Source organism: Lithobates pipiens, unplaced genomic scaffold, assembly GCF_037356315.1.
Source record: "Lithobates pipiens isolate NorthernLeopardFrog02 unplaced genomic scaffold, aLitPip1_a1.2 Scaffold_8, whole genome shotgun sequence".
NCBI lineage: Eukaryota > Metazoa > Chordata > Amphibia > Anura > Ranidae > Lithobates > Lithobates pipiens.
The window spans coordinates 55,697,434-55,841,612 of NW_027507903.1; the positions used below are offsets into that span (position 1 = coordinate 55,697,434).

Here is a 144,179-nt window from a genome sequence, read left to right on the forward strand (position 1 = left end):
TTTGACCATTCTTCCAGAAGCGCATTTGTGAGGTCAGGCAGTGATGTTGGATGAGAAGGCCTGACTCACAGTCTCTGCTATAATTCATCCCAAAAGTGTTTTGTTGGGTTGATATCAGGACTCTGTGCAGGCCAGTCATGTTCCTCCACCCCAAACTCACTCATCCATGTCTTTTTGGACCTTGCTTTGTGCACTGGTCCAAATCATTTGGTGGAGGGGGGTTATGGTTGCTTTTCAGGGGTTGGGCTTGGCCCCTTAGTTCCAGTGAAGGGAACTCTTAAGGCATCAGCATACCAAGACATTTTGGGAAATGTCATGCTCCCAACTTTGTGGGAACAGTTTGGGGATGTCCTCTTCCTGTTCCTCCAACATGACTGCACACCAGTGCACAAAGTCCCACCCTGAAATGCATTACCAGACCCCCTCATTTTCCTGCAGTGTGTGATATCATCCTCCTGAGTTCCAGACCTCCGGCTATTTCCCCGATGGGCTTTTCCATTGAGTTGCAGGAGAACGATCCATCTTCAGTGCTTGTGCCCCGTGCACTTACCTGTCAAGCCCTGCAGAAGCTGATCCGTCTCCATTACATCAGATGCCGGCAGCAATCCAGACTGGAGGGATGGACACCACGGAGGCTTCTTGATATGCTTTCCATTTCTTCTTCTTCAGTCAGTGCATATAGTGCGTGTTTTTATTATCCATTTTTAATACAATCTAGACCTGTACACCAAATTAGTGGGACCCTCTCCTTCTCTTCTTTATTACATGAATTGGCCAGCGGGATGTACCCAAGGTCATTCTTTCATAGAGGTGCTGCAGGTGAGGAAATTGTTCATATATATAGAACATCATAATAATACGGACTCTTGGGACTGGTTCACACCAATCCCTGCATTACAGTGCAGCAGCTGGTGTGCAGTGCGATCCGCCTGAGCTCAGCACAGTGATGAAGAGCTGTGTTTGGTGGATTACGCTGTTTCCTTTTTTTTATATACAAACTTTATTGAGATGTTACAAAGACATCTCACAATGTTCAAACGCTGGCGACGCAGTGCAATGCAGTGGATTGCCTCTCATCGTACTGCATTGATAAGAGGTAATACATGCAGTACCCTTTTCATTGCACACACCACCAAAATACAGTGCTGTAAAACTGGGCAAATAGGAGACAAAGAATTTTGCTTTGTCCATGTGGTAGGACTTCACTGGAATAGCCGCCCAACACAGTCCCACCACATCTGATGCTAATATACCCTTAAAGAGGTTGTAAAGTAGAAGGTTTTTCATCTGTGTGCAGCAGCCCCCTCTCAGCCTCCTACTACTTACCTGATCCCCATCTCTGTCCAGCGATGTCTACAAGTGCCTCAGCTGTCTGGGACTCTTCCTCCTGATTGGCTTAGATACATACTGTCAATCAAAGTGAGTTAGCCAATCAAGAGTGAGAGGGGGCAGGGCCCAACCATGGCTCTGGGCTTGGGTTCCCCCTTAGCAAGCTGCTTACTGTGGGGGCACTCAACAGGAGGGAGGGGCCAGGAGCAGCGAAGAGGGACCCGAGAAGATAAGTATGTTATACTTACCTGCTCTGCGCAGTTGGTTTTGCACAGAGCAGGTAAGTATAACATATTTGTTATAAACATCACTTTTACAATCACTTTAAGGTCATTTTATTCTCAATTTATCATACAAGGGGTGGCATTTCTTTTTTTTCTGCAATTTTTTGTTTTAGTAAAGCTTGTTTTTTTTTTTCAATTACACAGATGGATTGATTAAGGGTACATATTTAAACTATTGGAAAATTTATATTATTTTACTTTACTTTATAAGTACTGTAATAAATGGTGTTATGTGATGAAGATTGCCTTTGTTCGTTTTGCCCTGTATGGGTCTGTTGGTTTATGGAGAGATGTAAAAATGGAGAGCTCTGGTGATAAAACACTTGTGACCCACTTATTAGGGTAAAGGAGAAGTTCACTTTTGGGGAAAAAAAATAAGAAATCAACATATTTCTTTAAGAAATTAAAATATGTGTGTGGCTAGAGAAAAAATTGTATTTCAGTATAGGATATGTATATATATTATCTTAAAAAAGTTAAAAAAAGTATATATATATATATATATATATATATATATATATAAACTGTGTGCGTGTGTATATAGATGGATAGATAGATAGATAGATAGATAGAGATATAGATAGATAGAGATATATATATATATATATATATATATATATATATATATATATATATATACTGTATATACTGTTAAATTAACATAAAGTTACCCTTATATGTAAAAGTTGTATTAGACTAGAATACACTAGAATTATTATGTGAAATAATGAGACTTTAACATGTAGTGTAAAACCTTTATTTTATAATATGTCAAATTACACATTCTGATAACACTGGAAGGTTTCTTAAGACATTTATCAATAACTTTATATTGGTTTTATAAATGAATATAACAGAGTTGCATTTTTTTACAATAAAAATAAGATATGCCGATTCTGACAACATTGTACTGTTTAAAATGTAAATATTAACCATGAAAGTATAGTAAGTATTACTGATCTATCTCTATGTGTAGTAATGGACACTTGTTCTGGGAGAAACCCTTTGACTCTCATTACTGACCCCCTTTTAGAAATCCTCTTTCTGGCGGCCATAGTTTGGAGTCCCTGACACAAAACAAATGAGAAATACATATCTGGGACTTGTTCTTGTTCAGGGAGTCTGTATGAAAGCCAGCAGAGTAACATGACATGAGGTCACTAATATCTGAATCTATATCTCTAAATACAGATGTCCCCAAAATTCCTAATTACCAATATATAAAGGTCTATTTTTGTATTCAGCATTGTAATGTCAGTGATTAACATGAATGGCAGCAATACATCACAGATTTCCTCCCTGATGTGTCAGTCTACTCCCCTCCTCCCCCTGAGCTCCGCCCCCTCCACTAGTCATGGCGGCCATCTTTTAACTGTCACTGAGAGTTTCCAGCCAATAAATCCTGAAAACTAACAGAAAAATTCTCACTATTTGTGATCATTCCTATCAGAAAACATGTATATTACTGGAAATTAGTGAATTACAATAAATTCTCCCATGTATTACACTTCAGAGCTCAGTTAAACATAATATACATGATTTCTGGCTGCCTAACCTGTCTCCATGGCTACCTGACTGCACTGAGTGACCCCTAAATCTACCTAAATGTACACTAAATGTAATTCCTGTATCCCAAATGGTATATATTAGAGTGTAAGCTCCTAAGGTGAAGTGTATATAGAGTGTAAGCTCCTAGTGTGAAGTGTACATGTCTATATACAACTTACCACACTTTGTCCCTCTGGACTTCAGCGATTGTTCAGCTCCCCGGCGTCTTCTCTTCTTCCTCTCCTCCTGGGGCTCGTCCTCGCTCATCTTCCTCTTCAGCTTGTCTGGCTGACGATGATGAGTCTTCTCCGTCCTCTTCTTTCTGTCCATTTCTCTTCTTTCTGTAAAAGAGTCTCTGCAGAGAGCACAGCACACCGCCTCCCTCTCTGGCTACACCACTGCAGAGTGACAGTTGCTAGGGTGCACCTGGTGAGGGTCCTGTTACTAGGACCCCAGCACTGAGCCCCGGTCTGTCCTCTTGTGCCTGATATTAATGCAGAAATGGGCTGTAACTTTTTTGGATATTTGGATTCTTGGATTTTTGGATGGGACCTTTTAAATAAAGTCGATTTTGATATAAAATCTCCTCTCTGTTTATTTTTAGCCCTTCATAAAGAAGGCAAAACAAATCTTGATACCTGAATATGGCTTTGCAGCTGTGACCTGTGTTAGTAAAACTGTATATTTCATCGCAACTACTTTGTGTATCCAGGTGAATTATACCTTGTTTTTTTCAGGAGAAATTGGGCTATCAGTTAGATGTAAATAGTAAAGTATATCTCCTAGTTTTTTCTTAACATCATAGCAAAATTGGCACAAACTAAACAACATTTTTTTTTCTAAATGTAGCTTTATGTTTCTTGCTATTACTATGATCTACCATTAAAGAGCTACCCAAAACTAATTCCCCTGCTCCTTACAATTGAGGCAATACTGTATATGTGCATGTTATTTCTTGTTTGTACCCATAGTAGGGCCCTCCAGAAACAATATTGCACATTTAGTTGTTTTATTATCCTACCTAAAAACACACCGTCACTGACACTAAGACCCCTTTCACACTGAGGCAGTCAAAAACTGCCGATAAGGGTCGGGCGCTTTTGTGGCGTTAGTGGTGAGCTTTTTTTAAGCTCAATGGACGGGGCATTTTTGAGGTGCTTTTTAAAGCACTCCAAACATGCACCACAGATGCTGCTTGCAGGACTTTTTGCTCTGCCCCACCAGCGCATCGCCCCAGTGTGAAAGCATCCATCAAAATGAATGGGAAACAGTTTTGAGGCGCTATTTTAAGTGCAAAAATGCCTGAAAAGCACCTCAATGGGAAAGGAGTCTGATACTAAATTACAAAAAAGTTTTTTTTTTGTTTTTCTGTTTTTTTTCATTCGCTGACCCTGACCTTTGAACCTAAGTCTAATTATGACACTGATCTAGATCTAGACTTGATCTAGATGTTTTAGCTTTATTTATTTTTGAAGGGGTCCTTCACATGTGCAGTACTCTGAAGAGTGATGTGTGTTTAAAGCACTCTTCAGAGAGCAATTGTATCACAATCTCACTGCCTGATTTAACCCTTAGATCCCTGCACTAGTGTGTCGCACTGTCTTTCCAGGCTTTCTCTCTGTCTCCAATGCTGGAGAATGCTAAGTCCCGCCCACTTCCTGTTGTGACTGTAATCGGGGGTCTCAAACTGGCGGCCCTCCAGCTGTTGCGGAAATACAGGTCCCATCATGCCATAGTTGCCAACTGTCCCGAATTTCCCGGGACATTCCCGGGATTAGGACCCTTGTCCCAATTTCATTTTGTCCCGGAAATTGTTCCGGGAAATTCGGTTTTTCCCGTTTTTTCGCCGCCGGCCACTAGAAACCGCGGCCGGCAGAGGCAATGTTTCCGCCGGCCGTCATTTTTAAAGAAGAATTGAAGCTGGTCTACAATAGAGATGCTGCGGTGCCGCCCACCCCTGCTGCCAGTGTCTGTGAAGTGTATGGAAAGGGGCGGAAGGAGGGCACAGTTCAATCTCCGTGCGGCAACGACGGCATCTGGATGTCAGAGTCTGGATGTCAGGGGCCAGTCAGAGTCTGGATGTCGGGGACCAGTCTGGATGTCCGGGACAGTTTGGATGTCGGGGGCCAGTCTGGATGTCAGAGGGGACTAGTATGGATGACGGGGTACAGTCTGGATGCCAGAGGGGCCAGTCTGGATGTCAGAGGGGGGCTAGTATGGATGTCAGAGGGGGCAGTCTGGATGACAGAGTGGGGCCAGTCTGGATGTCGGGGGCCAGTCTGGATGTCAGAGGGGGGCTAGTATGGATGTCAGAGGGGACAGTCTGGATAACAGAGTGGGTCCAGTCTGGATGTCGGGGGCATGTCTGGATGTCAGAGGGGGGCTAGTATGGATGTCAGAGGGGGCTAGTCTGGATGTCAGAGGGGGGCCAGTCTGGATGTCGGGGGCCAGTCTGGATGTCAGAGGGCAGCTAGTATAGATGTCAGAGGGGGCAGTCTGGATGTCAGAGGGGGGCTAGTATGGATGTCAAGGGGCCAGTCTGGATGCCAGAGGGGGGCTAGTATGGATGTCAGAGGGGGGCCAGTCTGGATGTCGGGGGCCAGTCTGGATGTCAGAGGGGGGCCAGTCTGGATGTCAGAGGGGGGCCAGTCTGGATGTCAAAGGGGGGCTAGTATGGATGTTGGGGGCCAGTCTGGATGTCGGGGGCTAGTCTGGATGTCGGGGGGGTTAGTATGGATGTCAGGGGCCAGTCTGGATGTCAGAGGGGGCCAGTCTGGATGTCAGAGGGCAGCTAGTATAGATGTCAGAGGGGGCAGTCTGGATGTCAGAGGGGGGCTAGTATGGATGTCAAGGGGCCAGTCTGGATGCCAGAGGGGGGCTAGTATGGATGTCAGAGGGGGGCCAGTCTGGATGTCGGGGGCCAGTCTGGATGTCAGAGGGGGGCCAGTCTGGATGTCAGAGGGGGGCCAGTCTGGATGTCAAAGGGGGGCTAGTATGGATGTTGGGGGCCAGTCTGGATGTCGGGGGCTAGTCTGGATGTCGGGGGGGTTAGTATGGATGTCAGGGGCCAGTCTGGATGTCAGAGGGGGCCAGTCTGGATGTCGGGGGCCAGTCTGGATGGCAGTCTGGATGTCAGAGGGGAGCCAGTATGGATGTCGGGGGCCAGTATGGATGTCAGAGGGGGCAGCCTGGATGTCAGAGGGGGCAGTCTGGATGTCAGAGGGGGCCAGTCTGGATGTCAGAGGGGCACCAGATGTTAGGAGGACTGATGGGGACACCAGATGTAAGGAGGACTGATGGGGACACCAGATGTAGGAACAAATTGCTCCTCCATCCCTGCTGCCCCCATGCTTTGGCATATATGCTCTCTTTTTTGTCTGTGGTGGTGAAATCAACACCGACAGCGTTACATTATAACAGTAAGACATACCATACCTGCAAAGCAAATACAAAAAAAAAAAAACACAGCAAAAAATAAAACATTTTTTAATGCGATCTATGTCTAAAATACATATATGCCAAAGCACAGGGGCATCCTCCCGCAAAAGTTAGGAGCAAATCGCTCCTCCACCCCTGCTGCCCCCATGCTTTGGCATATATGCTCTTTTTTTTAACTGTGGTGGTGAAATCACCTCCGACAGCACTGGAGTCACAGCTTTATGTATCGTGGGAGCAAACGCTGTTGCTGTCAAGATAAATAAATCCGCACTGCAACTGAATGTTGTACCTGCTAAGCAAATGATGGTTAACAATAAAACAAAGTATCATTACATTATAACAGTAAGACATACTATACCTGCAAAGCAAATACAAAAAAAAACATAGCAAAAAAGGAAACATATTTTAACGCAATCTGTGCGTAAAAGTTATATATGCCGAAGCACAAGGGCATCCTCCCACAAAAGTTAGGACAAATCGCTCCTCCACCCTTGCTGCCCCCATGCTTCAGCTACCTCCCCATGGTGCAGGTGCGAGGTATGGGGGCCGTGACGTCACAGGCAGGGGATTCGACAACGGCTTCTAGCTAGTCCTTTTTCCCTTAAGGGGAAATGTGTAAAAAAAAGGGGGGGGAGGGAAATTATATATATATAAATTATATATATACTGTATGTATATATTTATTTCTTATTTTAAAAAAAAGGGGACACAAGATTATATAATATTTTCTTTTTGGCTGGCTCCGGTTCGTTTGGCATCTTCAAGTCTTTTGCAGATTATCTGTTTTTTGAGGTTTTGTCCAAAGGTCATGGACAAGTCACCACTGGGGATGAGCTTCGAGTTCGAGTTGAACTCATGTTCTACTTAAACATCGCCTGTTCGCCTGTTCAGCGAACAGTGAACAATTTGGGGTGTTCGCGGCAAATTCGGAAAGCCATGGAACACCCTGTACAAGTCTATGGGAGAATTCTAAAGTGATAATTTTAAAGGCTAATATGCAAGTTACTGACCTAAAAAGTGTTTGGGGACCTGGGTCCTGCCCCAGGGGACATGTATCAATGCAAAAAAAGTTTTAAAAAACGTTTTTTTCTGGAGCAGTGATTTTAATAATGCTTAAAGTGAAACAATAAAAGTGTAATATTCCTTTAAATTTCGCACCTGGGGGTGTCTATAGTATGCCTGTAAAGGGGCACATGTTTCCAATGCTTAGAACTGTCCCTGCACAAAGTGTAATTTCTGCAGGAAAAAAAGTCATTTAAAATCACTCGTGGCTATAATGAATTGTCGGGTCCCGTAATACAGAGAACAGTCATTGAAAGTCATTGATAAAAAAAAAGCGTGGAGTTCCCCCAAATTCAATTACCAGGCCCTTCAGGTCTGGTATGGATATTAAGGGATAAAAAAAATGACGTGGGGTTCCCCCTAAAAATCCATACCAGACCCTTTATCCGAGCACGCAAACCTGGCAGGCCGCAGGAAAAGAGGGGGGGCGAGAGAGCGCTCCCCTCCTGAACCGTACCAGGACACATGCCCTCAACATTGGGAGGATGCTTTGGGGGTCACAGACCGCTCAAAGCACCTTGTCCCGATGTTGATGAGGACAAGGGCCTCATCCCCACAACCCTGGCCGGTGGTTGTGGGGGTCTGTGGGCGAGGGGCTTATCAGAATCTGGAAGCTCCCTTTAACAAGGGGACCCCCCAGATCCCGCCCCCCCATTTGAAATGGTAAGGGGGTACAAAATTACCCCTACCATTTCACAAAGAAAGTGTAAAAGAATGTTAAAAAAGATAAACACACTTTTAAAAAAGTCCTTTATTAAAAATAAAAAAAAATAAAAAAAGATTCCAGCGGTGGTAATCCACTCTTGCTATCCAGCAATGGATGATCATCTCTCCGGGGTCCAACGATGGCTGATCTGATCCAGCGATAGGTGATCTCTCCATCCAGCGCAGCGCAGTCCATCCCTCCTTCCTCTGTCTCCACTGACGGAGACACTGCGGGATCCCGGCAGCCTGACATTTCTTATATGAGGAGGGCAGGGCCACCCGTCACCTGACCCCGCCCCCTCTGATACAAGTGGGGAAGCCTGGCTTCTCCAATGACGTGTGAGTGACCCCGCCCCTCTCTGATGTACCGGAAACCTGCATTACATCAGCCCTCCTCATATAAGAAATGTCAGGCTGCCGGGATCCCGCAGTGTCTCCGTCAGTGGAGTGTCTCCGCCAGCCATCGCTGGACCCCAATGAGATGATCATCCCTCGCTGAATAGCAAGAGTGGATTACCACTGCTGGAATGTTTTTTTTTTGTCTTTTCTTTTTAATAAAGGACTTTTTCAAAAGTGTGTTTGTCTTTCTTTTTTTTTTTTCCAGAAAAGTTTATTAAGAATAACATAGTACAATCATAGTATCCAGGTGTACAAAACAAAAGAGATGCATACACATGGATCAGAGAATTCCAGAAACATATATCTCAATCTGTATTAAGTCAACATGAGATTAATGAATAAAAAACAGACCCTATCTAGTGGAAGGGCATAAAAAAGGAAGACAGAAGAGTAAACGACTTCAGTCAACCTGAAGTCCAATGCATATGACCACTTAGCAGTTGATAATATAAACCCAGGAGAAGATTTGTAGGGAGTCCTTGGGTAATCTGAAACATTAAACAATAACATCTCAGCACTATAACTCGCCTTAACAAGTACAGCATATGAAGATCTGGGAGATCACCCAGCATGTTAGTGTATAGAAATGTGCTGAGGGAGCAGAACGTGTTTATAGGAGGCCTGCTTAATCCTGATCAGGTCTCTAGTGTAACCATCCACCCCAAATGGGCACTCACTGTGGATGGGCGAGAGCTGATAACTAAGAAGTGCCATACTTGCGGAGACCTGACCAGGATCACTGAACGTGTCAAGTTCTCTTTCTATAAGTAAACAGTCATGAATATTCCTAGATGAAAATGAGGGGTAAATGTGGGTAATCAAAGGGGGGGGGGGGGGACAGAATAGGGTCCAATAGGTAGTGTGGATATGAGGTGGGAAGAGGGGAGAAGAGTTGGAGTGGGGTAGCCAATCTGCACTGTGTAGAATACAGGGTGAAGATATGTGAGGAAAGGTGGATAAGGCAGGTAGAGAGACAACGGTCCTTGGCGTAATCAGGAGGTCAGTTAACCCGATAGCATGTCAAGGTGGGTTAGAGGAGTGAGTATTAGTGAGGATCTTAGAATCGCGTAATTGTATCCAACATGTCCATATGTGTGTAAATTTGTCGTGTCTGTCATGTGCTTGATGAACTAATCTTTCCATCTCTTCGGTCCTGTCAATCTGTCGATACCATTCTTCAACAGTTGGCGGTAGCGCAGAACGCCAGTGTCTGGGAATGCATATGGTTGCTGCATTGATCAGGTGTAGTAGGAGAGATTTCTTATAAATGCGTTTCGGTATCGGAGTGTGGTGTAGTAAGTATTGGGCCGGAGAAAATTCTGGGTGGTAGGTAGTGATTCTGATAATAGTATTGTGAATCTCCTTCCAATATGGCTGAATGACTGGGCAATCCCACCAAATATGTATAAAACTGCCGATGGGTGCGTGGCATCGCCAACTGGTTTGTGGGACATCGGGGAAGAATTTATGAACTCTATCAGGGGTGCGGTACATTCTGGAATAAATTTTGTAGCGATTTTCCTGTGTTGAAACATTTACAGTCCCCTTGTGTGTGTGTTCATAAATCAGGGCCCAGTCAGTAGTGTGTAAATTGACAGCGATATCCTTTTCCCATTGCTGTATGATGGGCTGATGTGGAGTCAGGTCTGAGCTCAGCAACTTTACCATAGTTGAGATCAGGTGTTTTTGTGGTTCCAAGCTGGAACATAGTGATTCAAAGGGGGTGAGATCTCTATGCCATTGCGAGAACGGTTTTGCAGATGTAAAAAAATGTCGCAGTTGGAGGAATTTGAAAAATGGTAGACGCAGTTCTGGGAAATTTGCTACCATAGCAGGATATGGCAACAAAGCCCCGTGTTCAAAAAATTGGTGTGCTCTATATATGGTTGTGTGAGTGATATCTCTGGCTCTATTGTCCGCGAGGTCTGGGGGGAAGTCTGGGTTCAATGATATGGGGGTTAGTGGCCCATGTGACTGATCGATCTTTAGAGACTGACACGTGTGATGGAAAGCTTGTACAGTGGGTCCGCTAAAGTGCGTTTGTGGACCCGTTCGAGGGATTGAATGCGTTGGTATAGGGAATCTAGAACTGCCTTTCTGCACCTTTGTCTCTTCGCTGCCAGAGATATGAGCAGCCCACGTATCACGCATTTGTGAGCTGCCCAAACCGAGACGTGAGGTGTCTCACTTATGGAATTCTCAGCGAAAAAATTAGATAAACAGACCGCGATAGCTGCCTTGTTGTCAGCATCAAGCAATAGGGAGTCATCAAGCTGCCAAACGGCAGACCTGGGACTAGATTGTGCGAGCATAAGCGTAATAGTGATGGGATTGTGATCAGACAGAAGCAGAGGTTCAATTGTAGCTTTATCCAAGCATTGAATGTCTGCTTGTGTGATGTAGAAATGGTCAATTCTAGAATATTTATTATGTGGAGGTGAGAAGAAAGTGAAGTCTTTTACGTTAGGGTGCAAGGTGCGCCAGGTGTCATGTAGGTTTAGTGTTTGCAGTTGTGATTTTATGTCCCGTAGGGCACTGTACTTTAAGCAAGTTGTGCCATTGGAGGTGTCAAGGGAGGGAGTCAAAGGTACATTAAAATCTCTGCTCCAAGAGAAGTATGCCAGATTGGAAGGCCATAAGATGGGCCATGGTTTCTCGGAAGAAGGTCACTTGTTTTGAATTAGGGGCATATATGTTAGCTATAGTAATTGGCCGATTGTGGATGTGGCCTTTAAGAAATAAGTAACGTCCCTGTGGTTCTCTCAAAGCATCGGTAATGGTGATGGGGCAAGTTTTTGATATTAAGATAGAGACCCCCTTAGATTTCGCAAGGTCATTGGTCGCATGGTAAGCGATAGGGTAGTGTCTATTTTGGAGTTTGGAGATAGCATCTGTGTGAAAGTGTGTCTCTTGTAATAGAGCTATGTGAGCTTTAGCTAGGTGTAAGGTGTAAAGTAGCCTAGATCTTTTTTCAGGGGTGTTTAAACCTCTAATGTTAAGCGAGTACAGCTTAAGAGTATTGATTGGGTGCGACTGTGATGGAGAGTTGCCCTTAGTAGGGACCGCGTCTGTCATAGTGGGAGGGGGGTGTAAGTAGGGATAGGTAGGGGGAAGAGGTGGTATGGGGACAATGGAAAGGGAAGGCTAGAAAGTTCTGTGAGGGTTATGGCCTGCTAAGGAGCGAAGCCGTGTAAGGGTAAGGTGTGTAACCCGGTTTCTAGTGGTATGGGAACCTATGTGGTGTCGGGCGGTCACTGGGATTACACCTCCAAACAAAATACAATACCAGTAGGCCACCCTTACATGGGGGTTAACAAGCACTAAGCCCAATGAAGACTAGGTTGAAGGTGTGGGAATAATAACAGCCCGGCAACCCAGGACATGGGAGACGGGTTGAAAAATGGCTGAGGTATAGTGTATCAGTTATGTGGGAAAGAGGTATCCTAAGAACTAAGACCTATACAGTCTATAAAGGCATTTGTCTGAGGGTGGTATGTCATTTTGGGAGCACGCTATCCTAGGGATCTACCCCTGAATCAAAGCATTTTAGATCTCAGCGTATGCTTGTAAATAGGGGTACCCGGGGGGATGCCACAGAAGCCCGTGTGACGAAGGTCGACATAGTAGCCTAACAAGCCAGAAACAACTAAATTAACCACAACTAATAAGATAAAAAGAACATAAAAAACTCATAGCATGTATAAAAAAAATTTCTATCAAGATCAGCAATTTAAGACCATGTCATGGTATATGTTAATCTCACCCTCCCACAAGCCTTATTCAGGGGTGCGGCAAAAGCAATGGTGTGGAAGATAGTGTATCAAAGTGTCCCAAGCTAGTGAGTGCAGTTACAACAATAACCTGGACCAAAGTTAAATAAGGTACGTGAACAGTACTTTCCAGGAGCCTGGGGAGGCAAGGATCCAAAAGGTCAGTTGGCAAAGTAATTTCCGCGTGAGAGGGTGATCAGACCGAGCCTATAGGTAGTCATAGGTTCATAACTATGTAGTGAGAGTGACTTATGCGGTAATGACAGTAAATATGGTGGCAAGGGGCGAATCGAGTAACAAGTACCTCTGTAAAAACCGGAGCCAACATAATGGAGAAGTCAATTGTTGGATAAGTGTGTTACCACCAGGTAGGAAATAAGCAGTAGCCGGTCCATTTGCTATGGCCAATGGGTAACCTGGGACAACAGAGAGGTGTGTATTCCACGCATGAGGCAGCAGAGGCATAACACCAGGGCTCAAGTCCTGCGGGAACTCACGGGAATGGAGTTCCTGTACTTTTTCCACAACAGGAACTCAGTTCCCATTAGCAGCCATGTCCTGCAAGACTTTGAAGTATGCAAGCTGTATGGCAGGTGCTAAACCAGCAGCTGCCAAAACAGCTCTCAATAGTAAGTGCCGCACACCTGACCATTCAGGCATTGCCAGTAGGGGGCCCCATGACAGCTTCCGCTTCGATCTACCTGTCAATCACAGTTAGCTGATGGGTAGATCAGGTACCTGCTGCTAAGAGATTGTATTTAGTCAGACCTCTTATGATGCGCTCCTCCCCGCCGGCCCCTCCTGATTTTCTGTCTCCTCATCCTCCCCCTTGTCCTGCATACTTGCTCTGTGTGCCCCGCTGAATCTCCCCCTCCTCTATTTTTAGTGCCATATGATGAGAGAACCCAGAGGAGGAGCACAGCTATTCTGCTCACAAGACATGCAGGGAGAGAGGTGAGCTGAGGGAGAAACATCAGTTTGGGGTGATAAGCTGAGCACAATACCTGGCAAAGTTTAATGCCAGGAGGGAAGTTTATGTGGAAATAGCTTAGGTTGGAATAGCAGCGAGTGTGTGTTGGAGCCCTGCAGAGTTTGCAGCCCCCCAAGCTAACATACATCTCCTAAGCAGGAACACATCACTATCTCCCCAAGCATTCTGTCCAGATAATGTGCAGTTAATTTATGACCTTTCCATTTAACCCTGTGTTATCCAAACTCTGTTCAATGAAAAGTGCAAACTCCCCACATAAACACTCTATATACAATATAAAATTCCCCAATAAAGATCAGAACAAGATGTTCACATTTGCATGGAAGCACAATTGAATGAATGCTGATTATTCAGAGAATTACCATATTTATGTTTATTGAGAATTTTTTTTTATGTACTAACAGTTAAGCTTCATACACACAATACGAAAATTGGATGAAAAATGCCACTTTTGAAGCGTTTGTGCATATGAGCGTATTGTTTTTTGTTTTTTTTTGGTGGGGGGAGTGGATCTTGGGTGGGAGTTCCCACACTTTTTTCCCCAGGACTTGACCCCTGCATAACACCCGTATAAATGGTAGTCTTTTGTACATGGTGTTATCAGTTTTTACGTAGGGAAAGAATCATCATCGTCCAGATCTATCCATGTATGGCGGGAACTTACGCTCCTCCAGTGCGGTGGGGGGTGGGGGTGAATGCTCAAACTCCGAAGACCCATGGGGGACAAAAGGAAGAGAAGTTGGTCCGTAGCTGATGACGTCTTCCGGAGAGCGCATCTGATAGCGGAATAAAGGAGGAGGGCATTCCGAATGTGTCGTATCGTAGGCGTGGACTGGAGAGTTCACCTTCATGCCCGGGGTGTTCTGGGAAATGTAGTCCTATCCTGCTATTGTCCAAATCCTCCATATGTCTCTGCATGTCCCTTAATTGTAAAGTGTGTCCGTCAATTTTCCGGGTTCGTCTTACGGAGGGCTGTGTCATGTTGGTCTGACATCTTTTCCACTATGTGCACTCTATCAGACAGGGCCCTGATTTCGACCCGAAGCTCTGCTATGGCCGCCGAGAGAGTGTCTTTAATGTCTGAGGTGATCAGCCGCAGGTCTTGCATGCTTATCTGGGACGAGGTGTCTGCCTCTGATGTTAATGGCCCGCCGGAGCTGTTGTTTCGCGGAGCCCCGCCAAGAGGAGTATCTGTCAGAATGATATCCTCCCGCGGAGGAGAGTGTGCTGTCATCGTCTGTGAGGGATTATGGTGAGACGGCGCCATATTCCCCCTCTGTGTGCGGAACATCTCCAGTATGGGTTGGCTGTGTCCGCCGGTATTTCTGCGCGGAGAGCGGGAACGTGAGGTAGAGGATGTTCTAGAAGCTGTTCCCATCTTTTACGATTACATTGATGGCAATTATACCTCGGTAGGCTGTGATTGTTGTCCGGAGGTGCCGGAGCCTATCAGTTATGCGTCCGTCATTTAGCTCAGCCAAGCCATACTTTCTTTGTGAAATGGTAGGGGTACTTTTGTACCCCCTTATCATTTCATACAGGGGGGGCTGGGATCTGGGGGTCCCCTTGTTAAAGGGGGCTTCCAGATTCTGATAAGCCTCCCACCTGCAGACCCCCACAACCATTGGCCAGGGTTGTGGGGATGTGGCCCTTGTCCTCATCAACATAAGGAAAAGGTGCTTTGATGGGTCTGTGACCCCCAAAGCATCCTCCCAATGTTGAGGACATGTGACCTGGTGCCGTTCAAGAGGGGGGGCTGCTCTCTCGTCCCCCCTCTTTTCCTGCGGCCTGCCAGGTTGCGTGCTCAGATAAAGGGTCTGGTATGTATTTTTAGGGGGAACCCCACGTCATTTTTTATTATTGGACACAAGGTTCCCCTTAATATCCATACCAGACCTGAAGGGCCTGGTAATTGAATTTGGGGGAATCCCACACTTTTTTTTATCAATGACTTTCAATGACTGTTCTATATATTACGGGAGCCGGCAATTCATTATAGCTGCGAGTGATTTTAAATTACTTTTTTTCCTGCAGAAATTACAATTTGTGCAGGGAAAGTTCTAAGCATGGGAAAAATGTGCCCATTTACGGGCATACTATAGACACCCCCCAGGTATGAAATTTAAAGAAATATTACACTTTTATTGTTTCACTTTAAGCATTATTAAAATCACTGCTCCCAAAAAAAGGCAGTTTTTAAAACTTTTTTTTTGCATTGATACATGTCCCCTGGGGCAGGATCCAGGTCCCCAAATACTTTTTAGGACAGTAACTTGCATATTAGCTTTTAAAATTAGCACTTTAGATTTTGAATGTTCGAGTCCCATGGACTTTAATAGGATTCTAAAGTTAACACGAAGTTTAGGTCTGTTCGCAGGTTCTGGTGTGAACCGAACTGGGAGGGGGGTGTTCGGCTCATCCTTAGTCACCACCTTCATTTGGCCAGCCCTCACGCAGATGGTACGTGCAGGTGAGGGGAGGGGTCGAGCTTACAGTCGCAAAGTATTGGCGTCTTGATGTCATATCTCGCCTTTGCCCTCCCCACATTTTTATTTTTCAGTCCTTTCAGGTTGGATTCTCAGGTCGTAGTCCAGAATGACACAGACCTTGCCAAGCCACAATATTACACTAACAGCCGAGGAGTTGTTCCTATTCTTCCTTCTCCAACAAGGAGATTTTTCCATTCCTCCTTTAAGCAGAGGAGATGTTCCCATTCCTCCTCCAACAAGGAGATGTTTCTATTCCTCCTTTAAGCAGAGGAGATGTTCCCATTCCTCCTCCAACAAGGAGATGTTTCCATTCCTCCTTTAAGCAGAGGAGATGTTTCCATTCCTCCTCCAACAAGGAGATGTTTCCATTCCTCCTTTAAGCAGAGGAGATGTTTCCATTCCTCCTCCAACAAGGAGATGTTTACATTCCTCCTTTGAACCGAGGAGACATTCCCATTCCTCCTCCAACAAAAAGATGTTTCCATTCCTCCTTTGAACAGAGGAGACGTTTCCATTCTTCCTCCAACAGGGAGATATTTCCATTCCTCCTTTTAACCGAGGAGATGTTCCTATTCCTCCTCCAACAAGGAGATGTTTCCATTCCTCCTTTAAACAGTGGAGATGCTCCCATTTCTCCTCCAACAAGGAGATGTTTCCATTCCATGAAACAGAGACACAAAGTGCAAAGAGCCTTCCGCTCCACCGGATAAGCAAGGTAAATGACCTGGGGAAGGAACGCTCTGACTTTCCCCTCCTGATGGAATTGAGAGTATTGATGAGGAATGGAGCAAAATGGACAAGAACATTTCTATGTCTCATAGAACCTCTGGACTTTATCCCTTCAAAGCAGAGGGGGTGAAACATGTGGGAAAATGCTCCCCTCATGGACGCAGCATTACTGGGTCTGGCTAGACACGTCACCTTTTCCTTAGTAAATGCCATATCCTTTAAGGATGGGCTCGAGAGGAGATAAGACCAAGGTCTTAAATTATGGGCTAGCCGGTATGGCTTGCAAACCTGTCCTGGCCCTAGCAGGATGTATCGGAAGAGCTGGGCATAGGCTTGGCAGTCCAGGAACTGAAACAGCGGCAACAGCCTTCCTGGGGGGCGGCTTCAATTAATCTTACCCGCCTGTTGACTTGGGCTATGCTGTCCCTGATCACGGCTGAGAGGGCCTTATGGTTACGTCCTTGGCTCGCTAATCCAGCTTAGGCATCTGTTTGGTCAGAAGAAGACCTTAGCCTAGAAGACGCAGCATTAGGCGTTAATAACAGGCACGCTTGTACAGGCCCGCTTGGGACTTCAGGAGTAATTGAAGCAGAGGGCAGACGCCCTTTCAAAAGCTCGCAGAGGGCCAGGTGTCCAGTGGACGCAAGCCGGCTAAATCGCCCTGAGATTAGGCCTGCTCAGGTGGGTCGGAAAGGGGCTCGTGCACCATCAAGACAGTCTTATCAGGTCACACACGGTCCTTTATCAGCACTTCTTCAACCAGATTCATCTCTACCTTGCTACCATGGCTAGAAGAGATAAGCAAGTTTTGCTGTCCTATGTGGATTCACTGAAAACACGGGGAGTGACAGTGCCCACCCCGAAACGGTGGAGAGTTCCAAGGGGTATACTCCCCTCTCTCCCTAGTTTAAAAAAAGTTCTTGTTTCTCAGTCTTAGACCTGAATTATCTATCCAAAGCGAAGACTCTGGCTACCTTTCAGCAAGCTACACAACCAGAAGATTGGTTAGTCTCAAATAGACTTGAAGGTTGCTTATTTCCACATTCCTTTGCAGAGGTTTTCCATGAATATCTGTGGTTCCAAACTGGCCAAGAAGATCTACAGTTCACCTGCCTCCACTTTGGGCTGACAATCTCACCCCGAATATTCTTGAAAGTCCTTCGAGCTTTGGTGGCCCTCATCTGAACAAAAGGGATATGCTTGTACCACTATTTAGGCGCTCTCTTGTGCTTCCCTAGTCAAAAAAGCAGCTGCTGGTCAACAAGGAGCAAGTTTCCTTACTTATTGATAGAATTCAGATGGCTCCTAAACCAGGTGAAAAGGCAGCTAGAACCAGTCCAACGCTTGGTATATTTAGGGGCTTAGTTCATCAACGATGGAGAACAACATCTCTCTTCCAGTAGAGAAGATTCCAGTCATCCACGGGAGAATCTTTCTGGCTCTGAGCTCCGCATGCCTGAAGGCCTCATAGTGCTTGAAAATTATAGGCAAAATGGTCTTTACGATCCCCATGGTTGAGTGGGCTCTATGGAGGGTACGTCCTTTTGAGTCAGTGTCTCTTCAACAATGGAATTCAGAGGATATCAATCTGTCGATTTATGTAACATCATTGATGGGGAACAGTCCCTTTAGGTGGTTTCAATGCAAATTTGGTCAATTACCCCTCCATCACTCCTGTCTCCTGAGTCACGGTCACAGCTGATGCCAGCAGGGCTGATTGAGGGCCCTCTGTAGGGCTGAACTTGCACGAGTCAAGTGAGATATCCGTCTTTGCATTCCGGGCTCGTATGTCTTGGACCTTCAGGCAGCCTTGTGTGCCCTACAGACCTTCTCCTGGGTGGGGAGTCAGTATTACTGGTAATGGACAACTCCACAGAATTCCCCTACTGGAAGGGCTGGGATCTTTCGTGGTACGCCTCAATAACAATTTAACTATTTTTCCTTTATGAGCTCAAAGTAGAAGAACTTGAATAAAGTTTATAACTAAATATGGGCCAAGTCGGTCAGATTGTAATCTTCTTCTAACAAGTTCAGGTAGAAATCCACAAGCTCAGGATATCCTCAGCTTCCTTCATTCTGGTATAGGTCTATTCTTTGGCTCCGAGCCTCAGCCTTGTCAATTTTCTCTGGTACATCTTGGGCTGTTCACTCTTTATTCCAGCAGTTCCTCCATGGGGTATCCAGACTCAGACCACAAAGGAGACCAAGGTTTCACAAATGGAATCTTCCCCTTGTACTCAACTCACTGTCAACTCACTGTCTCAACTCAGTAACATGAGGTCCTCTGCTAAAGCCACTTTCCTAGTAGCCGTTACCTTGGCTAAAAGAGTCCTGGGAGATTGAGTGACTAGGTCACGAAGACCTTTTCTGACATTCTATCTGGACCAGGTGGTCCTTATTCCTAGGCTCAGCTCAAATACAAAGTTACTTCAGGGTTCCTTAAGTTTCCAGATATTGTCCTGCCTATATTCAGGACCCTGGGGTCCACTAAAATATTTGAGAGCATGCCAGCAAGTTACTTCCTCCTTCACACGCTCTAACTGCCTGTCTGTCCAGCACTGTGGCAGTAACATAGCGACTGCGGCCTGGATTGTCCAGTTCATCCAACAGGCTTTCAGAGCTAGGTGTCTGGCTCCTCCGGAGACATTAGTGGCACACTCTACCAGAGGTACAGCGGCTTCATGGGCGGCATCCCGCCACGTGGCTGCAGACCTCATCTGCAAGCAGCCTCTTGGGCCTCAATTTTGCGTCACTGAGTCTGCTCCGCTATCTTCTGTGGACTTGAGTTTATAAATCCTGTTGTTTGACAGATCAAATTAAATTTATTTCTGTTCAACATACCCACCCATGTGGATTGGCTAGTTATTTCCCACACTGAAAAAAATGAAAATTTATTGTCAAATACTTACCATAATTTTCCTTTCCTGATGGACTCCATGGCAGATGGAGTTCCCACCCATCGGTCAAGAGTAGACTAGTTACGGAACACAGTCTATACAGGTGAGCTCAATTTTAAAGGGTAGGGGGTCCTATAGCATTGGAGAGGAGGCGGGGTTAACCCATACGTAGGCTGCCATGGAGTCCATCAGGAAAGGAAAATTACTGTAAGTATTTGACAATAAATTTTCCATTATAGATATGTAATTGTTTAAAACTAATAACAATTTTTTTTATACACGCACACACATGTACTTACCTACATACTTACCTAACTTATCTATCAGATAAATAATTTCAACTTTTTTTTGTTTTTGTTTTTTGTTTTGTTTTTTCACACACACACATACTTACCTACATACTTACCTAACTTACCTAAAACTATTTTATTTATTTTTTATTTTGCACACACATATACTTACCTAACTTACTTAAAGGATAACTAATTTAAACTTTTTTTTTTTTTTTTTTGTTTTTGTTTTTCACACACACACATACTTACCTACATACTTACCTAACTTACCTAACTTACCTAAAACTATTTTATTTATTTTTTATTTTGCACACACATATACTTACCTAACTTACTTATAGGATAACTAATTGAAACTATTTTTTTATTTGTTTTTTTTTTATTTTTTTTTGTTTTTTTTTATTTTTTTTTGTTTTTTTTTATTTTTTTGGTTTTTTAGCACACGCACGCACACACACACACACATACTTACCTTTGTACATATCTAACTTACTGGGATAAATGGGGGAGTTATTTTCAGCTGCTGGAGGTCATCCCAGTTGATGGTGCTGAAGAACGGATGACTACGGATATCTCCGTTCTGCCCCAGACGCTCCGTAGGGTTTTCATGCATAAGCTGAAAAATGAATAAACTTTGTTTATAATTCTCCATCTCCTCAATTTTCAAATAAAATGAAAAATGACGCTCAGACTTTTTATACATCTCCTCCTATACCTAACACTTATTATGACGCAAACACGTCACCTAATCTTAGAACTTGAATTCACCTTTACACTGAAGCCTTAAACTTTAATAAATAAAAATAAAGTGAAGAAATTCTAACTCATCACCTAAACCTCAAATTTTTCCTGATCCCTCATCTCACGCCGAGAATAAAACCATAACTGTTACCCTAATTCTAACACCTAACCCTACCCCTCCCCCTAACATAGGACTCAACATTCAAACCTAACCCCCCAAACCTAACTGTAGTTGACCCCTCAGCCTCCTTACTAAGTCCAATCATTGTATTCTATAAAAGTATGAGCAGTCAGAGGTATTACTACTATGGGGATAAGTACCTGAGCCCAGGTAGGAGCGCACACTTCTATTGATCTCTAAGTCATATATTGTATGTAGCCTCAGGGGGATTCATGCCTCCAGAATCCCCGGTAACTAAAGGGATTTATGGCTCCAGAGATACTTTAACAATTTGATTAAAAGTTCAATGTACTTGGCAGGACAAGAGGTGAGTATAAGGGGGTGCTCACACTTAACACTTTTCTAGAAATCAGATGTGTCAGTGTAAGGGAGGTGTGGTGTGGTGTTATCTATGACTATAATGAACAGATGTAATGTACTTACCTTTATAATCAGATCCTCCAGATGACAGTCCAAGCCATAAGCTGGCACAATGGAAGCCTTGCATCGCTTGGCTGGTACTCCGGTGGACAAAACGAACAGCATCACTCCAAGAGAAAACCAATCCACGGCCGAGGAATATGGCTCCCCTGTATAGATCTGTCAAGAAAAAAGATGAGACTTGTAAGCTTTATTACACAAATGATCAGACAACAACTACAATATAGTAATTACTACACAAGGACAACTCATATGTCACATAGCTCTGATTTCAGTGGACTATCCTTAGTATGGAGGATTTGTCCTGGAAATATCCCTTGTCTTTAGATGTGATCAAATCTATACTAAATTCCACGCTTTCTGAATGTTACAGTTAGGGCTCATTTACACTTGTGATTGGTGAAAACAAGGGTTTAAGGAGCACATTTACACCCCCACTACCACTACCCTTAAACTGCAAAGGCAGTAATACTGGGGCGTACACATGCTGCGGACAATGCAAAAATGATACCCCTGTCCTATTCAGCAATACAGCTACTAAATGTGACCCATTTAGGTGAATGAGCCCACGCTGTAACCACGTATAATGAATGTGGTTGCAGTGCGGTGGTGCGGCATTTACAGGGTTAAAACAGGCAGTGATGAGGCAACACATTGCCTCCTCACCACCTGTCAATGCCTCTGAAAAGTGATCCACTGTAGATTGGTTTTCGAGGTGTGTAAATGTTAGTTGAATGTCTAAATGTAGCCATAGACCTGGTTCACACTGGAATGTTGCATTTTGACAGAAGATTGGGTGTATGCGCAGGTTCCATGCATTTCTGCTGCATTTTTGGACTCTGCCCCATTGACATCTGTTAGGTAGCGCACCAAAAGTCCTTCATTCCTCATCTTTGGTGCAATTAAAAAAAAAAAATTGGCAAAGACGTGTGACCTAATAAAAGTCTATGGCACCACGGCTAAAACTGTAGCAAAAACGCATGGAAACTGTGCATACACCCGCGCTGCACACAAAACACAGCACTCCAGTGTTATCCCGGCCTTAGAAAAAGTTGAAGAAGCATTAGATGGGGACAGAAGTCGGGCTTTGCTGGTGGGCAGTAGGAAACATAACAAAACATTTCAGTTTCCTTTCTAGTCATCTCTCTGTTAGCAGAGTGCTAGTCCACATGATTAGAGAAGCTCTCTGGTAAGAGATGATACACTCCCATTACTACCAATATAAAAGTGCTGACATAGCTAGCAGGACTAACATGACTTACCTCTGGGGCAATATATCCGGGGGTCCCCACTTCATCTTCTCCTTGCTCTGTCGCTAACCCGAAATCCCCGATTCTTATGTGTCCGTCTCTTCCGATGAACACGTTCTTTGGCTTTATATCCCTGTAGATAAAAATGCATTATCAGTAATCTGTATATGTTTGAATAGGCTGCAAATGCACAACAACAGTCCTTATATCAGACATGCACCATTTTTCTTTTCCCAGGCTGCCACAATGTATGGTAGTGTGTTACCTTGTGTTGTGGTGTGCTGCAATGCATTGATGTTGGAGGAACATGAATTGGTAATGTATTAATATGTGTATGTTCCTTTAAAATTAATTTCATGTCCAATATACAGCTTACTGACTGTAGGCTGGGATCACACTGGTGCAGTGTGTGCACAGTAACACACCTTATGTCATAGGTTAATGTGCGTTGTATTCACTGTTCACTGTTAATTTTGTCGACTAAAATATTTTCGTCAGGTAAATTAATACTATTTTAGTCGACTAAAATATGACTAAAACTAAAATGGCATTTTAGTCAAAAGACTATGACTAAAATTAAATTGATATTTGACATCAAAATTAAGACTGGACTACCACGTAAAAATATATAGGGGGCATCTAATAAGCTGCTAAAAGAAGAAAAAAAAAAAAAGGCTTTTCTTATCTTTTTTCTTGATATTTAGGCCTCTTTCACACCGACGTGCCGTTCAGGCCCGCCTGTCAGTTTTTCAGGCGGACCTGAACGGGTGCTCCATAGAGCTCTATGGAGCGTCGGATGTCAGCGGTGACATGTCCGCTGACATCCGACCCGCTCCGATCCGAAAAAGTGTGACGGAGGAAAAAGCTATTTTTCCATCCGTCTGCGGATCGGATCGGATGACGACGGGCACTGCGGTCCGTCGTCATCCGATCTCCCATAGGGGAGAGCGGCGCTGTGACAGGTCCGTCCCTGCGCAGTGTGCAGAGACAGACCTGTCATCTCCCTGCTCAGCGGGGATCGGCGGAGTGATCCCCGCTGAGCAAACGGACATCCACGGGGCGGATCAGAACTGATCCGCCCCGTGTGAAAGGACCCTTAATGTTGGTAATATAATGATAATGCAATGGCATCACAGTTGATAGAGTTTGCATTTTTTTTATTTTATTTTTTTATATTTTCAAGTTGTACTTCTGCTTGTCAAAAAGCAATCTTTTTGTTTGTTTATGAAACTTGTTTTTATTTATAAAGATGTTCTATATCACAGCAGCTAAATCTGTGCCTGTAGTGCATGTTCCACCCTTTATACCATAAATAATAACATGTTATTCGATTTTTACTCCATGAGTAGGGATGAGCTTCGTGTTCGAGTCGAACGCATGTTCGACTCGAACATCGGTCGTTCGTGCGTTCGCCGAATTCCGAACGTTTGGGCCGTTCGCGGCAAAATTCGTGTGGCCCACAATGCACTGCGATGGCGCAATGCATTGCTGTCTCACGATTGGCCAAGCATGCACTGTGACCCCGCATGCTTGGCCAATCGCAGCGCCAGTAGCGGGAAGAGCAATGGTTGGTCACAGGCATCCTGTCTGTGGCCAATCATAGCTCAGACAGTGTAGTGCACGCCCCACACTATATAAAGCTGCCTTTCAGGCGGCCTCGTGTAGTGTTTGTTAGCATCTGAAGCAGTGGGTGTTCTGTGTACCTTCAACACAGTTACACACCAATCGTTTTTGGCTGATTTACTATTTTGCTCTTGTGTAGTGGTTACTGTCTGTGCCCTGACCGCAGTATACACCACTATATTCACCTCACCTATATAGCTAGTGATCTAGCTTTAATAATAGAGCTTGCAGTCAGTAGTGTTAGTGTGTGCTGTCTGCGTGCTCTGTACCCAGTACATACCACTATATACACCTACATAGCTGTTCTCTATTTGAGCCCGATTGTCATTTGCTGGAGTTATTGGAAGTTGTGTGTGCCTCCAGCACAGCACAGTATACAGCTGTATATGCCCCTTTAACTCTGCTGTTTTCTTGTTATTGTCTGCGTGCCCTGACCGCAGTATACACCGTGATATTCACCTCACCTATATAGCTAGTGGTCCATCTTTAACAATAGAGCTTGCAGTCAGCAGTGTCACTCAGGAGATAGTGCGTGCTGTGTGCCTGCTCTGTACCCAGTACATACCGCTATTATCCACCTACATAGCTGTTCTCTATTTGGGCCCGATTGACATCTGCTGGAGTTATTGGAAGTTGTGTGTGCCTCCAGCACAGCACAGTATACAGCTGTATATACCCCTTTAACTCTGCTGTTTTCTTGTTATTGTCTGCGTGCCCTGACCGCAGTATACACCGTGATATTCACCTCACCTATATAGCTAGTGGTCCATCTTTAACAATAGAGCTTGCAGTCAGCAGTGTCACTCAGGAGATAGTGCGTGCTGTGTGCCTGCTCTGTACCCAGTACATACCGCTATTATCCACCTACATAGCTGTTCTCTATTTGGGCCCGATTGACATCTGCTGGAGTTATTGGAAGTTGTGTGTGCCTCCAGCACAGCACAGTATACAGCTGTATATACCCCTTTAACTCTGCTGTTTTCTTGTTATTGTCTGCGTGCCCTGACCGCAGTATACACCGTGATATTCACCTCACCTATATAGCTAGTGGTCCATCTTTAACAATAGAGCTTGCAGTCAGCAGTGTCACTCAGGAGATAGTGCGTGCTGTGTGCCTGCTCTGTACCCAGTACATACCGCTATTATCCACCTACATAGCTGTTCTCTATTTGGGCCCGATTGACATCTGCTGGAGTTATTGGAAGTTGTGTGTGCCTCCAGCACAGCACAGTATACAGCTGTATATACCCCTTTAACTCTGCTGTTTTCTTGTTATTGTCTGCGTGCCCTGACCGCAGTATACACCGTGATATTCACCTCACCTATATAGCTAGTGGTCCATCTTTAACAATAGAGCTTGCAGTCAGCAGTGTCACTCAGGAGATAGTGCGTGCTGTGTGCCTGCTCTGTACCCAGTACATACCGCTATTATCCACCTACATAGCTGTTCTCTATTTGGGCCCGATTGACATCTGCTGGAGTTATTGGAAGTTGTGTGTGCCTCCAGCACAGCACAGTATACAGCTGTATATACCCCTTTAACTCTGCTGTTTTCTTGTTATTGTCTGCGTGCCCTGACCGCAGTATACACCGTGATATTCACCTCACCTATATAGCTAGTGGTCCATCTTTAACAATAGAGCTTGCAGTCAGCAGTGTCACTCAGGAGATAGTGCGTGCTGTGTGCCTGCTCTGTACCCAGTACATACCGCTATTATCCACCTACATAGCTGTTCTGTATTTGGGCCCGATTGGCATCTGCTGGAGTTATTGGAAGTTGTGTGTGCTTCCAGCACAGCACAGTATACATCTGTATATACCCCTTTAACTCTGCTGTTCTATAAAAAAGGCATCTGCAGGAGTTAGTGGGTGTTGTGTGCCTCCAGCACAATATAAACTACCCAACTACTGTTTTACCCAACTCCCTTCAGGCCATTACCATGTCTGGAAGGCCAGCAAGGAGAGGCAGACAGGCGCGAGCCGATAAAAGAAGGCAAGCAGGCTCTGTGTCTAGAGACAACAGTGCTGGTCGGGGACGCGGTGCATTGTCATCAGCACGTGGCCATGGGACATGCTTGTCCTTCTTTTCTGCAGCTGGACATGTTGAACCGCAACATGCCAACGACTTGGTAGAGTGGATGACCAAGCCCTCTTCATCCTCCTCATCCTCTCTCACCCAGTCTCAGGGTAGTAGAAAAGCAGCTGCCAACACATCGTCGTCCCTCCTCTCAATGTCATCATCAGTGACTCCTTCCCTAGACCCACCACGTCCTCCTGAGGAGTCTCCTGAACTCTTTGAGCACAGTGTTGGGTACATGCTCCAGGAGGATGCCCAGTGTTTGGTGGGCTCTGATGATGACACTCAGCTAGAGGAAGGCAGTAGCGTGAGCACAGAGAGAGGGGATGCTCAAGAAGGACAGCAATCTGGCAGTAATGTTCCACAAGCTGCAGCATACTGCCAGGTTTGCTACAGCGATGAAGAGGGAGGGGATGATGAGGGCACTGACTCCACGTGGGTGCCTGGAAGGAGGGAGGAGGAGGAGGAGGAGGAGGAGGAGGAGGAGGCACATGTCCAACGAGGCAGGATGCCCTCCGGGGGCCAGCTTAGGGGCAGCACACCGACTGAATCACACCGCAGAGCTCCGCCTGCGCAGAGCGCTTCCTCTGCGCAGAGCGCTTCCTCTGCGCGTTATTCTAAAAGTTCTTTGGTGTGGGCCTTTTTTGAGACGAGTGCATCAGATCGCACCGCTGCTATTTGCAACATATGTCTCAAGCGTATCTCACGTGGCCAAAACATCAGCCGCTTGGGCACCACATGCTTGACCAGACATATGTTGACCTGCCATGCAGCTCGTTGGCAAGCATACCTCAAAGACCCACACCAAAGAACAAAGCGGACCTCTCCTTGCTCCTCATCAGCTGGCATCTCCAACCCCACTAGACCTTCAGTCCTCTCTGAAACCTGCTCTGAGAGGAATGAAGGTGTAGAATTAGGTGTGTCACAGCCAAGTGCTTCCGGGAACTCTGCTAGTGGTACATCCACGTCCGATTATAGCAGACAAATGTCCCTGCCCCAGCTGCTGGACCGGCGGAAGAAATTTACTCCCAGCCATCCACATGCCCAGCGGTTGAATGCTAGCTTGGCTAAATTGCTAGCACTTCAACTGCTGCCTTTTCAGTTGGTAGATTCGGCCCCCTTCCGTGAGTTTGTACAATGTGCGGTTCCTCAGTGGCAGGTCCCCAAACGCCACTTTTTCTCACGGAAGGCAATTCCGGCTCTCTACCGGCATGTGGAAGGCAATGTCCTTGCCTCGCTGGACAGGGCGGTCAGCGGTAAGGTGCATATTACCGCTGACTCATGGTCCAGCAGGCATGGACAGGGACGTTACCTGTCTTTCACGGCCCATTGGGTCACTCTTCTGGCTGCTGGGAAGGATGCAGGACAAGGTGCAGTAGTATTGGAGGTTGTTCCGCCACCACGCCTCCAAAATGCTACTATTGGTTGTGACACACCTCTCTCCTCCACCCCCTCCTCTTCTTCTTCCTCCACGGCCTCTTCCAGTGCTCTGTCCTCAGAACCAGCGGTGCTCCGTAGGCGTTGCAGGGGCTACGCAAGTACGCAGGCAAAACGATGCCATGCCGTGCTTGCGCTGGTTTGTTTGGGGGACAGGAGCCACACTGGGGCGGATGTTTTGTCAGCTCTGCAGGGGCAGGCCGAGAGGTGGTTGACGCCACGCCAGCTTAAGCCAGGAATGGTGGTTTGCGACAATGGCACCAACCTCCTCTCCGCCCTCCGACAGGGACAACTGACCCATGTGCCCTGTGTAGCTCACGTCCTTAACCTGGTGGTGCAGCGGTTCTTGGGCAGGTACCCCGGCTTACAGGATGTCCTGAAACAGGCCAGGAGAGTCTGTGTGCATTTCCGCCGATCATTTAATGCCTGTGCTCGGCTGGCTGAGCTCCAAAAGGAGTTGAACCTGCCCAAGAACCGCCTTATATGTGACATGCCCACCAGATGGAACTCAACATTGGCCATGCTGCAGCGGCTGCACACGCAGCAGAGGGCCATCAATAAGTACCTGTGCGACTACGGCACCAGGACAGGGTCAGGAGAGCTTGGTTTTTTCTCACCACGCCAGTGGGGCATGATCAGGGATGCATGCACTGTCCTGTCACCGTTTGAGGAGGCCACAAGGATGGTGAGCAGTGACAGTGCATGCATCAGTGACACTATACCTCTTGTCCACCTCTTGGAGCATACGCTGCGTGGAATAATGGACAGGGCACTTGAGGCAGAACAGAGGCAGGAAGAGGAGGACTTCCTTGCCTCTCAAGGCCCCCTTTATCCAGACAGTGTTCCTGCTGTGCCACCCATCACACAGGAAGAGGGTGAGGAGGAGGAAGAGGAGGAGGAGGATGATTGTGTCAGCATGGAGGTGGAGGCTGGCACTCAGCATCAGCAGCAGCAGTCTTATAGGGATGATTTACAGTCCCAAGAAACACGTGGACTTGTACGTGGCTGGGAGGAGGTACCTGCGGATCATGTTGTCCTTAGTGACCCAGAGGACTCCGGACCGAATGCCTCAGCTAACCTACGCTGCATGGCCTCCCTGATCCTGCAAAGCCTGCGGAAGGATCCTCGTATTCTTCGGATCAAGGAGAGGGACCATTACTGGCTGGCCACTCTCCTTGATCCACGGTACAAGGGTAAGGTTGCCGACCTTATCTTGCCATCGCAGAGGGAGCAGAGGATGAGACATCTCCGGGAGGCCTTGCAAAAAGCTCTGTGCAACGCGTTCCCAGAGACTGGGAGGTCACAAACTCCTGGTCCTGGACAACGTGTTGCTGAGGCATCAGTCAGAAGGAGCGGTGGAGAAGGTGGCCGTCTGACTGATGCGTTCAGACAATTTTTTAGTCCGCAGCCCCAAGGTATGATTGGTTCCAGCACCCATCGCCAGCGTCTAATTTACATGGTGCAGGAATACCTAGGGGCAAGGTCAGACTTGGACACCTTTCCCACTGAAAATCCTCTGGCTTACTGGGTCTTGAGGATGGATCACTGGCCAGAGCTTGCACAGTATGCAATAGAGCTCCTGGCCTGTCCTGCATCCAGCGTTCTTTCGGAACGCACCTTCAGTGCTGCTGGTGGCTTCGTTACCGATCACAGGGTGCGCCTGTCCACCGAATCAGTTGATCGACTGACCTTCATCAAGATGAATCAGTCTTGGATCACCCACAGCTACCAAGCACCTGAAGCTGATGTAACCGAATAATTTTTTTTGAAATACCACATCCCTTCAAGACTGCCTATGCTGATGCTGAGTGACTGTCCTGTTATGTTGATTGTCTATCCTCTTCCTCCTCCGCTGATATGTTGGAAGAACATTTTTGGTTCTGGGTGATGCCAGCAGCCCAATTTTTCTGCCCCTGTTTAACAGGGGTGTTTAAGTACAATTTTTGATGCAATGCTTTGCAGCAGGGCTAATTCCTGCAAAAAAACTAGAGTGTATGGCAGAGGTTGCAGTGTGATGGCACCAGTGCCTAAGGCCCAATTTTTCTGCCCCTGTTTAACAGGGGCGTTTAAGTACAATTTTTGATGCAATGCTTTGCAGCAGGGCTAATTCCTGCAATAAAACTAGAGTGTATGGCAGAGGTTGCAGTGTGATGGCACCAGTGCCTAAGGCCCAATTTTTCTGCCCCTGTTTAACAGGGGCGTTTAAGTACAATTTTTGATACAATGCTTTGCAGCAGGGCTAATTCCTGCAATAAAACTAGAGTGTATGGCAGAGGTTGCAGTGTGATGGCACCCGTGCCTAAGGCCCAATTTTTCTGCCCCTGTTTAACAGGGGCGTTTAAGTACAATTTTTGATGCAATGCTTTGCAGCAGGGCTAATTCCTGCAATAAAACTAGAGTGTATGGCAGAGGTTGCAGTGTGATGGCACCAGTGCCTAAGGCCCAATTTTTCTGCCCCTGTTTAACAGGGGCGTTTAAGTACAATTTTTGATGCAATGCTTTGCAGCAGGGCTAATTCCTGCAATAAAACTAGAGTGTATGGCAGAGGTTGCAGTGTGATGGCACCAGTGCCTAAGGCCCAATTTTTCTGCCCCTGTTTAACAGGGACATGTAATTACAATTCTTGATATAATATTTCACAGGAGGGCCCCTTCCTGTGCCCACCCAGAGTAACTGTGAGGACTTATAGTGTTGTGGCACCAGCACCACAACCACCAAAGGTCAATTTTTCTACCACTGTTCAACAATGGCATGTAATTACAATTCTTGATATAATCGTTCACAGCAGGGCGCTCCAGCGGCCACCAAGAGTCACTTTGAGGGCTTACAATGTTGTTGTAAAACCAACACCTTGTTCCGCCATTTCTGCAGAGCATATAGGGCAGGCCCCTACTTTCAAACATCCAATTTACAAACATCTCCTACTTGCAAACGGAAGGAGACAACAGCAAGTGAGATAAAAAAAGATGGACGACAAAACAAATTATACAGGGGTGATAACCCTTCCCTATGTTTTCCAAAAAGCTTAAAGATATTTTTTTTGACTGGAGCTACACTTTAAAAATGTACCGCTTGAAAATGACAAACAGATTCAACTTAACACAACAAACCTACACAGTCCCTGTCTTGTTTGCACCGCCTGTATACTGCTGTTCTGAGTATATAGGGCCTGGGGGCCACACGCATTTCCTTTTTTTAATATGGGTACGGGGTTCCCCTTAATATGCGTACAAGACCCAAATAGGCTGGTAATGGGCAGGGAGGGCTACCCATGCCATTTTTCTGAATGATTTTCAACCATATTACAGGAACCAGATATAACATTAAAACCGCAAGCAGTTTTAAATGGTGTTATTTCCGTTTAATGTCATTTTGTGCAGGGACTGTTCTAAACACGGGAAACACGTGGCACTTCACAGGCATACTATAGACACCCCCCAGGCACCATATTTAAAGGAATATTTCACTTTTTTTTTTTCACTTTAATCGTCATTAAAATCAGTGCTCCCGCCAAAACGGTAGTTTTTAAAACTTTTTTTTGCAGTGACCCATGTCCCCTGAGGCAGGAGGCAGATCGCCAAACCCTTTTTAGCACACTATCTTGCATATTAGCCGTTAAAATTAGCACTTTCCAATTCGAACGTTCGAGTCCCATAGACTTCAATGGGGTTCTAACGTTCGTGCCGAACGCGGGGGTCGTTCGCAAGTTCTGGTACGAACCGAACCGGGGGGTGTTCGGCTCATCCCTATCCATGAGTATATAATGCGTTTGGCAATTCAAAAGAAATGCTTAAATAATGCATTAAAATGTAACTAAACCTATTAGGTTTTAGTCGACTAAAATGTACTGGAGATTTTAGTCAAATAAAATACGACTAAAACAATTTAGATGATTAAAATACGACTAAAACTGGATTTTAGCCAAAAGATTATATCTAAAACTGAATCGAAATTTGACGTCAAAGTTAACACTGGTTGCATTAAGGCAGCCCACTCATTTGAATGTTCTGCCTAACACACTAAAACGCACAAATAAAAAAAGGATGTGTACAATTTGTAGTAACGCAGCACACCATAACGCATGGAAGTACCTTTCTGTGCATTGTGGCGTGCTGCAACATAAATGCATTGGCAAGGTACATTAGGGGTGCCATTAACAATGAAGAGCACCTCAGTGCACCAACTTGGATAATGCACATTGCTACTTGTTGCGGTAATATTTGTCTTACAGCAACACAGCAGTGACACCCCAGCCTAAAAGTGATTATAAAGGGAATTTTTCTTCTAAATAAAAAAACATGTTATACTTGCTCTATGTAATTGTTTTGCACTGAGCAGCCCCCATCTTCCTATTCTTGGGTCCCCCGCCAATGGTTGTGGCTTCTCCCCCTTTCTAAGTGCCCTTACAGTAAACCACTTTCTATGGGGCACTCATGCAGGATCACTCCCAAGCCACACTTTGTGTGTCCATTGACATATACAGCACAGCTTGACTCTGCCCGCACTCACCTTACAGGCTGTGATTGAAAGCAGCAGGAGCCAATGGCTCCCAATGCTGCGTCCATGACCAGTGAGGAGAGCGGGGGAGGCAGAGAGAACCGCCACTCTCGAGCACATCGCTGGATCGAGATCAGGCTCAGGTAAGTATAAGGGGAGAGGGGGCTGCACACATAGAATGCTTGGAACGAATTAAGGTAAAAAAAAAACTTCTGTGTATTACTGTATACTGAATATTAATACTTCAGTTTTGTTGCAGACAATGGGGTTGATTTTCTAAAACTGCTGAGTGAAAAATCTGGTGCAGCTGTGCATGGTAGCCAATCAGCTTCCAACATCAGCTTGTTCAATTAAGCTTTGACAAAAAAAAAAAAACTTGGAGGCTGATTGGTTTCTATGCAGAGCTGCACCAGATTTTGCACTCTCCAGTTTTAGCAAATCAACCCCAATATGTTTCAGAATCACAACATTTACCAACCACTTTGTAGCTGGAGGACCTACCATATTGGATATAAAGGTAGGTAATTGTTTAGATTGTCCTCACACTACAGTTGTTAGTAAATGTTGTCGAATAAACAGATGAAATGTAAAGTAAGAACCAGGCATGTATTGGGCATTGGGACTACAGGGAGTTTCCCGGTGGGCCGATGGCTCAGTGGGCCACTCTGATGTAAGGGGGCTGGTGATGGGCCACTCTGATGTAAGGGGGTGCTGATGGAACACTCTGATGTAAGGGGGTGTTGATGGGACACTCTGATGTAAGGGGGTGCTGATGGGACACTCTGATGTAAGGGGGTGCTGATGGGACACTCTGATGTAAGGGGGTGCTGATGGGACACTCTGATGTAAGGGGGTGCTGATGGGACACTCTGATGTAAGGGGGTGCTGATGGTACACTCTGATGTAAGGGGGTGCTGATGGGACACTCTGATGTAAGGGCTGCTCATGGGACACTCTGATGTAAGGGGGCTGCTCATGGGACACTCTGATGTAAGGGGAGCTGCTCATGGGACACTCTGATGCAAGGGGGTGCTGATGGGACACTCTGACGCAAGGGGGTGCTGATGGGACACTCAAAAAGTAAGTGGGCTCTTCTGGATGAAGTCCAGGGCCAAATTTCTGTCCCAGTCCAGCCCTGGTAAGAACTATTTGTGGGAAGCAGTAGAATAAAGACGAGAACTTACCGATGGATAAAGCCTTTCTCATGGAACTGTTGGAGGCCAATGATGCATTCGGCAGCGTAGAATCTATTGGAGGAACAACAAAAAATAATTTATAAACTTCCAATATATATATATTCTAATACAGAAGTAAATAGAATGTATTTTCATGTGTATGTTCAGAAATACCCCTAGGTGCTCCCAGTTCACAAACAAAACCATTATCAAAGCTGCTCTATTCAAAAACACACAGAGAGCTGCAGGAAGATTTTATATTTTAGAGAATGGATCATGGGACATCTGAGAATTATTCCTTGCTGTGACTGCAGGGCTGGCTTGGTCAGTTGTGTTCTCAATTGTCTGTGAAGCCCCAAACTTCCCCCATGTCTATTATAGGGGTGTATGTTCTTCTTTTGTATTGTGGTGTCCTACAGGTGAAGCCTTTGTTACTATGGTATGATGTAGCACAATGTGAGTCAGTGGTGCTTTCATTGTTAATGACGGTACCTACCTGATGGTGTCGATGTCAAAGTCTCCCTGTTCACCCAGGAGATGAAGATCCCCTCCGCTGGCGTGCTCCATGGCAATCCAAAAATAGTCCTAAAATAGCAAAAAGTTTAGAATTTAGTCATTTACTTACCAATACTATTACATTCTACAATAATCCAAGTCCTAGATCATTTAAAAACACTCAGAACTTTCTAGTCAATTGTTCTGAGAAGACATAAATGGACATAGTTTTGGGTACTGTAGATGATGTTAATGTTTCTTATTTTTTGTGAAGAAATAGCTTCTGCAAGATACTAGATAAGGGACATAATAGCTGCATATTCATTTGGCAATTTACAAACTATTCTGTCCTTTTTTATTATCTTTGTTCGCTGATCTCCCCTTCCTGCTAATGACACAGAAGCAACATGTGAAACGTCATTTCCGGGTCTTGGTGTCACTTCATCCAGTGCATATGGTGGGGGAAGAAACTAATGGCGGTGATCTGCACTCTGTTAGCATTGGAGGGCAGGTGAAACATCAAGACTGCTGATGTCTTATTAAAGAGACCTTGTCACCACAAAATACACCATATAGGGGACTTTAAATCCCCTATGTGGTGTATTTAATGCAAACAGTTAAAGTTACAGCCAAGCACTTAAACCTTCCCCAAATTTTGAACCCCACCCCCACATACACGCACATGTGAACACAAATGCATGCGGCGGGGTTGCAGAAAAGCATCAATGGTGCTACACATGTTACATACCGCCATGCACACCAAAGTAAGAGTAATAATTCTGGGCCCATTATTCATAGTTAACTCTAAATTGATGACCTGTAGGGGCATTTAAACCTCCACCTATGAAAAATATGGGGTACAGAAGTTTATCACTGTTTCACGAGCGCATGCAATTTTAAGGCTTGGCATGTTGGAAATGTATTTACTTGGCACAAACTGATATTTTATATTTAACAAATCGGGCAATATATTGATTTTATGTCCTAAAATTACTTTCAGGGCATTTTTTACTGAAATGTTGTCTTGTGCTGTGCTAATATCATGTGATATAAAAATTGTAACTCCCTGTATTTATTGTATTCTCTAAGGTATCTGCTTTCAGAAAATATAATGTTTTGGGGGTTCTATTTAATCTTCAGCCCTAAAAAGATTTTCTAAACATGTGTGCAAAAAATCCAAACACAGTTCTGGCAGAAAAATGATTATTTGGTGGTCAGTCGTGTGGTTTCCACATTCATCCCCCCTGACCACTCTGCAACAGCACTTTTGTGGCTCATCGGCTATTGCTAACCGCTAATCAGAGGGGGTGAAGTGTTGGTTCTCTACAACAGTGAGAGATGGTCAGCCCCACACATAGTGATAGTGAGGATACAGGTAGAGTCCAGCAACTTTCCTGTCTGGCCTCTATTATAAGATTAAATGGCCAATTTTGTCTTATCTGACCCTCAGGAAGAAGATTTGTAGTCATACCTTTGACTCCCAGGTCAGGTGGCGTTGGATGAGGAAGGGACAGCCGACGACCGCATCAAGGGCCTTCCTCTCCATGTAGATCTGCCGTCTCAGATGTTTGGAAATCCTGATGGATTTGAGGGCCACTTTCTGCTTCGTTGTTCTGTCCTTAACCAGATCCACCTACATTGTACAGAGAGAAACAGATATTATACAATCTGAAATAAAGTAAATAGTTTCCTATGTCATGGCTATGTAGATGATGATACACAAAGGTGACTACACTAGAGGTGTTACTATGTTAGGAGTATGAGTGTTTCCTTATAATTCTAACAGTGATATATCCAGTACATATATATATATATATATACAGGATAATTTACAGATAATTGTTGGGTGGTATTCATGCCTAAATGTCATTGTCAACAATGATAACTTTTTTTACCTGTATTGTTTGCTATAGATGATTGCTGATCTAGTGTGGCGGCAAGAATTTTCCTCATACAAGACTTTGGGGAACATTTAGCTTCAGCACCACAAAGCAGCACCCAATAACTGCTAGACCAGGGCCACTCAGGTAAGTAACATTCTCTTTTCAGCCCCCCCCCCCCCCCCCCCAATCTTTGCGGCTAAGGCCTCATGCACACTGAATGCGTTTTCTTCTGCTTCTAATGGCATTTTTTTTCTGCCTTATCGCTCCTGCATGTTAGCCTATGTGTCCATACACACATCGGACTTTAGGTACTTGATGCCCCTAAATACGTGTAAATACTCCTAAGCACAAGGCATTCTGGCCATTATTTTAATGGTCAGAATAAATTATTATTCTGGCCGATGATATGAATTAACGACCAAGCGTTTGACGTGTCTCAATGTGTTACAAGAGTTTACAAGTGACAAGAGTTTTTTCTACCAAAACTCTTCTGCAAGGAGGAAAGAAGTCTAGGAGAGTTAGCGTTAAGTGTGCATGAGGCCTAATTGTACCGGAGTTCTCATGATAAACACCCTCACTAGAATGTAAATGACAGTTTCTGCTGTGCGATTTAAACAATGGAAGAGCAGTGATCATATTAGGAGTTGTTACCCTAAGCAACCAATCAGATGTTATCTTTCACCAGCAGTGAGTACAATGTTTAGGATAACTGCAGATTGGTTGCTTGTGGGTTATTGCACAGTTCACATAGCTATTTGTGTAAGACACCAATAGATATACAACAATAAAGACTAAATATAATACTTACACATCCAAAGCTGCCTTTTCCCAGATGTTTCCGAAATTTGAACCGCTTCTCCAGGGGTATCTCCTGTCTTTTTTTCAGATGGTCTCCTGTTGAATAGAGGTGAAAGATTGTATGATTGAGCTACATGAATGCTATTATGAGTACCAAATAAATGACAAAAATCAATCTGCACAATCAAATCCAATGTACCCAGAGTCACATGCTATTACTAAAAAGGTGATCTCACTACACCTCCACAGAGGAACAAATAGCAAAACGTAACAAAAATGCAGCATTGCCTTCAAAAATCTCAGAATATTACACATATTTAAAATGAGAAAAACAACAGTCTCAACTGTGCACAGTGAAAAAAGTGCAACAAATAGTGCAACAACGATAAATCTCCAGTCCCAAGCAGTGCAGTCCTTTTCTAATGACAGAATGGTGTTATATGTAATATGCAAACATGTCCAAAAAGGGATCAAATCCCAATCAGGGCAGCACAGTGGTATTGTGGATAGCACTTTTGCTTAGCAGTAAGAAGGGTTGCAGGTTTGAATCTCTGCCCCCTATATGCAACATGTCTGTCAACAAGATTTTAGTAGTCCCATGGCGGCCATAACATATATAAGTGGTGGAGCCTATTGGCGATGACATCATCACACTTCATTCACCAGAGTTCAGGCACATTCCGACTACTATTTGTGGAAGTATACACCTAGATGCGCTGTATCTATTACCTTTTCTTGGAAGTGTTTTGGACATCTGCTTTTAATAAAATGTATCGGTGAGCACTAGAAGTTCATTTTCCATTCCATGTATCTTCCTATATGGTGATAGAATTTGGGGATTTTCCTTGGCGGAGAAAGAGTGAACACCATCCGTTAACCCCTGCTGGGGAATGCACTGTTTTGATCTCCCATTACTACTGAGATCATTACTCTGAGGTGAGCAGATTAAAGTTTCAAAGAGTGGAGTATTTTACCACACAATTGGAGTTTTGAAAAGGAAAGTGAGATTTGAGCACTTTTTGAGACTTGTTTGAATATCATATATGCACTGCTTTGCACTAGAGATTAATTATTTACTGTTTGTTGCACATTTTTCTGACTGACTTTGTCATTTTTAGGCTGACTGATGCAAGCATGCTGGATATGAATTTCTGATGATTTTTATTGCCTTTTTCTATGCCCATGTGAAACTTTGTTCTTGTAAGTGTACTACATTAAAGTTTTATACATTTATACAAGCAGGCTTCACTATGTTTTGTCACTTCTTGCCTTACACGGTATGTGTAAACTATTGGAGAGCTGGAGTCTGAAGTGTTTTGACAGCCTAATGTACGATGATTGAGGAGGATTGACATCAATTTGAATGCACCACATTCCAATGATCATCTTTCTATCTGAGAGGAAATAAAAGTTTTGTTGCCAGAAAAAAAATTTGATGCTCCACTCTATTTAATAATCTGGTAAGCAAATTCGATACACATTGGTGCTGTGTGATCTTTCCTGCACTTCTTGTTAAAGGTGGAGGTCTCCTCATCATCTATTTCTTACCTTGGTTTCTTCAATGATGGAACGTGTATAAGCGCTGCACCTTGGACTATATAATTGGAGTGTAGCGGACATAACCCTTGCAGGGCTGCCTTGACTTATTGGGCTTACCAGTTACCTCCTCTTGGCCTGCTCTTACACGTCTAGGGGTTCCCAGGGTTGATACCCAACGACTCGAACGCTGACACGGATAAAGTCCTTTTTAAAAGGTTTTATTTTGCAGTAGTAACATCCAATAACACAGTCTCTCATGGGAACAGAGAGCACAGGTGAAGAACTCAGGCACCTTGAACTGCAGATCTAACAAAGCCTCTAATTCCACCCAGAGAGTAGCCACTCGCAGTTGGGTACTTCAAGGCTGAGCAGATCTCTAGCCAGAGATCATGGCAGTCAGCATGTTGACTCAAAACTTGAAACAATCCTATGAACGTGTACAAGTTGTAACTACAGGTGAACAGGAACCTTTTTCCTCAGTACCTGGAACATTCTCTGTCTCCTCAATGGTACTAGAAAAACATGAATTAGTCAATGTCCTTGTCGGCCCTCCTCCAAAGAGTCCTCCCCCGGTCACTTCCACGAGTATCCAAGCCGAGAGCACACCCGGACACCTTGAATCCCCCCTCAGTTACTGCGCCTTGGACCAGCAGGTTCCGAGACTCGGGAACAGACGGATCCCTGCCCCAGACCAGGCAGGTCTATTAGGGGCCTCTAACAGGAACATGTTGCGGGATGTCAACCCCCCCCCGTGAAGCCAGAGTGATGGTAAGGCCAACTTATGTAATTAACCCTCAGAACCCCTACTGTTCTGAGGCAAAAACTAAATTTACATGCGTATGACATTTTGTCCAAAATGCCATCCGCTACAGGAGTTTTGAAAAGAAAATTGGGATTTGAGCACTTTTTGAGACTTGTTTGAATATTATATATGTACTGCTTTGCACTGGAGATGAATTATTTACTGTTTGTACATTTTTCTCTTTGCACAGTTTGGATTGTTGGTTTTCTCATTTTACATTTGTGTAATATTTGGGATTTTTATACATATATATTTGTGGGTAACACTGCACTCTTTCTGGCTATTTGTGCTCTTATGAGTATGTGACTTATTGATCATTTTATTTGAAAACAGTATAAAGGAAGATCACTGTGTTCTGATGGTTTTTAGGGACCATTTATGCCATTGCAGTGTGGTGTATTGCATTAACATGTGCATAGCTCCCAACTGTCCCTGATTTCCAGGGACTGTCCCTGATTTGGAGAAATGTCCCTCAGTCCCTCTATCCTCCTCATTTGTCCCTCATTTTTTATATGATCCATATAGATGTATATAAAATGTACTTTATCTATCAAAAAGTGTTTCCCAGAGCTAAACCTTTCATCTGATTTCTAAATTGCTGCATTTGTAAATTTCAGAAGCCAATATAAAGGAATAGTAGTGGTAAAAAAAAGCACTTTTGTGTGTTTAACCAATCTTTTTGTACAATTCTCCTTTAAGGGGGTGTGGCAGCGGGTGTGTCCTATGCCTGCATACTTTTGCTGATAGGTGTCCCTCATTCCCATCTCAAAAAGTTGGGAGGTATGCATGTGTGATACTGTATGTTAAGTGGGCATTACATTAAAGCAGCCTATTTAGTTAATGATCTTGCAAGTCATTAAAATGCAATACAAAATGTAACTGCACCATGTTTTTCATTGCAACACACCACAACATGGCACAGCATCACAATGCATTGGCGGTGTGCTTCAATGCAGGGGTGTTGTGGTTCCATTCAGTATGATACCTCATCATATCATTGTTCATAACTTGTATTGCTGCAATACAATAGTGTGCATGCATTGCTGCAACATTTCAGCGTTCAGCAATAGTGTGAATGGGTCCCTACTCTTGGCTAAGTTTAGATGTGCGGCAAACGTTACTGCCTCTCTGACAGAGATCTGTAGTGGATTGCTTTTCAGAGGCAGTGAGGTGGTGATGCGTCTGGTTAGTACACATTAATGCTATGTTTTCAATTGCAATGCAGCAATTTTAGCAAGACATGGCAAGTTTGATGCAGTTCCACCTGTCTAATTCTCCCATGTAAGTGAATGTGAACGATCCGCTGCTGCAAGGTAAGAGCTTGTCTCACAGTTGCGGTGTGGGCTCGCTGTGCAAAATCATCATAATCATCAGGAGGTGGCAGTACGAATGTTTGAAAATTTCCTTTCACCGTCCTCTGAAAAGAAGTGATCTATCGCAAAACGCTTGTCGTGGGGCCATAAACAGTGCTGCTATTCAGTGGCATTGGGAGGGGGGGGGGGGCTGGAGCCCCGAATGGGTCCCCGAAAAACCCCGGGATGCACAACTGTATTAGTAGCCCCGAGTGCCGCCGAGTCACATAGCAGGTCCCGCCTTCTGGAGCCTGCAGCGCCTATGATGGAGGTCTCACTGGTCCAATGGCGTCCATCATAGGCACTGCAGGCTCCAGTAGGCGAGAATTACAATGTGGCTGCCGTTCCACTGTGATAACCCCGCTCAGATCTCCTCTCTTCCTGCCTGCTGTGATGATGGGAGCACCGCTCACCGCACACCATGGCTGAGCTGAGCTGCTGCTGCAGGACACACAAGCAGAGGTGGCTCTCTAATTAGGCAAATAAGGCGGTCGCCTAAGGCCTCGTACTCACAGGGGCCTCCCGATAGCCTAATTGAAGAGCCGCCTCTGCTGACAACAATGCCGCTGCGGCATTAAGCTCAGACCGGCAACGGCTTAACATTGCCTGTGAGATAGAGAGCACAGACACCAGCACTGAGATAGAGAGCACTAACAACAGCACTGAGAGTACTGACACCAGCAGCAAGAGCACTGACATCAGCACTTTAAATCTCTTAATATATCTAATATGTACAGTTAATCTTTTTTTAATCGCTTGAATTATTTTTCCCATTATGGGCAGGAGTGGGGCCTCGTGTCTAGGTTTTGCCTAAGGCCTCAAAATGCCTAGAGCCGCCTCTGCACACAAGTATCCTGGTCAGGTAGGTCATTGTGCTCCACTACCGTCAGTGTATGTAGGTCAGTGTATGTAGTCAGGTAGGTCAGTGCATGTCAGGTAGGTCAGTGCGTGTCAGGTAGGTCAGTGTGTGTATGTCAGGTAGGTGTGCATGTCAGGTAGGTCAGTGTATGTCAGGTAGGTAGGTCAGTGCGTGTCAGTTAGGTCACTGCATGTCAGGTAGGTAGGTCAGTGTATGTATGTCAGGTAGGTCAGTGTTTGTTAGGTAGGTAGGTCAGTGTATGTCACGTAGGTAGGTCACTGTGTCAGGGTGGTGAATTTAGTGGTCAGCATTGATGGGCACCAGTAAAGCCAGGCAGCAACCAGCAAATGAGCTTACCCCCGACACAACCCCACCGCCCAGCCAAAATACCCTGCGCCACAACCGTCGCCACCAGGCTTGGACTTCGGGCTGAAGCTCCTGGTCTTTTTGCCACCTACCAACTCCCCTGCTGGTATTGTGAAAGGAGACTTTGAGTTTTAGGCTGCGGTCACACAGAAAGCGATGCCCATATACACTATATTGTTAAAAGTATTGGGACGCATGCCTTTACACGCACATGAATTTTAATGGCATCCCAGTCTTAGTTTGTAGAGTTCAATATAGAGTTGGCCCACCCTCTGCAGCTATAACAGCTTCAACTCTTCTGGGAAGGCTGTCCACATGGTTTAGGAGTGTGTCTGTGGGAATGTTTGACCATTCTTCCAGAAGCGCATTTGTGAGGTCAGGCAGTGATGTTGGATGAGAAGGCCTGACTCACAGTCTCTGCTATAATTCATCCCAAAAGTGTTTTGTTGGGTTGATATCAGGACTCTGTGCAGGCCAGTCATGTTCCTCCACCCCAAACTCACTCATCCATGTCTTTTTGGACCTTGCTTTGTGCACTGGTCCAAATCATTTGGTGGAGGGGGGTTATGGTTGCTTTTCAGGGGTTGGGCTTGGCCCCTTAGTTCCAGTGAAGGGAACTCTTAAGGCATCAGCATACCAAGACATTTTGGGAAATGTCATGCTCCCAACTTTGTGGGAACAGTTTGGGGGTGTCCTCTTCCTGTTCCTCCAACATGACTGCACACCAGTGCACAAAGTCCCACCCTGAAATGCATTACCAGACCCCCTCATTTTCCTGCAGTGTGTGATATCATCCTCCTGAGTTCCAGACCTCCGGCTATTTCCCCGATGGGCTTTTCCATTGAGTTGCAGGAGAACGATCCATCTTCAGTGCTTGTGCCCCGTGCACTTACCTGTCAAGCCCTGCAGAAGCTGATCTGTCTCCATTACATCAGATGCCGGCAGCAATCCAGACTGGAGGGATGGACACCACGGAGGCTTCTTGATATGCTTTCCATTTCTTCTTCTTCAGTCAGTGCATATAGTGCGTGTTTTTATTATCCATTTTTAATACAATCTAGAACTGTACACCAAATTAGTGGGACCCTCTCCTTCTCTTCTTTATTACATGAATTGGCCAGCGGGATGTACCCAAGGTCATTCTTTCATAGAGGTGCTGCAGGTGAGGAAATTGTTCATATATATAGAACATCATAATAATACGGACTCTTGGGACTGGTTCACACCAATCCCTACATTACAGTGCAGCAGCTGGTGTGCAGTGCGATCCGCCTGAGCTCAGCACAGTGATGAAGAGCTGTGTTTGGTGGATTACGCTGTTTCCTTTTTTTATATACAAACTTTATTGAGATGTTACAAAGACATCTCACAAAGTTCAAACGCTGGCGACGCAGTGCAATGCAGTGGATTGCCTCTCATCGTACTGCATTGATAAGAGGTAATACATGCAGTACCCTTTTCATTGCACACACCACCAAAATACAGTGCTGTAAAACTGGGCAAATAGGAGACAAAGAATTTTGCTTTGTCCATGTGGTGGGACTTCACTGGAATAGCACCCCAACACAGTCCCACCACATCTGATGCTAATATACCCTTAAAGAGGTTGTAAAGTAGAAGGTTTTTCATCTGTGTGCAGCAGCCCCCCTCAGCCCCCTACTACTTACCTGATCCCCATCTCTGTCCAGCGATGTCTACAAGTGCCTCAGCTGTCTGGGACTCTTCCTCCTGATTGGCTTAGATACATCAGTGGTGTAATTGGTTCCCATTGCTGTTAATCAAAGTGAGTTAGCCAATCAAGAGTGAGAGGGGGCAGGGCCCAACCATGGCTCTGGGCTTGGGTTCCCCCATAGCAAGCTGCTTACTGTGGGGGCACTCAACAGGAGGGAGGGGCCAGGAGCAGCGAAGAGGGACCCGAGAAGAGGAGGATCCGGGCTGCTCTGTGCAAAACCAACTGCGCAGAGCAGGTTAGTATAACATATTTGTTATAAACATCACTTTTACAATCACTTTAAGGTCATTTTATTCTCAATTTATCATACAAGGGGTGCATTTCTTTTTTTTCTGCAATTTTTTGTTTTAGTAAAGCTTGTTTTTTTTTTTCAATTACACAGATGGATTGATTAAGGGTACATATTTAAACTATTGGAAAATTTATATTATTTTACTTTACTTTATAAGTACTGTAATAAACTGTGTTATGTGATGAAGATTGCCTTTGTTCGTTTTGCCCTGTATGGGTCTGTTGGTTTATGGAGAGATGTAAAAATGGAGAGCTCTGGTGATAAAGCACTTGTGACCCACTTATTAGGGTAAAGGAGAAGTTCACTTTTGGGGAAAAAAATAAGAAATCAACACATTTCTTTAAGAAATTAAAATATATAGATAGATAGAGATATAGATAGAGATATATAGATAGATATATATATATATATATATATATATATATATATATATATATATATATATATATATATATATATATATATATATATATATATATATATATATATATATATATACTGTTAAATTAACATAAAGTTACCCTTATATGTAAAAGTTGTATTAGACTAGAATACACTAGAATTATTATGTGAAATAATGAGACTTTAACATGTAGTGTAAAACCTTTATTTTATATGTCAAATTACACATTCTGATAACACTGGAAGGTTTCTTAAGACATTTATCAATAACTTTATATTGGTATTATAAATGAGTATAACAGAGTTGTATTTTTTTACAATACAAATAAGATATGCCGATTCTGACAACATTGTACTGTTTAAAATGTAAATATTAACCATGAAAGTATAGTAAGTATTACTGATCTATCTCTATGTGTAGTAATGGACACTTGTTCTGGGAGAAGCCCATTGACTCTCATTACTGACCCCCTTTTAGAAATCCTCTTTCTGGCGGCCATAGTTTGGAGTCCCTGACACAGAACAAATGAGAAATACATATCTGGGACTTGTTCTTGTTCAGGGAGTCTGTATGAAAGCCAGCAGAGTAACATGACATGAGGTCACTAATATCTGAATCTATATCTCTAACTACAGATGTCCCCAATATTCCTAATTACCAATATATAAAGGTCTATTTTTGTATCCAGCATTGTAATGTCAGTGATTAACATGAATGGCAGCAATACATCACAGATTTCCTCCCTGGTGTGTCAGTCTACTCCCCTCTTCCCCCTGAGCTCCGCCCCCTCCACTGGTTATGGCGGCCATCTTTTAACTGTCACTGAGAGTTTCCAGCCAATAAATCCTGAAAACTAACAGAAAAATTCTCACTATTTGTGACCATTCCTATCAGAAAACATGTATATTACTGGAAATTAGTGAATTACAATAAATTCTCCCATGTATTACACTTCAGAGCTCAGTTAAACATAATATACATGATTTCTGGCTGCCTAACCTGTCTCCATGGCTACCTGACTGCACTGAGTGACCCCTAAATCTACCTAAATGTACACTAAATGTAATTCCTGTATCCCAAATGGTATATATTAGAGTGTAAGCTCCTAAGGTGAAGTGTATATAGAGTGTAAGCTCCTAGTGTGAAGTGTACATGTCTATATACAACTTACCACGCTTTGTCCCTCTGGACTTCAGCGATTGTTCAGCTCCCCGGCGTCTTCTCTTCCTCCTCTCCTCCTGGGGCTCGTCCTCGCTCATCTTCCTCTTCAGCTTGTCTGGCTGACGATGATGAGTCTTCTCCGTCCTCTTCTTTCCGTCCATTTCTCTTTTTTCTGTAAAAGAGTCTCTGCAGAGAGCACAGCACACCGCCTCCCTCTCTGGCTACACCACTGCAGAGTGACAGTTGCTAGGGTGCACCTGGTGAGGGTCCTGTTACTAGGACCCCAGCACTGAGCCCCGGTCTGTCCTCTTGTGCCTGATATTAATGCAGAAATGGGCTGTAACTTTTTTGGATATTTGGATTCTTGGATTTTTGGATGGGACCTTTTAAATAAAGTCGATTTTGATATAAAATCTCCTCTCTGTTTATTTTTAGCCCTTCATAAAGAAGGCAAAACAAATCTTGATACCTGAATATGGCTTTGCAGCTGTGACCTGTGTTAGTAAAACTGTACATTTCATTGCAACTACTTTGTGTATCCAGGTGAATTATACCTTGTTTTTTTCAGGAGAAATTGGGCTTTCAGTTAGATGTAAATAGTAAAGTATATCTCCTAGTTTTTTCTTAACATCATAGCAAAATTGGCACAAACTAAACAACATTTTTTTTTCTAAATGTAGCTTTATGTTTCTTGCTATTACTATGATCTACCATTAAAGAGCGACCCATAACTAATTCCCCTGCTCCTTACAATTGAGGCAATACTGTATATGTGCATGTTATTTCTTGTTTGTACCCATAGTAGGGCCCTCCAGAAACAATATTGCACATTTAGTTGTTTTATTATCCTACCTAAAAACACACCGTCACTGACACTAAGACCCCTTTCACACTGAGGCAGTCAAAAACTGCCGATAAGGGTCGGGCGCTTTTGTGGCGTTAGTGGTGAGCTTTTTTTAAGGTCACATGACCTTAAAAAAAAGAAAAAAGCTATTTTGCAGCACTTTTGGAAGTGCTTCCCATTCAATTCAATGGACGGGACATTTTTGAGGTGCTTTTTAAAGCACTCCAAACATGCACCACAGATGCTGCTTGCAGGACTTTTTGCTCCGCCCCACCAGCGCATCGCCCCAGTGTGAAAGCATCCATCAAAATTAATGGGAAACAGTTTTGAGGCGCTATTTTAAGTGCAAAAATGCCTTAAAAGCACCTCAATGGGAAAGGAGTCTGATACTAAATTACAAAAAAGTTTTTTTTTTGTTTTTCTGTTTTTTTTTTCATTCGCTGACCCTGACCTTTGAACCTAAGTCTAATTATGACACTGATCTAGATCTAGACTTGATCTAGATGTTTTAGCTTTATTTATTTTTGAAGGGGTCCTTCACATGTGCAGTACTCTGAAGAGTGATGTGTGTTTAAAGCACTCTTCAGAGAGCAATTGTATCACAATCTCACTGCCTGATTTAACCCTTAGATCCCTGCACTAGTGTGTCGCACTGTCTTTCCAGGCTTTCTCTCTGTCTCCAATGCTGGAGAATGCTAAGTCCCGCCCACTTCCTGTTGTGACTGTAATCGGGGGTCTCAAACTGGCGGCCCTCCAGCTGTTGCGGAAGTACAGGTCCCATCATGCCATAGTTGCCAACTGTCCCGAATTTCCTGGGACATTCCCGGGATTAGGACCCTTGTCCCAATTTCATTTTGTCCCGGAAAATGTTCCGGGAAATTCGGTTTTTCCCGTTTTTTCGCCGCCGGCCACTAGAGATCCGCGGCCGGCAGAGGCAATGTTTCCGCCGGCCGCCATTTTAAAGAAGAACAGAAGCTGGTCTACAATAGAGATGCTGCGGTGCCGCCCACCCCCGCTGCCAGTGTCTGTGAAGTGTATGGAAAGGGGCGGAAGGAGGGCGCAGTTCAATCTCCGCACGGCAACGACAGCATCTGGATGTCAGAGTCTGGATGTCGGGGGCCAGTCAGAGTCTGGATGTCGGGGACCAGTCTGGATGTCGGGGACAGTTTGGATGTCGGGGGCCAGTCTGGATGTCAGAGGGGACTAGTATGGATGACGGGGTACAGTCTGGATGCCAGAGGGGCCAGTCTGGATGTCAGAGGGGGGCTAGTATGGATGTCAGAGGGGGCAGTCTGGATGACAGAGTGGGGCCAGTCTGGATGTCGGGGGCTAGTATGGATGTCAGAGAGGACAGTCTGGATAACAGAGTGGATCCAGTCTGGATGTCGGGGGCATGTCTGGATGTCAGAGGGGGCTAGTATGGATGTCAGAGGGGGCAGTCTGGATGTCAGAGGGGGGCCAGTCTGGATGTCGGGGGCCAGTCTGGATGTCAGAGGGCAGCTAGTATAGATGTCAGAGGGGGCAGTCTGGATGTCAGAGGGGGGCTAGTATGGATGTCAAGGGGCCAGTCTGGATGCCAGAGGGGGGCTAGTATGGATGTCAGAGGGGGGCCAGTCTGGATGTCGGGGGCCAGTCTGGATGTCAGAGGGGGGCCAGTCTGGATGTCAGAGGGGGGCCAGTCTGGATGTCAAAGGGGGGCTAGTATGGATGTTGGGGGCCAGTCTGGATGTCGGGGGCTAGTCTGGATGTCGGGGGGTTAGTATGGATGTCAGGGGCCAGTCTGGATGTCAGAGGGGGCCAGTCTGGATGTCGGGGCCAGTCTGGATGGCAGTCTGGATGTCAGAGGGGAGCCAGTATGGATGTCGGGGGCCAGTATGGATGTCAGAGGGGGCAGCCTGGATGTCAGAGGGGGCAGTCTGGATGTCAGAGGGGGCCAGTCTGGATATCAGAGGGGCACCAGATGTTAGGAGGACTGATGGGGACACCAGATGTAAGGAGGACTGATGGGGACACCAGATGTAGGAGCAAATTGCTCCTCCACCCCTGCTGCCCCCATGCTTTGGCATATATGCTCTTTTTTTTGTCTGTGGTGGTGAAATCAACACAGACAGCGCTGGAGTCACTGCTTTATGTATCGTGGGAGCAAACGCTGTTGCTGTCAAGATAAATAAATTTGTGCTGCAACTGAATGGTGTACCTGCTAAGCAAATGATGGTTAACAATAAAACAAAATAACATTACATTATAACAGTAAGGCCGCGTACACACGCGCGGACTGTTCGCCCAACCTTGTTCGTCAAACAGTTTGACAAACAGTCCGCTCAAAATTAGCATGAACGGACTTGACCACAGACGATGAACGAACAGTCCGCTGAAACCGTGCGCGATGACGTGAACGGCACGTACGACGGGACTAGAAAACGACGTCCTATACACTGAAATGCAACCTTCGGCGTATAAATCCTTTCTGAGTATGCGCGGAACTTAGTTTGACGAACAAGCCTACACACGAGCGGACTGTCCGCTCAAACCAAGTTTCAGCGGACAGTTTTACGGGATTTCCGAAAAACTTTGTTCGTCAGACTGTCCGCTGAAACTGTCCGCTGAAGCCCACACACGAGCGGACTGTCCGCTGAAACACTGTTCAGCGGACAAAGTTGAGCGAACAGTCCGCCCGTGTGTACGCGGCCTTAGACATACCATACCTGCAAAGCAAATACAAAAAAAAAACATTTTTTAATGCGATCTATGTCTAAAATACATATATGCCAAAGCACAGGGGCATCCTCCCGCAAAAGTTAGGAGCAAATCGCTCCTCCACCCCTGCTGCCCCCATGCTTTGGCATATATGCTCTTTTTTTTAACTGTGGTGGTGAAATCACCTCCGACAGCGCTGGAGTCACAGCTTTATGTATCGTGGGAGCAAACGCTGTTGCTGTCAAGATAAATAAATCCGCACTGCAACTGAATGTTGTACCTGCTAAGCAAATGATGGTTAACAATAAAACAAAGTATCATTACATTATAACAGTAAGACATACTATACCTGCAAAGCAAATACAAAAAAAAAACATAACAAAAAAGGAAACATATTTTAACACAATCTGTGCGTAAAAGTTATATATGCCGAAGCACAAGGGCATCCTCCCACAAAAGTTAGGAGAAATCGCTCCTCCACCCTTGCTGCCCCCATGCTTCAGCTACCTCCCCATGGTGCAGGTGCGAGGTGTGGGGGCCGTGACGTCACAGGCAGGGGATTCGACAATGGCTTCTAGCTAGTCCTTTTTCCCTTAAGGGGAAATGTGTAAAAAAAAGGGGGGAGGGAAATTATATATATATAAATTATATATATATACTGTATGTATATATTTATTTCTTATTTTTAAAAAAAGGGGACACAAGATTATATAATATTTTCTTTTTGGCTGGCTCCGGTTCGTTTGGCATCTTCAAGTCTTTTGCAGATTATCTGTTTTTTGAGGTTTTGTCCAAAGGTCATGGACAAGTCACCACTGGGGATGAGCTTCGAGTTCGAGTTGAACTCATGTTCTACTTAAACATCGCCTGTTCGCCTGTTCAGCGAACAGTGAACAATTTGGGGTGTTCGCGGCAAATTCGGAAAGCCATGGAACACCCTGTACAAGTCTATGGGAGAATTCTAAAGTGATAATTTTAAAGGCTAATATGCAAGTTACTGACCTAAAAAGTGTTTGGGGACCTGGGTCCTGCCCCAAGGGACAAGTATCAATGCAAAAAAAGTTTTAAAAAACGTTTTTTTCTGGAGCAGTGATTTTAATAATGCTTAAAGTGAAACAATAAAAGTGTAATATTCCTTTAAATTTCGCACCTGGGGGTGTCTATAGTATGCCTGTAAAGGGGCACATGTTTCCAATGCTTAGAACTATCCCTGCACAAAGTGTAATTTCTGCAGGAAAAAAAGTCATTTAAAATCACTCGTGGCTATAATGAATTGTCGGGTCCCGTAATACAGAGAACAGTCATTGAAAGTCATTGATAAAAAAAAGCGTGGGGTTCCCCCAAATTCAATTACCAGGCCCTTCAGGTCTGGTATGGATATTAAGGGATAAAAAAAATGACGTGGGGTTCCCCCTAAAAATCCATACCAGACCCTTTATCCGAGCACGCAACCTGGCAGGCCGCAGGAAAAGAGGGGGGGCGAGAGAGCGCCCCCCTCCTGAACTGTACCAGGACACATGCCCTCAACATTGGGAGGAGCTTTTGGGGTCACAGACCGCTCAAAGCACCTTGTCCCGATGTTGATGAGGACAAGGGCCTCATCCCCACAACCCTGCCCGGTGGTTGTGGGGGTCTGTGGGCAAGGGGCTTATCAGAATCTGGAAGCTCCCTTTAACAAGGGGACCCCCCAGATCCCGCCCCCCCATTTGAAATGGTAAGGGGGTACAAAATTACCCCTACCATTTCACAAAGAAAGTGTAAAAGAATGTTAAAAAAGACATATTTATTAAAAATAAAAAAAAATAAAAAAAGATTCCAGCGGTGGTAATCCACTCTTGCTATCCAGCAATGGATGATCATCTCTCCGGGGTCCAACGATGGCTGATCTGATCCAGCGATAGGTGATCTCTCCATCCAGCGCAGCGCAGTCCATCCCTCCTTCCTCTGTCTCCACTGACGGAGACACTGCGGGATCCCGGCAGCCTGACATTTCTTATATGAGGAGGGCAGGACCACCCGTCACCTGACCCCGCCCCCTCTGATGCAAGTGGGGAAGCCTGGCTTCTCCAATGATGTGTGAGTGACCCCGCCCCTCTCTGATGTACCGGAAACCTGCGTTACATCAGCCCTCCTCATATAAGAAATGTCAGGCTGCCGGGATCCCGCAGTGTCTCCGTCAGTGGAGTGTCTCTGCCAGCCATCGCTGGACCCCAATGAGATGATCATCCCTCGCTGAATAGCAAGAGTGGATTACCACTGCTGGAATGTTTTTTTTTGTCTTTTTTTTTTAATAAAGGACTTTTTCAAAAGTGTGTTTGTCTTTCTTTTTTTTTTTTCCAGAAAAGTTTATTAAGAATAACATAGTACAATCATAGTATCCAGGTGTACAAAACAAAAGAGATGCATACACATGGATCAGAGAATTCCAGAAACATATATCTCAATCTGTATTAAGTCAACATGAGATTAATGAATAAAAAACAGACCCTATCTAGTGGAAGGGCATAAAAAAGGAAGACAGAAGAGTAAACGACTTTAGTCAACCTGAAGTCCAATGCATATGACCACTTAGCAGTTGATAATATAAACCCAGGAGAAGATTTGTAGGGAGTCCTTGGGTAATCTGAAACATTAAACAATAACATCTCAGCACTATAACTCGCCTTAACAAGTACAGCATATGAAGATCTGGGAGATCACCCAGCATGTTAGTGTATAGAAATGTGCTGAGGGAGCAGAACGTGTTTATAGGAGGCCTGCTTAATCCTGATCAGGTCTCTAGTGTAACCATCCACCCCAAATGGGCACTCACTGTGGATGGGCGAGAGCTGATAACTAAGAAGTGCCATACTTGCGGAGGCCTGACCAGGATCACTGAACGTGTCAAGTTCTCTTTCTATAAGTAAACAGTCATGAATATTCCTAGATGAAAATGAGGGGTAAATGTGGGTAATCAAAGGGGGGGGGACAGAATAGGGTCCAATAGGTAGTGTGGATAAGAGGTGGGAAGAGGGGAGAAGAGTTGGAGTGGGGTAGCCAATCTGCACTGTGTAGAATCCAGGGTGAAGATATGTGAGGAAAGGTGGATAAGGCAGGTAGAGAGACAACGGTCCTTGGCGTAATCAGGAGGTCAGTTAACCCGATAGCATGTCAAGGTGGGTTAGAGGAGTGAGTATTAGTGAGGATCTTAGAATCGCGTAATTGTATCCAACATGTCCATATGTGTGTAAATTTGTCGTGTCTGTCATGTGCTTGATGAACTAATCTTTCCATCTCTTCGGTCCTGTCAATCTGTCGATACCATTCTTCAACAGTTGGCGGTAGCGCAGAACGCCAGTGTCTGGGAATGCATATGGTAGCTGCATTGATCAGGTGTAGTAGGAGAGATTTCTTGTAAATGCGTTTCGGTATCGGAGTGTGGTGTAGTAAGTATTGGGCCGGAGAAAATTCTGGGTGGTAGGTAGTGATTCTGATAATAGTATTGTGAATCTCCTTCCAATATGGCTGAATGACTGGGCAATCCCACCAAATATGTATAAAACTGCCGATGGGTGCGTGGCATCGCCAACTGGTTTGTGGGACATCGGGGAAGAATTTATGAACTCTATCAGGGGTGCGGTACATTCTGGAATAAATTTTGTAGCGATTTTCCTGTGTTGAAACATTTACAGTCCCCTTGTGTGTGTGTTCATAAATCAGGGCCCAGTCAGTAGTGTGTAAATTGACAGCGATATCCTTTTCCCATTGCTGTATGATGGGCTGATGTGGAGTCAGGTCTGAGCTCAGCAACTTTACCATAGTTGAGATCAGGTGTTTTTGTGGTTCCAAGCTGGAACATAGTGATTCAAAGGGGGTGAGATCTCTATGCCATTGCGAGAACGGTTTTGCAGATGTAAAAAAATGTCGCAGTTGGAGGAATTTGAAAAATGGTAGACGCAGTTCTGGGAAATTTGCTACCATAGCAGGATATGGCAACAAAGCCCCGTGTTCAAAAAATTGGTGTGCTCTATATATGGTTGTGTGAGTGATATCTCTGGCTCTATTGTCCGCGAGGTCTGGGGGGAAGTCTGGGTTCAATGATATGGGGGTTAGTGGCCCATGTGACTGATCGATCTTTAGAGACTGACACGTGTGATGGAAAGCTTGTACAGTGGGTCCTATCAGGGGATGTGCCAAGCAAGGAGCAGGGGTGGCGTGTTTAGAGATCCACGGGAAATGGGATATTGGGAATGGAGTGAATGCGTTCTCCATTTGGATCCAAGCTTTATCGTTTCGATGGATGTGCCAGTCCACTATTCTAGCTTGGAAATTCGCATTGTAATAGGTATGAAGATCTGGTAACCCCAGGCCTCCATATTGTTTAGGAAGGATAAGTTTGGCCCAGTTAAAACGGGGGGATTGGTGGGACCATAACAATTTTCTACATAGGTTTTTATATGTGTGAAAGAATGATATGGGGATGGCTATGGGGATAGCTTGTATCAAGTATAATAACTTGGGGAGGACATTCCTTTTTTAGAATTGCTATTCTGCCAAACCAGGAAAAGGGGCCTTTGTGCCAATTCAGAAGATCTGCTTGAAGTTTAAGAAGTGTTGGAGTAAAAATAAATTCATATTCCTGAGACAGATCGGTAGGAATTTTGATGCCCAAGTATGTTAGGGCAGTACTTTCCCAGCAGAAGGGGTAATTGAGGCGACATTGCAACACTTCCTGGTCAGGCAGTGAGATGTTTAAAGCTTTCAATTTTTCAAAGTTTATTTTTAAGTTAGAAATTCTAAAGAAAATGTCTAAGTCTTTTAAGAGGTTTGGGAGGGAGGTGATTGGGTCAGATAGAAATAACATGATATCATCCGCATATGTGGCAAGTTTGTATTGGGTATTTTTAATGTCAATTCCTTTTATGTTTGGATTTTCCCTAAGCATCCGGAGCAGCAGTTCGAGAGTCAAAATGAAAATAAGCGAGAAGAGAGGGCATCCTTGACGAGTGCCGTTTGCAATGGAGAAGGCGTTCGATAGTCAGCCGTTCACTCTTATTCGAGCTGTAGGGGTAGAGTAGAGGAGCGATATCATATTTACCATCCGTTGGGGGATGCCAAGATGTAGTAATACAGATATCATAAAGTCCCAAGCCACCCTATCGAACGCCTTCTCCGCGTCTAAAGATAGGAAAAAGCCTTTAGTCTGATACGTAGATAGCCAGTGATGAATGTTCAGGGTCTTGGTGGTATTGTCTCTGGCTTTTCTGCCATGGACAAAACCCACTTGGTCGGTCGATATGAGTTTAAGAAGTAGGGGCAGGATACAATTTGCCAGTATTTTCATGTATATCTTGATGTCTACATTAAGTAGGGAAATAGGGCAGTAGTTAGGAATCATCGTGTCATCTTTGCATGGTTTAGGAATCAGCGTAATGAGTGCTTCTAGGAGATCAGTAACAGAATGGGAAGACGTATTAAGGCTATTAAAGGTTTTAAGAAAGTGGGGCACTAATAGATCTGGGAAAGTTTTATAATATGCGGCTGATAGTCCATCCAGGCCTGGGCTTTGACCTGCTTTGAGCTGTTTCAAGGCGGCGGTCACTTCTTCTGTGGATAAGGGGGAGTCCAATACCTGTCGTCAGTCGGATCAATGGGGGGTGGAGAGTATTTGGACAAGAAGGCCTGTTTTGACCCTGATCTGTCATTGAGATTGTCAGCGGGGGTCTGGTGCGGCAAGTTATATAGCGAGTGGAAGTATGTCACAAAATGTTGAGCTATAGTGTCAGAATCAATTACAGAGTCTCCTTTAGGTGTTACGATTTTATGTATGGTATGACTTGCTTTTTTTGTTTGAAGGGCTCTCGCAAGAAACTTACCGGCTTTATTGCCAAATTCATAGAAAATTTTGTTAGTCAGTGCAAATTTACGCTTTAACGTTTTTTGAAGTTCTTCCAGAACGAGTTCTCTAGTTTTAGTGAGCTCAGTGAGACAGGCCTCAGCTAAAGTGCGTTTGTGGACCCGTTCGAGGGATTGAATGCGTTGGTATAGGGAATCTAGAACTGCCTTTCTGCACCTTTGTCTCTTCGCTGCCAGAGATATGAGCAGCCCACGTATCACGCATTTGTGAGCTGCCCAAACCGAGACGTGAGGTGTCTCACTTATGGAATTCTCAGCGAAAAAATTAGATAAACAGACCGCGATAGCTGCCTTGTTGTCAGCATCAAGCAATAGGGAGTCATCAAGCTGCCAAACGGCAGACCTGGGACTAGATTGTGCGAGCATAAGCGTAATAGTGATGGGATTGTGATCAGACAGAAGCAGAGGTTCAATTGTAGCTTTATCCAAGCATTGAATGTCTGCTTGTGTGATGTAGAAATGGTCAATTCTAGAATATTTATTATGTGGAGGTGAGAAGAAAGTGAAGTCTTTTACGTTAGGGTGCAAGGTGCGCCAGGTGTCATGTAGGGTTAGTGTTTGCAGTTGTGATTTTATGTCCCGTAGGGCACTGTACTTTAAGCAAGTTGTGCCATTGGAGGTGTCAAGGGAGGGAGTCAAAGGTACACTAAAATCTCTGCTCCAAGAGAAGTATGCCAGATTGGAAGGCCATAAGATGGGCCATGGTTTCTCGGAAGAAGGTGGCCTTTAAGAAATAAGTAACGTCCCTGTGGTTCTCTCAAAGCATCGGTAATGGTGATGGGGCAAGTTTTTGATATTAAGATAGAGACCCCCTTAGATTTCGCAAGGTCATTGGTCGCATGGTAAGCGATAGGGTAGTGTCTATTTTGGAGTTTGGAGATAGCATCTGTGTGAAAGTGTGTCTCTTGTAATAGAGCTATGTGAGCTTTAGCTAGGTGTAAGGTGTAAAGTAGCCTAGATCTTTTTTCAGGGGTGTTTAAACCTCTAATGTTAAGCGAGTACAGCTTAAGAGTATTGATTGGGTGCGACTGTGATGGAGAGTTGCCCTTAGTAGGGACCGCGTCTGTCATAGTGAGAGGGGGGTGTAAGTAGGGATAGGTAGGGGGAAGAGGTGGTATGGGGACAATGGAAAGGGAAGGCTAGAAAGTTCTGTGAGGGTTATGGCCTGCTAAGGAGCGAAGCCGTGTAAGGGTAAGGTGTGTAACCCGGTTTCTAGTGGTATGGGAACCTATGTGGTGTCGGGCGGTCACTGGGATTACACCTCCAAACAAAATACAATACCAGTAGGCCACCCTTACATGGGGGTTAACAAGCACTAAGCCCAATGAAGACTAGGTTGAAGGTGTGGGAATAATAACAGCCCGGCAACCCAGGACATGGGAGACGGGTTGAAAAATGGCTGAGGTATAGTGTATCAGTTATGTGGGAAAGAGGTATCCTAAGAACTAAGACCTATACAGTCTATAAAGGCATTTGTCTGAGGGTGGTATGTCATTTTGGGAGCACGCTATCCTAGGGATCTACCCCTGAATCAAAGCATTTTAGATCTCAGAGTATGCTTGTAAATAGGGGTACCCGGGGGGATGCCACAGAAGCCCGTCCGACGAAGGTCGACATAGTAGCCTAACAAGCCAGAAACAACTAAATTAACCACAACTAATAAGATAAAAAGAACATAAAAAACTCATAGCATGTATAACAAAATTTTTCTATCAAGATCAGCAATTTAAGACCATGTCATGGTATATGCTAATCTCACCCTCCCACGAGCCTTATTCAGGGGTGCGGCAAAAGCAATGGTGTGGAAGATAGTGTATCAAAGTGTCCCAGGCTAGTGAGTGCAGTTACAACAATAACCTGGACCAAAGTTAAATAAGGTACGTGAACAGTACTTTCCAGGAGCCTGGGGAGGCAAGGATCCAAAAGGTCAGTTGGCAAAGTAATCTCCGCGTGAGAGGGTGATCAGACCGAGCCTATATGTAGTCATAGGTTCATAACTATGTAGTGAGAGTGACTTATGCGGTAATGACAGTAAATATGGTGGCAAGGGGCGAATCGAGCAACAAGTACCTCTGTAAAAACCGGAGCCAACATAATGGAGAAGTCAATTGTTGGATAAGTGTGTTACCACCAGGTAGGAAATAAGCAGTAGCCGGTCCATTTGCTATGGCCAATGGGTAACCTGGGACAACAGAGAGGTGTGTATTCCACGCATGAGGCAGCAGAGGCATAACACCAGGGCTCAAGTCCTGCGGGAACTCACGGGAATGGAGTTCCTGTACTTTTTCCACAACAGGAACTCAGTTCCCATTAGCAGCCATGTCCTGCAAGACTTTGAAGTATGCAAGCTGTATGGCAGGTGCTAAACCAGCAGCTGCCAAAACAGCTCTCAATAGTAAGTGCCGCACACCTGACCATTCAGGCATTGCCAGTAGGGGGCCCCATGACAGCTTCCGCTTCGATCTACCTGTCAATCACAGTTAGCTGACGGGTAGATCAGGTACCTGCTGCTAAGAGATTGTATTTAGTCAGACCTCTTATGATGCGCTCCTCCCCGCCGGCCCCTCCTGATTTTCTGTCTCCTCATCCTCCCCCTTGTCCTGCATACTTGCTCTGTGTTCCCCGCTGAATCTCCCCCTCCTCTATTTTTAGTGCCATATGATGAGAGAACCCAGAGGAGGAGCACAGCTATTCTGCTCACAAGACATGCAGGGAGAGAGGTGAGCTGAGGGAGAAACATCAGTTTGGGGTGATAAGCTGAGCACAATACCTGGCAAAGTTTAATGCCAGGAGGGAAGTTTATGTGGAAATAGCTTAGGTTGGAATAGCAGCGAGTGTGTGTTGGAGCCCTGCAGAGTTTGCAGCCCCCCAAGCTAACATTCATCTCCTAAGCAGGAACACATCACTATCTCCCCAAGCATTCTGTCCAGATAATGTGCAGTTAATTTATGACCTTTCCATTTAACCCTGTGTTATCCAAACTCTGTTCAATGAAAAGTGCAAACTCCCCACATAAACACTCTATATACAATATAAAATTCCCCAATAAAGATCAGAACAAGATGTTCACATTTGCATGGAAGCACAATTGAATGAATGCTGATTATTCAGAGAATTACCATATTTATGTTTATTGAGAATTTTTTTTTATGTACTAACAGTTAAGCTTCATACACACAATACGAAAATTGGATGAAAAATGCCACTTTTGAAGCGTTTGTGCATATGAGCGTATTGTTTTTTGTTTTTTTTTGGTGGGGGGAGTGGATCTTGGGTGGGAGTTCCCACACTTTTTTCCCCAGGACTTGACCCCTGCATAACACCCGTATAAATGGTAGTCTTTTGTACATGGTGTTATCAGTTTTTACGTAGGGAAAGAATCATCATCGTCCAGATCTATCCATGTATGGCGGGAACTTACGCTCCTCGAGTGCGGTGGGGGGTGGGGGTGAATGCTCAAACTCCGAAGACCCATGGGGGACAAAAGGAAGAGAAGTTGGTCCGTAGCTGATGACGTCTTCCGGAGAGCGCATCTGATAGCGGAATAAAGGAGGAGGGCATTCCGAATGTGTCGTATCGTAGGCGTGGACTGGAGAGTTCACCTTCATGCCCGGGGTGTTCTGGGAAATGTAGTCCTATCCTGCTATTGTCCAAATCCTCCATATGTCTCTGCATGTCCCTTAATTGTAAAGTGTGTCCGTCAATTTTCCGGGTTCGTCTTACGGAGGGCTGTGTCATGTTGGTCAGACATCTTTTCCACTATGTGCACTCTATCAGACAGGGCCCTGATTTCGACCCGAAGCTCTGCTATGGCCGCCGAGAGAGTGTCTTTAATGTCTGAGGTGATCAGCCGCAGGTCTTGCATGCTTATCTGGGACGAGGTGTCTGCCTCTGATGTTAATGGCCCGCCAGAGCTGTTGTTTCGCGGAGCCCCGCCAAGAGGAGTATCTGTCAGAATGATATCCTCCCGCGGAGGAGAGTGTGCTGTCATCGTCTGTGAGGGATTACGGTGAGACGGCGCCATATTCCCCCTCTGTGTGCGGAACATCTCCAGTATGGGTTGGCTGTGTCCGCCGGTATTTCTGCGCGGAGAGCGGGAACGTGAGGTAGAGGATGTTCTAGAAGCTGTTCCCATCTTTTACGATTACATTGATGGCAATTATACCTCGGTAGGCTGTGATTGTTGTCCGGAGGTGCCGGAGCCTATCAGTTATGCGTCCGTCATTTAGCTCAGCCAATCCATACTTTCTTTGTGAAATGGTAGGGGTACTTTTGTACCCCCTCATCATTTCATACAGGGGGGCTGGGATCTGGGGGTCCCCTTGTTAAAGGGGGCTTCCAGATTCTGATAAGCCTCCCACCTGCAGACCCCCACAACCATTGGCCAGGGTTGTGGGGATGTGGCCCTTGTCCTCATCAACATAAGGAAAAGGTGCTTTGATGGGTCTGTGACCCCCAAAGCATCCTCCCAATGTTGAGGACATGTGACCTGGTGCCGTTCAAGAGGGGGGGCTGCTCTCTCGTCCCCCCTCTTTTCCTGCGGCCTGCCAGGTTGCGTGCTCAGATAAAGGGTCTGGTATGTATTTTTAGGGGGAACCCCACGTCATTTTTTATTATTGGACACAAGGTTCCCCTTAATATCCATACCAGACCTGAAGGGCCTGGTAATTGAATTTGGGGGAATCCCACACTTTTTTTTATCAATGACTTTCAATGACTGTTCTATATATTACGGGAGCCGGCAATTCATTATAGCTGCGAGTGATTTTAAATTACTTTTTTTCCTGCAGAAATTACACTTTGTGCAGGGAAAGTTCTAAGCATGGGAAAAATGTGCCCATTTACGGGCATACTATAGACACCCCCCAGGTATGAAATTTAAAGAAATATTACACTTTTATTGTTTCACTTTAAGCATTATTAAAATCACTGCTCCCAAAAAAAGGCAGTTTTTAAAACTTTTTTTTTGCATTGATACATGTCCCCTGGGGCAGGATCCAGGTCCCCAAATACTTTTTAGGACAGTAACTTGCATATTAGCTTTTAAAATTAGCACTTTAGATTTTGAATATTCGAGTCCCATAGACTTTAATAGGATTCTAAAGTTAACACGAAGTTTAGGTCTGTTCGCAGGTTCTAGTGTGACCCGAACTGGGAGGGGGGTGTTCGGCTCATCCTTAGTCACCACCTTCATTTGGCCAGCCCTCACGCAGATGGTACGTTCAGGTGAGGGGAGGGGTCGAGCTTACAGTCGCAAAGTATTGGCGTCTTGATGTCATATCTCGCCTTTGCCCTCCCCACATTTTTATTTTTCAGTCCTTTCAGGTTGGATTCTCAGGTCGTAGTCCAGAATGACACAGACCTTGCCAAGCCACAATATTACACTAACAGCCGAGGAGTTGTTCCTATTCCTCCTCCAACAAGGAGATGTTTCCATTCCTCCTTTAAGCAGAGGAGATGTTCCCATTCCTCCTCCAACAAGGAGATGTTTCTATTCCTCCTTTAAGCAGAGGAGATGTTCCCATTCCTCCTCCAACAAGGAGATGTTTCCATTCCTCCTTTAAGCAGAGGAGATGTTTCCATTCCTCCTCCAACAAGGAGATGTTTCCATTCCTCCTTTAAGCAGAGGAGATGTTTCCATTCCTCCTCCAACAAGGAGATGTTTACATTCCTCCTTTGAACCGAGGAGACATTCCCATTCCTCCTCCAACAAAAAGATGTTTCCATTCCTCCTTTGAACAGAGGAGACGTTTCCATTCTTCCTCCAACAAGGAGATGTTTCCATTCCTCCTTTAAACAGAGGAGACGTTCCCATTCCTCCTGCAACAAGGAGATATTTCCATTCCTCCTTTTAACAGAGGAGATGTTCCTATTCCTCCTCCAACAAGGAGATGTTTCCATTCCTCCTTTAAACAGTGGAGATGCTCCCATTCCTCCTCCAACAAGGAGATGTTTCCATTCCATGAAACAGAGACACAAAGTGCAAAGAGCCTTCCGCTCCACCGGATAAGCAAGGTAAATGACCTGGGGAAGGAACGCTCTGACTTTCCCCTCCTGATGGAATTGAGAGTATTGATGAGGAATGGAGCAAAATGGACAAGAACATTTCTATGTCTCATAGAACCTCTGGACTTTATCCCTTCAAAGCAGAGGGGGTGAAACATGTGGGAAAATGCTCCCCTCATGGACGCAGCATTACTGGGTCTGGCTAGACACGTCACCTTTTCCTTAGTAAATGCCATATCCTTTAAGGATGGGCTCGAGAGGAGATAAGACCAAGGTCTTAAATTATGGGCTAGCCGGTATGGCTTGCAAACCTGTCCTGGCCCTAGCAGGATGTATCGGAAGAGCTGGGCATAGGCTTGGCAGTCCAGGAACTGAAACAGCGGCAACAGCCTTCCTGGGGGGCGGCTTCAATTAATCTTATCCGCCTGTTGACTTGGGCTATGCTGTCCCTGATCACGGCTGAGAGGGCCTTATGGTTACGTCCTTGGCTCGCTAATCCAGCTTAGGCATCTGTTTGGTCAGAAGAAGACCTTAGCCTAGAAGACGCAGCATTAGGCGTTAATAACAGGCACGCTTGTACAGGCCCGCTTGGGACTTCAGGAGTAATTGAAGCAGAGGGCAGACGCCCTTTCAAAAGCTCGCAGAGGGCCAGGTGTCCAGTGGACGCAAGCCGGCTAAATCGCCCTGAGATTAGGCCTGCTCAGGTGGGTCGGAAAGGGGCTCGTGCACCATCAAGACAGTCTTATCAGGTCACACACGGTCCTTTATCAGCACTTCTTCAACCAGATTCATCTCTACCTTGCTACCATGGCTAGAAGAGATAAGCACGTTTTGCTGTCCTATGTGGATTCACTGAAAACACGGGGAGTGACAGTGCCCACCCCGAAACGGTGGAGAGTTCCAAGGGGTATACTCCCCTCTCTCCCTAGTTTAAAAAAAAAGTTCTTGTTTCTCAGTCTTAGACCTGAATTATCTATCCAAAGCGAAGACTCTGGCTACCTTTCAGCAAGCTACACAACCAGAAGATTGGTTAGTCTCAAATAGACTTGAAGGTTGCTTATTTCCAGATTCCTTTGCAGAGGTTTTCCATGAATATCTGTGGTTCCAAACTGGCCAAGAAGATCTACAGTTCACCTGCCTCCACTTTGGGCTGACAATCTCACCTCGAATATTCTTGAAAGTCCTTCGAGCTTTGGTGGCCCTCATCTGAACAAAAGTGATATGCTTGTACCACTATTTAGGCGCTCTCTTGTGCTTCCCTAGTCAAAAAAGCAGCTGCTGGTCAACAAGGAGCAAGTTTCCTTACTTATTGATAGAATTCAGATGGCTCCTAAACCAGGTGAAAAGGCAGCTAGAACCAGTCCAGCGCTTGGTATATTTAGGGGCTTAGTTCATCAACGATGGAGAACAACATCTCTCTTCCAGTAGAGAAGATTCCAGTCATCCACGGGAGAATCTTTCTGGCTCTGAGCTCCACATGCCTGAAGGCCTCATAGTGCTTGAAAATTATAGGCAAAATGGTCTTTACGATCCCCATGGTTGAGTGGGCCCTATGGAGGGTACGTCCTTTTGAGTCAGTGTCTCTTCAACAATGGAATTCAGAGGATATCAATCTGTCGATTTATGTAACATCATTGATGGGGAACAGTCCCTTTAGGTGGTTTCAATGCAAATTTGGTCAATTACCCCTCCATCACTCCTGTCTCCTGAGTCACGGTCACAGCTGATGCCAGCAGGGCTGATTGAGGGTCCTCTGTAGGGCTGAACTTGCACGAGTCAAGTGAGATATCCGTCTTTGCATTCCGGGCTCCTATGTCTTGGACCTTCAGACAGCCTTGTGTGCCCTACAGACCTTCTCCTGGGTGGGGAGTCAGTATTACTGGTAATGGACAACTCCACTGAATTCCCCTACTGGAAGGGCTGGGATCTTTCGTGGTACGCCTCAATAACAATTTAACTATTTTTCCTTTATGAGCTCAAAGTAGAAGAACTTGAATAAAGTTTATAACTAAATATGGGCCAAGTCGGTCAGATTGTAATCTTCTTCTAACAAGTTCAGGTAGAAATCCACAAGCTCAGGATATCCTCAGCTTCCTTCATTCTGGTATAGGTCTATTCTTTGGCTCCGAGCCTCAGCCTTGTCAATTTTCTCTGGTACATCTTGGGCTGTTCACTCTTTATTCCAGCAGTTCCTCCATGGGGTATCCAGACTCAGACCACAAAGGAGACCAAGGTTTCACAAATGGAATCTTCCCCTTGTACTCAACTCACTGTCAACTCACTGTCTCAACTCAGTAACATGAGGTCCTCTGCTAAAGCCACTTTCCTAGTAGCCGTTACCTTGGCTAAAAGAGTCCTGGGAGATTGAGTGACTAGGTCACGAAGACCTTTTCTGACATTCTATCCGGACCAGGTGGTCCTTATTCCTAGGCTCAGCTCAAATACAAAGTTACTTCAGGGTTCCTTAAGTTTCCAGATATTGTCCTGCCTATATTCAGGACCCTGGGGTCCACTAAAATATTTGAGAGCATGCCAGCAAGTTACTTCCTCCTTCACACGCTCTAACTGCCTGTCTGTCCAGCACTGTGGCAGTAACATAGCGACTGTGGCCTGGATTGTCCAGTTCATCCAACAGGCTTTCAGAGCTAGGTGTCTGGCTCCTCCGGAGACATTAGTGGCACACTCTACCAGAGGTACAGCGGCTTCATGGGCGGCATCCCGCCACGTGGCTCCAGACCTCATCTGCAAGCAGCCTCTTGGGCCTCAATTTTGCGTCACTGAGTCTGCTCCGCTATCTTCTGTGGACTTGAGTTTATAAATCCTGTTGTTTGACAGATCAAATTAAATTTATTTCTGTTCAACATACCCACCCATGTGGATTGGCTAGTTATTTCCCACACTGAAAAAAATGAAAATTTATTGTCAAATACTTACCATAATTTTCCTTTCCTGATGGACTCCATGGCAGATGGAGTTCCCACCCATCGGTCAAGAGTAGACTAGTTACGGAACACAGTCTATACAGGTGAGCTCAATTTTAAAGGGTAGGGGGTCCTATAGCATTGGAGAGGAGGCGGGGTTAACCCATACGTAGGCTGCCATGGAGTCCATCAGGAAAGGAAAATTACTGTAAGTATTTGACAATAAATTTTCCATTATATATATGTAATTGTTTAAAACTAATAACAATTTTTTTTATACACGCACACACATGTACTTACCTACATACTTACCTAACTTATCTATCAGATAAATAATTTCAACTTTTTTTTGTTTTTGTTTTTTGTTTTGTTTTTTCACACACACACATACTTACCTACATACTTACCTAACTTACGTAAAACTATTTTATTTATTTTTTATTTTGCACACACATATACTTACCTAACTTACTTAAAGGATAACTAATTTAAACTTTTTTTTTTTTTTTTTTTTGTTTTTGTTTTTTCACACACACACATACTTACCTACATACTTACCTAACTTACCTAACTTACCTAAAACTATTTTATTTATTTTTTATTTTGCACACACATATACTTACCTAACTTACTTATAGGATAACTAATTGAAACTATTTTTTTATTTGTTTTTTTTTTTATTTTTTTTTGTATTTTTTTATTTTTTTTGTTTTTTTTTATTTTTTTGGTTTTTTAGCACACGCACGCACACACACACACACATACTTACCTTTGTACATATCTAACTTACTGGGATAAATGGGGGAGTTATTTTCAGCTGCTGGAGGTCATCCCAGTTGATGGTGCTGAAGAACGGATGACTACGGATATCTCCGTTCTGCCCCAGACGCTCCGTAGGGTTTTCATGCATAAGCTGAAAAATGAATAAACTTTGTTTATAATTCTCCATCTCCTCAATTTTCAAATAAAATGAAAAATGACGCTCAGACTTTTTATACATCTCCTCCTATACCTAACACTTATTATGACGCAAACACGTCACCTAATCTTAGAACTTGAATTCACCTTTACACTGAAGCCTTAAACTTTAATAAATAAAAATAAAGTGAAGAAATTCTAACTCATCACCTAAACCTCAAATTTTTCCTGATCCCTCATCTCACGCCGAGAATAAAACCATAACTGTTACCCTAATTCTAACACCTAACCCTACCCCTCCCCCTAACATAGGACTCAACATTCAAACCTAACCCCCCAAACCTAACTGTAGTTGACCCCTCAGCCTCCTTACTAAGTCCAATCATTGTATTCTATAAAAGTATGAGTAGTCAGAGGTATTACTACTATGGGGATAAGTACCTGAGCCCAGGTAGGAGCGCACACTTCTATTGATCTCTAAGTCATATATTGTATGTAGCCTCGGGGGGATTCATGCCTCCAGAATCCCCGATAACTAAAGGGATTTATGGCTCCAGAGATACTTTAACAATTTGATTAAAAGTTCAATGTACTTGGCAGGACAAGAGGTGAGTATAAGGGGGTGCTCACACTTAACACTTTTCTAGAAATCAGATGTGTCAGTGTAAGGGAGGTGTGGTGTGGTGTTATCTATGACTATAATGAACAGATGTAATGTACTTACCTTTATAATCAGATCCTCCAGATGACAGTCCAAGCCATAAGCTGGCACAATGGAAGCCTTGCATCGCTTGGCTGGTACTCCGGTGGACAAAACGAACAGCATCACTCCAAGAGAAAACCAATCCACGGCCGAGGAATATGGCTCCCCTGTATAGATCTGTCAAGAAAAAAGATGAGACTTGTAAGCTTTATTACACAAATGATCAGACAACAACTACAATATAGTAATTACTACACAAGGACAACTCATATGTCACATAGCTCTGATTTCAGTGGACTATCCTTAGTATGGAGGATTTGTCCTGGAAATATCCCTTGTCTTTAGATGTGATCAAATCTATACTAAATTCCACGCTTTCTGAATGTTACAGTTAGGGCTCATTTACACTTGTGATTGGTGAAAACAAGGGTTTAAGGAGCACATTTACACCCCCACTACCACTACCCTTAAACTGCAAAGGCAGTAATACTGGGGCGTACACATGCTGCGGACAATGCAAAAATGATACCCCTGTCCTATTCAGCAATACAGCTACTAAATGTGACCCATTTCGGTGAATGAGCCCACGCTGTAACCACGTATAATGAATGTGGTTGCAGTGCGGTGGTGCGGCATTTACAGGGTTAAAACAGGCAGTGATGAGGCAACACATCGCCTCCTCACCACCTGTCAAATGCCTCTGAAAGGTGATCCACTGTAGATCGGTTTTCGAGGTGTGTAAATATTAGTTAAATGTCTAAACGTAGCCATAGACCTGGTTCACACTGGAATATTGCATTTTGACAGAAGATTGGGTGTATGCGTGGGTTCCATGCATTTCTGCTGCATTTTTGGACTCTGCCCCATTGACTTCTGTTAGGTAGCGCACCAAAAGTCCTTCATTCCTCATCTTTGGTGCAATTAAAAAAAAAAATTGGGCAAAGACGTGTGACCTAATAAAAGTCTATGGCACCACGGCTAAAACTGTAGCAAAAACGCATGGAAACTGTGCATACACCCGCGCTGCACACAAAACACAGCACTCCAGTGTTATCCCGGCCTTAGAAAAAGTTGAAGAAGCATTAGATGGGGACAGAAGAAGTCGGACTTTGCTGGTGGGCAGTAGGAAACATAACAAAACATTTCAGTTTCCTTTCTAGTCATCTCTCTGTTAGCAGAGTGCTAGTCCACATGATTAGAGAAGCTCTCTGGTAAGAGATGATACACTCCCATTACTACCAATATAAAAGTGCTGACATAGCTAGCAGGACTAACATGACTTACCTCTGGGGCAATATATCCGGGGGTCCCCACTTCATCTTCTCCTTGCTCTGTCGCTAACCCGAAATCCCCGATTCTTATGTGTCCGTCTCTTCCGATGAACACATTCTTTGGCTTTATATCCCTGTAGATAAAAATGCATTATCAGTAATCTGTATATGTTTGAATAGGCTGCAAATGCACAACAACAGTCCTTATATCAGACATGCACCATTTTTCTTTTCCCAGGCTGCCACAATGTATGGTAGTGTGTTACCTTGTGTTGTGGTGTGCTGCAATGCATTGATGTTGGAGGAACATGAATTGGTAATGTATTAATATGTGTATGTTCCTTTAAAATTAATTTCATGTCCAATATACAGCTTACTGACTGTAGGCTGGGATCACACTGGTGCAGTGTGTGCACAGTAACACACCTTATGTCATAGGTTAATGTGCGTTGTATTCACTGTTCACTGTTAATTTTGTCGACTAAAATATTTTCGTCAGGTAAATTAATACTATTTTAGTCGACTAAAATATGACTAAAACTAAAATGGCATTTTAGTCAAAAGACTATGACTAAAATTAAATTGATATTTGACATCAAAATTAAGACTGGACTACCACGTACAAATATATAGGGGGCATCTAATAAGCTGCTAAAAGAAGAAAAAAAAAAAGGCTTTTCTTATCTTTTTTCTTGATATTTAATGTTGGTAATATAATGATAATGCAATGGCATCACAGTTGATAGAGTTTGCATTTTTTTTATTTTATTTTTTTATATTTTCAAGTTGTACTTCTGCTTGTCAAAAAGCAATCTTTTTGTTTGTTTATGAAACTTGTTTTTATTTATAAAGATGTTCTATATCACAGCAGCTAAATCTGTGCCTGTAGTGCATGTTCCACCCTTTATACCATAAATAATAACATGTTATTCGATTTTTACTCCATGAGTATATAATGCGTTTGGCAATTCAAAAGAAATGCTTAAATAATGCATTAAAATGTAACTAAAACTAGGTTTTAGTCGACTAAAATGTACTGGAGATTTTAGTCAAATAAAATACGACTAAAACAATTTAGATGATTAAAATACGACTAAAACTGGATTTTAGCCAAAAGATTATAACTAAAACTGAATCGAAATTTGACGTCAAAGTTAACACTGGTTGCATTAAGGCAGCCCACTCATTTGAATGTTCTGCCTAACACACTAAAACGCACAAATAAAAAAAGGATGTGTACAATTTGTAGTAACGCAGCACACCATAACGCATGGAAGTACCTTTCTGTGCATTGTGGCGTGCTGCAACATAAATGCATTGGCAAGGTACATTAGGGGTGCCATTAACAATGAAGAGCACCTCAGTGCACCAACTTGGATAATGCACATTGCTACTTGTTGCGGTAATATTTGTCTTACAGCAACACAGCAGTGACACCCCAGCCTAAAAGTGATTATAAAGGGAATTTTTCTTCTAAATAAAAAAACATGTTATACTTGCTCTATGTAATTGTTTTGCACTGAGCAGCCCCCATCTTCCTATTCTTGGGTCCCCCGCCAATGGTTGTGGCTTCTCCCCCTTTCTAAGTGCCCTTACAGTAAACCACTTTCTATGGGGCACTCATGCAGGATCACTCCCAAGCCACACTTTGTGTGTCCATTGACATATACAGCACAGCTTGACTCTGCCCGCACTCACCTTACAGGCTGTGATTGAAAGCAGCAGGAGCCAATGGCTCCCAATGCTGCGTCCATGACCAGTGAGGAGAGCGGGGGAGGCAGAGAGAACCGCCACTCTCGAGCACATCGCTGGATCGAGATCAGGCTCAGGTAAGTATAAGGGGAGAGGGGGCTGCACACATAGAATGCTTGGAACGAATTAAGGTAAAAAAAAAACTTCTGTGTATTACTGTATACTGAATATTAATACTTCAGTTTTGTTGCAGACAATGGGGTTGATTTTCTAAAACTGCTGAGTGAAAAATCTGGTGCAGCTGTGCATGGTAGCCAATCAGCTTCCAACATCAGCTTGTTCAATTAAGCTTTGACAAAAAAAACTAAACTTGGAGGCTGATTGGTTTCTATGCAGAGCTGCACCAGATTTTGCACTCTCCAGTTTTAGCAAATCAACCCCAATATGTTTCAGAATCACAACATTTACCAACCACTTTGTAGCTGGAGGACCTACCATATTGGATATAAAGGTAGGTAATTGTTTAGATTGTCCTCACACTACAGTTGTTAGTAAATGTTGTCGAATAAACAGATGAAATGTAAAGTAAGAACCAGGCATGTATTGGGCATTGGGACTACAGGGAGTTTCCCGGTGGGCCGATGGCTCAGTGGGCCACTCTGATGTAAGGGGGCTGGTGATGGGCCACTCTGATGTAAGGGGGTGCTGATGGAACACTCTGATGTAAGGGGGTGTTGATGGGACACTCTGATGTAAGGGGGTGCTGATGGGACACTCTGATGTAAGGGGGTGCTGATGGGACACTCTGATGTAAGGGGGTGCTGATGGGACACTCTGATGTAAGGGCTGCTCATGGGACACTCTGATGTAAGGGGGCTGCTCATGGGACACTCTGATGTAAGGGGAGCTGCTCATGGGACACTCTGATGCAAGGGGGTGCTGATGGGACACTCTGACGCAAGGGGGTGCTGATGGGACACTCAAAAAGTAAGTGGGCTCTTCTGGATGAAGTCCAGGGCCAAATTTCTGTCCCAGTCCAGCCCTGGTAAGAACTATTTGTGGGAAGCAGTAGAATAAAGACGAGAACTTACCGATGGATAAAGCCTTTCTCATGGAACTGTTGGAGGCCAATGATGCATTCGGCAGCGTAGAATCTATTGGAGGAACAACAAAAAATAATTTATAAACTTCCAATATATATATATTCTAATACAGAAGTAAATAGAATGTATTTTCATGTGTATGTTCAGAAATACCCCTAGGTGCTCCCAGTTCACAAACAAAACCATTATCAAAGCTGCTCTATTCAAAAACACACAGAGAGCTGCAGGAAGATTTTATATTTTAGAGAATGGATCATGGGACATCTGAGAATTATTCCTTGCTGTGACTGCAGGGCTGGCTTGGTCAGTTGTGTTCTCAATTGTCTGTGAAGCCCCAAACTTCCCCCATGTCTATTATAGGGGTGTATGTTCTTCTTTTGTATTGTGGTGTCCTACAGGTGAAGCCTTTGTTACTATGGTATGATGTAGCACAATGTGAGTCAGTGGTGCTTTCATTGTTAATGACGGTACCTACCTGATGGTGTCGATGTCAAAGTCTCCCTGTTCACCCAGGAGATGAAGATCCCCTCCGCTGGCGTGCTCCATGGCAATCCAAAAATAGTCCTAAAATAGCAAAAAGTTTAGAATTTAGTCATTTACTTACCAATACTATTACATTCTACAATAATCCAAGTCCTAGATCATTTAAAAACACTCAGAACTTTCTAGTAAATTGTTCTGAGAAGACATAAATGGACATAGTTTTGGGTACTGTAGATGATGTTAATGTTTCTTATTTTTTGTGAAGAAATAGCTTCTGCAAGATACTAGATAAGGGACATAATAGCTGCATATTCATTTGGCAATTTACAAACTATTCTGTCCTTTTTTATTATCTTTGTTCGCTGATCTCCCCTTCCTGCTAATGACACAGAAGCGACATGTGAAACGTCATTTCTGGGTCTTGGCGTCACTTCATCCAGTGCATATGGTGGGGGAAGAAACTAATGGCGGTGATCTGCACTCTGTTAGCATTGGAGGGCAGGTGAAACATCAAGACTGCTGATGTCTTATTAAAGAGACCTTGTCACCACAAAATACACCATATAGGGGACTTTAAATCCCCTATGTGGTGTATTTAATGCAAACAGTTAAAGTTACAGCCAAGCACTTAAACCTTCCCCAAATTTTGAACCCCACCCCCACATACACGCACATGTGAACACAAATGCATGCGGCGGGGTTGCAGAAAAGCATCAATGGTGCTACACATGTTACATACCGCCATGCACACCAAAGTGAGAGTAATAATTCTGGGCCCATTATTCATAGTTAACTCTAAATTGATGACCTGTAGGGGCATTTAAACCTCCACCTATGAAAAATATGGGGTACAGAAGTTTATCACTGTTTCACGAGCGCATGCAATTTTAAGGCTTGGCATGTTGGAAATGTATTTACTTGGCACAAACTGATATTTTATATTTAACAAATCGGGCAATATATTGATTTTATGTCCTAAAATTACTTTCAGGGCATTTTTTACTGAAATGTTGTCTTGTGCTGTGCTAATATCATGTGATATAAAAATTGTAACTCCCTGTATTTATTGTATTCTCTAAGGTATCTGCTTTCAGAAAATATAATGTTTTGGGGGTTCTATTTAATCTTCAGCCCTAAAAAGATTTTCTAAACATGTGTGCAAAAAATCCAAACACAGTTCTGGCAGAAAAATGATTATTTGGTGGTCAGTCGTGTGGTTTCCACATTCATCCCCCCTGACCACTCTGCAACAGCACTTTTGTGGCTCATCGGCTATTGCTAACTGCTAATCAGAGGGGGTGAAGTGTTGGTTCTCTACAACAGTGAGAGATGGTCGGCCCCACACATAGTGATAGTGAGGATACAGGTAGAGTCCGGCAACTTTCCTGTCTGGCATCTATTATAAGATTAAATGGCCAATTTTGTCTTATCTGACGCTCAGGAAGAAGATTTGTAGTCATACCTTTGACTCCCAGGTCAGGTGGCGTTGAATGAGGAAGGGACAGCCGACGACCGCATCAAGGGCCTTCCTCTCCATGTAGATCTGCCGTCTCAGATGTTTGGAAATCCTGATGGATTTGAGGGCCACTTTCTGCTTCATTGTTCTGTCCTTAACCAGATCCACCTACATTGTACAGAGAGGAACAGATATTATACAATCTGAAATAAAGTAAATAGTTTCCTATGTCATGGCTATGTAGATGATGATACACAAAGGTGACTACACTAGAGGTGTTACTATGTTAGGAGTATGAGTGTTTCCTTATAATTCTAACAGTGATATATCCAGTACATATATATATATATACAGGATAATTTACAGATAATTGTTGGGTGGTATTCATGCCTAAATGTCAATGTCAACAATGATAACTTTTTTTACCTGTATTGTTTGCTATAGATGATTGCTGATCTAGTGTGGCGGCAAGAATTTTCCTCATACAAGACTTTGGGGAACATTTAGCTTCAGCACCACAAAGCAGGACCCAATAACTGCTAGACCAGGGCCACTCGGGTAAGTAACATTCTCTTTTCAGCCCCCCCCCCCCAATCTTTGCGGCTAAGGCCTCATGCACACTGAATGTGTTTTCTTCTGCTTCTAATGGCATTTTTTTTCTGCCTTATCGCTCCTGCATGTTAGCCTATGTGTCCATACACACATCGGACTTTAGGTACTTGATGCCCCTAAATACGTGTAAATACTCCTAAGCACAAGGCATTCTGGCCATTATTTTAATGGTCAAAATAAATTATTATTCTGGCCGATGAAATGAATTAACGACCAAGCGTTTGACGTGTCTCAATGTGTTACAAGAGTTTACAAGTGACAAGAATTTTTTCTACCAAAACTCTTCTGCAAGGAGGAAAGAAGTCTAGGAGAGTTAGCGCTAAGTGTGCATGAGGCCTAATTGTACCGGAGTTCTCATGATAAACATCCTCACTAGAATGTAAATGACAGTTTCTGCTGTGCGATTTCAACAATGGAAGAGCAGTGATCATATTAGGAGTTGTTACCCTAAGCAACCAATCAGATGTTATCTTTCACCAGCAGTGAGTACAATGTTTAGGATAACTGCAGATTGGTTGCTTGTGGGTTATTGCACAGTTCACACAGCTGTTTGTGTAAGACACCAATAGATATACAACAATAAAGACTAAATATAATACTTACACGTCCAAAGCTGCCTTTTCCCAGATGTTTCCGAAATTTGAACCGCTTCTCCAGGGGTATCTCCTGTCTTTTTTTCAGATGGTCTCCTGTTGAATAGAGGTGAAAGATTGTATGATTGAGCTACATGAATGCTATTATGAGTACCAAATAAACATATAACATATATAAGTGGTGGAGCCTATTGGCGATGACATCATCACACTTCATTCACCAGAGTTCAGGCACATTCCGACTACTATTTGTGGAAGTATACACCTAGATGCGCTGTATCTATTACCTTTACTTGGAAGTGTTTTGGACATTTTATCTGCTTTTAATAAACTGTATCGGTGAGCACTAGAAGTTCATTTTCCATTCCATGTATCTTCCTATATGGTGATAGAAATTGGGGATTTTCCTTGGCGGAGAAAGAGTGAACACCATCCGTTAACCCCTGCTGGGGAATGCACTGTTTTGATCTCCCATTACTACTGAGATCATTACTCTGAGGTGAGCAGATTAAAGTTTCAAAGAGTGGAGTATTTTACCACACAATTGGAGTTTTGAAAAGGAAAGTGAGATTTGAGCACTTTTTGAGACTTGTTTGAATATCATATATGCACTGCTTTGCACTAGAGATTAATTATTTACTGTTTGTTGCACATTTTTCTGACTGACTTTGTCATTTTTAGGCTGACTGATGCAAGCATGCTGGATATGAATTTCTGATGATTTTTATTGCCTTTTTCTATGCCCATGTGAAACTTTGTTCTTGTAAGTGTACTACATTAAAGTTTTATACATTTATACAAGCGGGCTTCACTATGTTTTGTCACTTCTTGCCTTACACGGTATGTGTAAACTATTGGAGAGCTGGAGTCTGAAGTGTTTTGACAGCCTAATGTACGATGATTGAGGAGGATTGACATCAATTTGAATGCACCACATTCCAATGATCATCTTTCTATCTGAGAGGAAATAAAAGTTTTGTTGCCAGAAAAAAAATTTGATGCTCCACTCTATTTAATAATCTGGTAAGCAAATTCGATACACATTGGTGCTGTGTGATCTTTCCTGCACTTCTTGTTAAAGGTGGAGGTCTCCTCGTCATCTATTTCTTACCTTGGTTTCTTCAATGATGGAACGTGTATAAGCGCTGCACCTTGGACTATATAATTGGAGTGTAGCGGACATAACCCTTGCAGGGCTGCCTTGACTTATTGGGCTTACCAGTTACCTCCTCTTGGCCTGCTCTTACACGTCTAGGGGTTCCCAGGGTTGATACCCAACGACTCGAACACTGACACGGATAAAGTCCTTTTTAAAAGGTTTTATTTTGCAGTAGTAACATCCAATAACACAGTCTCTCATGGGAACAGAGAGCACAGGTGAAGAACTCAGGCACCTTGAACTGCAGATCTAACAAAGCCTCTAATTCCACCCAGAGAGTAGCCACTCGCAGTTGGGTACTTCAAGGCTGAGCAGATCTCTAGCCAGAGATCATGGCAGTCAGCATGTTGACTCAAAACTTGAAACAATCCTATGAACGTGTACAAGTTGTAACTACAGGTGAACAGGAACCTTTTTCCTCAGTACCTGGAACATTCTCTGTCTCCTCAATGGTACTAGAAAAACATGAATTAGTCAATGTCCTTGTCGGCCCTCCTCCAAAGAGTCCTCCCCCGGTCACTTCCACGAGTATCCAAGCCGAGAACACACCCGGACACCTTGAATCCCCCCTCAGTTACTGCGCCTTGGACCAGCAGGTTCCGAGACTCGGGAACAGACGGATCCCTGCCCCAGACCAGGCAGGTCTATTAGGGGCCTCTAACAGGAACATGTTGCGGGATGTCAACCCCCCCCCGTGAAGCCAGAGTGATGGTAAGGCCAACTTATGTAATTAACCCTCAGAACCCCTACTGTTCTGAGGCAAAAACTAAATTTACATGCGTATGACATTTTGTCCAAAATGCCATCCGCTACAGGAGTTTTGAAAAGAAAATTGGGATTTGAGCACTTTTTGAGACTTGTTTGAATATTATATATGTACTGCTTTGCACTGGAGATGAATTATTTACTGTTTGTACATTTTTCTCTTTGCACAGTTTGGATTGTTGGTTTTCTCATTTTACATTTGTGTAATATTTGGGATTTTTATACATATATATTTGTGGGTAACACTGCACTCTTTCTGGCTATTTGTGCTCTTATGAGTATGTGACTTATTGATCATTTTATTTGAAAACAGTATAAAGGAAGATCACTGTGTTCTGATGGTTTTTAGGGACCATTTATGCCATTGCAGTGTGGTGTATTGCATTAACATGTGCATAGCTCCCAACTGTCCCTGATTTCCAGGGACTGTCCCTGATTTGGAGAAATGTCCCTCCATCCCTCATTCCTCCTCATTTGTCCCTCATTTTTTATATGATCCATATAGATGTATATAAAATGTACTTTATCTATCAAAAAGTGTTTCCCAGAGCTAAACCTTTCATCTGATTTCTAAATTGCTGCATTTGTAAATTTCAGAAGCCAATATAAAGGAATAGTAGTGGTAAAAAAAAGCACTTTTGTGTGTTTAACCAATCTTTTTGTACAATTCTCCTTTAAGGGGGTGTGGCAGTGGGTGTGTCCTATGCCTGCATACTTTTGCTGATAGGTGTCCCTCATTCCCATCTCAAAAAGTTGGAAGGTATGCATGTGTGATACTGTATGTTTAGTGGGCATCAAATTAAAGCAGCCAATTTAGTTAATGGTCTTGCAAGTCATTAAAATGCAATACAAAATGTAACTGCACCATGTTTTTCATTGCAACACACCACAACATGGCACAGCATCACAATGCATTGGCGGTGTGCTTCAATGCAGGGGTGTTGTGGTTCCATTCAGTATGATACCCATCATATCATTGTTCATAACTTGTATTGCTGCAATACAATAGTGTGCATGCATTGCTGCAACATTTCAGCGTTCAGCAATAGTGTGAATGGGTCCCTACTCTTGGCTAAGTTTAGATGTGCGGCAAACGTTTCTGCCTCTCTGACAGAGATCTGTAGTGGATTGCTTTTCAGAGGCAGTGAGGTGGTGATGCATCTGGTTAGTACACATTAATGCTATGTTTTCAATTGCAATGCAGCAATTTTAGCAAGACATGGCAAGTTTGATGCAGTTCCACCTGTCTAATTCTCCCATGTAAGTGAATGTGAACGATCCGCTGCTGCAAGGTAAGAGCTTGTCTCACAGTTGCGGTGTGGGCTTGCTGTGCAAAATCATCATCATCATCAGGAGGTGGCAGTACGAATGTTTGAACATTTCCTTTCACCGTCCTCTGAAAAGAAGTGATCTATCGCAAAACGCTTGTCGTGGGGCCATAAACAGTGCTGCTATTCAGTGGCATTGGGAGGGGGGGGGGGCTGGAGCCCCGAATGGGTCCCCGAAAAACCCCGGGATGCACAACTGTATTAGTAGCCCAGAGTGCCGCCGAGTCACATAGCAGGTCCCGCCTTCTGGAGCCTGCAGCGCCTATGATGGAGGTCTCACTGGTCCAATGGCGTCCATCATAGGCACTGCAGGCTCCAGTAGGCGGGAATTACAATGTGGCTGCCGTTCCACTGTGATAACCCCGCTCAGATCTCCTCTCTTCCTGCCTGCTGTGATGATGGGAGCACCGCTCACCGCACACCATGGCTGATCTGAGCTGCTGCTGCAGGACACACAAGTATCCTGGTCAGGTAGGTCATTGTGCTCCACTACCGTCAGTGTATGTAGGTCAGTGTATGTAGTCAGGTAGGTCAGTGCATGTCAGGTAGGTTAGTGCGTGTCAGGTAGGTCAGTGTGTGTATGTCAGGTAGGTCAGTGCATGTCAGGTAGGTCAGTGTATGTCAGGTAGGTAGGTCAGTGCATGTCAGTTAGGTCACTGCATGTCAGGTAGGTAGGTCAGTGTATGTATGTCAGGTAGGTCAGTGTTTGTCAGGTAGGTAGGTCAGTGTATGTCAGGTAGGTAGTTCACTGTGTCAGGGTGGTGAATTTAGTGGTCAGCATTGATGGGCACCAGTAAGCCAGGCAGCAACCAGCAAAAAACCCTGCGCCACAACTGTCGCCACCAGGCTTGGACTTCGGGCTGAAGCTCCTGGTCTTTTTGCCACCTACCAACTCCCCTGCTGGTATTGTGAAAGGAGACTTTGAGTTTTAGGCTGCGGTCACACAGAAAGCGATGCCCATATACACTATATTGTTAAAAGTATTGGGACGCATGCCTTTACACGCACATGAACTTTAATGGCATCCCAGTCGTAGTCTGTAGGGTTCAATATAGAGTTGGCCCACCCTCTGCAGCTATAACAGCTTCAACTCTTCTGGGAAGGCTATCCACATGGTTTAGGAGTGTGTCTGTGGGAATGTTTGACCATTCCTCCAGAAGCGCATTTGTGAGGTCAGGCAGTGATGTTGGATGAGAAGGCCTGACTCACAGTCTCTGCTATAAATCATCCCAAAAGTGTTTTGTTGGGTTGATATCAGGACTCTGTGCAGGCCAGTCATGTTCCTCCACCCCAAACTCACTCATCCATGTCTTTTTGGACCTTGCTTTGTGCACTGGTCCAAATCATTTGGTGGAGGGGGGTTATGGTTGCTTTTCAGGGGTTGGGCTTGGCCCCTTAGTTCTAGTGAAGGGAACTCTTAAGGCATCAGCATACCAAGACATTTTGGGAAATGTCATGCTCCCAACTTTGTGGAAACAGTTTGGGGATGTCCTCTTCCTGTTCCTCCAACATGACTGCACACCAGTGCACAAAGTCCCACCCTGAAATGCATTACCAGACCCCCTCATTTTCCTGCAGTGTGTGATATCATCCTCCTGAGTTCCAGACCTCCGGCTGTTTCCTCGATGAGCTTTTCCATTGAGTTGCAGGAGAACGATCCATCTTCAGTGCTTGTGCCCCGTGCACTTACCTGTAAAGCCCTGCAGAAGCTGATCCGTCTCCATTACATCAGATGCCGGCAGCAATCCAGACTGGAGGGATGGATACTACGGAGGCTTCTTGATATGCTTTTCATTTCTTCTTCTTCAGTCAGTGCATATAGTGCGTGTTTTTATTATCCATTTTAAATAAAATCTACAACTGTACACCAAATTAGTGGGACCCTCTCCTTCTCTTCTTTATTACATGAATTGGCCAGCGGGATGTACCCAAGGTCATTCTTTCATAGAGGTGCTGCAGGTGAGGAAAGTGTTCATATATATAGAACATCATAATAATATGGACTCTTGGGACTGGTTCACAGCAACCTCTGCATTACAGTGCAGCAGCTGGTGTGCAGTGCGATCCGCCTGAGCTCAGCACAGTGATGAAGAGCTGAGTTTGGTGGATTACGCTGTTTCCTTTTTTTATATACAAACTTTATTGAGATGTTACAAAGGCATCTCACAAAGTTCAAACGCTGGCGACACAGTGCAATGCAGTGGATTGCCTCTCATCGTACTGCATTGATAAGAGGTAATACATGCAGTACCCTTTTCATTGCACACACCACCAAAATACAGTGCTGTAAAACTGGGCAAATAGGAGACAAAGAATTTTGCTTTGTCCATGTGGTGGGACTGTGCTGGAATAGCCGCCCAACACAATCCCACCACATCCGATGTTAATATACGCTTAAAGAGGTTGTAAAGTCAGAAGGTTTTTTATCTGTGTGCAGCAGCCCCCCTCAGCCCCCTACTACTTACCTGATCCCCATCTCTGTCCAGCGATGTCTACAAGTGTCTCAGCTGTCTGGGACTCTCCCTCCTGATTGACTTAGACACATCAGTGGCGTCATTGGCTCCCACTGCTGTCAATCAAAGTGAGTTAGCCAATCAAGAGTGAGAGGGGGCAGGGCCCAACCATGGCTCTTGGCTTGGGTTCCTCCATAGCAAGCTGCTTACTGTGGGGGCACCCAAAAGAAGGGAGGGGCCAGGAGCAGCGAAGAGGGACCCGAGAAGAGGAGGATATGGGCTACTCTGTGCAAAATCAACTGCGCAGAGCAGGTAAGTATAACATATTTGTTATAAACATCACTTTTACAATCACTTTAAGGACATTTTATTCTCAATTTATCATACAAGGGGTGGCATTTCTTTTTTTTTCTTTAATTTTTTGTTTTAGTAAAGCTTGTTTTGTTTTTTCAATTACACAGATGGATTGATTTAGGGTACATATTTAAACTATTGGAAAATGTGTATAATTTGACTTTACTTTATGAGTACTGTAATAAATGGTGTTATGTGATGAAGATTGCCTTTGCTCATTTTGCCCTGTATGGGTCTGTTGGTTTATGGAGAGATGTAAAAATGGAGAGCTCTGGTGATAAAACACTTGTGACCCATTTATTAGGGTAAAGGAGAAGTTCACTTTTGGGGAAAAAAATAAGAAATCAACATATTTCTTTAAGAAATTAAAATATGTGTTTTATTTCTTTCCCCCCAAGGAGCCTGCAAAGCATTACACCTGTGATCAGTGGCTAGAGAAAAAATGGTATTTCAGTATAGAATATGTATATTAGTATTAGTATATTATTAGTATATTAGGAACTGTCTTAAAAAAGTAAAATGTATATATAGATAGATAGATATAGAGATATAGATAGATAGATATCAAACTATATATATATATATATATATATATATATATATATATATATATATATATATTTATACATATATATACTGTTAAATTAACATAAAGTTGCCCTCATATGTAAAAGTTATATTAGACTAGAATACACTAGAATTATTATGTGAAATAATGAGACTTTAACATATAGTGTAAAACCTTTATTTTATATGTCAAATTACACATCCTGATAACGCTGGAAGGTTTCTTAAGACATTTATCAATAACTTTATATTGGTTTTAGAAATGAGTATAACAGAGTTGCATTTTTTTACAATAAAAATAAGATATGCCGGTTCTGACAACATTGTACTGTTTAAAATGTAAATATTAACCATGAAAGTATAGTAAGTATTACTGATCTATCTCTATGTGTAGTAATGGACACTTGTTCTGGGAGAAACCCATTGACTCTCATTACTGACCCCCTTTTAGAAATCCTCTTTCTGGCGGCCATAGTTTGGAGTCCCTGACACAGAACAAATGAGAAATACATATCTGGGACTTGTTCTTGTTCAGGGAGTCTGTATGAAAGCCAGCAGAGTAACATGACATGAGGTCACTAATATCTGAATCTATATCCCTAAATACAGATGTCCCCAATATTCCTAATTACCAATATATAAAGGTCTATTTTTGTATTCAGCATTGTAATGTCAGTGATTAACATGAATGGCAGCAATACAGCACACATTTCCTCCCCGGTGTGTCAGTCTACTCCCCCTCCCCCTCCCCTTAGCCCCGCCCCCTCCACTAGTCATGGCGGCCATCTTTTAACTGTCACTGAGAGTTTTCAGCCAATAAACCCTGAAAAGTAACAGAAAAGTTCTCACTATTTGTGATCATTCCTATCAGAAAACATGTATATTACTGGAAATTAGTGGATTACAATAAATTCTCCCATGTATTACACTTTGGGTGTCACCTAAACATAATATACATGATTTCTGGCTGCCTAACCTGTCTCCATGGCTACCTGACTGCACTGAGTGACCCCTAAATCTACCTAAATCTACACTAAACGTAATACCTGTATCCCAAATGGTATATATTAGAGTGTAAGCTCCTAGTGTGAAGTGTATATAGAGTGTAAGCTCCTAGTGTGAAGTGTACATGTCTGTATACAACTTACCATGCTTTGTCCCTCTGGACTTCAGCGATTGTTCAGCTCCCCGGCGTCTTCTCTTCCTCCTCTCCTCCTGGGGCTCGTCCTCACTCATCTTCCTCTTCAGCTTGTCTGGCTGACGATGATGAGTCTTCTCCATCCTCTTCTTTCCGTCCATTTCTCTTCTTTCTGTAAAAGAGTCTCTGCAGAGAGCACAGCACACCACCTCCCTCTCTGGCTACACCACTGCAGAATGACAGTTGCTAGGGTGCACCTGATGAGGGTCCTGTTACTAGGACCCCAGCACTGAGCCCCGGTCTGTCCTTCCTGTGCCTGATATTAGTGCAGAATTGGGCTGCAACCTTTTTTGGATATTTGGATTCTTGGATTTTTGGATGGGACCTTTTAAATAAAGTCGATTTTGATATAAAACCTCATCTCTGGTTATTTTTAGCCCTTCATAAAGAAGGCAAAACAAATCTTGATACCTGAATATGGCTTTGCAGCTGTGACCTGTGTTAGTAAAACTGTACATTTCATCGCAACTACTTTGTGTATCCAGGTGAATTATACCTTGTTTTTTTCAGGAGAAATTGGGCTTTCAGTTAGATATAAATAGTAAAGTATATCTCCTAGTTTTTTCTTAACATCATAGCAAAACTGGCACAAACTAAACAACATTTTTTTTCTAAATGTAGCTTTATGTTTCTTGCTATTACTATAATCTACCATTAAAGAGCGACCCAAAACTAATTCCCCTGCTCCTTATAATTGCAGCAATACTGCATATGTGCATGTTATTCCTTGTTTGTACCCATAGTAGGGCCCTCCAAAAACAATATTGCACATTTAGCTGTTTTATTATCCTACCTAAAAACACAGCGTCACTGACACTAAGGCCGCGTACACACGCGGGGACTGTTCGCTCAACTTTGTTCGTCAAACAGTTTCAGCGGACAGTCCGCTCAAAATTAGCATGGACGGACTTGGCCACACACGACGAACGAACAGTCCGCTGAAACTTGCGCGATGACGTGAACGGCACGTACGACGGGACGAAAAATACGACGTCCTATACACTGCAATACAACCTTCGGCGTGTAAATCCTTTCTGAGCATGCGCGGAACTTAGTTTGACGAACAAGCCTACACACGAGGGGACTGTCCGCTGAAACAAAGTTTCAGCGGACAGTTTTTCGGAAATTCCGAAAAACTTTGTTCAGCAGACTGTTCGCTGAAACTGTCCGTTGAAGCCCACACACGAGCGGACTGTCCGCCGAAACACTGTTCAGCGGACAAAGTTGAGCGAACAGTCCCCGCGTGTGTACGCGGCCTAAGACACCCAAAAACTGCCGATAAGGGTCGGGTGCTTTTGCAGCGTTGTGGTGAGCTTTTTTTAAGGTCACATGACCTTAAAGAAAAAAACTATTTTGCAGCACTTTTGGAAGTGCTTCCCATTCATTTCAATGGAGAGGGGTGGTTTTGAGGTGCTTTTTAAAGCACTCCAAACATGCACCACAGATGCTGCTTGCAGGACTTTTTGCTCCGCCCCACCAGCGCATTGACCCAGTGTGAAAGCATCCATCAAAATTAATGGGAAACAGTTTTGAGGCGCTATTTTAAGTGCAAAAGTGCCTGAAAAGCACCTCAGTGGGAAAGGGGTCTGATACTAAATTACAAAAAAGTTATTTATTTATTTTTGTTTGTTTTTTCTGGGTTTTTTTTAATTCGCTGACCCTGACCTTTGACCCTAAGTCTAATTATGACACCGATCTAGACCTGATCTAGCTGTTTTAGCTTTATTTATTTTTGAAGGGGTCCTTCACATGTGCAGTACTCTCTGAAGAGTGATGTGTGTTTAAAACACTCTTCAGAGAGCAATTGTATCACTATCTCACTGCCTGATTTAACCCCTAGATCCCTGCACTAGTGTGTTGCACTGTCTTTCCAGGCGGCCCTCCAGTTGTTGCGAAACTACAAGTCCCATCATGCCTCTGCCTATGGGAGTGATGCTTGTAACTGTTAGCCTTGCAATGCCTCATTGGAAAATTGTAGTTCTGCAACAGCTGGAGGGCCCCCAGTTTGAGACCCCTCTTGTAATTTCTTCCCCGTCTAACGCACTCCGTTCCGCAGTGTGTGACAGCCGGCGACAGAAATGTCGCCCTTCTCCTAGAAGCGGAACACTTTGCAGCTGTACAGTACAAGAAACAGAGAAGGAAGGACATAGGAAACACTCATATTAACCTAATTGTGGTCCATTTAGGCAGTGGCGTCACCTAGCCTGGCCTACTCCAACCAAAATGAAAGGGAAAGTTTTGGCTTTTGATACTCTTTAAGACATCATTTGCAGATTTATTGAGCATGTTTAAAGTGTGATGAGTCTTCATAGGAATCAGTGGAATGACAAAAGACAACTTTGACCTAGTGGTTGCAATATTTATTTATTTTATTTTAAATTATGGATATAAAAGCAGTTGTAAACATCCCTGGCAATGTTACTTTCCCAGTCTCTGCCACTGTTATATATATAAAAAAAAAAACATATACAGAATACTATTACATGTATAAACCGTATACATCGGTCTAAATACACTTAAGAAATAGAAACTGTGCCTGCGCTGTAAGTAAAGTGCAATCAGTGGGAAAAAAAGGGGAGAGGACAAAAAATTAGCTTATTGTGCCCTGACATGTGCAATTCATAATAAATGTTTATCACAAAAAAGGGTAATGGATAAATTAAAATGTTTATATGCAGAAAATAAACAGTTCATTCAGTGAAAATGTTCATTCAGTAAAATATAAATCCATGTCTTTTTTGCATTCTTTTGCATTTATGCTTTGTATTGACAATAAGAAACACGGATGTAAATCCGTGCAAAAACGTTTTTTTGCACTGACTTGTATTTTTATTTTTTTTGCTCAGATTGATATTGTTTATTTCTTGCTGCTAATACAATGCATAAATACAAAACGGACACAAGACACGGAAATATATTTTACTAAATGAACATTTTTACTGAATGAACTGTTTATTTCCTGTATATATACACATTTTTATTTATCCTTTCCCCTTTCTTGTAATAAACATTTATTATGAATTATGTTATGGTACAATAAGCACTTTTTTTTGTATAATTTCCACTGATTGCACTTTATTTACTGGCGCAGGCACAATTTCTATTTCTTAAGTTACACTATATAGGAGAAGTGTGAACCTCAGCACATACTGGTTAGCGCTGGAGTATTTTTCATAATTTTTTTAAGTGGTCTAAATACACTATTTTAAAATTTAAAAAAGCTCAAAAATGTAAACACTTATCAATAACTTCAACCCATGAATTTGTTTTCCAGGCAGCTCTACTACATGATACAGTGGAAGATACAGACACAATGATCCTGAAAAGCAAGGAGAAGTTTGGACAAGAGGTCAGGAAGATTGTGGAGGAGGTGACAGATGATAAGACCTTAGCAAAGATGAAGAAAAGCAGCTACAGATTGTTCATGCACCCCCATCACAGTCACAAGGCCAAGCTGGTCAAACTTGCTGATAAATTGTACACTCTATGAGACTTGAACCAAAACTCTCCAAAAGGTAGGTATTCCTGCTGGGAGAATCATAGCTTTGTCCAGTTATATAATTGCTGCATTCTTTTCTTAAAGCGGAGTTCTGGCAAAAAAAATTTCCTCACCCAAAGCCGATCAGTCCCCTCAGCTCTGGGTGCAGGCACCGGCATTGCTAGTGTAGCGGGGTCTCTTGAAGGACTATAAAACTACTGTTCCCAGAACCCCGCTGGTTCCCAGGATGTTTTGAGTTATGTCTCAAAGACTCATGGGGGAGGATATATAAGGAGGGGGAGAGGCCTAGTTCTTCCTCTTTGGACACCCCCCCTCTCTTCAAGCAAGAGGAGATCTGTGCTGAACTGCTGAGGCACAAGGCCTGAAGCCTGGGCCTTGTGCTCTTTTCCAAAGAGCTCTCTGCCAGCCTAGTTGCACCTGAGAGACATTTTCTCATTCCTTGCTGCAGTACACCAGAAGGATTGAAGATTCGGAGGTCGGTGGATTCCTGTTCCTAGACGAAAAGGCAGAGAAACCGGCCTTGGACTTGTCCGGGTGGTGAGAGCTGTTTAAAGACAGATGCTTTATCTTTATTATTCGTTTGGATTACAAAGTTGTTCTTCAAGTGCACCACCGAAAGATTGCTAGCGAATATTGTTTTACTGGACTTCCATCTAGATCAGTCAGGCCTGACTGCATAGGTAGATAGTGCTGGGTGTTAGTTTACCCATGCGGGGAAGTAGCTGAAAAAGGGCAGCGTCAGAGTTGCATAGCAATACTTTATTGTGCTGATTACTCTGTTTATCTTTATTACTGGTTACTGCAGGGACCTGCTTATGTGTTGCAAACCAAATGTTCAATTCATGTTATTCCTTTTATAAAACAACAAGTAAAGTCAGTTATATACTTTCAAGGATTGTCTATGAGCTTGAGTTATCCACCCACGCACACACACATATTTAGAGTATAAGCGATTTAATGTGTATTGCTAGATACTAACTGTGCCAAAGTGGGTAGTGCAGATTGCCGGGGGGTTGGCGGAGCTGTGCTCAGGACCCAAACCAAACTTGCGGCCCTCTTAAGTGAGGGTATCGATATACGTGGGGGCTCGTAAATCCGGGATTTCTGAGACAGCGGTGAACACGCCAGAGGTACCGGCATGGACCCACAGGGAGTCAGAGCATGGTGTGAAGCGGCTAAGGCCGACCCAAGTCAGTCAGTGGTCATTAGCCTCCCAGGGGAGAAATGGTCGACTGAGACCGTAGAGGAGTTAATGAAGTCAGTGTCCCCAGACCATGAACCATGGGTGATGGAGATAAAATCAGACCCAGACATCTCATATCAGTATGCGCTAGTGGAATACTGGGATGGGATGCCGGAGGCTTGCAAGCGCAACCGTGTACGGACACAAGACAACAGATCCTTTAGGTTGGCGCACACAATAAAGGAGGAGCCTTCGCCAACGGGATCACCGCAGGCTGCGGCCCGTACCTCACCCGAGAGTCTCAGATCAGCACCGGCCACCCTTAGCGCAGAACTGTGTGCTGTCCTGGGGGAGATTGTGGCCCAGTGCAAGAAGGATCCCACAGATTACCCGATGTCGGGGTACAGGAAACTCTGGATGTTTTCAGGGAGGAAACCTGTACCTTCGGAAGAAGAGGGATTTGAAGATTGGTTAGATAGCGCAACTCAGGCACTAGAGGAATGGGAAGTTCCAGAGCGCAGAAAGAAGCAGAAGATTGTGGAAAGTCTAAAGGGGCCTGCTCTAGAGGCCATACGCAACCTGAAGATGAGCAGGACAGACTGTAATGCGCAGGAGTACCTAGATGTACTACAGACTGTGTTTGGTGGGACAGAGAAAATCTCTGAGCTTGCTTATCAGTTAGAGCATTGCTACCAGAAGAAAGGTGAAAAACTATCAGACTACATGGGACGTTTAGATAAAATCTTGCATAAGATGATCCTAAAGAAGGGGATCAGCCCAGGAAAAGTAGATGAGGCTCAACAGGTACTGAGGGGAGCTCAACCCATGGATCCTATTGCATGGACACTGCGTGCCCGACAGGATGGGAAGAGTCTGGAGTACACTGACCTCATCCGAATGATCAGAGAGGAAGAGGCCCTACTGGAAGAGAAAAGGGAAGAAGATCTCACCGAGCCCGTCAAACAACCGGTAGCAATAATTACACCGGCCATGACTCCCGCTAGAGATAAGGAGCTGGACACTTTGAAGTTACAGATGTCCCAGGTGATGGAGATGTTGACTGCTATGATGGCGAAAGGTCAAGGGGGAGCCGAGAAACCAAGTCCTAGAAAGGAGTTGTTTCCAGATACACCAACACCAAGCCCCACTCGAGACCGAGAAGAGATGCTATGCTACAACTGCGGGGGCAGTGGCCACTTCGCCAGTAGATGTTCCAGTCCCAAGAAGAAGAAGATAGATAACCGCCAGCCGGCGGGAAACTTCAGAGGGCCCCGGTGAGGGAGTCAACCGGGTGTCCATGTCTTTCAGTGAACTCCAAACTGAATAGAAGGAAGAGAGAGAGAGAAAACCAGACCCCTCAGAAGGAATGTCTACAAATAAGAAACGATAACATCCCTCAGCGGGTTTGTACTCCCATTACTGTGGGGAGGGTCAATGCATACCAGACTCAAAAGAGAATAAAGTCTAAAACCAACTGGATGAAGACGGGTCCCTAGAAGAGGGTGGCCTCAACCCGGCCCTACCCAGAAGAATTGGTCGGCCCATCCCCCACTGTCTCCATCCAGGTGGAAGGAGTCTACACGAAGGCCCTCCTGGATACTGGAGCTCAAGTGACTTTGTTGTACAGAGACTTCTATGATAGGCACTTGAGCCATTTGCCTATACAGAAGATAGAAGAGCTGGAGATATGGGGCCTGGGAGCTCAGAGTTTCCCCTACGATGGTTACCTGCCCATAAAGCTGACCTTCGATCCATCTGTGGCGGGGAAAACAGAGGTGTTTGACACCCTGGCAGTTGTGTGTCCTAGACCGCCCGGGGCCAGCAAGATGTCCCTCATCATAGGGACCAATACGGATCTGGTGCGAAGACTTCTGACCCCTCTAGTGGAGACGAGAAACCATCAAGATCCCAATATCCATCCCATGCTGAAGACAGCCTACCAACGGTTGGTCCTAGAGCAGAAGACCCCAGGAGAGGGGATAGGGAAGGTATGGAGACTTGGGAGAGAGGGAGTGGTGCTGCAGCCCGGAGGGGTAGCCTGCCTCAGGGTCACGGTGAAGCTTACCTGGGAGCAGCCTGGCCCCTTTGTCATGCTGGAATCCGGTCCAAGGGAGGACCACTCAGGCCTGGAAGTGATACCGGAAGTGATTTCAATCAAGGCCCTGAAGAAGGCTCGAGGAAGAGTCCCAGTGAGTGTGAGAAACCCTACGGAGAGACCCATAGAGATCCCTGCCAGGATGCTGTTGGGGCAGGTGAGTCCTGCGGCCCCAGTCAGCTGGTCAGAAGTAAAAGGAACGGGTGAAGGAGGAGATGTTTGGGAGAAACTTTCCATGGAGAACCCGGACCTACCTGGAGCCTGGAAGGAGAGAGCCAAGGCCCAGCTGACTAGATGGGAGAGGATTTTCTCAAAGGATGAGTTTGATGTGGGATGTGCCAGGAGTGCCACCCACCGAATCCGCCTCCAAGAAGACAAACCCTTCAGGGAAAGGGTTAGGCGGGTCCCTCTAGCTGATCTGGAGGATCTAAGGGAGCAGCTTGCAGAGTTGAAGAAGACTGGTGTGATTCGGGAGTCTAGAAGTCCCTATGCCTCCCCCATAGTGGTGGTCAGGAAAAAGAATGGGTCGTTGAGGCTTTGTATTGACTACAGGACTCTCAACAGGAGGACCATCCCTGACCAGTATACCACACCGAGAATAGAGGATGCCCTACAGAGTTTGGCTGGTGGTTCAGTGTAATGGACCTCAAGAGTGGGTACTACCAAATCCCCATGCATCAGGAAGACCGAGAGAAGACAGCCTTCATAACCCCAGTGGGATTCTTCGAATTCAACAGAATGCCTCAGGGCCTGTCTGGAGCCCCTGCTACCTTTCAACGCCTCATGGAGAAGACCGTTGGAGACATGAACCTCATAGAAGTCCTTGTGTACTTGGACGATGTCATTGTCTTCGGGAAAACTTTGGAAGAACATGAGGCCAGGTTGGAGAAGGTGTTGAGAAGACTCAGCGAAGAGGGACTCAAGCTTTCTCCCGAGAAGTGCCGGTTTTACCAATCCTCTGTGAACTATCTGGGACACATAGTGTCTGAAAAGGGAGTGGCTACAGACCCTGAGAAGTTGGAGGCAGTTACCTCTTGGCCAAGACCGACAACAGTCACAGAGCTCAGATCTTTCTTGGGGTTCTGCTCCTATTATAGAAGATTTGTGGATGGGTTTGCCCGGATTGCCAAGCCACTAAACGAATTGCTCAAGACTGAAGGAGAAGAGGATGGCTTGGGACTTAGGAGGGCCGGTGAGTCGGTTCAAGATCAGTGGAACCCAAGGTGTGAAGAGGCTTTCCGAACCTTGAAGAGGAGCCTTACCACGGCCCCAGTCCTGGCCTATGCCGACCCCACCAGACCATATGAGCTACATGTCGATGCCAGTCATGAGGGCCTAGGCGGAGTGCTCTATCAAGAGTATGAAGGGCAGCTGCGACCAGTGGTCTATGTGAGCCGGAGCCTGACTCCCTCGGAGAAGAACTACCCCACTCATAAATTGGAGTTCTTGGCCCTCAAATGGGCAGTAGTAGACAAACTGAAGGACTATCTCTATGGGGCGGAGTTTACCGTAAAGACAGATAACAATCCTCTGACCTACCTCTTCACTACTGCAAAGTTAGATGCAACCGGACACAGATGGTTGGCTGCATTATCCGGATTCAACTTCAGTCTAAAGTACAGACCAGGGGCTGGAAATAGGGATGCAGATGCCCTGTCCCGAAGATCTCATGTCATGGTCAATGACTGGGAAGACTGGACCCAGGTAGCACCGGAAGGAGTGCGAGCACTCTGTCAGGGTGCTGAGTTTCAAGCAAGAGGGGGCCCCAGAGCAGAGGAGATAGGAGTCACCGCAGTGGGAGTCCCTCAACCCTACTGTGGGGTAACTCAACTAGCAGAGGAACTCCTGCCAAAGCTGTCCAGAAAGGAGCTGAGCTATGACCAATTGGAAGACCCCATGGGGAGATTGGTCCTTGAAGCTTTGGAGAACGAGAATCCAGAGGGACTTCGACATCACCCTTCCAAGGAGGCTCGCCTGCTGAGGAAAGAGTTGGATAAGCTACAAGTACATCAGGGAGTGGTCTACCGAAGGGACCCCTCTGATAACTCAGAAGATAAGTGGCAGTTGTTTCTCCCAGAGAAGCACCGAGAGACGGTACTAATTGCCTTACATGACCAGCATGGCCATCTAGGGGCGGAGAGAACTTTCCAGCTTGTCAGAAGCCGGTTCTATTGGCCCTGTATGAGGGCAGAAGTGGAGGAATATTGCCGTTCTTGTGCACGATGCATCCAGAGGAAGACTCTACCCCATCAAGCTGCCCCAATGGACCACCTACAGAGTCAGGGTCCAATGGATCTGGTGTGCATTGACTTTCTCTGCCTCGAACCCGATTTGAGTGGATTGGGAAATGTTCTGGTGATAACCGATCATTTCACTCGTTATGCCCAGGCTTTCCCCACCAAAGACCAAAAGGCCTCCACTGTGGCCAAGGTGCTCATGGAAAAATACTTTGTCCACTATGGATTACCACAGAGAATCCACTCAGACCAAGGAAGGGACTTTGAGAGTCGTCTGATCCGGAACCTACTGGACTCATTGGGAGTAGAGAAGACCAGGACTACACCTTATCATCCACAAGGAGATGCCCAACCTGAGAGGTTTAATCGGACCTTACTAAACATGCTTGGAACTCTCCTCCTCACACACCGATCGTGTGTGAGGAGGAGATTGCGGTAACATCTCGTTACCGCATACAGTGTACACCAAACATATTGATTGCCCCCCCCCCAATAAAGAGGACCTGTCACCACCCCTCATAGTACCTGTCAATCACAGTCCATCAGAGTACCTGTCACAGCCCATCAGAGTATTTGAGTACCTGTCCCAGCCCATCAGAGTACCCGAGTACCTGTCCCAGCCCATCAGAGTACCCGAGTATCTGTCCCAGCCCATCAGAGTACCCGAGTATCTGTCCCAGCCCATCAGAGTACCCGAGTACCTGTCACAGCCCATGAGAGTACCCGAGTACCTGTCACAGCCCATCAGAGTACCCGAGTACCTGTCCCAGCCCATCAGAGTACCCGAGTACCTGTCCCAGCCCATCTGAGTACCCGAGTACCTGTCCCAGCCCATCAGAGTACCCGAGTACCTGTCCCAGCCCATCTGAGAACCCGAGTACCTGTCCCAGCCCATCTGAGAACCCGAGTACCTGTCCCAGCCCATCAGAGTACCCGAGTACCTGTCCCAGCCCATCAGAGTACCCGAGTACCTGTCCCAGCCCATCTGAGTACCCGAGTACCTGTCACAGTTCATCTGAGTACCCAAGTACCTGTCCCAGCCCATCAGAGTACCCGAGTACCTGTCCCAGCCCATCAGAGTACCCAAGTACCTGTCCCGGCCCATCAGAGTACTCGAGTACCTGTCCCGGCCCATCAGAGTACCCAAGTACCTGTCCCGGCCCATCAGAGTACCCGAGTACCTGTCCCGGCCCATCAGAGTACCCGAGTACCTGTCACGGCCCATCAGAGTACCCGAGTACCTGTCACGGCACATCAGAGTACCCGAGTACCTGTCACGGCACATCAGAGTACCCGAGTACCTGTCACGGCACATCAGAGTACCCGAGTACCTGTCACGGCACATCAGAGTACCCGAGTACCTGTCACGGCACATCAGAGTACCCGAGTACCTGTCACGGCACATCAGAGTACCCGAGTACCTGTCACGGCACATCAGGGTGCCCGAGTACCTGTCACAGTCCATTAGAGTACCGAGTACCTGTCACAGTCCATTAGGGTACCCGAGTACCTGTCACAGTCCATTAGGGTACCGAGTACCTGTCACAGTCCATTAGAGTACCGAGTACCTGTCACAGTCCATCTGTGTACCAGAGTACCTGTCACAGTCCATCTGAGTACCAGAGTACCTGTCACAGTTCATCTGAGTACCTGTCACCGCCCTTCAGAGTATCCAAATACCAGTCACCAAACCATCAGAGTACCTGTCACCAGGCCATCAGAGTACCCGAGTACTTGTCACCAGGCCATCAGAGTACCCGAGTACCTGTCACCAGGCCATCAGAATACCCGAGTACCTGTCACCAGGCTATCAGACTACCCGAGTACTTATCACCAGGCCATCAGAGTACCCGAGTACCTATCACCAGGCCATCAGAGTACCCGAGTACCTGTCACCAGGCCATCAGAGTACCCGAGTACCTGTCACCAGGCCATCAGAGTACCCGAGTACCTGTCACCAGGCCATCAGAGTACCCGAGTACCTGTCACCAGGCCATCAGAGTACCCGAGTACCTGTCACCAGGCCATCAGAGTACCTGAGTACCTGTCACCAGGCCATCAGAGTACCCGAGTACCTGTCACCAGGCCATCAGAGTACCCGAGTACCTGTCACCAGGCCATCAGAGTACCCGAGTACCTATTTGCAGCCCATGTCTCATAGAATATACGTTGGGGTGTTTGCTTTCCAAAATGGGGTCATTTTGTGGGTAATTTCACTGTCCTGGTGGTCCAGGACCTTCAAAAGTGTGGTGGGTAGGAATGAAATGAGATGTGTCATTTATGCTCCTAGAACGCCTGAACGTACTACTTCAATGTTCGGCCTCTCTATGTGGCCAGGCTGTGTAAAAGTCCTACACATGTGGTATCGCCATACTCGGGAGGAGTAGCAGAATGTATTTTGGGGTGTAATTTTTGCTATATACATGCTATGTGTTAGAAATATCTTATAAATTGACAATTTTGTGTAAAAAAAAAATGCGTTTTAATTTTTTTCCACATATTCCAAAAACTTCTGGAAAAAAATTAACAATTCAAAAGACTCATTATGCCTCACAGATTATACGTTGGGGTGTTTGCTTTCCAAAATGGGGTCATTTTATAGGAAATTCCATTGTCCTGGTACTCCAGGGCCTTCAAAAGTGTAATAGGTGGTTGAGAAATGAGATGCGTCATTTTTGCTCGTAGAACGTCTGAAGGTACTACATCAATGTTGGTGCTCTGTATGTGGCCAGGCTGTGTAAAAGTCCTACACATGTGGTATCGCCGTACTCGGGAAGAGTAGCAGAATGTATTTTGGGATGTAATTTTTGCTATATACATGCTATGTGTTAGAAATATCTTATAAATTGACAATTTTGTGTAAAAAAAAAATGCGTTTTAATTTTTTTCCACATATTCCAAAAACTTCTGGAAAAAAATTTACCATTCAAAAGACTCATTATGCCTCACAGATTATACGTTGGGGTGTTTGCTTTCCAAAATGGGGTCATTTTATGGGAAATTCCATTGTCCTGGTACTCCAGGGACTTCAAAAGTCTAATAGGTGGTTGAGAAATGAGATGCGTAATTGTTGCTCGTAGAACGTCTGAAGGTACTACATCAATGTTGGTGCTCTGTATGTGGCCAGGCTGTGTAAAAGTCTCACACATCTGGTATCGCCATACTCGGGAAGAGTAGCGGAATGTATTTTGGGGTGTAATTTGTTGTATGCATATGCTGTGTGTGAGAAATAACCTGATAATATGACAATTTAGTAAAAAAAAAAAAAAAAAAAAAAAAAAAAAATGTTCATTTTGCAAAGAATTGTGGGAAAAAATGACAACTTAAAAAAACTCACCGGGGGCGGAGCCGGCCGGCGGAGTGTATGGCTGCCTAGACACACAGCTCCTGCCGAGAACGCTCTCCGGAACGACCCACAGCAACGATAGGCACCGAACCTTCACGGAAACAGACAGCTGAGGGTGAGCTAACACAAAGGAACATGCCGCGGAAAAGAAAAGACCGCAAGGAGCCTGGCAAACTCACAGACTTTTTCGTCCGCTCCAGCCGCATGGACAGCCAAGATGGCGCCGGCCATGATACTAGGAACGCGCGCCCGTCCTCCCCGCACGGCGGAGGAGGCTGGAGAGGAGACAGCACTTCAGCGGAGGAGAGGAGACAGGGCTTATCAGTCTCACAAACCTCATCTGTTTCTAACAGCCCTGCCAAGACGAAACAGAGAATCTCAGAAACATCACCCTCAGGCTCCGAAGCAGAAGGTAGGGGGGTGGACATAGATGACACCTTAGAATTTCAGGATGCCATTGCAGCATTCCCCACCAACAATGCCCCAGTGATGGACTCCACAATGAAGGACATGTTGTTATCCCTGCGGAGTGCAATTCATACAGACATGTTGCAATTAGTCAAACAGTGTAAGACTGAGGTCAAAGCTGTGAGCAGCAGAGTGACACACATTGAAAGTAAGATGGGTGAGTTCACTACAACTTTTAATGCAATGGTGGATGCGCACAACGATCACGACGAGGACATTCAATGGCTCAGATCAAAAGTCGCAGACCTTGAGGACCGTTCCAGGAGGAACAATATCAAGGTACGGGGGATCCCCGAAACAGTCAAACCCCAAGAGTTAATGGCTTACTTGGCAACGGTCATGAAAGAGGCCTTACCAGATCTTCCGCTGGAGGAATTAATCATAGACAGGATTCACAGGCTGCCAAAACCCAGGCACATTCCTGAGCAACTTCCTAGAGACACCATTGCTCGCATTCACTATTATCATGTTAAGGAAAAATTTATGATGGCAACCAGGAATGCAGCTCAACTACCAGAGTCTATGAAAGATTTATCTTTTTTTGCAGACCTGTCAGCCCACACGATGCAGAGGAGACGCAACTTGGTGACCATCACCAAGCCGTTACGGAACCACAGAATTCCTTATTGGTGGAATTACCCTGCTAAGTTGGTGGTGGCATGAGGAGATCGAGAATACACCATATCAACTTTGGAAGAAGGTATCAGGCTACTAGAAAAGTGGAACATTGTTCCAAATTCAGATGGCAACTCCCAATTGGATGATTCGGATATCAGACGAGTGTCCGTCCACCGTACCTGAAATTATTCAAGGTTGGTGCCTGTGTTTTTTTTTTTTTTTTTTTTTCCGACTTCATACATTCCGGAGAGCTATACCGGCGGAATGAACTAGTTTAACTTTCCCCTAAAATTAGCGGGTATCTACCTGCTCAGATTTCGTGAGGAATCGCATCTTTTTACATCAAGTGCGGGCAAGCACGTATACCTGTTTACTTTTTCTTTTATCTTTTTCTTGTTTTTCTTTATTATCCTTGTGTTCTGATTATTATATTTTTCGCTACACAGTTTGTGTCCAGTTGGACAGTTCGCCACAGGCATCATACAAGGCAATATCTCTGAATCGATAGGATAAAACTTCCTACTTAATACTAGTGTTTGATACTTACTTCTTATTGCCTACGCGGATCACTGGGTATACCCCATTGCACTGATCGAGACTTACCTGTTTCCTTCACCTCTTGATCACATCATTTGTAGAGAATCTAGTCAGCACAACGAGATCTCCACTACTGCCTATCTATTACTACTTTTTCATTGAATATGGCGTTTAAAATTACCTCCATGAACGTTAACGGATTGAACATACCTTCCAAAAGACATATGCTATGGAGAGAGGCCCAATCTCAAAAATGTGACATACTGTGTTTGCAAGAAACACACTTTAAGGCTCAAGGGCACCCTCAACTATCTCACAGCCAGTACCCGCACTGCTATTACGCATGTGCGCAATCCAAAAAGAGGGGGGTAGCTATCCTAATCAATCAATCATTGGCATTTAAATACAAATCACATTATAGCGATGTAGAGGGCAGATATGTTATTTTAGCCTGTGAGATAGATGATGTGGCGTATACTATAGTTAACACATATGCTCCAAACAACAATCAGATTGCCTTTCTAAATAAGCTATGGAGAAGGGTTCAGAAAAATGTATTTGGTCATATCATCCTGTGTGGGGATCTGAACGTTGTCTCAGATCCACAATTGGACGTGTCCGGTTCTGGCAGCAGGAAAACGCTCAGATCGTCTCTGTTGGGGTTTACTCGTAAAAATAATATGTATGATGTTTGGAGATGTCAGCACTCCAACGAAAGGGATTTCTCTTTTTTCTCTAAAGTTCATAAGACGTACTCCAGAATTGATGTGTTTTTGGTAGACAAATTTCTTTTGCAAAAAATCTCCAGGTCTGAGATAGGACAGATCTCTTGTTCCGACCATGCGCCGGTATCTGTGACAGTGGGCACTCACGGCATTACAACTAGAGCCAACAGGTGGCGTAACGATACCCTGCTGTTCGCAGACCCGGTGCTTGCGGCGGACATAGAGAAATCAATCAAAGAATTTTTTGAGCTCAACGATTCACCTGATGTGGATTCTTTTAATCTCTGGTTAACACACAAAGCGTACCTAAGAGGGATTTTAATAAAGCATAGTGCAGCCATACGGAGGAAAAGGAAGCAGCGAATGGAAGACATCTTGCATGATATTACACAATTAGAATTACAAAATAAAACGGCACCCTCCCTGAACGTTAGTTCAAAACTGTCCAAAGCTAGAGAGGACCTTAGAAATTTACTAATATCGCAACATGTTAGAAATACACACAGACTTAAGGCTAACTTTTATATGCACGGTAACAAAGCAGGTAAGCTACTGGCAAACCAGCTTAAAGATAAAGCTACTAAACAAAAAATTCCCTTCTTGACCCACCACAAAACCGGTTCTAAACACATTAACCCCAAGGACATTGCAGATACATTTAGAGATTACTACGAGGATCTATATAATATAGGAAAGGACCCTAACTCCCCCCAACCCACGTCAGAACTAATAAACTCCTTTTTAAGGGATGTTTCGCTCCCTTCGATCCATCCTGTGGACCTAGAAACATTAAACTTTCCATTTACTGAGTCAGAGATCAAAGCAACGATATCCACATTACCTAACAGCAAATCACCGGGCCCGGATGGGTACTCTTCGGAGTATTATAAACAGTACAAAGAAATTCTAGCACCATACTTGAGGAGGGTCTTCCATAGAGCTGCTTCCTCAGCCTCCTTCCCTGAGGAAATGTTGCAGGCTACAATTGTTACATTACCTAAGCCAGGGAAAGAACCAACCAAGGCTCAAAACTTTAGGCCTGTATCGCTATTAAACACAGATGTGAAATTATATGCAAAAATGTTAGCGAACAGATTGGTAAAAATTTTGCCACGCCTCATAAATCAAGACCAGGTGGGGTTTGTGGAAGGCAGACAGACTACAGATGCTACCAGGCGCATACTTAACATTATACATTACGCAAATGAGTCACGTCAACCCTCTGTACTCCTGTCATTAGACGCCGAAAAGGCCTTTGACAGGATACACTGGGGCTACATGTCAAAGGTTTTGGAAAAGTTTGGGTTTGTAGGGCAAGTACGGTCAGCAATTAATGCACTATACTCTACCCCATCAGCTACAATATTTACAGAAGGTATTTTTTCTGACCCATTCTATATATATAACGGCACACGACAGGGGTGTCCCCTGTCACCTCTAATATTTGTACTCATGATGGAACCTCTAGCCGAAAAAATAAGACAACATCCGCAGATACATGGAATACATATTGGAAAGGAGGACCATACAGTGACATTATTTGCGGATGATGTCATTTTATCACTATCTAACCCGGTTCACTCACTTAAAGCCGTTTAGGATCTACTTACCCAGTTTAACGCAATTTCATACTACAAAATAAACTCTTCAAAATCAAGCATTATGGGTCTGGCACTGCCGTTAGTCATGGAGAACTCTTTAAAAGAATCAATGCCATTTATGTGGACTGATAAATCCCTCCCTTATCTAGGCATCTCAATTACAAAGCAACTTTCACACTTATACCAAGCTAATTTTGAACCGCTCATTGCTGAATTTACCCAAGAAATGCTCAAAATGAAACGCTATTACCTATCCTGGTCAGGTAGGCTGGCTGCATATAAAATGATCTTACTTCCTAAACTATTATATTATTTTAGAGCAATACCTATCCGTTTGCCGACCTCCTTTTTCTCTAAAATGCAGGGCGCATTATCTAAATTTTTGTGGGAAGGAAAGAAAGCTAGGTGTCCTCATGCTATTCTTACTAAACATAGAGAGGCGGGTGGCATGGGAGTCCCTCTTTTAAAAGATTATCATACGGCAGCTATCTTAGCACAAGCAGCGGCATGGTATGATTTAGCGTGTCCAATGCATTGGAGTAGAGCAGAACAAGTCTATGTACAAAAAGGAGAAGTACTGAATTTACTATTATCTACGGCCCTTTCTACCTCAAAATTGTGTGAAAGCCATCCCATGATCCATGCGACCCTAAAGGCTTGGGAATATTTCTTGCAAGTTAAAAACACTTATGTTAAACATGTATCGATACCCATTCCTCTTAAAGCTCTTCTTTTAATAGCTCCAGACTTGCAGACTCAAAATTGGGAGAGGGCGGGCATTCAATTCATAGCAGACTTATATGAATCACGGCATCTGAGATCATTTAGTAATTTGCAAGCTAAATACTCGTTGCCACATACGGAATTCTTAACATTTGCTAGCATATCCCACATGTTGAAAGGTTCATCTACTTCGACATTAGATATCCCAGAAGTTATTCACAAGCTATGGAAAGCTGGTCCGGCTAGGAAAAAAGGCATTTCTTGTATCTATAATCTATTGAATAGTAAGAAATATCTGGACATCCCTAATCAATTCCTTAAATGGGAATCAGAATTGAAAGTTAATATATCACGGGAGCAGTGGAGCCGCGCAATCAAAAACAATAATACTTACACTAAATGTTCCAATTACAAAGAAACAACACTAAAAATACAAAACGCCTTATATACTAGCAAAATATGACAAAAAATTAGATAATCTCTGTTGGAGAGGTTGTGGCCAGGTAGGCAACCTGGTACATATGGTCTGGGCTTGCATCTCTCTAAAAAGTTTCTGGACAGTAATTTCGAACCTAATAGCTGAAGTAACAGGCATACTAAATAAACTAACAGCTGAGCGAGCAATCCTGAGTGTTGACTTAGACATCTATGCCAGCACATGTCGCACCTTGGTGCTACATATTCTTCAGGCTGCCCCACTGGTCATAGCTCGTCATTGGAAATCCACATCTCCCCCTCTGATCAGGGAAGTTATACAATTAATAAATGACTCTTACGCATATGAAAGGACATTAGCTTGGAAGGAAGGAAACCAAAAAAAAATAGTGACTCAGTGGTCCTTATGGGCCAAATTTACTAAGACGAGTTAACTTGTTAAGAAACAAATTGGGAATATTGCTTTGGCGTACTTGTTATGATAATTTACATTTGAATAGATAAACTACTTGTGCTATCATAAACGCTTTTCAATTTATTACACAGGGATCCGTTAAATTTCTCTTATCTCTTTCTTATATCTTTGATTACCTATTGGTTTCATCACAAGACAGCATAATGAATACGATGGTTGTTATTATATACTGTTTCATTCTCAGGGTACTAATTGATCTTTGTATGATTCATGTATATGTTGAAAATGATAATTATTGCTGTTAAACTCTTTACTACATTTTTCATAAATGTTTTTGCAAACTTTATTTGTACTTGTATTTGAAAATCTAATAAAAAATATTTGAAAAAAAAAAAACTCACCATGCTACTTACTTAATACCTTGGGATGTCTACTTTGTAAAAAGGGGTCATTTGGGGGGTATTTGTACTTTCCTGACTTGTTAGTGTCTCAAGAAATGAGATACACCTGATGTACTGAAGGCCTGATCAGAAGTGATCAATTTTCAGTGATTGGCACCATAGTTTGTAGACTCTATAACTTTCACAAAGACCAAATAATATATACTAATGTGGGTTATTTTTACCAAAGATATGTAGCAGTATAAATTTTGGCCAAAATTTATGAAGAAAAATTACTAATTAGCAATAATTTATGACAGAAACGAAGAAAAAGGCATTTTTTTCACAAAATTTACATTTTATTTTATTTATAGCACAAAAAATAAAAAACCCACTAGTGATTAAATACCACTAAGAGAAAGCTCTATTTGTGTGGAAAAAGGACGCAAGTTTCATATGGATACAGTGTTGGATGACTGAGTAATTGTCATTCAAACTGTGAGAGCGCTGAAAGCTGAAAATTGGTCTGGTCAGGAAGGGGGTATAACTGAACTGTATTGAGGTGGTTAAGGACTATAAAACTACTGTTCCCAGAACCCCGCTGGTTCCCAGGATGTTTTGAGTTATGTCTCAAAGACTCATGGGGGAGGATATATAAGGAGGGGGAGAGGCCTAGTTCTTCCTCTTTGGACACCCCCCTCTCTTCAAGCAAGAGGAGATCTGTGCTGAACTGCTGAGGCACAAGGCCTGAAGCCTGGGCCTTGTGCTCTTTTCCAAAGAGCTCTCTGCCAGCCTAGTTGCACCTGAGAGACATTTTCTCATTCCTTGCTGCAGTACACCAGAAGGATTGAAGATTCGGAGGTCGGTGGATTCCTGTTCCTAGACGAAAAGGCAGAGAAACCGGACTTGGACTTGTCTGGGTGGTGAGAGCTGTTTAAAGACAGATGCTTTATCTTTATTATTCGTTTGGATTACAAAGTTGTTCTTCAAGTGCACCACCGAAAGATTGCTAGCGAATATTGTTTTACTGGACTTCCATCTAGATCAGTCAGGCCTGACTGCATAGGTAGATAGTGCTGGGTGTTAGTTTACCCATGCGGGGAAGTAGCTGAAAAAGGGCAGCGTTAGAGTTGCATAGCAATACTTTATTGTGCTGATTACTCTGTTTATCTTTATTACTGGTTACTGCAGGGACCTGCTTATGTGTTGCAAACCAAATGTTCAATTCATGTTATTCCTTTTATAAAACAACAAGTAAAGTCAGTTATATACTTTCAAGGATTGTCTATGAGCTTGAGTTATCCACCCACGCACACACACATATTTAGAGTATAAGCGATTTAATGTGTATTGCTAGATACTAACTGTGCCAAAGTGGGTAGTGCAGATTGCCGGGGGGTTGGCGGAGCTGTGCTCAGGACCCAAACCAAACTTGCGGCCCTCTTAAGTGAGGGTATCGCTATACTAGTATGGGAATTATGAAGTGAAGCCTTGCGGCTTCACAGCCAGATTTGCTACTGCGCATATGCGAGTCGCGATGTGCATCTTGACTGGTCCCTGCTGTCTTCTGGGACATGTGTGTCTCCCAGAAGACAGTGGGAGGGGGGTTGGAGGAGGTGCCGGACATGGCGTAGATCGTTGCGGCGATCTATTGCCAGAAGTGGGAGCAAATACCTGCATTAGACAGGTATCTGCTCCCCCCTCCCTCCTAAAAGGGGCCAAATGTGACACCGGAGGGGGGGAGGAACCGGATAAGCAGAAGTTACATTTTTGGGTGGAACTCTGCTTTAAAGTAGAATTCCAGATTTCCTATCACTCTAAATAGTTTGATTGGACCAAACCAGCCAAAATGAACTATTTGCATTACATAATCATGCAGCAGATTTGTGCGCTGTAACATATTCTTGTAGAATGAGCTGCATATTGCGAGCAGCACTGTGTTTTATCAGCAGTATGGGTGACTATTTTCCCTGCACTGATATAGGAAAGGCTCACATAAACCCATTTGAAAGCTAAAGTTTGAGGTGGAACTTACTGTAATTTTGAGGGCACAAAGCTCAATTTCTCCAGGCCTATGGACCCTGCATCAGTCTTGAAGACATCAGAACTTTAGAGCACTGAAGCATGGGGGAGAAGACATTGAAAGGACCGCTCTAGAAGTTTAGTCTGGACCTGAGTGTTACTGAAAATTGTATTTCCTGTACTCATCATAGGGCTTTACTACTGTGCCTGACTGTACAATCTTTCAGCACTTGCTGCCACTCCATATGAAGGTATTTACACTCAGCTCTACACAGAGGCAAAGTGACTTTCATCAGCTCCTTTAGGCCCTCTGCACATGGGGCTTTCTAGAAGCAGTGCCATCCTCATGGCATTTTAGTGCACCCAGGAAGAAGGCCTGGAATGCATTCTCAATCTTCAAACCTAAACTCAAAGGGGCCTAAATGCCGGGACCACTTGATAAATTGTTCCACCCTGTCCAGCCGCAGCCTGCCATAGGTGATGAAAGACTGCCTGCAGCAGGGCTGGGCACTACACCTGTCCCTCCTGAGCAGACTAAAGTTCTGGGAGAGCAGCACTGCTCCCAAATTGTCCTGTTTACAAGGGGCCTTAAGCCACGTACACACGATCAAACAATCCGGTGGAAAAATCCGTCAGACTCAAAGCCACCGGACAATCCGCCCGTGTGTGGGCTCCGGCGGACTTTTTTTACCCAAATGTCCGGCGGACTAAGAAAGTATTTTTGCACATCAATCTGTCCGCCGGACTCACATTTCGGCGGACAATACGGCCGTGTGTGTGCTAGTCGGGCGGACAATATGGCCGCGTGTGTGCTAGTCCGCCATACTTTTGAAATGAACAGACTTTTCCCGCCCGGAGAAAAGTCCACTCATTTTGAGGGCGGCTGCAGGTAGCCGGGACTAGCGAAGGAGGCGTCACTGGCCCCGTCACCTGGTATGGAGTTAAAGGGGAATCCCCACACCGAAAAGGGTCCCCCCCAGGTCCATATCAGACACTTATCCGAGCACGCTACCCAGCCAGTCAGGAAAAGGGGTGGGGACGAGCGAGTCCGTTCATTTCAAAAGTACGGTGGATAGTCCGGCGGACTTAGTCCACCGCAAAAGTACCGTGTGTGGGCAGGTAGCTTCTGCCAGACTAAGTCCGCCGGATAGTCTGATACGTGTGTACATGGCATTACTGTGTAAAATGTCTTCATGAACAGTAGGAACAGTGTACATAACTTTGGTGCAGCATTCCTTCCAACTAATACAGTTCTGTCTCAAATCTCTGGTAGCGTTAATCACAAACAATGATACAGTCCATGGGAAAAAAAAACTTACAATTCATAACTATCCCTGTCCAAAGGTAGTGGCAAAGAGGGGGACTGCTGTGTGTCAGAATCATAGTCTTGGTTCTCCCACCAGGCTATAGGCTTCACCAGATGTACCCCTCACTAGAGCTCCATTCTCTCCTTCATCTTACTTTCTTCTCCTTCTCTTCCACACATGGACTAGACACTACTCTCTATATTCATGGTTGGGGGAAAACAAATTAACCGGAGCAATAACCCCTTCTTACAAAGAGGTGACTTTAAACCTTTTGTTGAGGGACACCTGTTCTGATGACATCGATCTAAGAGGGGGGTTTTCTCAGAATTTGTAGAGATTTTCTCTCACATCCTGTTATGTCTCCAGGACAGGAAGTTAAGGGAAATCACTTTAATAGGACAGCAAAAATGTAAATAAATAATTTTGGGTATACTTACTTTAACCTCCCTGGCGGTACGATTATTTCAGATTTTAGGTGCTGAAAGCGGTACCATTATTTTGTTTGAAAATTTGGTGTTTTATATTGTAGTTCTGTAATTCTTAGGAATAACTCACTTAAATCTGTCCAAACCAGAATCTAGCAGACATCCCGGGTATGATAAAATTTGAAAAATGAAATCATAAATTATAATATAATAAATAACTATAAATAATTATACCAAATAATAATATAACAATAATAAAAAATATTCAATAATGTAATCAAATCAAAAACACAGAAATTTGCTCAGTTGCAGAATTGACACTGTCATTACTTTTCAGTATTTGAGGACGGATCTCCCCACAAATCGCTATCGCTCAATTCTGCAAGTGATTCTAATTTATTATCACTGTTTTCTAGCTGGTCTAAAATCATTTTTGATGTAAAGGGACAGTTTTGCTTGCTATGGACAATCTCCAGTTTCCAGGTATAAAGAACAGTTTGTATAATATAAAACTGCATGCAGGACACTGGGCAGAACACTAGGGATAAAGGGGATGTGAAATAATTACATACAGCAATGTAATCTGTAAGATTACATTATACTGTATGTAATATGTGTGTTTTAGTTTTTGAATTTGGAGACGGTCTCCGTCCCTGTGCGTCGCAACGCTTGCAGGGAACGGAGATCGGCTACATGATACGTCGAGCGGAGGAGGGCTCCTTGTACACCGGGGGGACATCACTGGATATAGGGGACAAGGTAAGTAAAGTCTCCCTGCATTCAGCGATGCGATCCCGAGTCTGGCTCGGGGTTACCGCTTTTGGTACAAAATCTCCACCCCAAGCCAGACTCGGGAATACTAACAGGGGGGGTTAAAGAAAACCCATTGGAATGCATACTTATGGCTCCAAAAGCCTACAGAGATGAAAGGAAAAGACATAAGACATAAGCAAATAGAGCTGTCTTAAAATCTGTTGGCTTCAGCAATATTCCTTTCCAAGTTAAACTGAAAGAAACTTCAGTAAAAAATGGAAAAATGGAATGTACAGCATAAGAGTCCTATCTACTGTGCTCAGTCACACTACTATCACTGCAATATGGCTAGACATGGTAGACAATGAATAGGAAAGTCAGACAATCAATATCGCTAACTCAGAATACCATACTGCTGGACAATGCTAGTGATCTGCTTGACTAGCCACATGGAGATGAAGCTTTCTCAGCCTAGCCATTGCAGCTTTCTATTTTGACAAAACCCCCTAAAGCTACTTCATTACATTCTGACAAAGACCCGAAGAACGGTCTTATTTCTATTGTACTCAAAGAAATCTCAAGAACTATTGTTCAACGCTATCAAAAAAAAATAAAAAATCATCCATGAAAATTGCAAGAATGTTTCATTTGCCACATAGCATTTTTTTTTTTGAGGGATAACAATAAGCAGCGTATGGACCTGCAGACATGGCTGTGTCGGTACAAAAGGTCCTTTCAGGCAACTGTGCTAAGCAAGTATTGCAGTTCACGTCTGGACTTTTTAAAATGAGTTTTATAATACAATATTAAGATTTTTCTATTTTTTTTAAAAGACTCCTGATTATGTTAGTCAAAATGCAAAATACTTACAGAAGATTAGCTAGTCATACTTTTTTTTATTTCTAATAAGTATCCAATTTACTGTACACATATCACACAGGGAAGGAATAATGTTAGAAAGAAATTTCTTAAAACATTTATTCAAGGCGAAGTCATCACTTATTAACCACTTTCAGACCGAACCATTTTCATGGCTTAAGACCATACCACTTTTTGCGATTTGGCACTGCTTCGCTTTTACTGACAATTGTGCGGTCATGCGACGTGGCTCCCAAACAAAATTAACGTCCTTTTTTCCCACAAATAGAGCTTTCTTTTGGTGGTATTTGATCACCCCTGCGTTTTGTATTTTTGTGCTATAAACAAAAAAAGAGCGACAATTTTGAAAAAAACGCATTATTTTTTACTTTTTGCTATAATAAATATCCCTCAAAAATATATAAAAAAAAGTTTTTTCCCTCAGTTTAGGCCGATACGTATTCTTCTACATATTTTTTGTAAAAAAAATCGCAATAAGCGGTTAGTGATTGGTTTGCGCAAAATGTATAGCGTTTACAAAATAGGGGATAGTTTTATGGCATTTTTATTAATATTTTTTTTTTACTAGTAATGGCAGCGATCAGCGATTTTTATTGTGACTGCGACATTATGGCGGACACATCGGACATTTTTGACACATTTTTGGGACCATTGTCATTTATACAGCAATCAGTGCTATACAAATGCACTGATTCGTGTGTAAATGACACTGGCAGTGAAGGGGTTAAACAGGTGGTGGCAGTGTAGTGATTAAGTGTGTCCTAGGGGCGTGTTACTAACTGTGGGGGGCTGGGCTGTGTGCTAGTGAACACTGATCTCTGCTTCAATCACAGGGAGCAGAGATTAGTGTCACTTGTTGCTAGGCAGAACGGGGAGATGCTGTTTACATCGGCATCTCCCCATTCAGCCTGCCTGTGAGGCAATCACGGGTATCCCCGTAGCAATCGAGTCCGCAGGACCCGCGACCGGACTCACGGGGGTCCCGACCGGAACGCACGTGCACCAGCGGCGCGCTCACATGCGATGGCAGGGCAGCAATTTCAACTGGACGTACCTGTACGCCAGTTTGCCTGCCCGTGCCATTCTGCCAACGTACATCGTTGCGCGCCAGTCGGGAACTGGTTAAGCAGGATGACAGATGGTACAGTAGAAGTGACACCACCCAGTAATCACTTTTACCTGTAAAATTCATGCTGAAATTGCCTAGTAATCAGCAGAAAGTAATTATCAGTAATCAGTCTTTCATGTAATTTATTATAAATGTGACACCTTTGCCAAAAACTGTGTATATGCAGTCTTAAAGGGGTTGTAAACCCTTGTGTTTTTTCACCTTATGCATTAAGGTGAAAAAACACCCGGCAGTGACTGGCCCCCCAAATTTTACTTACCTGAGCCCCGTATTTCCCTCGGCGAGGATGCCGTCTCTTGATTCTTGGCTCTTGATTGGATAGATAGATAGCAGCGCAGCTATTGGCTCCTGCTGCTGTCAATCCAATGACGCGGGCGCCACGGGGCTGGGCTGAGTCCAGCATTTTGCGCTCTCCCAGGAGGTAACCCTCCTGGGAGAGCGCTTTTCCTGGGGGGTTATCCAGGACTTTTTTTCTCAGAGAATAGGTGCAGGAACTCCCACTTTCTGAGCCAACCTTAGTCTCTGCCCCTACCCACCTCTGAGCACTGTCTTTTGGCTCCACTTCCTACCCACCCCCTAGTACCACCTCTTTAAGAGAATACAGAACCAAGTATCATTTTGTGCTACTAAGTAATTTGTATGGAATTTGATAAACCACACCAACGCAACAATAGATCCCCCACACAACAACAGACCCCCCAAGCAACAATGGACCCCGTAACAAAATACCACCACAGCAACAATAGACTCCCACAAAAACAGACCCCACCACAGCAACAATAGATACAGCCCACACAGCAACAGATTCCCTCCCAGCAACAATGGGCCTGTAAAGAGTCATTCCATGCAGATATACCTGTAGCGCTACCCCTGAAGGAGCCACTTGGTGATTTGGGTTCTCTGTTCTGTGCCTCAACCTCAAGAACAACCTCAGCCCCTGTGACACACCTGGTTGAGTGAAAGTCCCTGCAAGTATTTATGAGAACACAAGTGTAGATATTTTAACTTGGTTGCGAATTAGTACCAGGAAATAGACACAAGACTGTTTTGTGGTAAATCAACTCAATGTATTGGTGCAGGTTAAAATAAATGGTGGTTTGAGAATAAGTGAACACATTATAAGGTAGCTTCAGACAGTATATTCACTATTCCAAGATAACTTAGAATAGAGTGTCTTACCACTAGACTGAAATCAACTCAGAAGGTCAGGAAAGGGGGCTGCAAGTGTCCACCCCCCCCTCCTGAACCATACTAGGCCACATGCCTTCAACATGGGGGGGCGCCATGAGCCCCCCACCCCAAAGCACCTTGTTGATGGGGTCTGCGGGTAGGAGGCTTATCGAAATCTGGAAGCCCCCTTTAACAAGGGTTCCCCCAGATCCCCTCCCCCCATGTGAATGAGTATTGGGATTGACGGTGAATCTACATCAGGGGGCTCTTTTTTTATTTTTTAGTTAAGGATTTGTCAAAAACGGTCTCTGTGTTTTTATTACTTTTTGACACTTTTTCGATGAATAGGTAGGGGTACTATGTACCTGATACTCATTCACAAGGGGGAGGAGCAGGATCTGGGGGCCCAATTGTTAAACATGGGGACAAGGTGCTCTGGGGTGCGGAGTCAGAGGCCCCTTGCCCCAAAGCACCCACCCCCCCCCCATGTTGAGGGCATGTAGCCTGGTATGGTTCAGAAGGGTCGCCCGCCCCCCCTTCCTGACCTGCCAGGCTGCATGTTTAGATAGGGATCTGCTATAGATTTTTGGGGGGGGACCCCATGCTGTAATTTTTTTAACTTTTGGTGAGGGGTTTCCTTTAAAATCCATACCAGACCTGAAAAGCCTGGTATGGACTGGAGGGTAACCCCATGCAGATATACCTGTAGCGCTACCCCTGAAGGAGCCACTTGGTGATTTGGGTTCTCTGTTCTGTGCCTCGACCTCAAGAACAACCTCAGCCCCTGTGACACACCTGGTTGAGTGAAAGTCCCTGCAAGTATTTATGAGGACACAAGTGTAGATATTTTAACTTGGTTGCGAATTAGTACCAGGAAATAGACACAAGACTGTTTTGTGGTAAATCAACTCAATGTATTGGTGCAGGTTAAAATAAATGGTGGTTTGAGAATAAGTGAACACATTATAAGGTAGCTTCAGACAGTATATTCACTATTCCAAGATAACTTAGAATAGAGTGTCTTACCACTAGACTGAAATCAACTCATAAATCAGAAAAGTTAGCAATACTGGGGCCCCCGGGTTACAAACAAGATAGGGACTGTGTAGGTTTGTTCTTAAGTTGAATCTGTTTGTAAGTCGGAACAGGTACATTTTTTAAGTGTAGCTCCAGCCAAAAAATCTATTTTTAAGCTTTTTGGATAACATAGGGAAGGGTTATAACCCATGTAACATTTGTTTAGCTGTCTGTGCCCCTGTACAGAAGATTTCACCTCACTTTCTGTCCCAATGATAATTGGATTTTGAAAATTTTTGTCTGTTAGGGAAACAAGGATTGGTGATAAAGCATCAGTGGAGACACCTTTTTCCCATATTAACTCTTACAGGAGAGAATTTCCCTTCCTAGAGGTAGATTTCCTCTTACTTCCTGTTATCTCCCTCCGTTTGTAAGTAGGAGTCGTTTGTAAGTCGGGTATTTGTAAGTAGGGGACCCCCTGTAAACAGTGCATATAAACATTAACTGCAATGTGAATAATAATACTACAACTAGTCTAGAGTGCACTCTAGGAGAATCGCTAGGATATGGTGCAAAGTCCCCTGAGTGGTACCTCTTGCCATAAACAACAGGCAGGGGAGTTGCTAGGTGGCAAAAAGACCAGGGGCTTCAGCCCGAAGTCCAAGGCCAGCACAGGGGGAGGACACGGTAGTGACGCAGGGATTTTTGGCTGGGCGGTGGGGTTGTGTAGCAGGTGGAAAACTTACTTGCTGGTTGCTGCCTGGTTTACCAGTACCTAGTGCCCTTACATACACTGACCTACCTGACATGCACTGACCTACCTACCTGATACACATTGACCTAGATACCTAGATATAATAAGCTTGGAGGTAGGGGACTTTGCGGTACTAATTACAAATATATGACACAATACAATTAAAAAAATATATTTATTTATACATTATAAAAACACAAACCCATGGAACCTACCATTGTTTCTATTCTTTACAGTCTATACATACAGCCTGCTCCAAGAAAACAAACAGTATTCCACCATATAAAGACATTAAATTCTCTGTCCCAATTCATTCGACATGTTTTGCCGGCTTCTTCAGGAACAAGGGACTCGGAGTGTTCAGTCCAAATAGAAAGAAGCATATTGTATTTTAAACTGTTGCATATAAAAGAGAAAACAACAATCAATAAAGTAAATTGCATATAATGTTAAAGAAATATAGACAATATACAAAGAATGTACAAAAAATGTCTGCGAACGTGTGGCTCAAAACCCCATACATAAAAAGGGCCTCATGGACAAGAGCCCCCCCCCCCCCCCCCCGCTTTCATACGAAGCTAAATATTGCATATTACCCTTACATCCATAAAGGGAAAATAAGCAACCGAGGGGTAAATTCCCATCAACACAACTCCCAAGCGCTCTCATCCCCTGTAGTGCCAAAAGTGGTCCAGTAAAAGGCCAGATAACTCATATCCAATCATTTTTGAATACTTACCTACCTACCTGACATACACTGACCTACCTACCTGACACGCACAGCTACCTGACCTGCACTGACCTACCTACCTGACATGCACTGACCTATCTGACACTCACTGACTTACCTACCAGACACGCACTGACCTACCTGACATGCACTGATCGACCTACCTGACATGCACTGACCTTCCTGGCATACACTGACCTACCTGACATGCACTGACCTACCTACCTGACATACACTGACCTACCTACCTTACATGCACACACTGACCTACCTGACCAGGAGACTTCACATGTCCTGCAGCAGCAGCTCAGCTCAGCCATGGTGTGCGAGACAGGAGAGGAGGAGATCCGCTCGCCTGAGCGCCGAGTGGGGATCAATGTGGCGCAGTGGCCGTATTGTAATTCCCGCTTTCTGGAGCGGACCTGCTGTTGGACCAGTGGGTCATCCATCATAGGCGCTGCAGGCTCCAGAAGGCGGGACCTGCTATGTGACTCAGCTGCACTCGGCCGCACTTGGCGGCACTTGGGACCAGATTGGTACCCGCTTGGCGATGCTCGGGGCTAATAATAATAATAGAACAGTGTCCATCCGAAACTTGGCTGTGTCCAATCACAGACAGTCACATGTAAACATGGAGTGCCCTGATTACAATATAGAAAAAAAGTGTAAAAATACCATTCCCACCAATGCCAGCATACAGTGCCCACCAATGCCAGTGATCACTGCCCACCAGTGGCAGCAATTAGTGCCCACACTGCCCACAAGTGCCACAAATCAGTGCCCATTAGCCATGCCAGTCAGTGCTGGCAATCAGTGCCGTCTATCAGTGGCCATCACTGCCCATCAATGCCCATCACTGCTGTCCATCAATGCCCAGCACATTTTCTAAGTATTCTTACAATAGACTGTGGCTTACAAAAAGAAATGGAATAAAATGTGGAAATTGTTAAGCTTAGTTTAAAAGAATGTTCATAAAATGTGGTCCCTTCATTTTTGGTACATTTTGCCTAACAATTTATCTATATAATTCATTGTATGGAAATGTATTTCTACTCTTATAGACAGACATTCCAAAACATATTGCCTAAAGGCTAAATATACTAAGTGGATGTTATGTCAGTCTAATGTATGGGGGAGAATTGAAGCCCCAAGCTGTCTAACAAATGGAAGCTGCTTAAGCACTGTCTGCTCTACAAAAATTACACTGTCAGAGTGAAGGATAGTGGCTGGTTCCTTGTTGAGAAAGGATCAGTTATCAAGTCCTTTCACTAACTGAACCATGTATGCCATATTAAGGAGGAAATACTTAAGGGGGAAGTTACAAATGTGGCATTCACCACACATTCACTGTGCATGCATGGCGTGGTGCATGAAACTACATTATAATCTATAGTACTAACATTTTCTGCACACAGGAAGTTACTGTTTTGTTGCACATAGAAAGTGAGAAGTAAGTCTGGTTATATGTCTTCCCTACCACACACTGCTCACTTACCACTATGTGTAGCACCATTGAGACCAGCCCCCCTGCACCTGTCTCTCCTGGGTGCACAAAAATGCTACAATTTGACACAGAGGGGCTAAATGCCCAGTGTTTATATAGCTTTAACCTCCCTGGCGGTACGATTATTTCGGATTTTAGGTGCTAAAAGCGGTACCATTATTTTGCATGAAAATTTGGCGTTTTATATTGTAGTCCTGCAATTCTTAGGAATACCTCTCTTAAATCTGTCCAAACCAGAGTCTAGCAGACATCCCGGGTATGATAAAGTTTGAAAAATTAAATCATAAATTATAATATAATAAATAATTATAAATAATTGTACCAAATAATAATATAACAATAATAAAAATTATTCAATAATGTAATCAAATCAAAAACACAGAAATTTGCTCAGTTGCAGAATTGTCACTGTCATTACTTTTCAGTATTTGATGACGGATCTCCCCACAAATCGCTATCGCTCAATTCTGCGAGTGATTCTAATTTATTATCGCTGTTTTCTAGCTGGTCTAAAATAATTTTTGATGTACAGTGACAGTTTTGGTTGCTATGGGCAATCTCCAGTTTCCAGGCATAAAGAACAGTTTTTATTACATAAAACTGCATGCAGGACACTGGGCAGACCACTAGGGACAACGGGGATGTGAAATATTTACATACAGCAATGTAATCTGTAAGATTACATTATACTGTATGTTTACTGTTTGTTTCACTTTTTGAATTTGGCGCCGATCTCCGTGCCCGTGCGTCGCAACGCTCGCAGGGCACGGAGATCGGCGATGTAATGCATCGAGCGAGACACGGCTCGCTCGTACAGCGGGGAGACAACGCTGGATCCGAGGGAGAAGGTAAGTAAACCTCCTCCTGGATCCAGCGATGCAGTCCCGAGTCTGACTCGGGGATACCGCTCTTGGTATAAAAAATCCACCCCGAGTCAGACTCGGGAATACCGTCAGGGGGGTTAAACAGCAAAATACTTAATGTGTTCACACACAAAAATGTATATGAGTTGAATATAAATATCACATATGTGAATACCACTGTCCCAAACCAAGCAGCATATGAAAACCATGTGGTACAAAAACAAACATCCTTTTATGATTGTATATGATGTTATCACAACACATTACTTCTGTGTACAGTATCTTCATACCAACTGTATTAATTTGTAAGCCCTTGTACACACGGTCGGAGATTCCGACGGAATGTGTCCGATCGGACCGTTTTGTCGGATATTCCGTCTGTGTGTGGTCTACATCGGACTGTTTCCGTCTGATTATCGGACGGACCAAGTTTTCCAACTTGTTGGTAAAATTTTCCAACAAAATGCTCCGATCGGACATACTCCGAGAATTAGAATAGAATTAGAATAGAGAATTCCGATCGGACAAAGTGCTACGCATGCTCAGATCAAATTCCTACACCAAAGCTATTGGCTACTAGCGTGAACGTAGTCCCGTCGTAACGAAATAACGTCATCAACAACTTTGTCCGACCGTGTGTATGCAACAGTTTCGGACAAAATCCGTTGGACAAAATCCGACGGATTTGGTTGTCAGAATCTCCGACCGTGTGTACAAGGGCTAAGTCATATATTGATTGCATGACTGATATGTGTTTACTTCAGCTATACATTGGGTAGAAGATACTATGTGAATTTCAGTGACAAGTACATGGCAATTTTAGATATACCCTGATCCAAGTGTAGGATGCTTACAATTTTTACACAATTTAATGTTAGATTACACCCAGTACGGTAATTGCAATCTTGAATACAATGTCAGACTATAACAGATCCTAACAAATTGATGCTTAAAGAGGAAAAACTTTATTCGTAATTGGAGAACAAAGATTTATTTACCATGGCATCTAGGATCTGTACTAATATTTCAACAAAAAAAGCACCATTGTCTAAATTTTCTAATGATGCTTCAAATAATTATCATTGTCCTGTGTAATAGGTGATCAAATTAGTGTAATATTGTGTTTTCATACAGACTTAAACACATTTTGTTTTTTATTGGGAGTACTTTATTTTAAAGTGTATTTAAAAAAAACAAAAAAGCATAAATGTTAACCTATTTTTAGTCCACTCTTCGATAACCTCTTAAAAACCTGAAAGGGTGAAAGGAGTTGAGTTGGAACCTGGTATTTTAGTGATTTACTAAGAGATTTCCTTATTACAGACTATTTGATATTTGGCCATTCAAATTATACCCTTTTTATGTGCGAATTAAAACGAAATCTAGCCAAATAGCCAACATTTTGATGGCATTGTTTTTCTTTGGATTGCATCGAAAAGAAAATATTTTTTAAAAGACAATATTACTAAAAGAAAATATTGCGGTTGATTTACTAAAACCAGAGAGTGCAAAATCTGGTGCAGCTCTTCATAGAAACCAATCAGATTCAAGTTTATTTTTGTCAAAGCTTAATTGAACAAGAGGAAGTTAGAAACTTACTGGCTTCTGTTCAGAGCTGCACCAGATTTAGTAAATCAACCCCTTGGCCTGTCCTGAAAAAAAATGTATTCATCATACTGTAAGTAGTAATATAATGGCTAACCCAATATGCTCAAAACTAAAATGTTAAATTGGTCCATATGGGCTAAAAAGATGCCATCCAGTCAGTTTTATTTGAGTTAAACAGCATTTGTCATTAGGCTGAATGCGCCTAGATATGCCTTATAAATAAATCAGACTGGGTGATAAATCAGAATCTACTGCATTCTGTGATATTTATAAGATTCACTTGTAAAACTGAGCTGACAGGTTTGTGGAGTGCCCTGTAACGCTCCATAGACTTTGAGCACTTTGCATTGTGTGCTCATGCATAATCCAACTGTCCTGTAAAGTATGTGTACATCTTTACATTGGCAGTACTGTAAAATTGATAAGGCTGTCATTGTTTATATATATATATATACTTCTTTCAAACCTTTGCATTTTAGTTTTAAAGCAAAACAAGTGTCATAAGAGCCAATGAGACTCTTCAAATCTTAATAGAGGAGTTTAAAAAATAAGATATGTACACATAGTGAAAGAAGTGCTATCTTACAGGAGCAGTTCGATGTTCTTCACACTTGTTGGTCGTTTCCTACAATGACTCTTTTTTATCTTTTTGATCTAGAATATTTGTCCTCCTTCAAACTTTCATGTAATGGGAGATATCTGATGTTGGCTCTTCTACACCACACCATTCCTGAACTCACAGCCTCCCAGCAGAAACAGGCCACCAATCTCTTTTTAGCACCTAAACAAACTGTATATGGATCATGAAGAAAAAGCTAGGAACCCTAGCTTACTTATGTCCTCCCATCCCTGAATTCCTCCAGCCTTAGCTTTGTATAGTGCATCTCTTTGTTTTCAACCAACCAATGGAATCTCATCCCTTTCTTCATTTCCCCATATCACACTTTGGTTCCCTTCCCTTTTGCCAACATTCTCCTCCCTCTCCTCTTTCACACCTTCCTTTCCTCTTTTTATTTATTACAGGTACTTGTATAGTGCTGTATACAGCACTTGACATATACTGTATGTTGTACATTCAAATTAGCCCTTGCCCTCAAAGAGATTAGAGGCTAAGATCCCTAACTCACATTCATAATACACATTCTATGATCAATTTAGACAGGATCCAATTAACCTATCAGCACGTCTTTGGAATGTGGGAGGAAACCCGTCCAGGCACAGTGAACATGCTAGCTCTATGCAGGTAGTGGTGTGATTTTGAACCAATGACCACTGTGCTGTCCCATTACTGTTCTTTCCCAGACTCTTATCCTAACTTCTTTCTAAATGACCAGTGTAGCTACCTGGGCCAAATTAGAACCCGAAAGGTGACCTACCAGTGACACTGTAAATTGGCCCTAGACACTAAGGGGTTGATTTATTAAACTGGAAAGTGCAAAATCTGGTGCATTTGTACATGGTAGCCAATCAGCTTCTAACTTCCCCCAATTAAGCTTTAACAAAAAAAAAAATGGAAGCTGATTGGTTTCTATTCAGAGCTGCACCAGATTTTACACTCTACAGTTTTAGTAAATCAACCCCCAAGCCACTCTTTCTTACCCCTTGTACACACGGTCAGAGATTCCGACAACCAAATCCGTCGGATTTTGTCCGACGGATCTTGTCCGAAACTGTTGCATACACACGGTCGGACAAAGTTGTCGGAAAATCCGATCGTTCAGAACGTGATGACGTAATTTCGTTACGATGGGACTACGTTCAGGCTAGTAGCCAATAGCTTTGATGTAGGAATTTGATCTGAGCATACGTGGCACTTGGTCCAATCGGAATTCTCTACACATGATCGGAGTATGTCCGATCGGACCAGTTTGTTGGAAAATATTTCCAGCAAGTTGGAAAATTTGTTCCGACGGATATTCCGAGGGAAACAGTCCGATGCATACCACACACAGTTGGATTATCCGACAAAACGGTCCGATAGGACACATTCCGACGGATTCTCCGACCGTGTGTACAAGGGCTTAGTGTTAGTGTCTCCAGTGCTGTTTTTGTATGTTTTGCTGTATGCATTGCACATTTGCCCCTGCTTGGACTATTCTAATCTCTTAAAATCAAAAAAAATATTGAAAATGAAGAACAAGGCATGCCTTTTTTTTTCTGTACAATTTAATTTGTAGTGATACCCAATACAATAAGGAAAGTGCATGTAGATGCGCTACAAGAGATATTAAAAAACACACTAAAAAACAGACAAAAGCTGACTCAGATAGATGTGAACCAGGCCTTAAGGTTTTAATTAATACAATGAATGCTGAACTAATGTATCTAGTATTTCCCATGCTGGCAGAAGCTGGTATTCTAGCCTGCAGTTAGGTATCAGAGTTCAGCAGTTACTGGAGGAATCAGAGCTACGTTCAAAAAAACAGAATCATCTGATCATAAATCTAACCTTTGTTTTTCTTGTCTAAATTTTTTTTACTTGTAAAACTGTGATTGAAAGGCAACTCAAAATACATGGAAAAGTCATTTAGAAAAGAATATATAATAATACCGATAAGGAGCTCTTGTGTTTTATTTGGATTGTTTGCTTTGGCTTGTAAAGTGTGTACATCAGTTCACTGTCAAAATTAATATAAATTTTATATAATAAACATTTGTACATTTTATGAGAACCAGATGTTTCACTGCAATCCAATACTTACGGCACGTACTCAATAATGCATTTAGAACATAAAAAGCTGTGTCTTTTGAGAATTACGATCTCCATCATTTCAGCATGTAAGGAAATTTATGGCCAGTAAACAAACTATGGCAAACTGATACAGGTTACAGTGGAAGCAAATATTGTTTGGTTTCTGGAACTGTGTTAAATATTGTGGTGCATGATTTTGAAGTTTTCCTTGTTATGCAGTTGCATATACTGTATACTAGTGTAGCACTTTAGTTTTTGTTATAACATTCCCTGAAAAAGTGCAGTACATTCATAATATAATCAAAACAAATGCACTATTGCAAGCACAATATGACCTAATGGTTTAGAGTAAAATGTACAAACAAATGACATGTGTTAACATGTATCAAAAATCATACTAACTAAATATACTACAATGTAAAGTACATATATAAACATGAATAAAATATGACATGCACTTGACATGTGCAATTCATTTTGGTCTGAATACAAATTCGGACACATTTTTTGTTATTTTTGGATACATCCAAATCTCCGACTGAAATAGTAATGAATAGTAATGAATTTTATTGAAATCCATTAAAAATTTGTTTTGTTTATTCATTTTCTAACAAATTCAGATCGCTCGAAAAATGATTGATAATTTTGAATTCTCTGTAGCTGGTTGTTAAGCAGTGGGCCAGAAATCCAGCTGCCCGTGTACTTAACAATCATGAGCCATCATCTTTCAGCTGACTTCCCCACTGACAGATGAACGTAAAGAAAAGAATGCCAGCATCGCTCAGCAATAGAAAAATGTTAAAGAAAACCATAATGGGGTTACCCTCCAGTCCATACCAGGCTTTTCAGGTCTGGTATGGATTTTAAAGGAAACCCCTCACCAAAAGTTAAAAAAATTACAGCATGGGGCCCCCCCCAAAAAATCTATAGCAGATCCTTATCTAAACATGCAGCCTGGCAGGTCAGGAAGGGGGGGGGGGGGGGCGACCCTTCTGAACCATACCAGGCTACATGCCCTCAACATGGGGGGGGGGGTGGGTGCTTTGGGGCAAGGGGCCTCTGACTCCGCACCCCAGAGCACCTTGTCCCCATGTTTAACAATTGGGCCCCCAGATCCTGCTCCTCCCCCTTGTGAATGAGTATCAGGTACATAGTACCCCTACCTATTCATCGAAAAAGTGTCAAAAAGTAATAAAAACACAGAGACCGTTTTTGACAAATCCTTAACTAAAAAATAAAAAAAGAGCCCCCTGATGTAGATTCACCGTCAATCCCAATATTCATTCACATGGGGGGAGGGGATCTGGGGGAACCTTTGTTAAAGGGGGCTTCCAGATTTCGATAAGCCTCCTACCCGCAGACCCCATCAACATGGCGCCCCCCCATGTTGAAGGCATGTGGCCTAGTATGGTTCAGGAGGGGGGGTGGACACTTGCAGCCCCCTTTCCTGACCTTCTGGGCTGCATGCCAAGATAGATTTTTTTTTTTTAATTACAATCCATACCAGACCCAAAGGGGCCTGGTCTGGACTGGGGGGACCCCACACTGTTTTTACTAACATTTTTATATTGCTGGCATTTTTTTCTTTACATTCATCTGTCTGTGGGGAAGCCAGTTCAAAGCTACATAGTTAGTAAGGTTGAATAAAGACACTAGTCCATCCAGTTCAACCTGAGTGAGTGTCTACAATTGTCCCTATCCCTGTACATTGCACACTCACATCAGTCCCTACCCTCAAGGAGCCCACAATCCAAGGTCCTCATTCATATACTAGGGCCAATTTTGGACAGAAGCCAATTAACCTACATGCATGTCTTTGGAGTGTGGGAGGAAACCGGAGTACCCGGAGGAAACCCACGCAGGCACAGGGAGAACATGCAAACTCCAGGCAGGTAGTGTCATGGTTGGGATTCAAACCAGCAACCCTTTTCACTGCTAGGTGAGAGTGCTAACCACTACACCACTGTGCTGCCCAAAAGCTAATGAGTCATGGTTGTTAAGGACATGGGCGGCGGGCTTTCTGGCCCTTTGCTTAGCAACCAGCTATTATTTACACAGAATTTGAATTGGTCAATCGTTTTTTGACCAATCTGAATTCTAAACATCCTGGAAAGTTGGAATTCGTTAGAAAATGGAAAAAACAAAACAAATTTTAATGAAAATGAAACAAAACGAAACTAATTCAGAAACAAAACTTAAAGAATTCCATAACTAAACAAAATTAGAAACATAACGAATCTATAGGAAACAAAACAATACAAAAGCCCAATCCACAGTTTTAGCTGATATACTCCAGTGCCCAAAAACAATCTTTAGTGATAATAGTTCAAGATAAATTATCATGTACATCCAGTGTAATCAACCACCAATTACACTAGCTGTTCAGCTCAATCATGTATGTTATACAAGCACCTTACCCTTTAACCGGACTGCAATATTTGTTCAGACCTCTTCAGATGTGCTCAGGATATTCATCACTTCCAGGGATATCCATACACTCCAGAAAGCAACTAACAGTACCCTCTGCTCAAAAAGAATTAAGACTCCTCATTGTGTAGTATTTAAAACACCATATACTTATTAAAACATTAAAAGAGCCAAAGGGAATATACTCACATTGTCCTGTGCACTGGAAAAAGTTCCTCTTTAAAACAGTGTTGCCCCCTTGGGGAACAATGCCAACATGGAGTTTATATAGAAGTGTGCTTCCTTCCTGCCTAACGTGCTGATGTCATCAAGCTATGCCCGTAACATGTTTTGCCCCAGCCACCGAGGCTTTCCCATGGGGGGGGGGGCATTTTTGGTGGTGGATTACACGATAATTTATCTTGAGCTGTTGTCACTGAAGATTGTTTTTGGACACTGTTCACCTTTGGAGTATGTCAACTAAAACTGTGGATTGGACTTGTGTACATAATATATTTTATTCATGTATATATATATATATATATATATATTATATATATATATATATATATATATATATATATATATATATATATATATATATATATATATATATATATATATATATATATATATATATATATATATGCACTTTACATTGTGGTATGTTTAGTTAGTAAGATTTTTGATACAATGCATGTCATTTGTTTGCACATGAATTCACATAATTTCACTCTAAACCATTAGGTCATATTGCATTTAAGTTGAGCTTCACATTAATGTATGTGGCACAGTGGTGTAGTGGTTAGCACTCTCACCTAGTAGTAAACAGGGTCGCTGGTTTCAATCCCAACCATGACACTACCTGCCTGGAGTTTGCATGTTCTCCCTGGGCCTGCGTGGGTTTCCTCCCACACTCCAAAGACATACTGGTAGGTTAATTGTCTTCTGTCCAAAATTGGCCCCAGTATATGAATGGGGACCTTGGATTGTGAGTTCCTTGAGGGTAGGGACAGATGCGAGTGTGCAATGCATAGGGATAATTGTAGACACTCACTCTGGATGGACTGATGTCTTTATTCAACCTTAATAACTATGTAACTATGTCAATAGTGCATTTCTTTTGATTGTGCTGATTTTTTTTTGATGAATATAATTACCAATGGTTTGGGAACAACTGCATAAAAAGAAAATCCTGGTAACTGGAAAAGTATATAGCGGAAGCTGTCCTCTGGTAATACAGGTCCAGGTAATAACACTGTGTAAACACAAACTGTTGCAATGCCCTACATCAGTACTTCCAAGTATTGCCAATATTTTTTACTGTTTACCATTATACATGTAGGCAGGTGCAGTTAGCCTTTCTGCCTGTAAATGGCTCTGTGCCAATATTACTGCAGCTGAGGAATTTCAAAAGGAAACTGAGTCCCTACAGATTCCATAAAGCTCTTGAAGAGTAGAAGTGGTCTGATAGGACACTGGACTCTCGAGAGACTTCAGTAGCCATTTTGTTTGAGGGAACCTTTCAAATAAGGCAACCTGTGTCCTTTTGGTGCATTCTGACCAGTGGATGGTCAGGGACATGAACTAATTTGTGATGGAGAGTGTAAAGCATAGAGAAAAGTTCCTGTGGTGTAGGGACCATTCAGGACAGAATCCTTGGTTATTGCTGTTACTCTGGTGTTCAAATCTATAAATCTGTGTCAAAGACTGATTTCCTGGGTGTATTGCATAATGACAAGAACTCAGATAAAGAATTCTCTGCTTTATACAAATTGTGTGGCTGGTCTCTCTCAAATTAAGGTACCTAACTTAGGTCCTGCTTACATACAATATTCAAGAAAATTAATAACAATCAAGGATTTGGTTTGTGGCCTTTACCTGACTGGGTATCTTGAGACTGGGGCCTGCCTTCATTCCCACCTAAGTCGCTCCTCCCGGTCCATCATTGCCCCTGGTTCCAGGTGTGAGGGACCTTGAATCCATAGATGTGAATGGAGCTTGAGATCACTGGCCCCCTGCTTTCCCCACTCTGTCTCCTCTTCTGAAAAGAGGACCCCACCACTTGGCATCCTATTAGAAGTGTTCATGTCATGGGAAATGCTGTTGTGAACACCTGAAGAAAAACCCAAGTAGTAAACAGAAGATGAGAAGACTCAGAGCTGCTGTGTCAAGTAACTATGGCTCAAAGTAAGTAATATAGTGCATTTAGATGGGATTTTTTTTAAACCAGCAATCAGATTTACTATATATGAATAAGTATATCCCTGATTAAAGCTTTCGGTTTGAAGTAAATTAGTCATTGCCATTCCTAGCACAAAGGATTACAGTGAGAGTTTCTGCATGCCTCACCATCTGGCACATGCATATTCAAGCAAACTGGCTATCCAAGAGATGCATGGATCGCCCTAAGCTTCCCTGACTAGTTATCATTGTCTGTGGATTTATTTTTTAAACAACATCTTTAATTTACTATTATTGTCATTATTATTATACAGGATTCATATAGCGGCAGCAGTTTGTGTAGCACTTTACAACATATTCTGCAGCTCTAAAATCCAGAAATGATGTGTATGTTGAATTCTCGGAATGGAACTGCTAAAACTTCAGATGTGAGCAGATTAGGTGAGCGCTTCCAGGTCCTCCTACAGGTGAAATGTCATCTGTTCAGGGAGGAGCTAACAAATGGCTTATTAAGGTTTGTTGTGTAGCTTTATAGTATCACTTGCTTAGAGTATATTCATTTTAAAAATGGGAAGTATGAGCTTTATATAAAGTAAACCAGTGAACATAAAATTATGGGAAATGCCATTCCTGACTTAATTATGTGAAAGTTCTGGGGCTGATCTTGACCTGTGAAGATTCTCTTTTATCTAGGTCAGATGTATTTACTGTATTTACATTCAACTTGACTTCTATAATATTTATTACATATTTTGTTCCAGTGGGCAGGGCAAAACACATCAGAGGGAGTGGCTGGATCAAAACTGGCTGAGGCCACACATCTTGCTAACATTGGGCTGGTTTGAGCGGCATCCCTTTGTAATATAGCATGACACTTCTGGATAAGTGAATGACGCTTGGTCCCATCTCCTGAGTACCATCAGAGACATGCTAAATCTTTAACTTCGAGTGGCGCTTCAAGATTTTCTATAATGTTAAAGACGTTTGGCAATCATATACAAGCCACTTCTTTTTAATGTCAGGAAAATGCCCCAGAATTGTATGCACACAGGTAGCACAGGCACCTTGGAAAGGCAGGTGTTATTGTCCAAGAACAGGATAAGAGGTGTGAAAGTTGTGAAACCACCCTGTACTAGTTACATACAGTGGCGTCACTAGGGTTGGTGTCACCCGGTGCGAAAAAAAATGGTGTCACCCCCCCACCAACTATAGCCCCCCTTCAGTACAGACCCCCCTCCACTAAATATAGACCCTCCTCCCTCAATACAGACCACCCTCCATCAATGCAGACACCCCCCACCTCAGTGCAGACACTCCAGTGCAGACCCCCCCAACACTGTAGACACCCCTTGGTTACAGAACCCCCAGCAGTACAGACACCACCCTCCATGCAAACACCCCCCAGTGCAGACCCCCGTGCAGACCCCCAGTGCAGACCTCCCCAGTACAGACAACCCCCCAGTGCAGACACCCCCACCTCAGTGCAGACACCCCTCGGTTACAGAACCCCCAGCAGTACAGACACCCCAGTGCAAACACCCCCTCCGTGCAGACCTCCTCAGTGCAGACTCCCTCCAGTGCAGACCCCCCCGTGCAGACCCCTGTGCAGACACCCCACCAGTGCAGACCCCCCCTTATATACCTCAGAACAGCAGACAATCATACACACACACTCACAGCGGTGTGTGTCCCTCAAGCTCAGCTCCTCCTCCTCTGTGGATGTAAACAGAGAGGAGGGGAAGGTGGCTTCATTCCGCTCCGCATTGAGGGACACAGCTGCGGTGTTGGACATTGCAGCGGGCGTTAGCGGTGGCACTACCCACGGGTGTCACCCCTCTGGCGAGTGTCACCCGGGTGCACCCGCCTAGCAACGCCACTGGTTACATAACCCCATCCTTGGTGTCTAGAATGCTTTATAGGTGTTAATGTTTTGATTTACATGGCTGTATTTATTTACTAAAACTGGAAAAATATGGTCCAGCTCTGCATAGAAACCAATCAGCTTCCAGGTTTAATTGCCAAAGTTTAATTAAACAAGCTGAAGTTAGAATCTCATTGGCTACCATTCTCAGCTGCACCAGGTTTTGAGTGCAACAATTTTAGTAAATCTTCCTCTAAGGCTTTATTATATGTGAAAGACAGATGGTGTCAAAGGATGTGCACCTTAAAAGCACATTCAGAAATAGCTACATATTTCCATTCCTACAGTTGTCTTATAATTATGTGTCCCATATGAAAAACATCTTAGGCTCATATTAGACTAAAGATATTCAAAAAGACCTTGCCAGAGGAAAAAAACTGCTTTGGGTATAAAGCTCAGGCACCTAAATCTCTGAAGTGGGCATTGAAGAGCACCTATTACAAAAGCAATATTACTTAAAAGTCTTTTTGAAATGTCTTTTGATTAGGAGCATCAATTACAGTCAACGTGTTTCAGGGGAAAGCTCCCACTTCTTCAAGCAGTGGATTTTGTTAGAATTATGATGAGTTGTAATAGAAAACCTATGTGTCAGAAACCATGAATCAGACTGAGACAGAAGTACAGCTAAATCACACTTGTTTAACCACTTCCCACCCGGTCACGAACAAATTGACGTCCGGGAAGTGGTTCTGTTATCCTGACTGGGTGTCGTATGACGTCCTTCAGGATAACATGCTGCCCGCCACGTGCCCGTGGGGGCGTGCATCGCGACAATCGGTGCAATGGCGTGTCAGTCTGACAAACCACTACACCAATTAAAGAAGAAAACGTACTTATTTACAAAAATTTTTGACAGAAACAAAGAAAAACTTGTTTGGTCTTTTTGTTATTTGTTGCGCAAAAAATAAAAATTGCAGGGATGATCAAATGCCACCAAAAGAAAGCTCTATTTGTGGGAATAAAAAATTTGTTTGGGTACAGTGTTGTATGACCACGCAATTGTCATTCAAATTGCTACAGCGCTGAAAGCTGAAAATTGGCTTGGGCAGGAAGGTGTCTAAGTGCCTGGTATTGAAGTGGTTAATAATAATAAAAAAAGGTAAACAGAGTAAATGTAGTCAAAAGATAGCCAGAGTTCAGGAATGGATAGTCAGACAAGCCAAAACTTCATGGAGCCAGAGATGAGCGTATTAGAACAGCAAGCAGGATCTGGAGCCAGAAGGATTGTCAGCCAAGCAAGTCTTTAACAGTAACACAGGAGAGCGTCTCTAGAGATATGACCAAGGAGCAGGCAGAGATCATCTGGACTGGACGGCTTAAGCAGGCAGGACTGACGAGCAGGATATCATGAACAGGTAAGTCACTGTGGAGAGATAGGAGCTAGCAATTAACCAACAGCTGAGCGGCCAGCTTTGAGAAGGATGGGCTGAGCCCAGCCCTGACACTAGGTTAGTGCTTGATAAAGACTGTCATCTGCTAACCACATTATGAACTGCTATCAGCTGGCAATCCTCAAATTCTTCTGCATTCATCTTTGTCAGTATTATTCCTATCTACTAGCAACTTTTTTTACTTACATTTTGTGATTCCTTAAAGTGGGTGTAAACTCCCATGGTTGATATTTACCTATAGGTAAGCCTATAATAAGGCTTACCTTTAAGTACAGTAAATACCTCCTAAACGTGCACCGTTTGGGATATATTTACTTGTGAATGGGCCAGTGCATACACTCTGAAGGAACAGCATGCCCTGTCCTTCCTTCAGAGTCCTGGGCCATGAATAGTGCCTCCCACATGTATGCACTGGAGTAACATCATCGCAGCGTGACCAATCAGACGACCCGAAAGGAAGACCGGGAAAAGATAGAAGCCCTGTTAGTGGTGACAGCGCATCATTGGAGGGTTTCGTTTTAAGGTTTCACATAATGTGCTAGTATGCGATTACCTTGCCGTTTACTACCACTTTAAAGGTTTCTTTTGTTATGCAAATTTTGAAGCAGTGACTGTAAATCAACTGCTGGAACATTCATTAAAAAAGTATAATAATTTCATATTTTCACCACTGTGTGCTTGGATTGTCATTCTGGTTTGGCTGGCTAACATTACTTGGTATTGCATTTCATTTTAGAATGTTCTATTTTACATTATTTGCTAAGAAACTGTTTTTTGCTGCAGCAGTATCAGTAGATTTTTTTTTGAATCCTTTGTGTTTTCTATAAATTCTGAGGTTACATCTTGGCCCAAATTTGTCCTTACTTTGTCCATTCAAAGAACACCAAGGACTAATCTAGAAACTCAATCCACCTAGTCTCCAGGATCTGAATGCATCTTGAAAAAAAGACAAACATGAAAAAAACACTGAAGCACTACCATGTCAGCATTTTATGAAACAAAGCTAAATTACAAATGTATTAAACATGCATCATTTTCAAAGGAATGCCAACTGGAGTCAATGGAATGCAGTTACTGAAAACAAAAGCTGTCAAAACACTGACCTGGGGCCATTTCATCGTAATCACCGAAGATACACTCCTGGCTCCAAATTAAACATTAAATTTGGAGGGCACCATATCTGGGATGGCTGCCGTATTCAACCATGGACCCTAATACCCTGCCTGACTACAGTAATAAATTACACTATTTCACTATTTCATATTTGACTTTCCAACCTAAAGAACAATAATGGTGGAATAGGAGGGTGGGAATGCTTGTCGGGTGCTGTTCTTGCTATCAGAGAGCAGGCTCAAGCCTCCTTTAACAAAGTGGCCCCCAGATCCTGGCCCCCCTCATGTGAAGGAGTATGGGGTACTATGTACCCCTACCCATTCACCCAAAAAGTAAAAATTAATTCTAAAAGCACAGAGACAGTTTTTGACTATTTATTAAAAAAACAAACAGTGTCCCCCAAAAAAGAAAAAAATAGCTCTGCACTCGTTGGCTGTTGAATGCCTCTTCCCCGTTTGACAGTTCTTATACAAGTAAGGGTGGTTCCACCTGGTGACGTTACCTGGTGGCACCACCCCTTGAGACATCACCGACCTAGCATGCACTGGTCAGCAATTGCCAGCAATGTTTCTTTTTTTATTCAGCTGTCAGCAGGTAAGCCCATTGACAGCTGATAACTCATCGGTTGTTATGGACACCGTGGCCAGCTCCTTAACAAGCAGCTATTCACTGCACCCTGATTGGCCAAAGCTTTGCCCAATCAGGGCTCACAATGCTACAAAATGCAGTGTTTTGCAGGTGTTCACCTGCAAATTCGGGTGTTTGCCAAATGGGCAAACAGGTAATGTTCAGTCCGAACTTCTGCTCAGCCCGAACCAAAACTACATACCACTTCTAAATTTCCTGTTAACCTATTTTTAACTCTGGCCCCTCCAAGCCCTGTTAGGAAAGTCTCCTTTTTATGCTCCTGGCTCCATTTTAATGCCTTATATTTTACTTTAAATGCTGGTACCACTGACACAGGAGATAAAGTGGAATCTCTCATGTGGAGACACGGAAAGCAATAAAATACTTTGGGAAGTGGAAGAAAGGTGTAGGCCACAGGCTTAAAACAGTAGGTGTGCTGAGTCATCTTTATAGCTGTGTAGAGGAAATTATTATTCTTAGGTAGGTTTCCCAGGAGTGGTGGGCAAAGGTCAGCTGTTTGCTTGAGTAGGGATTGGGTGTGCAAGGAGGAAAGTGCCAAAAGCAGTATGTGAAATGTCCATATTCAATTTTGTTGACCTCATATTGTATATAAAAAAAGGGTTTTGTGGGTTCAAAGTTCATCAGAGCTTGGTACTGTTGTATACTGGACTGATAGAATTGGAAAGATCCTGAGGGGTATTTGTTTGTTCTCTCCAGATGCTGGTCTTAAAAAAAAGTGCATAAAAAATCTACCAGATATATATTTAAAAAAAGGTAAACAGTAGCTCTGAGGGTAAAAATACCAAGAATTCATTTAATTACACACCTAACTGTGATAATGTGCAAAACAATAAATAGTCCATAAATAAACTTGATGGAAAATAATGTGAGCCGTCAGTTGATATATTGATATATTGATCCGAAACCACACTGCGTGAGCAAAGATTTCTCTGCTATCCAGTTGGATGTAAACTCACCAGCAAGTATTGCCTCACACTCTTGTGTTTTGGCATAAGAGCAGTAAACCACCTCAGGGTTTAATTGAATTCCATCAACACACGCTCCAAAGTAACGCAATATGTGGAAGAAATGAAACTCCAGATAGTGTGATATCGTCATCAAAAACATTTATTTAAAACACACAGCCTGATGGTATTGCATTTACAAACAGGCAGATTAAAAATCATATTGATACGGTAGAGATGGCAGAAATACCCAGTTGCGGCACACATAAGGTATGTGTCAATTCTCACCGACCCCTGTTCAAAACACATGAAACATCACTTCCGGTGGTGTGTGAACCTTACTTCCAGTTGCCGTATGGCCACGTCTCAGCGTGTTTCGTCATAGCGACTTCACCCTGGGATTAATAAAAAGTGTATCTGGAATATATTTATTCTGTTTGGTGCATTACTCTTTGAAAAAAAAGCTTGACAGAGGTTCTCAGATTTTCCAACTCTATCAAAAAAAGTTTTAACCAGGGCTGAGTTAGAAGTACAGTAGCAGACACAGTAAAAGGTAGTATCAGGTAGGTAAGGTAGCAGATAGAAGGATAGCCAGGCATCACCCAAACTGGTTACAGGAGCGCATACAGAGAGTGGTGATAAATAGAAAATTTTCTGAATGGTATGGAGTTGTAAGTGGGGTATTTCAAGGCTCTGTCCTGTGACCAATTCTGTTTAACTTGCTCATAAATAAAATTGAGATGGTATAAATAGTTAAATCTCAGTTTTTGGTAATGATACAAAGCTAAGCAGGGTAATAACTTCACAACAGGGTGTAGCTACTATACAAAAAGACCTAGTAGAGACCATGGCAAATGAGGTTTAATATTGAAATATTTAAAGAAATGCACCTGGGGGCTAAAAATATGAATGCAAATTGCTAGAGGGAGAAACTCTAGGGGAATCAAAGAGGGAAAAGAATAGACATTTGCACTGCTGAAAAATGTGTTTGTTTTCGTTTTGTTTGTTTTTTTGTTTTTTTTGTTTGTTGGGTCATTCCATATGATTGCAATGCGTAAATTCCTAAATTCGAAAATTCGTATATATTCATAAATTTGTAAGTTCAAAAATTCGTAATTTCGTAAATTAGAAAATTCGTAATTTCGTAAATTAGAAAATTCGTAAATTGGTAAATTTGAAAATCCGAAAATAAGAAAGAAAATCCAAAAATTCAAAAGAATGAAATCCGAAAATTCTAAACAATAACTAACTAACTACAGTAATTATAACTATTAAATTATAGGTATTTGAATTTTCTTTCAAATTTGGCTGTTAGTGAACGTAATGAATACGAATTTATCTGACGTTACGAATTATCCGGAATAACAAATGCCGCATCTAAACAAAAGCAAGCGCTATTCACCGCAAGTGGCGAGCTCACACGCTGATGTCACTTCCGGGCCTGTCTGCCCCAACACATAGCGGCACGCCCACGTGACTTCATCAATTAATCCCCTGATGAAGTCACATGGGCATGACGATATGCGTTGAGACAGACAGGCACCGGAAGTGAATTCAACGTGTGAGTTTGCGTCTCGTGATGAATAGCGCTTGCTTATTGCTTTTAATGTGAGTACCACCGCTGTTTCATCAATAAAGTATCTCGTTTTTACATGCTACACTATCTGGAAGCCTTTTTTCCTCCATATAACGCACGGACCAACATGGGAGGGACGTTATTTCTGCTCATTGGCACCAAGAAAATTCAGTTTACATACACTACCGTAGTGAGAACCATCCATCAGGATAAAAAGGCCACTTTTTAGAGGATTTCCACTCTATGCTATCTATAAGAAGCTCACAGTGTGGTTCATTTCACCATCCAGGATCTTCATTGCTATCTGCATATGCTGTTACCTTACAGCTGTAAGGTAAGGGGCCACCCTACACTAAGGTGTTATTGCACAGAGGAGGAAAAGTCACTGTATTTATTGTTCTTATTTGCACCAAGTGTTAGAGGGAATCCACCACTTATTTCATCCCCTTTCTATATATATTATTTGTTATTATATGTTTATTGATATATTTTGGACTTATCACATTTTTCATTGTCACTTTAGGCACGTAACACCTTATCAACATCTTCTGCTTGCATTTACAATATTGTTGTTACATTGAACTTGATTTCATCATCACGATCACTGTTGTTACTATCATTAACATCGCAAAACCATTCACTTTATATCTATTTTCCTTGTGGCTATGGATTGACCATTTTGGTGTTTGCAGCAGTTAACCTTTATATCTTATTTTCTGGTAGTGCGGGAATATCCATATGTTTTTAAAGTTGTACTTGCTAGGTTATCACTGCCTTGATGTCTGATGTCTGAAAAGTATATTTACTGAAAAGTTCAATTACTTATAAATGATTGTGCTGAGTGTTGTAAAAGACTGTTACATAGTTACATAGTTAGTCAGGTTTAAAAAAGACACAAGTCCATCTAGTTCAACCCAAAAAAAAAAAATAATAATAATATCATACATGCCATATGCCCAATTTTATACCCACAGTTGATCCAGAGGAAGGCAAAAAACCCCAGCAGAGTATGACCCAATTTGCTAAATCAGGGGAAAAATTCCTTCCCGATCCCCCGAGAGGCATCAGATTTTCCCCGGATCAACTTTACCTATAAATGTTAGTACACGTTATATTATGTACATTTAGGAAATAATCCAGGCCTTTCTTAAAGCAATCTACTGAGCTGGCCAGAACCACCTCTGCAGGGAGTCTATTCCACATTTTCACAGCTCTTACTGTGAAGAAACCTTTCCGTATTTGGAGAAGAAATCTCTTTTCCTCTAGACGTAAAGAGTGCCTCCTTGTCCTCTTTGACTGTAAAGTGAATAGCTCAACACCAAGTTCACTTAATGGACCCCTTATATATTTGTACATGTTGATCATACCCCCCCTTAATCTCCTCTTATCAAGAGTGAATAAGTTCAGTTCCTCCAATCTTTCCTCATAGCCGAGCTCCTCCATGCCTCTTATCAGTTTGGTTGCCCTTCTCTGCACTTTCTCCAGTTCCCCGATATCCTTTTTGAGAACTGGTGCCCAAAACTGAACTGCATATTCCAGATGAGGTCTTACTAATGATTTGAACAAGGGCAAAATGATATCTCTGTCTCTGGAGTCCATACCTCTCTTAATACAAGAAAGAACTTTGCTCGCTTTGGAAACCGCAGCTTGGCATTGCATGCTATTATTGAGCTTATATATATATATATATCTACCAAAGCTCCCAGATCACTCTCCACTATGCATCCCCCAGTTGTACTCCCCCTAAAATGTATGATGCATGCATATTGTTAGCCCCCAAGTGCATAACTTTATATTTCTCAAGATTAAAGTTGAAGTAAACCCATCGATTTAAACAGTTAAAAAAAAAGGCATGCCGGGAATGCTAACTGCACATTGGCTGTGCTCTCAGCCTAACTATCAAACCATCCAATGGCTGGTGTCATAACGAATCACATGTGCAGCACCATAGCAGTTGAAGATTAAACAGAGGCAAAGATGGCAGCTTCCTTGGCTGAAAACGATAGGGGAGTTTACTTCCACTTTAAACCTCATCTGCCACATAGTCGCCCAATTAGACAGAGCATTGAGGTCAGCTTGTAAATTGGAGACATTCTGTAAGGACGTTATTCCACTGCATAGCTTAGTGTCATCTGCAAAGACGGAAATGTTACTTTTGATCCCAGACCCAACATCATTTATAAAGATATTAAAAAGTAAGGGTCCCAGCACTGAACCTTGGGGTACATAACTGATAACCTTAGACCATTCAGAGTAAGAATCATTAACCACTACTCTCTGAATTCTGTCTTTTAGCCAGTTTTCTATCCATTTACAAACTGATATTTCCAAATCTGCAGACTTTACCTTACACATGAGCCGTGTGTGCGGAACTGTATCGAACGCTTTTGCAAAATCCAAGTATACCACATCCACTGCCACCCCTCTGTCCAAGATTTTACTTACCTCCTCATAAAAAGAAATCAAGTTTGTCGGACAACTTCTGTCTTTCATGAATCCATGCTGTCTGTTGTTTAAAATATTTTTTTCCTGCAAGAACTCGTCTATGTGGTCTTTAATTAATTTCTCCAGTATCTTCCCAACTATAGAAGTTAAACTAACAGGTCTATAGTTACTTGGTAAAGACTTTGTTCCCTTATTAAATATAGTCACCACATTGGCCCTGCGCCAATCCAGTGGTACTATTACTCAGTCATTAATGAGTCCCCAAAAATTAGATACAATGGCTTTGAAATTACAGAGCTCAATTCTTTTAGGATCCGTGGGTGGATGCCATCAGGTCCAGGTGCTTTATCCACCTTTATTCTGTCCAAATATTTCTGGACCATATCACTTTTGAGCCATTGTGGATTTAGGGCTGTGCCACTACCACCCCCATTATGGACATGAGACCCCTCCCCCCATGCTCCTTTGTATACACAGAATGAATGAATGAATGAAATGCTTGTATAGCGCACAATGCGAACTGAATCGCCTCTAGGGCTGAAGAAAGTATTTAATAACTTAGCCTTCTCTTTGTCCCCAGTCACCCACTCCAGATTATTTTGTAAAGGGCCTACATGCTCAGACTTGACCTTTTTACTATTAATATATTTGAGGATTTTTTTGGGGTGTGTCCTACTATCTTTTGCAATCTGTCTTTCATTTTGAATTTTTGCATCCTTGATTTCCTTTTTACATATTCTGTTATATTCTTTGTAACATTTAAATGACACTAGTGTTCCTTTATTTTTATATTTTTTAAAAGCTCTTTTCTTATAGTCTATAGCGTTTTTAGCTTTGGCCGTGAGCCACATAGGTTTTATTCTTAGCCTTTTAAACGTATTGCCCGTGGGAATATACTTTGCAGTGAGATCACAAACAGTCTTTTTGAAGAATTCCCGTTTCTGTTCTGTACCCATTGATGCCAATATTCTCTCCCAGTCTAGGTCCTGGAGAGCAGCCCTCATCCTTGGAAAATTTGCTCTCTTGAAATTAAGCGTTTTTATCTTTCCCGTATGTGATTTTTGCTTACAGCTAACATCAAATGAATTCATGTTATGGTCACTGCTACCCAGGTGTTCCTTTATCTGAACATTAGTACTACGCTCTGCATGGTTTGACATTACCAGGCCCAACAGAACATCATTCCTAGTCGGGACCTCAATAAACTGGACCATAAAATTGTCCTGTAATAGGTTTATACATTTTTGCCCTTTAACTGTCCCAGCAGTGCCATTACTCCAGTCAATTTCTGGGTAGTTAAAATCCCCCATTATTATCACTGTCCCAGCCCTTGCAGACCTTTCTGTCTGTGCAAGGAGCTGAGTCTCCACCTCCTCATTAACATTGGGTGGTCTATAACAAACTCCAATGATTAACTTTGAACTACGCACATCTGTATGCAGTTACATCTATAATGATTCAGACTCATCACACTCTCCATCCACCAGGTCTTCTTTCTCACTCGCTTTGAGATCACTTCTTACATACAGACATGTGAGGAATGAAGCCAAGTTTCAGCAATACCGATTACATCATAGCTCTCCTGATGCACCAGAGCTTCCAACTCACCTATTTTGCTTGGCAGACTTCTGGCATTGGTGAACAAACATTTTAATGCATTAATATATTTTGACCGGTCACATGCTATCCTCTTGGGTGTTCCGAGATTGCAACTAGGACTTGCTACTATACTTACCTTGGGTTTATGTGCTTTGGTTACCCTACCACTAATGCCCCTAATATTACCCTCTGGAATATGTTCCACGCTGACTATCTCTGGACCCTCCCCCATCGCTTAGTTTAAAAACCCCTCTAACTTTTTGGCCATCCTTATTCCCAGCTGATCTGCACCCTCCTCATTTAGGTGCAGTCCGTCCCTTCTATAGTACCGGTTAGAATTGGATTTTATGTAAACATGACCCTTTAAGACCCTCCCACTGTCTGTTTGTATAAGAAAGAAGTTGTTAAATATTGTACACGTGTTGGTGGCTGAAGTGTGGCATGGCTCTCCCTTGATCCATTCCAGGAACTCAAGTTATGTTTGTACACACAGGCCTGCTGCATTCAAAAAATGCTGTGCCTTCTCCTGGGACTTAGGGGTGCCACATGTGCAGGACTCACCTGGACAGTTCAGGTTTGAGTCATGTGTCCTGGTTTCAGCCTGCCTGCAACCAAGACACATTATTCAGACCAGACTGAGGGGAGACAAGGGTTGCATTTACTACAACTGATCAGCTGTATTTTTCTCCTGCAGCAGCTGAAAGCTGCAGGAGGAGTATGCAGAGGATCGGTTCTTGTAAACGCTGCCCCCGCTGCTCCTCTTGTCCAGTTTCCTCTTTCTTGTGCACATCCTCTGTCCTACTGACACCGTCCGCTGCTCTACTGACACTGTCCACTTCTCTACTGACACCGTCCGCTGCTCTACTGACACCAACCTCTGCCCTACTGGTACCGTCCCCTGCTCTACTGCTTGATACTTTCCACTGCTCTACTGGCTGACACTGTCCGTTTTTAAGGTAGGCTATTTTTACAGTGACATTAGTTTTATTAACCTAAGCATATTTTATGGGTACAAGAATGATGTTATTTTATTTAACCATGCCCCTTTAAGCCCCTCTCACTGTTAATACAATTTATCCAAACCCAGTGTTCACCATGGTATGCTATTACTATTCCCCTTGGGTCCCAGGTCTTTTAGAATCCTATAGTGTATACTAAAAAATAAAATAAAAAGTTGCTGTGCTTCACTAAAGTGTCCGGGTTTAGCCTGAAGAAAAGGTGGCAACCCTACTGGGACTGGGGAGTCCAATGTGTGTTTAGTTCCATTGTGTCTGCTCACTTTATTCACCTTCTCCTGTGCAAAAAGGGGACAATTGCCTGCACTTCTCCTGGACGAGGGTCTGCTACAGGCAGGTCCGTTGCGACGGGACAGGCAAAACAAGCAATTGCTTAGGTCCCCTGAGTTAGCCTGGGGCCCGAGCCGTGCCACCGGCTGCTGCTTCCTATACGCTGCAGCCTGTAGCGTGGCCGAGCTCCTCTTTCTTCCTACTACAGTCCACGCGGTACAAGAGATTCAGTTTCCTGTTCCCGGCCGGACTAACAGGAAGTGCACACACTGAGTGCTCACTTCCTTTCAGTCCGGCCGGCCGGGAGCAGAAAACTGAATCTCCTGCCGCACGGTACGTGGTAGGGAGGGGGGTTAAAAAGAACACGGGGAGGTGGAGTAGTAAGGGGGGGAGGCAGTCATCAAGACGCATTTAGTAATAAAAATATGGTAGCTTGCTGACCATAATAAAAACAATTACCATAGCTTTCTTTCCATTTTCTTTCTTGGCCATCCCATTTCCATCTTATTGCTTCTTTTTTGAATCAGGTAATATTTATTAAAGCTTTTTTCAAAAATGTACAAAGCAGAGAAAAGACTCTATAGTACACTCTACTGTAGAGTCTTTTCTCTGATTTGTAATTTTTTTTTTAGAAAAGCTTTAATACATATTACCTGATTTAAAATACAAGCAATAAGATGGAAATGGGAAGAAAACAATGGTAATTGTTTCTATGGTAAAGCTATGGTAAATATTTCTTTTTTGCTCTCCTCATTAGATATCATTAGATATACTGTGTCCACTGTACAAGATGTTATCCCTTATCCATAATTTATATGCACAGCCATATGGGTGCTTTAAGACCTCATTGTTTACTGCCACAATGCTTCCATGTTGGTGTGTACGTAAGACCCCTTTCACACTGGAGCGTATTGCAGGCGCTATAGCGCAATCTGTCCTTAAAGTGCTGTCACATTCACTCCAGTGTGAAACCCCAAGGGCTTTCACACTGAAGTATTGCGCTAGCGGGATGGTAAAAAAAGTCCTGCTAGCCGCATCTTTGGAGCGGAGAAAGAGCAGTGTGTTTACAGCTCCTTCACTGCTGCTGCCCATTGAACTGTATCACGATGCTGTGATTCTTGTAGGCTTTGCATGCGTGCATGCGGGGGTGGGCCTGCATGTCTATTTTGCTTGGGGCCCCCAAATTCCCTCAAACTGCCCTGGCTACAGGATGAGTAGGTGGACTGTATTTAGGTTCCCTCTGATTGCCCCCATACTCCTCCTGGCGGGGGTTCCCTTTTAACTGGAGGGGGGTTTCTGTACTCCTGGATGGGGGTCCTCTCTGATCATCCCTGCACTGCTCCTGGATGAGGGTCTCCTTCTACTGGAGGGAGGAAGGTGCCTGTATTCCTGGATGGGAGTCTTTCTGTACTTGTCTGTCTTCCTGGATGGATGAAAAGGGATCCCCTTTGATCACTCCCATGCACTCCTCATGTGTGGAGGTCTCTGCCCATTGTAGTTGATCAGTATCCTGGACGGGAAGGTGGGGTTCCCTCTGATTAACCCCTGCACTCCTTTAAGATCTTTGAATATTTCCCCTGTACACCTGGAAGTTTGTGTAAAATGATGTGTTTCAGCTTGGCATTAAATGCCCCACCTACTACTCCACACTGGGGACCATTTAAACATATTTGCCCTGGACACCAGATGACCACTGGTTATTATTTTTCATAAAGCTGCTGGCAGCACTTTCCCCATGTTTGGCCAATGTTTATGCTACTATTGATTTCAATGGTAGCACAACCAAAACAAATACATCACACACTTTAATGCAAACCCCACTGAAGTCAATTGGAGGTAAATATTGGAAATAATTTCTCTAGATTTTAAAGGGTAACAGGCAGGGGATTACCAAACTAAGGGTATGGGAAGATGGGTACTGCCAGGGTGCACATGTACAAATGGGAGGAAACATTAAAATTGGCAAGAACTTTCCCAGAACTTGGGTTAGTGTCAAATAAAAAAAAATAAAAAACAGAAGGACAGGGGGATACCTCATCCTATCACTAGAAATCCAATTGAAAAAAAAAACCCATACATAGACTTTCTTGGTATCCCATAGACACATATACCAATTAATTCGAAAATATAAATTGTATTAAATAAATCAAGTTACTGAGGGTATCAAGGGTACAAAGAAAGTCCATGTATGTTTTTTTTTCAATTAGAAAATTAGCAATTCCTTTAAATTACATGATTGAAGGATAGCTTTTCTTTCAATTCATAATTTTTATAGCATTTTTATAACTTGTCCCTTTCCCCCTTTCTTCCCCCCCCCCCACTCGTTTTATCTACCCCATCTAAAATCCATCCACAGGGAGAGACCCCCCCTGCAATAAGACCAACAGTCATATACTGCATATCTTTAGGTTTTCCTATCTATACAATCCATTTATATCCTAAACATATCCCTCTACTCTTCCTTTCTCTTTTTCCACTTTTCTTCCCTTTCTCTTTTTTTCCCCCTGTCTTTTCCATCTATGAGTAAGTGCTGTTTGTAGCGTGAAACGCGTTAGCTATTTTATTCAAAAATACTTTTTTGTTCCCTTTTTGCTGTGACGTTTTGTTCAATGGAGTTTTGCACTTGCATTTTGAAGAAATAAAGGCATCTAATTTTTACACAATCCGGAGTGCGGCTATCCAGAGTTTCGTTCTGTTTCTACACATTTGGCTTATGCAATCAGCCTGCACCTGGAACCCTAATCCATTTGGAGAGCTAGCAGCCTGTCAGTGGTTTTGTCTTGGAGCGGTGAAATTTCTGTTTGTTTTGTCTTTTCCATCTCCCTTTCTTTTTCCACCTCTCTCTTCCCTCTCCCTTTCTCTCCCCTTTTTCTCCCCCTACCTTTTATTTACTTTCCCTTATTCCACACTCTTTCACTTATCCTTCACCACATTTCCTATAATTTGAAAAAGAACCATCCACCTCTGGAGTTCCATCTGTTGCTATTATAAAAGGAGTCATTGACCCCCTATTTTCACAAACCTGCCATTCTTTTAATACAGTGTCATTAACCTGTATGCGCCATTCCTCATATGTTGGCACATTTGAGGAAATACATTTTTGTGCAATTAGCATGCGTGCAATAAACAACATCTTGTTAATTGCTATCCTAATTGTTGGTATGTATGTTTCTTTTTCTAGGCACCCCAGTAAACTTATTTTAGGATCCCCTTGTACCTGTGTTTGATATACCCGGTTAGTAGTATCAATTATTTTTTGCCAATATCAAAATAATCTGGGACATTTCCATAGCATTGAGGCATACCTTGAATCTGCATTTATAGTGACACACATGTAAGATGTGCGGAGAAAAAAAATACAATTAAATTTGCCACCAAATTACTTTTCTCCATTACCTTGTTCTGCCTGTAAACAAAGTGGCTAGAATTCCCTTCAACATTCATAGATGAAGGTCGGGTATGTGGGATGTGAGAGGGAAGCCCCCGCCAAAAAAAAGAAACAACAACAAATTACCAAGGGTTCCCTCTAAAAATCCATATTAGGCCCTTATCCTTGATGAGGGTCTGGTATAGGAGGACCCCAAGCAAAAAATACATTAACCACTTGCCTACGGGGCACTTAAACCCCCTTCCTGCCCAGGCCATTTTTCAGCTTTCAATGCTGTCGCATTTTGAATGATAATTGTGCGGTCATACTACACTGTACCCAAACAAACTTTTTATCATTTTCGTCACACAAACAGAGCTTTCTTTTGGTGGTTTTGGTTTGGTTTTTTATTTTTTACAAAAAAAAGACCAAAAATGTGGAAAAACACTTTTTATTTTTACTTAAAAACTCAATTTTGTAACTAAGTAATTTTTCTTCTTCACTGATGTGTGCTGATGAGGCGGCACTGATGGGCACGTATAGGCTGAACTGGTGGGCACTTATTAGGTGGCACTGATGAGGGGGACACTAATATGCCACACTTCTGGGCACTGATAGGTGGCACTGATATGTGGCACTGATGAGCACTGCTAGGCGGCACTGATGGGCACTGTATGGTGGCACTAATAGGCGGCACTGGTGGGCACTGATAGGCAGCACGGATAGGTGGTACTGATGGGCACTGATAGGCATTGATGGGTGACACTGATGGGCATTGATGGGCAGCACTGATAGACGGCATTTATAGCCAGCACTGACTGGTATTGCTAATGGGCACTTGTGGGTAGTGGTGGTCACGGATTGCTGCCACTGGTGGGCAATGGTGGGCACTGATTAGTGACACAGTTGATGCTATATTATAATCAGGGCACTGATGATCAATGCCCTGATTACATGTGTAGATGTCTCCCCTGTGTGGAGATGCCACTGATTGGCTCTCCTCCCCACACACTTTGTCAGTGTGAGGCGAGGAGCGCCGATTACCAGCATCTCCGTGTTTACATGTGACCGGCTGTGATTGGACACAGCTGATCACATGGTTAAAGAGCCGTAGATGCGGCTCTTTACAAAGATCGAGTACGTGAGAGCAGCTGTTCTGGGATGCCATCACATGACGGCATTGCCAGAATGAGAGCCACACTGCCCTGCCATCATTTGACATTGGGCGGGTGGCAACTAGTTAAAAAGTGTGGAGCCCTCCCCAAAACTTATACCAGAACCTTGTCAGAGCATGCAGTCTGGCTAACCTGAAAATGCTTCAATAGTACTAGAATCAAAGCAAATGCAATGTACATCATGTGCTGTCACCTGGTGAAGGAATTGAACTCTGAAAGGCAAGGTCAGTCTTTTAAAACCACTTCAGATCCGCGCTATTGCCAAATGACGGCAACAGCGCGGACCTACATTTCCGGGACTACGTCTATTGACGTTGTCCCGGATACGAGCGGCCTGCGCGCCCCCTGAGGGGCGCGCGCGGCGCGCTCTGTGATCGGCGAGTCCGTGAGACTCGCCTGATCACCGATCCGTGCAAGGGGTCGATCCCGACCCCTTATCACGTGATCAGCTGTCAGCCAATGACAGCTGATCATGTGATAGAACGGAGCCGGTAATCGGCTATTATTCCTCCTCGCGCTGACAGCGCGAGGAGAGAAAAAAAAAGCCGATCACGGCCAGCAATACAGCTGACCACCTGCCCCCTGCCAGTGCCCACCTGCCCACCGCCGTGCCATCCTGAATAAAAGTAAGTGCCCCCCATCAGTGCCCCCCATCAGTGCCCATAGTGCCCACAGTGCCACCTACAGTGCCACCCACAATGCCACCCACAGTGCCATCCAGCAGTGCCACCAACAGTGCCACCAACAGTGCCACCCACAGTGCCCACAATCTGCCTCAAAGGTGCTGCGACCCAGTGCCGCCCATCAGTGCCCAGCAGTGCCGCCCATCAGTGCCCAGCAGTGCCGCCCATCAGTGCCCAGCAGTGCCACCTATCAGAGCCACCTATCAGTGCCACCTATCAGTGCCCATCAGTCCCGTCTATCAGTGGTACCTATCAGTGCCCATCCGTGCCACCCATCCGTGCCACTTATCCGTGCCACCCATCCATGCCATCTTATCTGTGCCCATCTTTGCCCATCAGTGCCGCCTTATATGTGCCCATCGGTGCCGCCTTATCTGTGCCTATTAGTGCCGCCTTAACTATGCCTATCAGTGCCCACCAGTGCAGCCCATCAGTGCCCACCAATGCAGCCCATCAGTGCCCACCAATGCAGCCCATCAGTGCCCACCAATGCAGCCATCAGTGCCGCCTAATCAGCGCACTTCAATGAAGGAGAAAAATGACCCGTTTGCAAAATTTTATAACAAACTATTAAAACATGATTTATTTTTTTTTTATTTTTTTGCATCTTTTTTTGTTTGTTTAGCAAAAAATAAAACTCCGAGCTGTAACTAAATACCACCAAAAGAAAGCTCTATTTGTGGGAAAAAAATGATAAAAATTTCATTTGGGTACAGTGTTGTATGCCCGCGCAATTGTCATTCAAAGTGCATCAGCGCTGAAAGCTGAAAATTGGTCTGGGACTGAGGGGGGTTTAAGTGCCCAGTAAGCAAGTGGTTAACCACTTCAATACAGGGCACTTATACACCTTCCCTCCCAGACAATTCTGAGTATAGCAATAACACATGTGTGATACTTTTACACAGGCTGGCTACATACAGAGGCCCAACATCCAAGTAGCACCTCCAGGCGTTCTAGGAGCAAAATTACACAAATAATTTCTTGATGGCACCTAAAGCTACCCTAATTGCTGGTTTTCTTCAGATCCTATACCACAGGCAGGCAGCTGCAGTAATTAGAGTCAGTGTACTGTGTCATCTGCACAGTGTGCACCTAAAGCTACCCCAATTGCTGGTGTTCTGCTGATCCTATACCGCAGGCAGCTGCAATTATTACAGTTGGTGTATTTTGTCATCTGCACAGTGCACTTAAAGCTACCCCAATTCCTGATGTTCTCATAGTAATAATACTACAGGCAGGTAGTTGATTCTGCTAGCTGCAGTATAATCAGTATATACATCCCAGCTTTGTGCAGCTACATCTCCCTGCAGGCCATTAGTATGTCTGGAAGTCCAACAAGGAGAGGCAGACAGTCACGAGCCAATAAAAGAGGGTAAGCAGGCTCTATGTCTAGAGGCAACAATGCTGGTCGTGGACACAGTGCATCCTCATCAGCACGTGGCCATGGGACATGCTTGTCCTTTTTTTCAGCAGCTGGATGTGTTGAGCCGCAACATGCCGAAGACTTGGTAGAGTGGATGACCAAGCTGTCCTTATCCTCCTCATCCTCTCTCACCCAGGCTTAGGGTACTGGCAAAGCAGCTGCCAAAGCGTCCTCTTCCCTCATCTCAGTGGCATCAGTCACTCCTTCCCTAGCCCCACCATGTCCTCCTGAGGAGTCCCCCGAACTGTTTGAGCAGTGTTGGGAACATGCTCCAGGAGCATGCCCAGCGTTTTGAAGGCTCTGATGATGATACCCAGCTAGAAGAAGGCAGTAACATGAACCCAGAGGGAGGGGATGCCCAAGAAGGACAGCATTCTGGCAGGCATGTTCCCCCAGCTGCAGCATACTGCCAGGTTCGCTCCAGTGATGACGAGGGAGTGGACGATGAGGTCACTGACTCCATGTGGGTGCCTGATAGGAGAGAGGAGGAGAAGGCACATCTCCAATGAGGCCGGATGCCCTCCAGGGGCCAGCTTAAGGGCAGCACACTGACTGCATCACACCGCAGAGCTCTGCCTGTGCAGGGAGCTGCCTCTGCGTGTTATTCCAAAAGTTCTTTAGTGTGGGCCTTTTTTGAGATGAGTGCATCAAATCGCACCGCTGCTATTTGCAACATATGTCTCAAGCGTATCTCACGTGGCCAAAACATCAGCGGCTTGGGCAACACATGATTGACTAGACATATGTCGACCTGCCATACAGTTCATTGACAAGCGTACCTCAAAGACCCACACCAAAGAACAAAGCGCACCTCTCCTTGCTCCTCATCAGCTGGGATCTCCAACCCCACTATACCTTCAGTCCTCTCTGAAACCTGCACTGAGTGGAATGAAGGTGTAGAATTAGGTGTGTCCCAGCCAAGTACTTGCGGGCAATCTGCTAGTGGTACACCGTTGTCCGATTGTACCAGGCAAATTTCCCTGCCCCAGCTGCTGGACCGTCGAAAGAAGTTCACTCCCAGCCACCCACATGCCCAGTGAGTGGATTCTAACTTGGCTAAATTGCCAGCACTTCAACTGCTGCTTTTTCAGTTGGTAGACTCGGCCCCCTTCTGTGAGTTTGTGCAATGTGCGGTTCCTCAGTGGCAGGTTTCCAAACGCCCCTTTTTCTCATGGAAGACGATTCCGGCTCTCTATCGGCATGTCCATGCCTCGCTGGACAGGGCGGTCAGCGGTAAGGTGCATATTACCACTGACTCATGGTCCAGCAGGCATGGACAGGGATGTTACCTATCTTTCACAGCATTTCACTGTTGGGAATCAGAGCTCCCCCCGTGTGTCAGAGCCCCCATGTGTGTCAGAGCCCCCCCTGTGTGTCAGAGCCCCCATCCTGTGTGTCAGAGCCCCCCTTTGTGTCAGAGCCCCCCCTGTGTGTCAAAGCCCCCTTTGTGTCACAGCCCTCCCTGTGTGTCAGAGCCCCCCGTGTGTCAGAATCCCCCCTGTGTGTCAGATCCCCCCTTTTTGTCAGAGCCACTTTTGTGTCAGAGCCCCCCCTGTGTGTCAGAACTCCTCGTATGTCAGATCCGCCCTGCGTGTCAGAACCCCCCGTGTGTCAGAACCCCCCTGTGTGTGTCAGATCCCCCCTGTGTGTGTCAGAGCCCCTCTGTGTGTGTCAGAGCCCCCCCTGTGTGTCAAATCCCCCTGTGTATGTCAGAGCCCCCTGTGTGTGTCAGAGCCCCCCCCCCCCTGTGTGTCAGATCCCCCTGTGTGTGCAAGAGCCCCCTGTGTGTGTCAGAGCCCCCTTTGTGTCAGAGCCCCCCCTTTGTGTCAGAGCCCCCCCTGTGTGTCAGATCCCACCTGTGTGTCAGTGTGTGTCCTCCCCATTCTCTTTCCCATGTTGGCTTTAGACAGAAGAGCAGAAAGTAGGAGTCCACCGTGCTGAAGTGTGGAGAATGTGTGATCCTGTTTTCCATAGGCTATTGAGTTTGGCTTCAACTTGTTAGTGTTAATAAATCTGCTAGTACATCTAACACTACCCTCCTTCCCAGACTGACTATGCTGCTATTGGCTGTGCCTTCTGTGCTACTTTATCCAGATTGGGGTTACTCTAATACAGGACGTGTGCCACTGGCCAGATCACCAGGTGAAAACAGAGGGGAAAAGCCTAAAATAAAACGTATGCAGCAACCACATCTAATGATTGTTAAGCTGCAATATATAACATCTTGGGTTTTATAGAAGTCTTCTGAACCCCATTTCCACAATCCTTAATACATTTTTTCTCATTCCTGAGCTCTGCATCACTTGCTACTGAACCCTTGCACTGTAAATGGGGGGGGGGGGCGCAATTTGATATGTTCACACTGGGTGAACTTGTCCTGACACTGCTGCTGGATGCGACACGCAACAGAGGTCCGGTGCTTTCCTGTTCTCCATTTCAGGGACAAATCAGGGCTGAATTTTTGCCTGAATTGGGCCCTGAAATGAAGCAAAAGACACACAGAACTCCTGTGCAAAATGCTCTGCAGCCACCACAGAGGTATGTGAGCCAGCACCATAGAGTGTTGGTCACAATCTCCTATCATGCTAATTTAATGCGGGGAAACCCACATCCAATTCACACTAGTGTGAACCCAGCCTTAATTAAATTAAATAAAGACATCAAATCAGGATTCTGCAAATCAGGATTCTTTGGTTTCTTTCTTTATTGTTTACAAGGAATGTAGATGTTTTCTGCAAGGCCCAGTATAAGGCTGAAAATCCTTTGTGAATAGTCTATTGTTTATTTCCTATAAAGAGGATAAAAATCTAGGTAAAATCGTTTTTCTCCTATTCATTAGTATTTATATATTGTAGCTCTGGTAATTACAGTATTAGTGTACATAGTATGTCCTTGAGCTCGGTCCCTTGCTGTAGTTCAGTAGGTTCAGAGAAAGTGTTTTGGTATGCCTGGGGAAGTTAAAGAAAAGGAGAGCATGCAGTATAATGATAATTATTCATAGCTCCAAGGCTCCATCCACTTGGTTATTATTTGTAAGGGTTTGGGTTCCTCACCTAACATTACTTTGGTAATGACTGAGGATCTCAACAGAAAATGGTTTTAAAGAAAATGTAAATCCAACATTTCATATTCCTCATATGTGATTGATGTACCATGTACTTGTGAGCTTGGTGCAGCGTTGTGCGGTAGGTAGTGAGCACACAAGTTCAGCAATAATAATATATTAATATAAAATATATCATAGTTATGTGGGTACAGTAATTTATGTTAAGCAGCCAACTTAATAGATACACATAGTATTGCACTTTTATTGTTTTTTGTCAATTTTTATAGTAGAGCAGAAGTTCTGTTATTGTTTTTAATAGTAATATTTAGTAGAAAAGTTCAGCAAGTACAAAGAGGCCTGGCAGAGAAGCAACCCATTTGGAGCCACTTACAACTGTAACAACGGTGGAGCAGTAGTCTGAAGACCTTGTGATGCCAACAGCGTCTGCCACGAGGACAAAATGCTGCCTGGCTGGTCCAAACCTAATGAGGAGGCTTCCTAGGTGAGGATGGCAAAGCCCCTGCACTTTCCTTACTACGTCCTAACATTTTCCTGACTCTAAGTACTGTCCCTGACAGATATGGGTGTCCTGACCCCAAGCTAACCACTTGCCCAGGAGCCAGGGCCTTAATTCTCATCCCTCACCCAAAATGGCAGCCAAAATCACATGGGGCGTCAGTATCCAATAGATATCTGTCTCCCTGTGACCAAGGAAATTATAGAGCAACCAAGTTCCTCGTAACTTCCTCCCCCAACTGCATTGCCGCTGCAGCTGAGCACTACCTGCAGTGGAGAACAAAGACTGCACCTGCCTACATGCTTGTTTGAAAAAAAACCCTGTTCTATTTGTATTGCTTCCTTTGTGTAAAATCCCTGGAGTTCTTGCCAGTCACTCTGCTTTCCTATTAAATAACTGACCAAACTAAGCATGGGAGCACAAGGTGGTCAGTTCTCTAGCTGTACTGAGAGCCCAGCCTGCTCTCCTCCAATGATCAAAGTTTTCCTGGCATAACCCCTCTCCTGATGTTTCCTCCCCATCTCTCTGAGCTTCTTTTGCAGCTAAGAACAGCGTGGATGTGATACATGATAAAAAAATTATTTATAATGTTTTTTTTAAAATATATATATATATATATATATATATATATGTATTTCGAGAGAGAGGTAGATAGTTTGCCTTTCATTTCTGATTTAAACCGAATGGGTTGTTTTACAAGGCAAGGGTTTACATATACTATAAAGGAACTTTTAAGTGATGATTGAAGAAAACTATGAAGTGACAATTCCTGAGGGTTACCTGTAACATCAGTAAAAACCATATCTAGTATACTTAATATAGTAAAAGACTTTAAAGGGTTAAGCAGTCCAAAACTGATATGACCATTTTTGGTCGAGGCTTGAGATCTATACAACCTGACAGTTTCTAATTTCCCTAAGGATTTCCATTAGAAAGTTCTCAGATCAGACCTGCTTCTAATACCCAAATGTTTAAATCTGGGGGCAGTATACTAAATGGCAGCAATCCATTCATCATACTGAAGAAAAAGTATTTAAGCACACTGAGATCACACACAGAAAATAGGTACATCTCAAAATAAGTGGATGCATAGAAACCACATTGACCTTTTCAGAAGGTTCAATGTTTGACCAAACACTAGAATGAACGAAATGTATGATTTAGTATTGAATTTTTCAAAGGTGGTTGAACATTCTCAGATGTTCTTCTGGTCTTTAACCACTTGCCGCCCGCCCTATTACAAATTGACGGCGGCAAAGTGGTTTCATTATCCTAACCCGACGTCATATGACGTGATTAGGATAA

At 43.7% G+C, this 144,179-nt stretch overlaps 1 protein-coding gene across 1 annotated transcript; it reads right to left on the reverse strand.

Annotated features, from left to right (window-relative positions):
- Positions 1-19,606: 19,606 nt before the first annotated feature.
- Positions 19,607-77,187, reverse strand: LOC143961957 (ribosomal protein S6 kinase alpha-3-like). Its single transcript, XM_077471299.1, has 15 exons — positions 77,154-77,187; positions 72,222-72,307; positions 71,013-71,174; positions 69,543-69,631; positions 69,056-69,118; positions 66,286-66,406; positions 65,023-65,178; positions 64,171-64,293; positions 35,302-35,463; positions 33,832-33,920; positions 33,345-33,407; positions 22,539-22,659; positions 21,280-21,435; positions 20,428-20,550; positions 19,607-19,618 (listed from the first exon to the last, which is right to left on the reverse strand). The coding sequence occupies exons 1-15, from the start codon at positions 77,185-77,187 to the stop codon at positions 19,607-19,609; spliced, it is 1,560 nt and encodes a 519-aa protein (XP_077327425.1).
- Positions 77,188-144,179: the final 66,992 nt, after the last annotated feature.

Bases quoted from the DNA above. Each gene is read 5' to 3' on its own strand.
- LOC143961957 (XM_077471299.1), bottom strand. From the start codon at position 77,187: ATGGAGACGGATCAGCTTCTGCAGGGCTTTACAG. The intron at 35,464-64,170 runs GTAAGTTAGATA...TGTACAATGTAG, and splicing joins TAACTCCCCCATTTATCCCA to GTGGATCTGGTTAAGGACAG. The intron at 33,408-33,831 runs GTAGGTACCGTC...TTCCTCCAATAG, and splicing joins TTTGACATCGACACCATCAG to ATTCTACGCTGCCGAATGCA.